The sequence below is a fragment of the Eschrichtius robustus genome, chromosome 1, assembly GCF_028021215.1.
Source record: "Eschrichtius robustus isolate mEscRob2 chromosome 1, mEscRob2.pri, whole genome shotgun sequence".
Classification (NCBI taxonomy): Eukaryota; Metazoa; Chordata; class Mammalia; order Artiodactyla; family Eschrichtiidae; genus Eschrichtius; species Eschrichtius robustus.
Genome location: NC_090824.1, coordinates 197302161 through 197446339, shown reverse-complemented (window position 1 = coordinate 197446339; position 144179 = coordinate 197302161). Strand labels below are relative to the sequence as shown.

The window sequence follows — 144179 nt, the reverse complement described above, 5'->3', positions numbered from 1 at the left end:
CACCCGGTTCAAAGCAGAGCCTACCCTGTCGCTAACTGGCACTGCGCGTTCATTTAAACAACACTTTGAGCACCTGCTCTGTGCCCGCCCTGGTACACTGGCGAACGAGACAGGCAAGGCCAGGCCTCACGGAGCCCGCGGGCTTGGGCTCCCAGCACAGGAGAGCGTGAAGGGTTCAGGCTGGATGGTGCAGGAGCAGAGAGAGAGGTGAGGCCGGAGCCAAGTGCTCAGAGGAAGCAGGGCCAGATCCCCCAGAGCCTCGAACTCACTCTGAGGAGTTGGAATTTTAAGTACAATGAATTCTTTATTTTTTAAATTTATATTATTTATTTTTGGCCGCACCTCGAGGCATGCAAAACTTCCTGACCAGGGATCAAACCCACGCCGCCTGCAGTGGAAGCGCAGAGTCTTAACCACTGGACCGCCGCCGGGGAGCCTTTGCAGGGTTTAAGCAACAGAGAGGCATAACCTGATTTACATTTGTAAACCCCGCTCTGGCTGCTCTGGGACTCCTGTAGCATTATCCAGAGAGGAATCTTCTTGGCATGAGAAGAAATCCGTGCAGCCGCCTGAGTAGACATCCCCTTCTGCACTTTAATCTGCCCCAGGAGGGGACGGTTATCCCACCCAGTCTAGCTTGGGGTATTGCTTTTGGGCCTCCAGGTTTGTAAATCAACCTCTTATGCAAAGCTATGAACTAGATTCTGTCCAAAGTCCTGCCCGCCTGTGAGGTCCTGTGAGCAGTGAGTGGATTGGAGCCCTCTGCTTTAAACCATCGTCATGTTTGCTGAATGAACCAATGGAAAACCAAGTAGATGGCTGGCTGGCAGGAACGTGTGTGTGTGGAGAGAGAGAGAGAGAGAATGAGGGCGCGCTGGAGGTAGCTAGGGAAGGGCCCCCGGGGAGGAGGGATGGATCAAGAGCGCCAGCGGAGAGATTGATCTCACCTCTTAAGCGCCGCCTGCTTATTCTGGGACAGCGCTCAGTCTGCCTTCCAGGCTCTTTGGCTGCCTGGAGACAGGCTACGTAAATGGCCTGAAGCAAGCGTCAGAACCTCCCCAGGTGCTTTGCGCCTAGAGGGCAGATAGATCTCCTTCTCTTCAGACCCCACAACTGCATCCACCCCGCTCTGGGAGCCCAGGCTTTCCACATCCCTAGATGCCCCCTCTAGCCGCAGCGGGGTTAGGAGAGCCCAGGAAGGAAGGAGGGGGTGTGACTGCTGAGACCCCAGGTCAGGGCTCCCCGTGGGGCCAGAGACAAGGTGGAAGCAGAATCCACCCCCATCCCAACCTCAGGGCTGGTCCTCGGATCCCCAAGGACCCTCCCTGCACACAGGTGGGTGCCAGAGTGCTGGGGGTCGGTGCCAAAGGCTCCCTGGCCGCGTCACCGTTCCCCACTGCCCAGGCTGCCCCTGCGCAGGGGATCCAGGCCACCAGGCGCCTGCCATGTGTGAGGCTGACACCTTCCACCAGGAGCCGCTTTCAATACGTTGGTGGGAATCCTGTGTCGGATCGGCTGTTCCTTCGTGGGGTCTGGGCCTCCAGAGGGAGAAACAAGCTTGACGTGGAGCAATGTGCCGACTTAGGCTACCCGGAAACGGAGAAGAAAATGCCAGCACTTTGCTGTGAGGCCACCCCGCTTGCGAAATCTGCCTTTTTGGATTCTGGTGGGAGGTCCCACTCTGCTCTGTTAGCAAAAAGACAGGGAGAGGGAGAGGGAGAGGGAGGGGAGGGAGAGGGGGAGAGGGAGAGGGCGAGGGAGAGGGAGGGAGACAGACAGACAGACAGACAGACAGACAGACAGCCAGCCAGCCAGCCAGCCAGCCAGGGCCCCAAGTACTCGGCAAGGTTGCTTTTGTTCTCCTGTGAGGGAGAAATGCTTTCCACATGGTCTGAGTGCAGGAGGCTTCTTTCCCCCTGCATGTGATCCCTGGACACCGCAGCGTGTAAACAATCATCATCCCACAGACAGTTTCCAGAAACAGCACCTCACTGGCTGATCCCACTCCCGCCTCTGAGGGAGGTGACCGCGTCCCCGCACCATCCTACACCCGCCCCCCTGACCACCTGGAGCTGGACCGCTAAGTCCCCAGGAAGCTCATCCTGGCAGAGAGGAAGGGCCTGAGGCAAATGATGCTCTTGGTGGCCACTGTCTGAGGTCACCCAGGCTCCCTGCCCAGAACTGCCTTCTCTGGGGCCCCTGGGCTCCACGACTGCCTGAGACAGACCACCGTCCTCTCCTCCAACAGGCAGATAAGATCATATGAAGACAAACCCAGGGCTGGGGAGAAACACTCTCATGGATGCCTGTGAGCACATAGATATTGTGGATTTCCTACGTCTCTGCAGGCAACTTGTGATAAATAAATAAATATAAACTACTCCCTTAAAATGGATAGGCTCTCTGAATAAGCATTTCCAGTTCTAGGAATCCATTCCCAGAAAATACGCCAGGAATGTGGCAAACAGGAAAAATGGGAAACAACCTACGTGCCCAATCATAGGGGATTGAATGGTCTCTTCTACTTTGAGTCAACGGTTACAGACCCCTAGCAAACATAATTTTTGAGAACACATCCTGATAAATAAATGTGTATTTATTTATAATAAGTTGTGTATGGGTACTGTGGTACTAAAAATGTTATGGCATTTAAAAACATACAATATGGGCATTTTAAGCAATATTTTAATTTTTATTTTATTCATGAATACCACAGCAATATTTAGGCTTTGAGAGAGCAAGTGATTTTGGACATGCTCAATTATTTCTTTAAATAGTAATTACCACTTTGTGATGCAACTGTTGAAAGTTCAATATATTTCTCTGCTTGGTTATAAAGCTGCCATAATTGAAAATAATCTTTTATGAAGGCAGATACAAATAGGAGAAAGGCATAATTGGGCACACAATAAATCAAGTTAATTTTTCATTCTCATATACTAAGCATACAGAGATTTGTTCTGGAATTGGGCTAAGTAAATTTTCCACTTCTATGATGTCAATTAATCCATCCTACATTTTTAATACTTTTAACAAATGCATCCAAAACACGAAAAATTTCATGGGAAAATCTTTAAACAAGTTAGAAATTTCTGTTTCCACATTTTAAACTGAGCAAATATGAGAGTATTTATATATAACTGCATTTTTTCCAGCAATAAAATCACGTAACATTGGAAATCAAAATGCACTCACTACTTCTCTCAAAAAGCATTATTTTATTTTTCATTGTTAAAATGTCACCATAACTTGAAGGGACAGATCCCATGTATTTGTTTTGAAACTTAAATGACATAATATGAGAAGCCACCAAATTCCTGTATTTATTAGATCTTTTAAGTAATTTGCTACATGATACACATCCAAACTTTGTGTACATAAAAGACTTTTTTGCTCATTCCCTATGTCCTTAAAAAATATTATAAAGATTCTACTATATGTTTAAAGCTTCATTTTATAAATGGAGCCACGTGACTGATATTCAGCGTAGAACTTTGCACTCGAGTTTCAAATTCCTTGCTACAGTAGTTTGTTTGTAAATAAATTTCAAGCATGGTGTAAACTATCAGCTGATATTTGTGGAGCACTTACTATGGGTCAGGCATAGTTTAAGCACTTTAGATATATTAACTCACTTAACTTTTGCAACTACCCCTCATGTAGATATAATTATTATCCCCATTTTACAGGTGAGGAACCTGAGGCCCGGAGAGGCCAAGTAACTTGCTGTCTCACAGCGAGCAAGCAGCAGCCCTGGAATTTGAACCATGACAGTCCAGGTCCAAGGACAGTGCTGTTCCCCACTTGCTAGACTACTATCTATGTGTCTACCTCTATCTGTTGAAGTTCAAGAACCTTGTGGCTCAAGAGGGCACTCTAGGACTTCCCTGGTGGCGCAGTGGTTGAGAATCTGCCTGCCAATGCAGGGGACATGGGTTCGAGCCCTGGTCCAGGAAGATCCCACATGCCGCGGAGCAACTAAGCCCATGCATCACAACTACTGAGCCTGCGCTCTAGAGCTCGCGAGCCACAACTACTGAGCCCGCCTGCCACAACTACTGAAGCCCACGTGCCTAGAGCCTGTGCTCCGCAACAAGAGAAGCCACTGCAACGAGAAGCCCATGCACCGCAACAAAGAGTAGCCCCTGCTCGCCGCAACTAGAGAAAGCCCACGCGCAGCAACAAAGACCCAATGCAGCCAAAAATAAATAAATTAAAAAAAATAAAAGCGGGCACTCTATTTTCTATCTCCTCTTATACCTATGTACAAGAACAACATTTGTTGTTGCTGTTTTTAATCATTATTGCAAACATTATTTAATATTGAGAATATATATCCTTCAGTTATCCTTCTTGTAGTGGCTTACAAAAACATATTTCATGTGTTTTGTTTTTGAAACATAACTCAGCAAATGCTGTGACCGAATCATGTTGAAAATGTGTGTGATTTCATCCACCTCTAGAGCAAAACTTCCACACTGTGTTGTGTGTTCTAATACTTGTTTCTCCAAATATTCAGCAACTGCTTTCTATGCATCACCCGGTAGTATTTTCTGGCAAAAACTACATTTAAGTTCATCCCCACATTTTCCCCACGTGTTATTTTGGCCAGTTTTACCCTGGCATGTGGCTTTTAAGCTTCTAAACATTTATTAGTAGTAGTTGAGTCAAAACGTATAAGTTCGGAAATATTTCATGTCTTTAAACATCGGTGGAAAATGTTGAAATTTGTCGTTATGTTCTCAATGCCTTTTTTTTTTAAATGTCCTGCTTATGGTGATATTCTTATTAGCTCTCAAGGTACACTTAGGGTAAGGCCATTACAAACGGAATGGCTAATATATCCATTATTCTCTCAAAACGTTAATACATTTGAGGCTGACTTATTTTCAGGTCTGTTTATATTGGTGGTGTTCTTACATCTAACAAGAACTATGACAAGCTCATACCAGACACTGAAGAACCTATTCTGTTATTTTCTTGTTTTCCTTTCACTTTCTACATTTTCTTTGCAGGAAGCTTTTTCAGCCATTTTGTGATGGTTATTAGTTAAAAGAGTATGATCTGGAAATCTCTCTAACCAAAAATCATAAACAGCAGTAAATTGCAGTTTACTAAAAGCAAAGAAAGTTGTGGGGTTCCCCACCCCGACCAGCCTCCCCCAGGACCATGGGTACCATCAGGCTCACAGACTGCATGCAGCACCATGGTGAGTCCAGACATCAGCTTATTTGGGGATAAAAATAAATAGCAGAGGAAGTTGCAATATTTTCTTCCCTCACCCCAGGGGATTATCTTGCATGTGCCTCACTTTGGAGACCACAAGGGAATACTTTGCAGTTTTTAAAAATTATGTTATAGAAGACTATATACAAAGATACAGGAACAGAGTCACAATATGCTAAATGGAAAAGATCAGGTTCAAAAACAGGATATACACAATAATTTTATTTTGTATATAAAAGTGTAATTCCAGATGATTCAAAGAAATGGAAAGATATCCCATGCTCTTGGACTGGAAGAATTAACATTGCTAAAATGGCCATACCACCCAAAGCAATCTACAGATTTAATGTGATCCCTATCAAATTACCCATGTCATTTTTCACAGAACTGGAACAAATAATCCTAAAATTTATATTTTAGGAACCATAAAAAACCAGAATTGCCAAAGCAATCCTGAGGAAAGGGAACAAAGCTGGAGGCATAACCCTTCCAGACTTCAGACCATACTACAAAGCCACAGTAATCAAAACAGCATGGTATTGGCATAAACACAGAATATGGATCAATAGAACACAACAGAGAGCCCAGATATAAACCCACACAACTAAGATCAATTAATTTTTGACAAAGGAGACAAGAATATACAATGGAGAAAAGACATTTTTCAGCAAGTGGTGTTGGGAAAGCTGGATAGCCACACGTAAATCAATGCAGTTAGAACACACCCTCATACCATGCACAAAAATAAACTAAAAATGGCTTAAAGATTTAAATATGAGACATGACACCGTAGAACTCCTAGAACACAGGCAAAACATTCTCCGACATACATCATACCAATGTCTTCTTAGGTCAGTCTCCCAAGGCAATAGAAATAAAAGCAAAAATAAACAAATGGGACCTAATCAAACTGTAAGCTTTTGCACAGCAAAGAAAACCATAAACAAAACAAAAAGACAACCTATGGACTGGGAGAAAATATTTGCAAATGATGCAACCAACAGGGCTTAATTTTCAAAATATACAAACAGCTAATACAACTCAGTAACAAAATACAACCCACTCAAAAGCATAGGCAGGGGGCTTCCTTGGTGGCGCAGTGGTTGGGAGTCCGCCTGCCAGTGCAGGGGACACGGGTTCGGGCCCTGGTCCGGGAGGATCCCACGTGCCGCGGAGCAGCTGAGCCCGTGCGCCACGGCTGCTGAGCCGGCGTTCTGGAGCCCGCGAGCCACGGCTGCTGAGCCCACGTGCCACGGCTACTGAAGCCCGCGTGCCTGGAGCCCGTGCTCCGCAACGGGAGAGAGGCCACTGCAGTGAGAGGCCCATGCACCGCGGCGGAGAGTGGCCCCCGCTCGCTGCAACTGGAGGGGGCCCGTGCGCAGCAACAGACCCAGCGCAGCCAAGGATAAATAAATAAAATAAATAAATTTATAAAAAAAAAAAAAAAAAAAGGATAGGCAGAAGACCTAAATAGACAAAGTTCTCCAAAGAAGACATACAGATGGCCAATGACAAGATGCTCAGCGTTGTTAATTATTAGAGAAATGCAAATCAAAACTGCAATGAGGTACCACCTCACACCAGTCAGAATGGCCATCATTAAAAAGTCTACAAATAACAAATGCTGGAGAGGGTGTGGAGAAAAGGGAACCCTCTTGCACTGTTGGTGGGAATGTAAATTGGTGCAGCCACTATGGAGAACAGTATGGAGTTCCTCAAAAAACTAAAAGTAGAGCTACCATATGATCTAGCAATCCCACTCCTGGGCATATATTCAGACAAAACTATAATTCGACAAGATCCATGCACCCCTATGTTCATAGCAGCACTATTCACAATAGCCAGGACATGGAAACAACCTAAATGTCTATCGACATATGAATGGATAAAGAAGATGTGGTACATATATACAATGGAATACTACTCAGCCATAAAAAAGAACGCAATAATGCCATTTGCAGCAACACGGATGGACCTAGAGATAATCATACGAAGTGAAGTAAGTCAGAAAGAGAAAGACAAATACCATATGATATCACTTATATATGGAATCTAAAATGTGACACAAATGAATTTACCTATGAAAGAGAAACTGACTCACAGACATAGAGAACGGAGTTGTGGTTGCCAAGGGGGAGGGGGGTGGGGGAGGGATGGATTGGGAGTTTGGGATGAGCAGATGCCAACTATTATATAGAGAATGGATAAACAACAAGGTCCTACTGTACAGCACAGGGAACTAGTGATATATTCAATATCTTGTAATAAACAATAATAGAATATAAAAAGAATATATATATCAATATATAACTGAATCACTTTGCTATATACCAGAAATGAGCACAACATTGTAAATCAACTATATAATATTGATGATATCCTGTTAAACTCAGTCTCTTTCCAGTTTAAAAGTAGCAGCTCCATCCTCGTGGCTCATCTGACTGCATGGGGTTGGCTGGTGAATCCAGACAGAACGCAAGGACCTGAATTATCTGCGAAGGACAAGCATACCCCTAACCCACCAACCCTAAACAACTACAGACACAGGCTTTAGGGACATTAACTCAGGGACAGGCTTGTGAATTGGACATGGCCAGTTACCCAGAAGGGTTTGGTTCAGGCCTGTGGCAATGGCAAAATAATAAAACTACCCTTGGGCTTCTGTTCTCAGCTGTGGAAGGGGGCAGAGCAGCAATGCAGTGTGAAGGGGGCAGAGCAGCAACGCAGTGTGATGGAACTGCAGCTACATGCAGCCCACAAAGCATTGTAACTGGTGGAAGACATTATAAAAGGCCTACTCGAGTTGTCGAGCAATGCAAAAAAACCACTATTCAGGATCTAGAACAGCTGTGCATGACATATAGGACCCCTGGGACATCCATAGCGACCAAGGAATCCACTTTACTGGCCATGAAGTTCAGAAATGGGCCAGTGAAAATGACACACTGGCATAAAATAAATAAATAAAAATAAAATAAATTTAAAAAGAAAACGAAAAAAGTGTATACACACACGCGACATCTATTCACATACACGGCAGGGAGCAAATGCTTCACGCTGTCACCACCTGTGTCTGCCTGCCCCTCGGGGTAAGTGGGTGCGGGGTTGCCCACGTCCTCCTGGAAACGAGGGAGCGGACACAGCCGCAGAGCTGTGCTTCTGTGCTTGGGGGGTGGGAGGTGGGGGGCTGCAGTCAGGACTCGGCTTTACGGGGGCAGCAGATGAGCCAGGAGCTGCGCGAAGCCCGCCGGGTACCAGGTGCCGGTGGAGGGGGAGCACAGGGCCGCGGCCCGCTTCCCAGCTTCCCGCCCTGTCCCCAGCGGTAGACTGCCTGTCAGCTTGGTCTCAGCAACGACCTGTGTTATTCTAACACGGTTCTTCCAAGGGGACCTCACCAGACTTCACGTCCTGGCCTCGCATGTCCGACAACGTGGTTTGGGCGCTGGGTCAGGAGAGAGTCGGTCTTCACAAGCGACGCAGACATGAGGCGCCAGCACCTGGGGAACATTAGGCCGGTGGTCCAGGGCTGCGGTGCCACACTCCCTGCTCCCCCCGGGCCTGCTCAGCCCTTCGGTCCCGCCGGCCTCCCCTCCACACCGGCCTCCCGCCCAGGCTGACCTGGAGCGGCCGGTGCGAGCCCCCGCCCTCCGTCCTGACCTCTGCGTTGGGAGGCCTTCCAGGGCTGGCAGGGGCCCAGCGCACATCCCTGGGGTGACCCGGGACTCACCGCCCATCCCGGTGGCTTCAGACCCCGCGCCCACTGGAGCGTGGGGACAGGGAGACGAAGCGGGTGAGCCGGGGGCCCTGGGTTGCCACCCCCCGCCCCAAGGCCTGGGCTTCCTCCCTCTCAGACTCTCACCTAAAAGCTGAGGCTCCACCGGCCCGCTGCGGAAACCAGCGCTGAGCCCGGCAGCCTGCTCGCGGGGCAAAGCCTCTGCCCAGAGAGACGAGGAATTGAAGATGTTATTGACTGCACCTGCAGTGTATTGAGCCCCAGACGGCAGGCCCTTTACACACGTGCTGCCTTTTAATCCCATCAATAGCCCGGGGCAGGTGGGCTCTTTCCTCTTCACGTTTACAGATGAGGAAACAGGCTCAGGGAAGTTGGATAAATAAATTGCCCGATGCCTCACAGCCCGGAAGTGGGAAGCTGGATCTGCGAGCCCGTGTGTGTCTGGGGACCCTGCAGTCCATTTTTGAGGCAGCGCGGCTGGAGTTCCGACCAGTCGGCAGGCAGGTCACTGGGGTGTCTGTCGTGAACTCTGTCCCAAGGTACACTCTGGCACCCACCGAGGATGGGGCAGATCGGCCGGTGTGGCACGAGGCCACCGGGGGCAGCAGCTGGGCACACGGCTCTCAGAGACACCCCCTCCCCCTGGTGGGACTTCACTCCCCACCCAGACCCAGGTGGGGCTGTGAGCACCAAAGTCCCAGACTAGGCCTTCCCAGTCCATACCTGATCTTCTCTGAGATTTGACAGAAGGAGGGGGGCCGGGATGCAGGGAAATACAACTGAGTCTGCCATGAACCCATGTGGCCGACGCACCAGCTTCCTGGGCCCCCAGCTCAACCCACTGAGACACACGCGAGGGAGTGTGTGTGTGTACATGTGTGGGTGTGTGCATGTGTGTGTGCACATGTGAATGTGTGTGCATGTGTGTGTGCATATGTGAATGTGGGGGTGTGCATGTGTGTGCAGGTGTGAGTGTGTGCGTGTGTGTGCGTGTGTGTGCATGTGTGTGCATATGTGAATGTGTGGGTGTGTGCATGTGTGAGTGTGTGTGCATGTGTGGGTGTGTGCATGTGGGTGTGTGCATGTGTGGGTGTGTGCATATGTGAATGTGGGTGTGTGCATGTGTGTGCATATGTGAATGTGTGTGTTCGTGTATGCATCTGTGAGTGTGTGTGGCAGTGTGTGTGTGCATGTGTGTGTCTGTGAGTGCACGTCCAAGTGTGTGTTGAGGGGGACCCAGATTCTCAGCAGCCTGAGTCGGGGATTGTACTTTAGTTTGAGGTTCCAAAGGCCACACATGTGCTCCCGACTCTCACCAGCTCTGGGGCCTCCTTCTATTTCATGGAGGAGAAGAAAAGCCTCACACAAATTTAAGAGGCCACCAGGAGAGTTGATTATGATGTTTAAGAGCTAATGCTACCACCCACGACTCTCTGTTTACAAAGGACACTTGCTTACCGTCACTCTCATAAACTGTGTGTACCGCGAGCACTTGGTAGGCAGGGCCGTGAGCTCTCATTCCGGGCAGGCGGGAGGAGAGGGGCCACTGCTGTTGGGCGGGCGAGAGCAGAGACAAAGGCACAGAAGGCAGCTGCTCTGGCCCCAGATGTGTGGCGGTTAGGGAAGGTGACAGATCCCGTTAAGGGATGCCACCCAGCACACACAGGGGAGCCGTGTCCCCATAAATCAACATCAGGCCTAGGTCTTGGGAAGGCTCCTGCAAGCCTGGGGACCAAACAGGCTTCCTGCCTAAGAAAAGACGGGGGAAAAAGGAAGAAGGGGTCAGTGGCTGTCCTCCAACACTGAGAACAGGGCCCTGAGGGCAGAGCTGGAGCAAGAACTTCAGGGGTCCCCAGTCTCCCAGTCCTGGGCCCCTGGGAGAATCCCAGGGCTCTGAACTGAAACCGAGTCCCCCTAAAACCGAGTTCCTCTGCCGAGTTCATGATTACCCTCTCTATCCAAAACTTTATTCCCTTTTTTGTCCTACACCAGCTCCCTTCAAGATTGAGGAGTGTCAAAGGAAAGGGGGGATTGAAAACAAGCAGGACCCCTTAGGGCCCTCCTGGCTACAAAAGCCCCTCTGCTTCTCCGTTTCTTGTTTGTAGAAAAAGGCTGTAGTCTCCTAGGCCTTCCCTGAGTTCCAAAGAGCAGATGTAAGCAGTTACTAATTAGGGAAGTGAGGGAATGCAGAGAAAAAAAAGAAAAGCAGTTAAACAAGAAAAGTAATGACAGGGATTTCCCTGGTGGCATAGTGGTTAAGAATCTGCCTGCCAATGCAGGGGATATGGGTTCAAGCCCTGGTCAGGGAAGATCCCATGTCTTCCCCAGAACAGCTAAGCCCATGCACCACAACTACTGAAGCCAGAATGCCTAGAGACCATGCTCTGCAACAAGAGAAGCCACCGCAATGAGAAGCCCACGCACTGCGATGAAGAGTAGCCCCCACTCGCCACAATGAGAGAAGGCCCATGTGCAGCAACGAAGACACAATGCAGCCGAAAATAAACAAATAAAATAAATAAATTTATAAAAAAAAAAAGAAAAGTAACGACAATGGTTCAGGGATAAAACAGAGTCCTAGTTTGGAATTCCCTGGCGGTCCAGTGGTTAGGACTCCGCGCTTCCACTGCAGGGGGCACGGGTTCAATCCCTGGTCAGGGAACTAAGATCCTGCATGCCATGCAGCGCAGCCAAAAAGAAACAAAACAGGGTCCTAGTTCCTCCTCCAGGGATGTGGGCAACAGTCTGGTGGGTACCTTTTAGTCGTTCTTCAGGAACTAGGGACACCCTGCCCCCAGGGGGAGGGCGCTGACCACAAGCACTAGACCCCAGACTGGTTGGAACTGGCTGACGACTGAGATTCCTGCAGCATCGCCCTGTTACCTCACCACTAACCAATCAGAAGACAGTCATGCATCCTGCAGCCCTGCCCCCAAACGTGACCTTTAACAACGCTCCCCTGAAAATCATCAGGGAGTTTGGATCTTTTGATCATGAGCTGCCCATGCTCCTTGTTTGATGCCTGCAATACACACTATTCCTTCCTTCACCCCAACCCGGTGTCACTAAGTTGGCTTTGCTGTGCCGAGGGCAAGTGGACCCAAGTTCGGTGTGGTAACAGAACCCCTAGGGCAGCCAGCTTGGGCCCAGAGCTGCCCAACCTGGTGCAGACAGTCCTGCAGCTGCCAGGGAGAAGGTGTGCTTGTTCCCTCCGGGGCGCTTGCTTTCTGCTCCTGCACCTGCCGCAGGTAAAAGGCACTTCTCCCCGAGAACCACAATGAACTCATCTACAAAATGGGCTCAGGATTAGTCCCTTCTGACCCTTCCAGCTCCTCCAGTTCTGAGTCCACAACTGTGCAGAGACTCCCCCGATGGTGGGAAGGAAGATGGTCCCAGCACCTCGGAGCACGGAGAGACCCCGGCAGGCACTGAGCCTACTTCCTGCGTTTTGCAGAAGAGGAGACCTGAGCTGCAGAGATGTCACAGATGTGCCCAAGGTTAAGGATGAAGCTGAGAGCAGGACCCAGGCGCCTCAGTGGCCTTCCCAGTGCCCGAGGCAACAAGTCTCTGCTTTGTGGCCGCTTAATTTCTGAAATGGCACTTGTGCTCTGAAACAATGACGCTGAAATAAAAGCTAACGGGTTTATAGCTTAAAATAGTGATTGTTTGGTAAAAATAAGAAAGCCTTCAGCTCCAGCTCTTCAGTTTTGCCATGGCTCAACTAACCCTCACCACCTCCTGCAGACAAAAGCAGGAATTAATCACTACTGTTCACAGAGCAGCACTGTTCCTGCAGCCTCTCAAAGATGCTGAAGCCTTAGGAGGTGAACATCGACTTCCAATACTGTGCAAACAAAGTGGGGGGGGGGGGGAGAGGCAGGACTGGGTGACAGGAGCCCAGGGAAAGGGCGCTGCCCATTCTGTGGCCCACACTCTCTCTTCACCAGCCCAATGAGCCACACACTCTGGGAGGCACTCTGCCTCCTTCACGTGAAACCCTTTAGCATTTAGATAGGCAAAACCTCTATTGAGCACAGATACAGATCTGTCCAAAACGGATGGGAAAGTTGCACAACACTGCGAGTGCACTAACACCACGGAGCTGGACACTGAAGGGTTAAAATGGTAGCTTTTATGTTCTGTGAACTTTACCATCATTTTTTAAATGGGGAAAACCCCTAAGGGGAATAAAGAGAAGACTGGTCCATTGTTTCCAGATCTGGCCTCTGGAGGGATGGCACAAGCCCTTGTGCTCCCAGGAGCCTGAAGCAGCATTGAGCCCAGAGGGCCAGGCCAGCCGAGCTCCCAGCCCCGGCCAGCGAGTGGTGCCCAGCACCGGCACACCTCAGTTCGTGGCACCCTGCTGCACCCTCTGCCCGCACCCTTAGAAGCCAGGGCAGACCCAAGGCTGCCGTGTCCATGGGGCCAGAGTCAGGGCAGGGCTGAGCTCAGAGCACTCAGATCAGGCTGTGTCTGCACTAAGTCTAGTTGACGGGGAAACAGTTCTCAGAGGCCACGTTCCAAAGCCACAACCCTTGAAAGGGAGAGTATAAAATAGCCATCAAAGAGAATTCATTCAGCTTGCCAGGCACCGTGTCCAGCAGACACAGACCTCGCCCTGCTGGAAACCCCAGGAGATGCACCTAAGTCTGTGTGGTCATAGGGCCAGTGTAGGCGTTACAGGACCACACAGGCAGGACACTGTTGCAGAGAGGATCAGCCTTGAGGAGCTGTGCTAGGAGGAGCCCAGGGCATGAAGTTCATGTCAGAAAAACTGACTTCAAGAAAAAAAAAACAAAAAACTGACTTCAAGAAATATATGATTCGATTTACAATAGTGAAGACATGGAAGCAACCTAAGTGTCCATCAACAGATGAATGGATGAAGAGGATGTGGTGCATATATACAATGGAATACTACTCAGCCATAAACAAGAATGAAATAATGCCATTTGCAGCAACATGGATGGACCTAGAGATTATTATACTAAGTGAAGAAAGACAAATATCATATGATTATCACTTATATGTGGAATCTAAGAAAGTAGTACAAATGGACTTATTTACAAAACAGAAACAGACTCACAGACATAGAAAACAAACTTACAGTTACCAAAGGGGAGGGAGGAGGGATAAATTGGGAGTATGGGATTAACAGACACAAACTACCATATATAAAATAGATAACCAACAGGACCTACTGTATAGCACAGGGAACTACGTTCAATATCTTGTAATAACCTATAATGGAAAAGAATTGAAAAAAAGACTATAGATGTATACATATATATGTATAACGAAATCACTTTGCTGTACACCTGAAAGTAACACAATATTGTAAATCAACTCTACTTCAATGAAAAAAATACACGATCAGATCCTCAAAAAGTTAACACAGAATTACTATATGACCCGGGAATTCCACTCCTAGGCATATACCTAAAAGAATTGAAAGCAGGGACTCAGACACCTGTACACTTGTGTTTATAGCAGCATTATGCACAACAGCCAAAGGTGGAAACAATCCAAGTGTCCATCGATGGATGAATGGATAAACAACAGATAGTGTATATACAATGGAGTATTATTCAGCCATAAAAAAGGAAGTAAATTCTGACACGTTACAATATGGATGAATCTCGAGGAGGTTATGATAAATGTAATAAGCCAGTTAAAAAAGGACAAGTATTGTACAATTCCACTTATACTAGGCACCTAGAGTAGTCAAAGTCATACAGAAAGTGGGTGAGGGGTTACTAGGGGCTGGGGGAGGGGGAATGGGGAGTTATTGTTTAATGGGGACAGAGTTTCTATTTGGGATGATGAAGAAGTTCTGGAACTGGATAGTGGTAACGGTTGCACAAAATTGTGTATATACTTAATGCCACTGAATTGTACACTTAAAATGGTTAAAATGGTCCATTTTATGTCTATTTTACCACAATTTAAAAAAAAAAATCTTCAGTTACTTAACTCTGCAGCGGAAAAAAACCCACATCACGCTCAGGTTGCTGCAGGCGTCCACAGGCTGGGAGCGGGGCAGCGGGCAAGAGCGTCAGGTGGACTTCAGACTCCTGCAAGGAGTCAGATTTCCAAGCATCTCAGCTGCTTTTACCCTAACGGCTGTTGCTAAAATGGGCAAACTGACGGGTTTTAGCTTTAACAGCCCCTTGGGGCAAAGAAACAGAAACCAAAGCCTGCCTCCCACACACACACCGTGATAGGGCGCCCAGCAGAAGACCCTTCCCGCAGGGAGGCCTGCCCCGGGGCTGCACCTGTTCTCCACCCCCCCCCCCCGAAGCACACTCACCACGGGGCCCAAGTGACAGTGGCCTTGGCAGCTAGCAAGGAAAGCGGACGACCCAGGCCTGGCCACTGGCCCTAGACTGAATTTGCAGCCTAGATTCACAGGGAAACTCGAGCCAAGCATGCGTGTCAGGGGGTCCCAGATGGGCCTGCTCGGCAGGTACAGGTCAAGGGATGCTAGCAGCCACGCCCACCACGCCGCCAGCGTGACGGCCTCCCCATCACCCCTCCACACCCCCTCTGCCCCCTCTCCCTCTTCCGTCATAGCTCTGCTTCCTCCCGTTTCCTGGGAGCCCCCTGCTCTCTAGCCCTGGCCCCCACGTGGGCTGGATATTCTCTCTGCCACCAGCTCTGCCACCCTACTCATCCTTTTGACCTCAGCCCCAAAGGCATTTCCTCAGGGAAGCTTGCTCTGACCCCAAGCCTAAACCCCTTTGTAAATACACTTTTATAAACCTGGTTCCTTGCTTTCAGAGCACTTAAATCAGTTCTGAATTATACTTTTATTAGTGGGATGATTTGATTAATATCTCTATCCCTCACTAGACTATAAACACCCTGAGAGCAGGAAACATATCTGGTAATATTCATGATAATTCCAGGGTCTAACACATTGGATGGACTCAAAATTGTTTTTGAACAAATAGCTCAGAAGACTTGGGGTTTGTCCCAACTTTGCCACTTGTCTTGTGACCTTCGTCAGCCACTGATCTTTCTGAAATTTGGTTTCCCTTCTTGTATAATGGAATAACGTGACTTATTTTTGTGTGTACACATTTAGTTTTACTGTAGCAAAGCAACTTGTACTCTTTTAACATTTAAAACTGAGTGTCATCTTTCCTCTCCAGTGAAACAAAAAGAAAAATCGAAAAATAAACAGGAACAAAATTACAATAGAAAATGTCAACTGCAAATAAGACCCTACAGGTCCTGCTGGTTCTCCATGGAGTGGCAGGGCTCAAGTTATCATTAGGAGACAATTTTATTTTAAAAGTGTCATCTTAAACTGCAAGGATGTCTGTTAAACACCACAATTCCCGGGGTTCTTATAAGGACCAAATAAAACCCAATATATGAAAAATGTAAGTTTTATTACAGGATTGCAGCTGGAGTAATATCATATTTTGCTCTGTGATTAACACTGATTAGGCACTTACTGTAAACCAGACACTAGGCAAGGTGCTTCCAAGACATTTTCTCATTTAATCCTTGTCTTAAAAACTGCAAAGAAGGTGTGATGGTCTGAATTCTACATATGAAGAAATTGAAGTCCTTAGAAGTTCAAGAAATTTGCTTTGACTCCAGCTGAGAAATGTGGGATTGGAACTCAGGTCTCTCTGATCCCAGTGCCTGCACTCTCCTGACCCCCAGCCTCGGGGTCTTCTCCAAGCTCCCCCTCGCCCAGAGCTGCTCTGGAATTGACTGGCTGGCTGGAATCAAGGAGGGAACGCCAGAGGGTCTCTGCTTTCCATGTCCCTCCCAAATTCACTAGAAGTTTAGAGTCACCAGAGCACAGCATGCCCCAGTATAAGGGCAGCTGGGCAAGAACCCAGATCTCCTGGGGAAACCCAGGTCTGCAGAGCATCTCCCTGACTTTGGTGAAGGGGGCCACCGGCCTCAGGTCACCCCAGATCTGCTTCAGTTCACGATCACTCACCCTGCCCTCCACTCACAGGCGTGTTCAAGCAGCCCTTGAGTGTCTAAGGATCGTGCAAGGAGACGGTGACACCAAAGGAAGTTCTTTTTCAATTTACAAAAGGTTTTTTAAAAGTGATTTTTCAACCTAAGACAAAAACCAGCTTTAAATTTTTGCCATTGTCTCCAGATCCAAAAGTCCTGTTTCCTAAGTTTTTGAATAGAACCGCACTTCGTCCACTTTGGAATCAGTTTACAGTTTCCATTTTGTTCTTTGGAAGGCCTTCCTGTGTTTATGGCAAAAGTTTTTTCAATGTCCATCACCCAAGGAGCAGAAGTCAGTGCGTCTCGGGGGTAACAAGTGAAAACCAGAAAAAAATTGTTTTTAATTTTTTTTTTTAAAGAGTGACAACCAGAAGAGTTTCCACTATTGTTTTCTAGGACCCTAAGATTAATTACTATAAACAAGAACAAGTCCAAACAGTAAGTGCTTGATGATTATATTTTGGACATCTATGTAGGTTATGAGTGGGTAGATATTTTATTTTAAATATACACATACTAAGTTTACTTTCTGCAAAGAGACATTTCCAACTCCTACCTCAAGCACAAGGAAATTAAAACACCACACACACACACACACCCTCAGCCATATTTTCACCAAAGATAATGAACAGAGTAGACAAATCAGTCTGACAGGTAATTTACCATTAATGGTTTGATTTCATCAGTCTAGCCACCAATGCATTATGAACCAGGAAAATTAGACAAGTCAAGAACATGATAGTATCAGTGTTTAGTGTTTATTTTCCATTACCTGGCAGCACAATTCTTCTCAATAAAATATAACTGTTCTCTAAGAGAAAAACTTGAAGCAGTGTGGCTAATAAAATAGTACTATTAAAGTTTCAAGCAGACTCAGCTACTTGGACAAAGGGACCATGTGCCTTTTGTTGACGATCACTGTGACAGCTGGAAAACCATGCAGGTTTATCACTCCGTTTAGGTGAAATGCAGGGAAACAGGGCATTCTCCACACAAATAACTTCTGCAGCCACTAAGTGAAAAATGTTTTTCTCCTTCCCTTTCGAATGTCAGGCAAAATGTAGTCATTTTTTAAGTGAGTTGACAATTCTGTGTTGGTTACCCCAACCCAAAGCAACATATGACAAAGTTACTGAAAATCTTACATCAATATGAGATATATTAATAAATGTCACACATGCTCTGGTGCCCTAAGCCCAGGTATAAATTCATCCAAAAATGATGAAAAGAGTCTTAACAGCTACCCCTGCCTATCAGACTTTTCAGAAATTGAGTTTTCAAAAACAGGTAAATTGTTTGAGATTAGCCTCACACACAAATATTCCTGTCATATGGGGAAATTTTTCTTCCCAATGCTCTGTTTTGAAAAAAAAATAGTGGAATACAACTTTGAAAAAATGTAGATTTCTTACACTTCAAATGTAATTTCAATGGTCCTAATTTTACCATTGTATCCCTTATAACCAGTTGCCAAAGCAGCTGAGAATCTGAGAAAACCTTCAGTTTCAAGATAGTGTCTTCTCAGAAGCGGAAAGATAGTAATTTCAAGAGCATCAATGCCAAAAGAGGGTAAAAGGCAGTTTCTAAGGCTTAATAAGGTCAATCCTAGCTCCTTCTACCACAGAGACACTGAGGGTTGATATAAGGGAAGGAGGACTTCCCTGGTGGCGCAGTGGTTAAGAATCCGCCTGCCAAGGAAGGGGACACGGGTTCGAGCCCTGGTCCGGGAAGATCCCAAATGCCACGGAGCAACTAAGCCTGTGCGCCACAACTACTGAGCCTGCAGTGCCACAACTACTGAAGCCCACACGCCTGGAGCCCGTGCTCCGCAACAAGAGAAGCCACTGCAATGAGAAGCCCGTGCACCACAATGAAGAGTAGCCCCTGCTCGCCACAACTAGAGAAAGCCCACACGCAGCAACAAAGACCCAACGCAGCCAAAACTAACTAAATAAATAAATTTATAAAAAAATAATTTAAAAAATTTTAAAAAAGGGAAGGAAGAGGAGGGGGAGGAGGAGTAATAGTAGTAATGATAATAATAAAGCTGTAGCGAGGGCTAGAGTCTACAGATCACACAGCACTTGCAGTGTGGGGTATGATTGAAAGAAGAGGGAGGAATACACCTCATATCTCATTCACCCTCCACTCGCTAGTTCAGCATCCACTGACGATCCTTGCCTGAATCGCTTAATACTTTCATGGTTGCTCTTCTCTTTCTTCTTTTGTTCATTTTTCTCCTGGATTATTGGTCTTTTACTTCTTAATTTCTAAGAGCTCTTTAAATATTAGGGAGATTATTTCTTCGCCTATGACAGATTTGTCTATTTTGTTAATCATAAAAAAATAGTAAAAGAATATATAGCTAATAGTTACAGTAAGAGAAGTGAAATATTGAAAACTACTAGAATCAAAAGAAGACCAGAAAAGGAGGGGGAGACATTTCACTTTTATGGCTTTGATATTTCCAGGAACTGAGGACAAGAGACCAAATATTATAACCAAAGATGCTCCCACTGCTCTTACCTCTCAGGCTCTCAGGAAATTCCAAGTGTTTTGGGAGCTGTGGGCCAGGAATTGCAGACAAATACTAAGTACGTACAGAAAAAAAAATTTATATATATATTTGAATATATATGACCAAAATATATCTGAATGACCAAATATATATTTCTTACAAATCACAATAACGCAAGTAGAGAATTCTAGGTTGGCAGTTTATTTTCAGTATTTTACTATTTTTGTTGAGAAGTCAGTAGCCAATTTTATTATTGCTTATTTGAAGGTAACGTTGTTTTTCTTTTGTCTCTACTGTTTGGCACTTTCCCTATGATATCTCTACAATGACGTGGGGTTTTTTTTGTATTTATCCTGTGTGTTTAGAGAGCTCCCTCCGTCTATGGTTTGTCGATTTTCAATCTACTTTGGAAAATTCCCAGCCATTCTCTCTTCAAATAGTGCTTCTACCATATCCTCTCTCACCTTTCTTGGAACCCCTGCTACATGGATGTTAAATTTTTTTCACCATTTCCCATATAACCCTTATGTTCTTTATTTTCTATCCTTTTGTCTCTCCAGGTTTCAGTCTGGATATTATCTGTTGAGATATCTTCTGGTACAATTCTCTCTTTAGCTGTGTCTAATCTGTAAGCTCATCTATAGAGTTCTTAAATTCAGCTACTGTATTTTTCAGTCCCAGAATTTCCATTTGAGTCTTATAATTTCTAGTTCTTTGCTGAAATTCTCGATCTTTTCATTCAATGTCTTAAACATACTAATCACAGCTTTTGTAAAATAGGACAATTCCAGTATTTGGAACTCACGTGTAACTATTTCTATTGTCTGTTTTTTCTATTGATTTTGGTCAATTATTGCTTTTATTCTCTGCTTTTTTTGTTTTGTTTTGTCTCGTTTTTTAAATTGAATGCCAAACACTGTGTATGAAAAATTGTGACTTAGATGTTCTGGATGTTCTGGTCCCACAGTGAGGCTAAGCTTCTTTTAAAAGTTTTAAACACATTTCCCCCCGTTTTTTATTGTGGCATAATTTACAGGCAGGGAAATGTGAAGATCTTAAGTGAATAGTTTGATGAACTTTGACAAATATACAACCCACATCTATCAAAATATGGCACATTTTATCACTCCTTGGGCCTCTTTCCCAATAAATACCCTCTCCCCACAAAAATATTGAGATGAATGTATAAACAAATGCAATAGACACAATGGAATACCACGCAGCAATAAAAAGACAAACACTTGGGTGAATCACAAAACGTTACAGTGAATCAAAGAGGTTGGACAGAAAAGAGTAACTGCATAATGGTTATATTTATATGAACCTCTAGCAGAGTCAAATCTAATCTATAGTTATAGGAAAGCCCATCGGTATTTGCTTGGGACCAGGTCTGGAGAATAGATATTGGCCAAAATGGGCCCTTGGAACTTCTGGGGGTGATGGAAATGGTCTTTGTCTTGTTTGTGCCAGTGGTTTACACAGGTGAGTACGTTTGTCACTAATCAAACTATACACTTAAATGGGCATATTTTATTGTATGTAAATTGTACCTCAATAACGTTGATTTAAAATGTTACCAGGTTTTCCAGTTGTTCTCAGCTGGAGAATCTTGATTCTCAGGGACCCAGGGGATGACAGAATTAGGATATTCCAGAAGTGTTCATTTGTTTAGTCTCCTGTTACACATACACCAACCAGAATAATACCACCAATACAATTACTAAAAATATTTTTGAATTTTTGCATATGTCCTCCCCATTCATCATAACAATGGTACTAAATCTTCATTTGGAAGGGTGTATGTAGTCATTAAGGACTATCTATCCTCCCTGTTGGCCCTCATTTAGTCTTATTTCTATTATAAGTAACTAAATATTTAATACTCAACCACCAGTCCTTATGCTGATGTCTCCAAGACATTTTGGTAGCCTGAAACTCTGTAATCTGTAGTCTGTAAACTTCTGTAATCGATTCTTAAAGATGGAACATGAGAAGAGCCTTTCTTGAATTCTTAAATGCTGATAACAATTTGTGCCTTTTATATTTCAAAGTCCGTTTTGTTAGATAGGAAATCCTTGACTTTCTTTTCTTGAGAATCTTAAACACATTGCTCCACCTGCATCTGGTATAAAATAGTATGGTTGAAAATTCTAATAATCTAGTAATTTCCTCCTTACAGTCCAGTAATTTCACTAGAGTACATCTTGCTGATGGTTATTTTCGGTCAATATTAGTTATCTGATGTGCTCTTTCAATACATAATTTCTTATTTCAGGGAAGTACTTCTAAAATATTTTTAATGTCTTTTTCTTGCCTTGGTTTTCTTATGAACTCCTACTGGTACTATGTTTGACCTTCTTTACCTACCTTCAATGTCACTTTTTAATCTTTTAAAAATCTTTAAGTCTTTCATTTTTTATTTAAAAAACTTTTACATCTTCTACTTCTTTTAAGGCATTATCTGTTTTGTCTGGTCTTATGTTTCTATTTATGATCCTAAAATATTTTATTTCTAATTCTTTCCTGAGTTGTCATCTTATAATTCTGATTTGATGTTGTTCTTTCATGTCTTATACTATTTCTTAAAAAGCTCATTTTGCAATAAAAAATTAGTTTTCTTTTATGGGCACGTGTTTCTGGAATGCTCCCATTTTCCATAGGGGTGTTATTCTGCTTATTCTTTTTCCTTATAATTTCATATGGGATTTGGCCTTGATGTTATTATTTTGCTCATTTTCATGTAAAATTAATTCTCCTGAACTTATGGACTAAGGAGTCAGGAAAGCTTTGTTAACTTCACAGATTCATTCTTGTGTTGTTTCTGCATTGTGTTAAAAAGTATGGCAGCTTGATTCCCGGGACTTCCTGGCTCTACGTCCCCTTCCCACCTTGAACTAGACAACCTCCTTTATCTACTGTCCCTAACCCACCCAATTTTGATTCTACTCCCAGCAACTTTTCTTCAGTGTGAGGCCTTGTCCTGGAAGGGCTCTCTGGCAAGTTAGTTTTGAGAATTCCTGGGGTGACGGTGACTCAGCCCTTTCAGTGCTGGTGGTTATACTGTGGTTCTCCTGCCCTCAGGTTTATCAGATGCTACCCTACTGCCTCTTTCAAATACTGTACCCTTCCAGATCTTGCAGCTGGTGGTGCTTTATCCCCAGCTGCTCGTATTTTGGGGGTTGTGAAGATATCTTGTTACCTAGCTTTGCTGTCAATGTCATCTTGCTGTTGTTTTAACATGGGAATTGAAAAACCATGCCATCACCACTACCTCCCCGGAATCCTTTCCATATATTAATTTTCGTACAGGAGGTATGATGTGGATTACTTGTGTGACCACTAACAATGTTGTTAAATCCATGCTTTTCCTGACATTTTAGTTGAGAATGTCCCACTTCACATTTTATTGCTTCATGCCACGATAATCCGTCTGCTGTTTAAAACCAGGCCTCATCCATTGAAACGATGCTTCATCAAAGCCTTTGACATCTCCTGTATTTATTTGACAAACTTGCCTAACTTCAACTCCACAAGTACTCAAGAATTATGTCATTCTCAACTCATACCCAATCACGTAGCAATAAATCTTAGTTCAATCTCAGCAACCTGGCCTGGCCACTAGTAGCTGACTGGGAAGGCACATTTATAATAAAACTACTGAGACTGACCATTTCAATTCACCCACTCCATAAGGGTTTATGTCAGAACTAAATATATACCAGTTGTCATAATACCAATCTCAAAACTAGAAACTAGGGACTTTCCTGGTGGTCCAGTGGTTAAGACTCTGTGCTTCTGTTTTGCTTACCACTACATCCCCAGAGGTTAACACTATGCGTAAACACCTAACACAACGTCACTGAATTTGTTGAATGAATACATGCGATCTTAGCAGGCTGTTTATATTAAACTCTCTTCAGTGGGGGATGTTGCAGTACTACCTGTTATTTAAAACAGCACTTTCATATTGTATGATGCTGGCTTTGTGGAACCACTGATGCCAACTGAATATGCTCTAGCCGCTTCCGAGTGTGGTAAGATGGTAAGAAGGCTGAGCTGCTGGTACTGGCAGTGCTCAGGCAATCAATCCGGCTAATGTAACAGGCCAGGAGACAGGGCCGTCATAAGACGCAGCCAGGTGTCAGAAACACCACATCTGATCTGGTTCCCAACGTAAGGCGTTGAATTCAGGGAACCTCATAGTCAGAACTAAAGCTATTGGTATCTTTAGCTATTGTCTCCCTTTATAACGCAGCTGTGCTGGCTTCTGTAGAGGCCTTTGATTCCTCTTTAAGTCCACCCCCTCCAGGAAACCTGGACACTGTGGACACAAGGGCCTCAGCAAGCCCCAATACGGCCTGTCTGGGTAGGCACACATCTGACTGTCCAAGGCAAACAGCAACTGCTGAGACAGGCCACCTCCAGCTTCATAAGAGATGTACACAACATATAAAAGAAAGAAAATAGAAGTTTCAACATGCCCCATAAATAAAAATTTAGCTTGAAAACAGATGTCCACAATAGGTAGACAAGCTACGTTTCCTCCTCAAATGATATTATGTGAACATGCCACAATATGCTTTACTTAAAATCATCACAAACTTTTTTTTTTTTTGGCCACGCTCTGTAGCATGTGGGATCTTAGTTCCCCAACCAGGGATCAGGGATTGAACCCGAGCCCCCTGTAGTAGAAGTGTGGAGTCTTAACCACTGGATGGCCAGGGAAGTCCCTGTCACAAACTTTAAGTAGAAACAACGTAACTAATCAAGATCCCTCAGGCTTCTGAGCCGCTAACCAGCCATCAGGCTATAGGCACTCACATGCACTCTGGGTCTCCGTAACATAAGACTGTGAGTGTGAGAGTCCCTATGGTTCTGGCCTGCTTTATCCATCAGTGAGACTCAGTTTTACTTGACTGTCAAGATACCCATTTCTCTTGACTACATATATAAACAATCGCTCAAAATGCCCAGGAGAAGGAGGCCCTGAAGGTCATGTGGAACCCGCACTAGTCATGACCCTGACCAGACAGCTGTTTTGACTTCTACCTCCGCAAGGGCTCTGTTGATAAGAGCTTCCACGGCGCCGTCACTCTGGTGTCAGTAGGTTCCATGAACATTACAAGGTTCACGACAATTTACAGGTTTCAGTGCTACCTGCAGTGCCAGCCACAAGGATTAGAACCACCTAGAAGATCTGGCTGTCGGTTAAAACCTTTACCAAAGACTGCTCTTCTGAAAACGTGGAGAGAGCAAGTAAAACAGAGGGAGGGGCAGGGGGATGAGAGAAAGTAAGAAACCAAACTTCTTTAAATTCGTATTGTAGTGATTTGTTAAACAGTTACCTTGTCCTGGAAGTGCTCTGTTTATGAGGACCATGGAAGTGCTTTTTTCTTTTTTTTTCCTGTGGGAGAAGGGAAGCAATGAGGGAAATGAAAGAGTTCATTTAAGTGCCATATTCACATAAGGCTAATTTGTAAAAGCTCAAAGCAGCTGAATACATTTACAGCCAGCACTGGTCCACAAAACTTCACTTGAGAAGGCTAATTGAGATTCTTCGGGAGAACTCCCGGCCTTCAGTAGTTACGGAACGTCTCATTAGCATTCTGAACCTCCCCCTTCTCTAGAAGGCGAAGTCTGACTCTGCCCGGCCTGGGTTCACGGCTTGTGAATTTCCAACAGAGTCTAATCACTATCATTGTAAGGCTGCTGATGTGGTTTTGCAGCCCCTTTGCCTTTTTTTTTTTCCTTTTGGTTTCAAACTAAAGTTGCATTTAACACGACTGTATTAGTTATATAGGAATACTGTTTAAAAAAAAAACAAAAACAGAAATGACGCCCCACCTCCAGGACCGTAACGTACAGGCTGAACTCGCTAATTAAGACACCCCTGTCTCAAACTAGAGGCGTGCTTTCTATAAAAGGAAATCGTTAGAGCCGACGGCTGGAGTTCAGAGACCAGTAAACTCAATAAAATCTTATTTTCTACCATTTTCAACTCTATATAGATGCAGTATTTGAGCAGTTGACTTTTTAAGATCAGTGAGAGGATGACACCCATTTGACTATTCTTACTTTTTACTAAAATGACATGTTGTAGGTTCCTCTGTGTATATATATATTTTTTAAATGCTCAAAGATGTTGGAGCAATCAGTGTCATGGGAAACTGCACGTTTACTTTAAACATTTAATTAGAAGCCTCTCCCACGAACTAGGAAAAATTTCCTCTCACTGCTATCTTAATATCTATTATTACAGGCTTACAAAGAATCACAGGATAAAACTAAAATAGTACAAAGGTCTCCAGGTATCTGCCATGATTATTATTGATGAGTTTTCATTTGTATGTAAGCAATGACACACACACATTTACACACACATATATGTGCATACGTGTATATAACACAACTGCCTAGGCCCAAAGTTTGGCTGAATTATTCCATCTGTACTTTTCACGTAAGAAAAAAAAAAAATCTATAGATTTGCCTCTATCTAAAAGGTAACATCTTTTTCCCAGAAATATTTCATAATTTTTCTAGAGTAAAAGGTAAAATTTCTTACTGCTGTAACATTTAAATAATTAAGTATTTTCCTTCTATTGGATTATAATAACATATTGAATATACTTTTTCCTTTCAATTTCCAACTACTTTTTTTAATGACATTCTGAAGGAAAGCCCATTAGTAAATGAAATTCCACTGACAATTTATTTCAGCCTTTAATATATTTTCTACTAAAAATCAAGCTGTCAAGACAGAAAAATATTACTGGTTTTGTTATGACAAGAAAACAAGTGAGAATTTTTAATTCACAAAGGATGAAAACACAAGACATTGATCTCATTATACATACAATATTACAATAAGCTGATTAGCTGTGGACTATTAAAACATTTAAGACTTCACATACACACAGGTGTACTTTGAAACAAGAAACACAGGACAATTTTAATCTTTGATATGTCATAACTACCAAGAGAAAGAACATCACTGATTTGAGTCTAATTGTTTTCCTGGCATACAATCACTATATAGGCCAGGCCTAAAGCATACTGTATATTGTTAAGGACATCTTTAGGCAAATATAAACATTCTCATTTGGGAGCTTTTTCTCCCTACCCAAAACAATGCTTTCCCATTGCTGTCAAGTAGCTTGCTTTGTTATCAATTTAACAAGATCACAACAACAAACAACATTTTCACCACAAAACTCAGGTGAGAGGTTTTTACGCAGGTCATACAAAAAATATTTGTCCCCAAGAAAAGTAATCTGTAAATTACAGATGCAACCCTAAGAAAAAGTGTCTTGGCTACAAATCATTCACTTTCAAATATTGATGAAGAAATAAAGAATGGAGGGGGTGGGAGGGGTGGGAGGCGATGGGAGGTGATGGGAGGCGATGGGAGGTGATGGGAGGGGATTCGAGGGGGTGGGAGGGGGTGGGAGGGGGTGGGAGGGGAGGCGAGGGGAGGGGAGGGGTGGAGAGGGGAGGGGAGGGGAGGGGTGGAGAGGGGAGGGGTGGGAAGGGTGGGAGGCGAGGGGTGGGAGGGGAGGGAGGGGAGGAGTGGGAGGGGTGGGAGGGGAGGGGAGGGGTGGGGTGGGAGGGGAGGGGAGGGGTGGGGTGGGAGGGGAGGGGTGGGAGGGGTGGGAGGGGAGGGAGGGGAGGGGCTGGGGAGGGGTGGGAGGGGAGGGGGAGGGGGGAGGGGAGGGGGAGGGGGGAGGGGAGGGGTGGGGTGGGTGGCAGAGGCAACGGCATGGCAGGGAGCACAAAAGGTGTGAAATGAGGAAAACATTTGCCACAGGAAGTACTGGATTCAGTTGATTTTTTTTTAAATGAGGTATTATAAGAGTGTGCCAGTAAATGCAAAAACGAAACAAAATTAAAAACCAAAATGCACATTTCCAATGGAAAAAATCTCTAAACCTCTTATAGTTTTCTTTATTCAGATTAGACATTTCATATACAGCAGTTAATCTAGAAAAATACATTTTAAAAAATCTTCAGCAGACCATGCTCTCTGTAACAAAACCTTCCAAACCCTGTTTTATTATACAAACCAATCTACAATAGTAATGTAAAAAGAAATTCTCAAATTTAGCAATGTCATTTTCAATCTGACATCCCTCTAATTTACATATGGGTTTCCACTATTCGTACTGCAGAGTTAGAATTCTGTAATAAATTTTTTCTAATGTATTCTGTACATATTAAATAATCTAAAGGGTTCCTCTTGTAGTGCATTTACCATTTAGCAAGTCTATTCAGCACTGTTCCAGTACCATTTGCATTACAGTGATTTGCCTGTAAATGTAATTAAAATCTAAAAGTGCACACAGTTAACTTTCTCAAATAACGGCCTATTTCTGGAGGAAACCTAATATTCACGGAGAATTACCAATATCGTGATTAGAAGTGAGAGGTTAGAATGTACTCTGAGACTATATAACACAATTATATACATAAGCTAAAGGACAGTGAGTCTTTAGCCTGTATTTACATCAAATAACGTTGGTTTCCACAGGGTCATACCAAGAACTCAGTATGGCACCAGGTAGATTAGGATTGTTAGCTACAAGTCAGTGTAGCACAGACAGCCCCAAAATACCCTGAACTGGCTTATGCTAAATTAAACTCCAGTATATCACAGTGTTTTAAGTACTATTAGTATGCTGCTGTGCTACTCCGTAAAGACAGCAAGCCTTCATCAAGGGATCGCAACTGGGTTATAATGGGTCCTAGCAATCAGACTGCCACTGCATGCAGAAACCCCCCCAAAAAATACACAGGTTTCAGAACAGATATACTTCATTTTGTTTTAAATGCCCAGGAGCGTTTTCAAAATAGCTGATATTAAGTATTGTTCTATTGAGTGATGAACCTATTGAATCATGAGAAGAAATTCTACGTTATCCAGTTTGAGGAGAAAAAATGTAGTATTCTTACCAAATTATCCAGTGTATATGACTGGTTAGAATCGCAAGTTTTGCTTTTTACTGAAATTCAGAGTATGAAATGCAAACATTCAGGATAAAATTAATTCAAACGTACACACAGTTCTATCAACTTGCAACAAAGCAGCAAATATGAGGGCCTATCACACATCTGGACTCTCCCATTCCCTTCTGATCCCTCAGAAAAGTGCAAAATCAAAGAGTCACTGCTTGGTCCACACACAAAATACATCAGGTATAAGGACTTGGAATCTGATGAAATCCGGCTTCTATTCCACAGGTTGTCTTCAGTAAGAGTCAACGTCCGAAGATGGAATTTATCTCGAGAAGAATTAACTCTACAATCTGATTCTGGTAGACGGTATGAACTGCTATGTTGCCAGTCTCCTTCTCTGGCTTTAACAGAGTAGGACCAAACACAATTGCTATACTCTGATACGTCATTCTGTTTTTCTCTCCGTTTTCTATAACTCTAAGAGGAAAAAAAAAACTGTTAAAAGAGAAAATTTTAAAATAGGGGAAATTCTTCAAAGAGTATTATAAACAGCTTGCATTTAGAAAAGAGAAATAATGCTCATTTTCCTAAGGTATGTATAAACTATTTAACCAAACAGAATTCAGTCTGAAGAGCATGTAAAGCTTTCTTTTGCATAAACACAGCTGAAAGGTATACGTATTCTCACAAACTTTAAATGTGTGATATTTCAGCTTAGTTTTAAAAATAAGACATAGACTTGAATACCTATTACAATTCAGGGAACAATGATTCCTCCGCTAGGGTGACGGGGGGAAAATATCATTAGGGCACAGAGATTAAACTTTGAATTTTACTCATTTTATGCTATTTTTTTAAAAAATCTCTCATACTGTGATCACTTATTTTAGTAATCTCGTGTTCTTTCTATCAGAAGTTTCAGAGTGACTATGTAGTAACTCTGACCTAATTACCTTGACTTCAAGGTAACTGAATATTCCTCACTTAACCAATCTCACCCTCATCATAATTAACTTTTAGCAACAATTTCTGAACACTTACTACGTGCTAGGCATTATATAAATGCTTCACATATGAAATCTACTTCAATGTATTCTTTATACCAAACCATTTTACCTACGAGGAACTGGGGCTCAGAGAAGTCACCTTTCTCATGTTACAAAGACAGCGGACAGCACAGCCGGGCTCTGAACCCAGGTCTGCGTGGCCCTGGCCCCGGGGGGCCTGCACCACATCTCATACCTGTGCACTCCTCCGACCTTCTTTTTCCCCCTAATTACTCCTTCTCTTTTGTGGTGAGACTCTTACCTTTTGAGATGTCTAAACAGAGTCTGCATTGTGTCCTGATTTGGCTTTGGCAACTGTTTGATTAGATCCTTCACAGCAGAGACACGCTGTCTTGGTTCTTGTTCTGAAAAAAGACAATGACTGGAGATTTTGCATGAAACTGAAAGCAGTGACATTATTTTGGAACCTGGTATTTGGTAATACACAGTGACACCTGGTGGTTACATTTAAAATTTCTGGAGTAAAACAATCCTTTGAAAAAACTTGTTTAAAATATCAAACAGGGCTTCCCTGGTGGCGCAGTGGTTGAGAATCTGCCTGCCAATACAGGGGACACAGGTTCGAGCCCTGGTCTGGGAAGATCCCACATGCCGCAGAGCAACTGGGCCCGTGAGCCACAATTGCTGAGCCTGCACGTCTGGAGCCTGTGCTCCGCAACAAGAGAGGCCGCGATAGTGAGAGGCCCGCGCACCGCGATGAAGAGTGGCCCCCGCTCGCTGCAACTAGAGAAAGCCCTCGCACAGAAACGAAGACCCAACACAGCCATAAATAAAATAAATAAATAAACATAGAACAAAAAAAAAAAAAAAAATCAAACAGTGTTGTAGCAGCTACAGAAGGGTTTTCAACATCTAGGGAAAAAACTGAGTGGCATTAATTACATACTTACTAATTGCATTAACAAAATCATTGAAATGATTAAATGTAAAGAGAGGTTCTGGTAATTCTCGAAAAAACATTTTCAGTGCTCCAGTAATGACATGAATATCTTCCCATTTACTATCCTTCAAGTCCAATTTCTCATCTGGAAAACAGTAGGAACGGGAAAGTTTTTGAAATTATTTTAAACCAATTCTAACAGTCATGAGTTATTTTTTCTGTATGTAACAATATATGATCTTACCATGATTGACTGTAAACCTCAGCTTCTGGATCACTGCGAGGTTGCCACTAACTCTATAAATCCCATCAACATCCAACCCTAAGAGACAAATAACAATAATTTTATGTTTAAAGTTCTTGTTGTCTTCTTCTAAAGATGCTTTCATGTTTTAGAATTCTTATTTATTAACATTAGCCTAAAATAAAATTACTCTTTTCTTCTAAATGGCTTTTTATAGATGCTTGGCAGAGAGAGAGGGGTGGAGATTCACTCCGAATTGTCTGATAAACAGCAACGAATCCACTTTATCATGTAGACTGTGGATCACCATCTCAAGGAAATCATCTCAAACTTGAAATACTAGCAATTTAAGATAAACTTCGGCAAACACCTGAAGATAATTCAAAAAGTAAAGGAAGCCAGTAGATAAAATCAGCCCACCCGTTTCTTTGCACGTCATTTGAGAGTGTAAATGTACATATTAAGGTGCTCTCTGAATCAAAGTGCTTCTCGTATTAAGTGCTTGTAATAAATAAACTTAATACAAGCCAGCAACTAAAATAATGGTTCTATAACAACTGATAATTTGATACAGTTATTAATTTCTTTTATATGTGAAATAGAATCATTTGAAATTCACACAATGAAGCCCAAAAATTCATATATTCAGTAAATGATAATCATGCACACACTTAACATTATCTAATGTGCTACTCATTTAACTTCTAGTAAAGCCAAGTAGCATGGCATCTCTATTGTCAGGCTGAGAGTCAGAGATCTGTGACTAGCAGAAATTACACTTTATGCAAATATTTTAATTACACAAGATATTTCTGATGATATACTGATATAAGTTAATGGGACTGCAGTCAAGATACTGCTATTTTAAAAGCTAGTATAAATATTATAAACATGTTAAAATTAACCAAAACAGAAATTAGTTTTAAGTCTTCAGAAGTACAGGAAATGACATAAAGAGGATTTGTCCATTTGCACACTTTAGAGTTGATTTAGCAGTTTGGGAATGTCATCTCATTTTTATTATAAACAGAAGAAACTTCCCCTTAGTAAGTAAACACTCTCTCCTCCTGTCTCTTACACTGCTGGATCATTTCTTAATAAACAGTTTCACAATCACCACGTCCATTTTAAGCCAATGCCAACTCCCAATGGCTTCAAGGAATACCATATGCTGAATCAACCCTAAGTACTGAACATGCAATAAATGACTGCAAAGGTCTTAATTTGAAACAATACCAAAAAAATAAGTTTTTTTGCAAAAAAGATGCTTTTCTTGACAACTTATGACTATAAAGAACTTTTGGTTGCAACACTCAAAATCATAAAAATCCTAGGGATTCTGATGGCAAAACAATGGGTTGTGTGCTTAACTTTAAAAAAAAAAATTCATTTTCTTACCATATTGTTCAACATGTTCAATGCACAACTTCACAAATTTTGGCACTGTGCCATTCTCTCTCTGACACAGATTAGCAAGATTGGCTCCAAATACCTGATCTGAAAGAGATTTCAAGAAATGAGTCACCTTGCTAAACTTTAGTTCACAAAATGGCTAAATGATGCACAGTGCAACAGAAGATACCCCTGCATGCAGACACTTTCACCACAACGCACGCCTGGCTGACCTGCACTCGCCTAGCTCTTCCGACTCCAAGCTCCGAGAACACCCTCCTTCATTCCTGCCGGGCTCCCTTCTTACCTTCTCCTCCTGTGCAGAGATCAATCTTCCCCCAAACGGAGCTCCTTCTCATCACTCCTGGTCTCAGCTAAAATGTCACCTCCTTTTAGGAACCCTCTGACCATCCTAAGGCAGCCCAGTTCCCGTCACTCTCTGTTTTATCACTGTGTCAGATTCTTCACGTTAAGTCACCATTATTCTGAATTACCTTGTCTGTCTCTCATCTTTATAGAAGTTTCATGCGGGCAGGGACCCTCTAATTCTTGAATGCCAACAGGTATTCCCAGCACTGAGGCTCAAGTCCACCACTTAGCAAATACTCAAATATTTTTTAAACTATTAAAACATGCCCATCAGATTGGGAGGGATATATATACACTAATATGTATAGAACGGATAACTAATAAGAACCTGCTGTATAAAAAAATAAATTAAATTAAATCTAAAAAAAAACAACACATGCCCATCGTGTGCCAACATCTGATTTCACAAAATATATCAAAGTCCGCTCTAGTAATCTTTCAACCCAACAGCTTTGAAATTCCACATGAGTGCTAAATATTCAGGAAAACAAATAAAATACAGTATTTGAAGTGGATGAACACCACCAGAAAGTGGCAGCCGTTTATATTTCTCATTGAAAAGGTCTGACGAACAATGAGCCACAGTTTCTATTCATTTATTTGTCAGGCTTTTTTTTGAGGTTCTAAAGCTCAATGTGCTAAATTCACGTGCATTATCTGGGGGTACCTGTCTACCCTTAACTCTTTAAGGTCGCTAATTTGAATCACTTAATTAGCTGGACTCTTCCTAGAAGTTTTAAATAGCTTTTTAATGAAACTCATTTGTGTATTTTAATCTAGATGCTTTGCATAACAGATGTTTCTGCAATGGTCTTTGTTAGAAACTTCATAATCAAAGACAGCTCTAACATATATGGTATAAATTATGTTACCTTTTCCTATATTTTTATTATGAACAAATGTCTCTGTTTTGAGTCATGTGTTAGAAAATTTTATCTTTGGAATTAAACATGCTTGTAAAAACTAAAGGTATATACAAGTATATGTGATTTTAAAGAATACTTTCCTATTAAGAAAAAATTCTGTTAGTACATTATGGTTCTTATACATGAAAATAAAACGTAAAAATTAGTTAGAAAAAAACACTTTATCCTAATTTTAAAATTACCTTAAATGAAAACTGAAGGCAAACAATCAAGAATAAAATTGTACATTATTTTTTCTTTCTTTCTACAGCTAGTGATTATTTATTTGAAATTTCTTCTGATCTGTGCATCTCAAAACTAAAAATCTGTCATTCTGAAAATCTGCCACGCCATCCCATCACATCCATGTAGCTCCTCTGGTACAGGGTTTCTAAAAAGCTAATTTGGTATTTATGTCTGTTCGATGCTTTAGTTAAAATAAACTCTTCATGTGCATTAAAAAATCAATTTTAATTACTCAAATGTATTTTAATCACTGAACCTGATAACTTTATGAATAAAGAATGAGACATTTTTGCCGTTTGGAAAATTTTCAGCTTTTAATGTAAAATGTCTTATTTCCGATTTGGGCCAAAGTTCATTATTATAAACATCACTTCTACCTACCTTTAATATAACCTTTTTCACGAACAGCTTGCAAAGTAGGGCGTCGTGTAAGAAACTTCTTTAAGTTTTTCTTGGTTTTTTTCTGTTCTGAAGAATCTATGCTAGATACTTTCGTGGCTTAAGACAGATAGATATTAAGCATTTTATAAAATACTTTTTTGATGAAAATTTTTCCACCTAGTACTCAAAACGTATTAATCTCATATATAAAAAATCACAGTATATAAATTCAGTTTTTCTAACTTTAATATGGTTTAAGAGTAACACATGAAGAATCAAAAACTAACACAATTTCAAAGTGACAAACCAAATGAAACATTTCATTTTTATCACTAAACACTGACCGCAAACTGTGCCTTCTTTAGTATATGTGCCAAGACATTTGTAAGTCATTCTAATTTATATTCATTATTTCACAAATGATATAGTCTTGGACTCTCCATCAGGTTTAGACGGTAAAATGACCAGCAAAAAATAAAGTAACCAACCCATAAAACATACACAAAATCCCTACCCTTCCCCATCCTCACTGAACTAGGAGTCAGGGGATATATATGTATACATATCCATCACAATTATTTGTACTTCAAGCTAAGACTCATCATAATTATCTCTACTCCGAGCTAAGGATGGGACCACCTGGATTTCCACATTGCCTGCAGACCTGATTTCTCTTTGGGTTACAATAATAAAAATCCAGAAAGTAAATTTCTTGAAAATAACCATATTTGAAGAAAGTTGAGAGCACAAACAATATATTAGTAAAGAATTAAAACAATAAAAGTTTCGTGGTTTACACTATTATACAGTGACAGTGTCAGTAATAGGCCTAAACTTCTTAAGAATGTGGGAGAAAAAAAGGAGAACTGATTTTCTAATCATTCAGTTAATGTGAAGACCAAAAATTTCTCAGTTAAATGTGGATTTGTTAAAATAGATTTAAGCAGGTTCAAGTCACGGGTAATGGCGTATTTAAAGCACATAATTCACAAGAGGCCTGTGTTAGAAAATGCAATCCTTGGGAATTCCCTGGCGGTCCCGTGGTTAGGACTCCGTGCTTCCACTGCAGGGGGCACGGGTGCCATCTAAGATCCCGCATGCAGCATGGAGTGGCCAAAAAAAAAAAAAAGGAAAGAAAATGAAATCCTTACAACTGCTGGCGTTTCTCTGGTCCTGTACACATAATATGCGGTCTGGAGATTAAATGCACAGACATATCCCAGTCCAGAGGCGGCTACGTGGCATCCAATAGGGAACTATGGTACATATCCCGTGACTTCTGACTTCTTAGTGTCTAAGGGTCTATCTAGAATCTTAAACAGTAATTATATATTTTCCAATCAATAAAGTTCAGCTTCCTAGAGACCTCAACATAAGCGCGTTCTGTTGTGCGCATTTTTTTCTCTTGAAAGGGTATCATAATCTCTTAAAATTAATATGATGCCATCGGGGTGCATACGATTAGGCTGAAAAATGATGATGAGTTCACGAGGAGAGAGAACACTGAACCACTGAGGCTGCAACTCCTGAATCTCAGGAGTCTTGTGACACTGGAGAGTCCACTCAGCTTTTATATATTTACTCTAAACCTTCGCTAAGAGAATAAGCTCACTCAAACCACTAGCAACACAGGGAAAGAAAACTTACAACGCAATTTCTTCAGATCCTTATGGTCCTTTTCTTTGTCGTGCTTTTCTATTCCTGGTGAATCTGGTATATCCTCCTCAATCGCTTCATCGGGTTCTACTGTCTGTTGGTTAGAGATTTTCCAAACACATATTACTTTTGCTATTACTTTAGATGTAATTCTCAGAATGATCAGTAATCAACTCTTCCAAATGATTTTAGGGAACCACTTAGTATACAGGATATACGATTTAGATGTTTGATAAATCTTTAAAAGTACCCTTCTCCCCACCCCCATTGATGGCATTAACCCTGAATTTCGATAAAGAAAAAATTACTGATAATTCACAAGGATAATGCGCTTGTCCTGATGGTGATGCTGTCTTGCCTCATTTTGATCAAGTGACAAGTAAGAACAGTTAAAAGGCTGGGCTATAATCTGTGGTGACAGAACAGGACGATACTACATTGTTGGTAATTGGACAGATAAAGGTAACTAGCAGTGGTACCTTAAGTGCTTCACACCAACAATCTTTTAAAACTGCACTTTGTGTCAATAGTTAATTGACATGACTCATTACTCACGACCTACGGATATCAGGAATTGAAAGAAATCCTAGGGGGCTTCCCTGGTGGCGCAGTGGTTGAGAATCCGCCTGCCAATGCAGGGGACACGGGTTCGAGCCCTGGTCTGGGAGGATCCCACGCGCCGCGGAGCGACTGGGCCCGTGAGCCACAACTACTGAGCCTGCGCGTCTGGAGCCCGTGCTCCGCAACGAGAGAGGCCGCGATAGTGAGAGGCCCGCGCACCGCGATGAGGAGTGGCCCCCGCTGGCCGCAGCTAGAGGAAGCCCTCGCACAGAAACGAAGACCCAACACAGCCAAAAATAAATATAAAAAATAAATAATAAATAAATTTTTTAAAAAAAGAAAGAAATTCTAGAACTCATTTACAGCCTAACTACAGTCACTTTTACAAGTTAAAAAGCGGACTGAATTCTCAAAGCTAAAAACACTGCTCTGCCTTTTACTCTGAGGTCCTTTCTCCACCCAGAGTTTATTTTTGTGCACAGTGTAAGGAAAGGCTCCAATTCTTCTCGGACATCCAGCTGACCCAGCACATGCTCTACCTGGCACAGAGTGTCCAAAGGTACGTGGGTCTGTCTCCAGGCTCTTTATTCTGTTCCACAGGTCTGTATATCTATCCCATTATGGATACACAGCTTTATAAGGTCCTGACATATGCTACAGCAAGTCTTCTTCAAAGGTGTCTTGCACATTCTTAGCCCTTTGCATTTCTATATGAATTTTAGAATAAGTTTGTCAAGTTCCACCAGAAAACCTACTGGGATTTTGAATGAGATTCCAAAATCTCAAACCTACAAATTTATAAGTCACTTGGAAGAATATTATATCTTTACATAATTGAATCTTTTAATCCATGAACATGATATACTTCTCATTTAAGTTTTTGTCAATGTCTCTTAATAAAGTTTTGTAATCTTGCCCATCTCTTTGCCCTCAGTATCGTTTGCCACTTTGTAAGCAGTACACATGTAAAATTTTTAGAGTCAATTATATGTTCCTCTCTTTTCAGTTGGCTTGTTCCCTGAACCCTTAGGCCTTAATTTAAAAAGCCACTTTCTCTGCAAGGCCTCCCTTGATCCCTACACTAGATTAGCCCCTACTTAATCAGAGTTTCTATATGTTCATTATATTAACTGTTCAGTTGTCTGTCCTCCATAATCTCCTGCCTTTGACTGCAAGCTCCATGCATAAAGGTGCCGCATCCGGTTGCACGCTGCTATACCCCAGTGCGTAAGGCGCTCACATGTGTGTGAGATGGACGCAGGCACCCTTGCTTTCAAGGGATAGCGAGCACATCGCAGCGACTAGACCTGCAAGCCCGTTCTGGGTAGAGTAGAAGGTACATTTGAGAAGACAGACTGGGCTCAGGTTGTTGAACTCTAATAGGAGTCACGCAAGGCTTCTGTGCAGGGGAGGATTATAAAAGTGACATTAGGAAGTTTCATACAGTGGTGGCATTAACAATGCATTGGTGGGGGGGCTTCCCTGGTGGCGCACTGGTTGAGAGTCGGCCTGCCGATGCGGGGGACACGGGTTCGAGCCCTGGGCTGGGAAGATCCCACGTGCCTCGGAGCAAATAGGCCTGTGAGCCAGAACTATTGAGCCTGCGCCTCTGGAGCCTGTGCTCCGCAGCAAGAGAGGCCGCGATGGTCAGAGGCCCGCGCACCGCCATGAAGGGTGGCCCCCGCTTGCCGCGGCTGGAGAGAGCCCTCGCACAGAAGCGAAGACGCAACACAGCCAAAAATAAAATAAATAAATAAATAATAATTAAAAATGAATATCTGCTTATTAAAAAAAAAAGAGTAACCTATTTAAAAAAAAAAAAACAAAAAACGATGCGTTGGTGGGGGATGAGCTGAAATAAGGAAAACTGTTTAGGAGGTTACTCTTAATATCAACATTTAAAGGCCTGTCCATGGTTTCAGGAATAAATGGAAAGAAAGGGACAAGGTTCAGAAATATCACACAATATTGCAAACTGCAAAGGAAGAATTCACATGTAGATGGGTAAATAATTTGCTAGAAGAGGTAAAAGTTGGAGGCGGAAGAGTTAAAGAATACTCAGATTCCAAATCTGGGTGATTTGAACTGGGTGAATCATAAAATTTTGGAGCTTAACAGGATACTTGGAGACAATCCAGTGCAATCTCTCTGTTTTTTTTAAGTAGAAAAACTGAGACCCACAGAAGGAGAACACCTTGGTACAATCACAAACCTTATTAATAATGAAGCATCACCTATAAAGTCTCTGAAAGACATCTCCATCTCTACTAAAGCCAGTGATTCCCCAACTTTTTTTGTCTCCATTTAGTTTAAAACCTGTATCGCATACTCCCGTAAATATTCACTTTCATTTCACTTCTGTCACTGATACATGATCCTTAATCAGGAACCATGTCCCCATATGGTGAGGGAGTAAGAGTACAGGCTAAGAAAGTACAGCTTCTAGTTGTTTATTACTGCTCTTACAAACACAGCTTCAGAATATAAATGCGAGGTTCTTTCTGGTTGTAATACACATGAGAAGAAGTTTTCCAGGAACATGAGGGTACTCTGAGTAGAAAGGTCACTAGGAAAGAAAAAGTACGAATGACAAGACGACAGCTTCATGCATCTCACCATTTTGCTCAGGACCTGTTTCCACCAAATAGGATGATTTCCAAAGCATTCGCTCCATGAATAAATACTACGTACTAGGCACAGTTAGACTGTCCCTACCTCCTGAGCTATTTTTTTTTTGAACCAATGCCTCATGTGAAAGTTATGTGAGATCTACTGGTGGCAAAATCCTATAAATGACAATGTTAAGTCACTCGTCAGCCCCTGGGAATTGCTAAACTAATCACTATCTTTCCTACCTCTGCCAAAATATGTATTTTTTACAAGTATTTTTTCAAATATAAATTGGAAACTAGATATATAATAACCAGTTAGAAAGCCAAAAAAAAAAAACAGCTCTAAAGTCAAAAAAAAAAACTTACCTGCGTCAAACACATACCTGATTACTGACAGTGCTACTGAGAACTTTAAACCACTCACTGATAACAGCATCGTTATCAGACTGAATCAGCAGTTCTGTTCCTTGACGGGTTTTCAGCTTTAGAGACAAGAAGGAAAAAAAAAAAAAGTATGGTTAGTGCTTTCAATGAAGTAAATAAATACATTTAATTCAAAGTCTACAAAACCACCAGAAGACTGGATGCCATATGTTATATTAATAGTGGAAAGGTTACAGTACTCCACCGTGATGGAATTATCTTTTATTTTAGTATAAAAGAATACCAGCTGGATTATTTTACAAAACATGATGTTTTTCTCACAGTAAATTCTCAACGAAAATCTAATAATTCAGGATCCCAAACTCCGTCACACAAACAACATAAAACTTGCTGGAATCTAGAATACTTTATCATTAAAAAATAAGTTGAAGTATCTACGCTGTGCATTTTAAAAGAGAATTGAAACATAATTTGTTAAGAAATAAAATCTATAATATTTTAACATATATTTGAGAATTTCTCTCTCTGGCTAAAAAAATATATGTAGAAAGAGAATATACAAGAGTTAGACTTTCAATATTGACTATATAATAGGAAATTATAATGACTTGGCACAAAGAGAGGGCACAGACAATAAATGTCACAACCCTTTTGGACAGAAACATCACTAAATTGTCAAATCAAGAACTAACTAAAGTAAGGACACTATATATGATTCTATATGAACGCAATAACCCATTTATGTATGATCTCCTGGGCTCAAAGTTTCTCACACCTGACTGAGGAAGAATTTTGAGGTATTTATAGAAATCATTCCTTCTATTTTCTGTTTGGTAAGTGTCTGATTTTCCTTTTTCCTAGAGGAACATATGGCAATGTTTCCCAAACAACATTCTGAGATATATTCCTCAAACAGCTCCTGAAGTAATGTTTTAAAAGGCATTCCTCAAAAAAATAAAGAACTCATTATGTGATGTTAATTTGGGAAATGCTGGATTGAAAAAAGCTAAACAAGATTCTATCCTTCGAGACTTCTCAGAGTTTTGCTATTCCAGGGCGCACTGTGACCTCCTAACAGAAGAATAAAATATACACTATTGCCCAAATTTAATTGACCGTGGGACCTTCTTCATTCTGGAATGAAACAAGGCTACCTCAGGTAACAGTGACTTCCTTTCCTGCATTTCTTCTAGAGAGTGGGCCAAGGTACTCTGTTAGAGGTTCTCACTTTATAAAAATAAGGAAAAACATGCAGTCTCTTTGCTCGAAAAGAAAATTTTTTTAATAACCTAGCGGGGGAATAATTTACAGATGATGGAAGCTCCAGGTGCATGAGAACAAGCGCTATGTTAAAGCTCCAGGTGCATGAGAACAAGCGCTATCTTAAAGCTCCAGGTGCATGAGAACAAGCGCTACGTTAAAGCTCCAGGTGCATGAGAACAAGCGCTACGTTAAAGCTCCAGGTGCATGAGAACAAGCGCTATGTACAGATGATGAAAGCTCCAGGTGCATGAGAACAAGCGCTACCTTAAAGCTCCAGGTGCATGAGAACAAGCGCTACGTTAAAGCTCCAGGTGCATGAGAACAAGCGCTACCTTAAAGCTCCAGGTGCATGAGAACAAGCGCTACCTTAAAGCTCCAGGTGCATGAGAACAAGCGCTACCTTAAAGCTCCAGGTGCATGAGAACAAGCGCTACGTTAAAGCTCCAGGTGCATGAGAACAAGCGCTATCTTAAAGCTCCAGGTGCATGAGAACAAGCGCTACGTTAAAGCTCCAGGTGCATGAGAACAAGCGCTACGTTAAAGCTCCAGGTGCATGAGAACAAGCGCTACGTTAAAGCTCCAGGTGCATGAGAACAAGTGCTACGTTAAAGCTCCAGGTGCATGAGAACAAGTGCTATGTACAGAAGATGAAAGCTCCAGGTGCATGAGAACAAGCGCTACCTTAAAGCTCCAGGTGCATGAGAACAAGCGCTACGTTAAAGCTCCAGGTGCATGAGAACAAGCGCTACGTTAAAGCTCCAGGTGCATGAGAACAAGCGCTACGTTAAAGCTCCAGGTGCATGAGAACAAGTGCTATGTACAGAAGATGAAAGCTCCAGGTGCATGAGAACAAGCGCTATGTACAGAAGATGAAAGCTCCAGGTGCATGAGAACAAGCGCTACCTTAAAGCTCCAGGTGCATGAGAACAAGCGCTACCTTAAAGCTCCAGGTGCATGAGAACAAGCGCTACCTTAAAGCTCCAGGTGCATGAGAACAAGCGCTACCTTAAAGCTCCAGGTGCATGAGAACAAGCGCTACCTTAAAGCTCCAGGTGCATGAGAACAAGCGCTACCTTAAAGCTCCAGGTGCATGAGAACAAGCGCTACCTTAAAGCTCCAGGTGCATGAGAACAAGCGCTACCTTAAAGCTCCAGGTGCATGAGAACAAGCGCTACGTTAAAGCTCCAGGTGCATGAGAACAAGCGCTACGTTAAAGCTCCAGGTGCATGAGAACAAGCGCTACGTTAAAGCTCCAGGTGCATGAGAACAAGCGCTACGTTAAAGCTCCAGGTGCATGAGAACAAGCGCTACCTTAAAGCTCCAGGTGCATGAGAACAAGCGCTACCTTAAAGCTCCAGGTGCATGAGAACAAGCGCTACCTTAAAGCTCCAGGTGCATGAGAACAAGCGCTACCTTAAAGCTCCAGGTGCATGAGAACAAGCGCTACCTTAAAGCTCCAGGTGCATGAGAACAAGCGCTACCTTAAAGCTCCAGGTGCATGAGAACAAGCGCTACCTTAAAGCTCCAGGTGCATGAGAACAAGCGCTACGTTAAAGCTCCAGGTGCATGAGAACGAGCGCTACCTTAAAGCTCCAGGTGCATGAGAACGAGCGCTATCTTAAAGCTCCAGGTGCATGAGAACAAGCGCTATCTGTGCTGTGGTAACGTTTCTTGTGGGTCTTGGAAGAGAGGGAACGTTGGACAAGGAGAGACCAGCAGCCGTTGGTATTAAAGGCAGGTTCATCAGGAGTGAAAACCCGGGGTCCACTCGGGAAGTATCAACTATTCTAATCTGCCTGGACGACAGGCAGGAAAGACCCGAGACAGGAGAGATTCTCTGCAAAGACGGGCCGAACGCCCTCTGCTCTCCGCCTACGCAGCCCTGTGCAGCGTTGCCGCCCCTCCACCAGCGGGGGGCCGTGACTCCTCGGCAGCCCCGCGACCTGCTTTAGGCCACGGAACACACTGCTGTTTCACTCTCACATCCGGGCCCCAAGAAGCCTCGCGGCTCCCACTCTGGCCCGCCTGGAACCCTGACATGTGAAGAAGCCTGGGGTCACCTCCTTGAGGAGGAGAGATGGTGAGATGGAGCCCAGCCAACAGCTGGCACCAACCCTGGAGGGGGGAACTAGACTGTCAGCCCCAGTCAAGCCACGGTATGACTGAAGCCGGGTGACCGGTCCGGGGTGAGATCAGAAGAACCATTCAGCTCCGCACAGGCCAAACCAAACAAACAAAACGGTTCTTTCCTCAGGCTATTAAGTTTTGGGATGGTCTGTTAGGCAGCAATAAGTAACTGATACAGGATCATGTATTACCGCAGCGGGCTTTTAATGACAAATAGGAAGGTTTTAATTTGCTTTTTAATATTAGAGTTGGTAGGCAAAGGGAACCACACCCTTTTATTGTTGCTGGGGAAAGGCACAACTTGTGGAACAAAGGCTTGTAATACATAGTCTGAGATCCAATGATTTATGCAAATGAAGCCAGATCTTTACACCAGCTTTCTTCCTTAAATTATGATACAAAGTAACTTAATGACTAACTTTGCCTTAACTAGTCACACTGAAAGACCATTTCCTGAAATAACTCAAAACAGAACATGAAATTACTATGGTCAAGAATGTGGATTATACTTAGAGAATAATTTATTACCTCAAATACATTCTTTTTGCTGGATTTATCCTTTGAAGCCATCTCAATCGTCGCCCCCTTAAGGTCCACCGTGAACTCTGGTTTGGACTGATTACTCCCAAACTTCGTTTTAGAAAAAAGGAAAAACCTTTATGTTATATTCATGTACATGTGTGTATCCAAAAAGAATAAGGCCAATTTTATATTAACAATAAATCAAAAAGGTGGTCACCTCAAATTCCTCTTCTCTTTTTGTATTATAAAATAACAATTCCTACTTTAAATTGAAATTGAAAAATGTAAGACATGATTATATATATAGTTCATAGAAAAGGAAACAAAATGGCTCAACCTCCATCATTATAAGAAAAATACAAAATAAAGCCATAGTAAAATCTTTTTTCACCCATTAGTGCAAAAACAACAAAAAAAGTTCGATGAAAAACTGCATTGGTGAGGCTACAGAGTAATAGGCCCTCATTTGCAAGTAGGATATAGATTGGAACTCCTAGAGAAGAAAAATTGCTAATACTATATTTACAAATTTATAAACACATGTATCCTTTGGCTGAGCAATTCTATTTTTTGGAATTTATTCTAAACTATCTATGACTAGGTAAAATGATGTGTTCAAAAGGCAATATTCTTATACACGTATAAATAATATCTGACAGAAAACCAAGTTCTTTTCCACCTAATAAATATTCTCTAAACCTGATTTTGTGCTTTCAAGGGTTATTTTCTTATCAACTATTTATGTTGTCGACAACTAACAATAACTTGTAAAAGCAAAATCCTAAGCCCCATGTTCTTCTATTCAGCCTTTGCTAGAAACAAAAACTAGAGCCACATGCTCTAAAGCCTCAGCAATTTAATGAGGAACCGTGAACAGAAGAGGAAAACAGCTGACATGGGTGGTTTGAGAAGAAGCCGCACTTAGCTATTACATTTTGTTAACCAGATAAGGAAAAGATTAGAAAATATCAGAACATTTATGTTCAATATAGACCTACTCTGTATCTTGCCATCATAACTTAAATTTCTGTTTAGTCTGTTAACTGAGAATAGAAAATAGCATTCCTATGTTAGTGTAGGGTTTGGGGGTTTTAAAATCTTTAAGGGCTGATGAATTGTAATCTTTAAGGTCATAAAGATTTGTTACAGGAAATTTTATTTGCTAAAATATTTTCGAATTATGTTTGTCATTGGAAATGGATCTTACCCCCCCATCTTGTGATAACTTACCGCTATTCATAACATTAATGACTACTTCGTAGTTTCACATTTAATACATGGTTTGACTTCATCTGTTCCCGTTTACTTCATCTTTTCAGTGTGGACTTAAATAATATACTTGTTATAACTAAACAAAACTTAGGATATTATATGGAATTTATTAGTGGAATCAAAACAAAATTTAGGGTATTTCATGGAATTTTATTAGTGGTATCATAATAAAATTCACAACAAAAAATTTCAACAATTCTACAAAACCTTTGCCTTCCTTAGTACCTTTTGTCATTCAAAAGACATGTAATTAATCATAAAGCTATGATGGGCATAGATAACTTTCTGAGCAAATTTGATATATCTCAAAAGTCACAAAACTTAAATGGACACGTTTAACAAAATGATAGAAATCAACTTAATTTAACTTGTCATCATGACATGCTCTGTAGATAGTTCGCTATAAGGTAAGATATAAGTAGCCAACCAAATAAGTTATAGCAACCAAATACAAATATCAATACAATCACATGACATGGAATGCTATAAAAATGCTTCAATGTGGTTGGCAAAATTTTGGGTTTGTTATCCATTATTTCTCAAAATCTAGTCCTGCTTTTCTCTACTGTAATCATCGCTCCAATGCATTCATGGCAAAGAAAACAGAACTACCGTGGCAAAGGACATGCAACAAGAACACATACAGTGACAGCGGACACAGGAGCAGATTTTACATATGCGACAGCAGGCCGGCGGCTGACAGAGTTTGTCCAGGAAGAAAGCAGCGAGAGCAGGAGCTCAGAGACTGAGCCCTGCCGGCAGAATGACTTGATGGGAAAAGGGAAGAAAATGACGATGTCATTACAGTGCACAATGGCAAAGTGACGTACAAGAGAAAACCATAACAGAACCAGCGAGGACAAAAATAGGACTCTGTAAGCAGGTAACACAGGCCAAGCTGCACCTCCAAAATATTTTTCAAAGGCCCTAGAATTTATCTCAGAGTATTTTCTGACTTCTGAATTTATTCTATAAATTCATGTTTTATTTTTAAGATGAATGCTTTATACAACTTACTTTAAGCTAACTTGCTCTCCCGTATACTCACAATGGAAGCCTTGGGGGAATGGAGAGGAGTCCCTGAGCCCCTCCTGTGGTCTGCGGGCCTCGTCCTCTGGTCCCTGTCTGCGTCCTCTCTTGGGAGAGGCCCTGCCACCCAGCTTGCCCTCCCCTTCCTCTAGGACAGTGGATCTCAACCAGAGGCGATTCTGCCACCCGGGGACGTCTGGCAATGTCTGGAGACGCTTTCAGTTGGAGGTGGGGTGCTGCCGTTACCTGCTGAACCCCCCAATGCATAAGACAGTCCCCACAACAAAGTATTATCTGGTCCAAAGAAGCCACTACTTTTAGAAATTTGAAAGCATCATATAAATGAATTTGAACAACTACCGATATCTGTGGGGTGACTTTTGAAATACTCAAGGAATATGAGTATTTAAATCTGCAAGGAACACAGTGTATGTCGTGTCGTCTTGTGACTGTGCACGTGCTGGTCCCCCTGTTACAGTGTAAGCTCTGAAGACGGGGGTCACGTTACTTACTTCTGAACCCCCAAGCCTAACACCAGGCCCAGAACAGAGCAGGCTTTTATGTCTGCTGAACAAATGAGGTGAAGGAAGTAAGAAAAGGGCAAGTAAAATTTAAGTTACTGATATAACAACCCGGGAGATAACTAATATTTTCCGGAAAACAAGTGACGTCTACCTATCCCACGGAGAAGGAAAGGCTCGCTGGATTCTGGATGATACAGCATTGGTGTAAAATTATCTTAGAGTGGAGCTGCGTGTGGCATATGCACATTTCATTTACTCAGTTTTTACTACCCATGAAACCAAAAATAAACACAAAGCATGAATGGTTTTCTAAACACAGAGCTTCAAACAGTACGGATGATTTTGCCCAGCATCCCATCGATGAGTATATGCCCTGGAGTCGACTGTAAGATTTGAACTGGCTATTTCTTCCAGTGGATCTCGGTATAGGTTTTTGCACCAGGTGTGAAACTAATCTGTAAAGAACCATACTTCTCCAGCATGGCCCCGGAACAAACCATCTGAACCCAACTGAAGGAAGAGCAATCTCTTCTAACATCAAAGGAAAAAACTGGCTCTGCGAGAGACCGACTTCTCACAGCATCTTCCTGAGAGACACTCAAGGGAAATTTTCACTGTAGGTGATTTTTGTCTTTTGGGCTTATGTGTTAGCCTCAGGTTAGGTGTGATTTCACTGTATAAACAGGATAACATTTTACCTACGAAAGATCTAGCTGGTGACCAAGCAGGGAAATAAAGCTAGGATTCTTTCAAACCCTTTTTGAGCAATCCTAATTACAGAGTTAATTAAGAAGCATCTTGCATATTTCATCAATTTTTAATATTCATGAGTGTTGTATATGCCAAAATATATTACACATACTTACACACTTTTTATTTGAATAATCTTACTAGCTTTTACTTAGGCCACTTAAATTAGTTTTCGTTCCCCTTAATATGTGTTACATATGGGAAGAAAAAGCAAGGCAGTTTGAGATTTTTTAATTAGCCATAAAATAAAAATTAAGAATTGACTGAAAAAAAAAAAAAAAAAAAAAAGAATTGACTGTATAAACAAGCATTTTATCATATCTGTTTAGTTTTTAAGACTATAAAACACCGTGTGACTATATTTTATTTAATTATACCAACCTGAAATGATTACCATAATGTACTGTATTATTAACAACATATTAATAAAATTTCATTTAAAGGCAAAAATTCAAAGAGTAAATCTCTAAAGTTAAAACTCCATTAAGAATTCTCCAATTTCAAAATTGGCTAGCTCAGTGAATTTTAAGCTACGCTTCTGCTATTACCACATGGTAATGCAATAACACAACTTTAGCTGATAAACAGAAATACCCCACACCCTCTGTCAGCATTAGTTTTAATCATGAGTTCTGAATTATGTAAGGTCTTCAAGAGACCTTCATAAAATGCAACCAGCCTGTACTAATGGTTCTGTGCCAGGGTATTCACTTAACATCTTCAAATTTTTTTAAAAATTTCATTTTCTTTAAATCACATACATTATCTGCCTACCTCAATGATGCCTCACTTACCAAAATGATCTATGTACTTGCTTTATCTGTATACACCACAACCTTCAATATTTAGGGGTCAGTAATTATCAAACAAATGACCATTATCCAGCTTTCTTCAGGAACTTTTTTATTATTTTAATCTCTAATTGCTTCTCCATTCCTTTTCTTTCATTCACTTCACTCAGTTTCAAATAAAAGTTGAGCCACGAGTAGGAAGAAGAAATTTAACTGCATCTTCTTCTAGAAATGCATTAATATAAACAAAAAAGTACCATATGCTTCACCTCAGGGGAAAAAGGAGAAATAATTATCAATTTACTTTAAGACAAGTCAAACAAAAATTTCAATCTTTTAATGTGGAAAGCATATCACAGGTCAGTTCCACTGTACTGGCTGACCAAAGAGCAAATCAAAGCATCAGTGAAGCAAAAGGGAAGAAACATTCCAGAAAGTTCACATTCGTGCTCAGTCCAGCAGATTTTTGGGGTTGCCATATCAGAGTATTAGAGGACTAATATGCTCTGTGGCAGTCCTGGCTCAGAACAATGTTACATGGTTGCACTGTAAATGTAGATGACTAAAATTTGCTTGAATTTTACAAATGGATTTCTCTTTTATCAAACGTAAAGTCAATAGGTCCTGTTAATTTTAAATCAACTCCGTAATTGTAAGAAATACTGGTTAAGGCAGGATATAAAGCAGACTAAAAACATTAGACTAATTTCATTTTAAAACCTTTTTGGAAATATCCAGAGCATGGACTCTGGAGCCAAAATGGTACCCAGATCTGTCACTTAGTAGCTGTAAGACCTTGAGCGAGGCACTGAACTGTTTTCTCATCTCCAACAGGGGAAGAGGGAATGATAAACGGTACTCTCCCAGAGTTAAGAGGATAATATATATACCATCCTCTACACTTAGAACAGGACCTAATACATTTTCAGCATTCAAAAAATGTTAGCTATTATGACATGTCACAAATTATAATTTTTGGTATTTGTATTACAAATAACCAAGGAGTAACGATAGTAAACACTCAAATATACGAAAAGCTTCAAAGTCCCACAAGTAATGGTGACATTTCTTTTTCTTCTCAAAGCTGGCTGATATCATATATAGACATGGAAACCTGACTAGTCTCCAAGGGTCAGATCACAATTCAAGGTGGGGCTTGTCACATGACTGCTTATTTTCTGACTAAATATCTGAAAGAGCCAAGTCACAAACACAGGAAAGCTTTGGCATCCTGAAAACAAACCAAGAAATACATCTGTTCTCTAATGCCCAAGTAGTAAGGCCACCTTTCAGTTTGATGCATAAAATATAATTGGTTGGTTTTAACAATATGAGTCAGACTTTTCTAAATAGCCCTTTTCTTTCTCTTGTGAGTCAAAATGCATCTTTAACTAAGAAAACCTCATTTACTCTTATTTGCAAGCTAGCGGTAGCTAGGAGGACTCTGGAATACTTCGTGAAGTTCAGGTGCAACACCATCCACATAATTTAAATGTAGAAAGCCTCCAAAGAAAAGAAATACTTACCCAACTTGTGCTACTTCCTTGAGTTTTGGTAAACAGTAATGATGAACCCTGCAACACGGCCCAAGAAGACAACCAGTTCTTTCTGTAATGATAAAGATGGCCAATTAAAGCTCCATATCCAGTTTTTCCCACCAAATTCAAAAACTTAAAACCTACTTAGCTGTTATCAATGTCGTCCACAATTTACAGTCATACTGACATTCTAATTGTTTTTATTGGGGATATAATTCTAATGGAAATTACAATCATTTACCGACCCCAAAACAAATGAAGTCAATGAGAGATGTAAGTTATCAGAATAACTACACACCTAACTATGTGCACTGGGGGGTGATCCAGCACATCTGTGATCAAGGGCACTAATTTAGAGTCACACGGACTGAACACTGCATTTGGCAAGAATTCTTATTCACAGTTAAAAATTCGACAAGCATGCTCATCTTACCTCATTCTTTGTAGATACAGATTGTTTCATATCTCTTAGTTATCTTCCTTCCCCTAATAAGGCTACACCAGGTAAGCGGTAGATCATATAAATTACATGCTGGTTGATAACTAAGGTTACTATTACTAAAATGAGGCTTTTAAAAAATCTTCCCTAAATTACAAAATCAACACACATACTACATCAAAACTCTGAACGTAGAAATGTATACAGAAAAAGGCCCCATTTCTTCTCCTTCAACCCCCTCTCCAGAGGTAACCAGTGTTTACCTTACAAGGCAATATAACTGCTGGCAGGCTAAAATGAACATCAAATGTATCTTCCACAGGAATTTATTAAGGCTCACCTTACAGCCAAACATATGGCCAGTTTTGTGAAAACTTTATAGGCACTCAAAAGAAGGTTTATTCTCCATATTCAGAATGTAGAATTTAATATCTACCAATTAGACCTACTTGATTATTTTATGACTTTTTATGTCCACTTGAACTTGAAAAGCGAAATAAAGTTTACTCCTACTGAGTCTCTATTTTTCCTTTTATTTCCTGTTGTTTTGCTTATGGTCATTAACACTACTTACTCAGTGAATGGCTATTTCTAATGATGAGATCTTCACTGTGGATTGATCCACAGTGCTTTATCGTTTTAAAGATGCTCAGTGCCTTCCCCCCTGAGTTGAACCTGTCTGCTATTAAGATCTCTATTCCTGCTTTACTTTTTATGCCTTTGATATGCCTTTTTATTTGTTTTAACTTTTCTGAATCATTTTTCAGATGTCTCTTTTGTATGTAATATTGAATTGGGTTTTGCTTTGTGTTTCAGTCTGAGCACCTTTTTCTTTCAACGGATGAATATAGTGCATTTACATTATTTATACTGATATGACACATATGTTTGGTACCTGTTCTGTCATCATTTTATTATATTTTCATTTTATTTTATTATTTTGTTTTGTGTGGATCTCAAGATATTTTGGAAGGATTTATTTTCATTGGTAAATTTATTTTATATTCAATCTTATATTTCTTTAGATAATATCTAACTTCTCTATGCTGAAAAATGCTAAAATATATTCCCACTTTAAAAATATATATATATATGTATTTCCACTTTAAATAAACTTTTTGAGTTTAATTTTCAAAATCAAAAAAACTGTAGAATGTATATCTCAGAACAAATATTGAATATTTGGATACTGAATGAATGACAGTATCCAAATATTGAGTTGCAGGTAGAACTAGTCATACCTTTTTCATGGAACCAATTTTTTCCTGAACAAACAACTGACGGATACACTGTGATTATTTAGACTTGACTACTTGGCAGGTAGACATTATCTCAAAAATAAATGAAGTGAGCCTTTCATTTCAAGGAAAATAAGTGATAGTATATGTTCACAGTAACAAATTAAAGCTTTCAAACAGAAAGCAGAATTTTGGAAAACTTGGCACATCTGCCACTGTGAGGTTGACAATATTCCAAAACTTACTGACTTTGATGATGATATTACTGATTTATGATTCTTTGATATTATAAAATAAAATGTGCCAACATTTGAAAAATGGGCAAACTTATTAGTAAACCAGTATTTTCCAAATGACCTACAAGATGCTACAAAATTATGTATAGGTAAAGATTCATTCACAATGCAACACAGACCCATGGATTTTAATGTAACTGAGTACTGAAAATTCAAGGATAGTTTTTCAGAATCTTCACTGCAACTAACATTTTTGGCGTTTTGGTGTAGCAGAAAAATACGCACAATTATCTGAGAAGGCTATTAAAATATTCCTCCCTTTTCCAACTTTATCTATGTAAAGGAGCATTTTCTTTATATACTTCAACCAAAATAATATGTCGCAACAGACTGACTGCAAGCAGAGATGAGAATCCAGGTGTCTTCCATTAAGCCAAATAGTAAAGATTTCTGAAAACATAAAACAATGCCACGCTTCTCATGGAAGTTTTCTGCATTAGAAAATACAGGGGGTTTTCTTCATAAAAGATGTTATTCATGTTAACATGTAACAGGTTATTAGTTTTAAAAGAGTTAATAGAGATTCTTAAAATTTCTCGGTTTTAATTTCTTACAGTAAATAATTCTAGATAAACTATATAGACAAAAGTTCTTTGCACTAACCAATAATTTTTAAGAATTTAAAGAGGTCCTCAGAGCAAAATGTTTGATAAACACTAAAATACAGGAAATTAAAACACCACTGTGCTTGGCTCTATATAAATAAATTTGAATATAATGAAATGGATGATATTCCTAGGAAAAGTATTCCAAAAAGTATTCCAAAATAAGTAGAAAATCTAAAAAACTAATTATCACAGGAAAAATGACAACAATGAAAACAGGGAAAGTGGCCAAAGACCTATCTGCACTACATACGCCCAAAAGGGAGAAAAGAAAAAAAGATCTAATTCACATGACTTCTACCAAGGAACAGCTTCAGGAACAGATAATTGCAGTATTTGTAAAACTATTTCAAAGCACTTAAAAGAAAAACTTCCAAGTACCAAAATCTGACAAAGACAGTTCAATTAAAGCAAATCTTAAAAACTCAACTACATGTAAATTTTAAACTCTTTCTTAAACAACAGACTGATCTCACTTTGGCTATAAAACCATAGCATTTCAGCAGTTTTTTAAAACTGGGGAAAATGCAACTTATCTTACAAAGAGTTAATTTCCTTAATTTATTAACCAAAAAAAACCAACAACCCAACAGAAAAAGAGACAAAGGGTATAAACTGATAATTCAACAACAACAACAAAAAAGAAATATAAATGGCTTGTGGTACTCTACCCCACTAAAAAGAAACACAAATAAAAATACCATTTTCTCTCAAATCTCTATTAGCAAAGATCAAAGAGTTTGACAACATACTGAATGGGCAAAGGCATGGAGAAATCCAAGGCTCCTGAGGTTGGAACTGACTGAGGGCCTTAGGGCACAATTTGGAATTGTATGAAAATGACCAACTGCATATGGCCTAGCAATTCCACTTTCATAAAATATGTTCTACAGGCATATCTACATACTTGCAAAATGAACCGTGCAAGACACGGAGGGTAATACTGTTTGTAATAGCAAAAAATGGAAACATCCTAAATGTCTACCAACAGACAGGTATATTTACATACTTTCAAATAAATAACAGTTAAATAAAGTATGATGCAGCCATACAACATACAACTATGCAGCAGTTAAAAACTATGTGCCAGCTGTACATGCAATGAAATAGCACCATTTCCAAGATAAACTGTTAAAAGATTGTGTTAAAAAAAATTTAATCTATGCACATATAAATATATCTATTTTCTATCTCTGGAGGAAGACAGTACATCTCACTAGACATAACTGGTTACCTCTGGGGAGGGAAACTGATGGCTGGTGACTGACTTTTGACTACATGTTTTGTGTACGTTTGTATTTTGTCATGTGCATTTATTACTTATTGAAAAAAAATTTTAATAAAGCTAATGCCTGCTCAGAATCCTCTGCCTTATCACCTCTGAATTTAATCTTACCTTAAGAAATACGTCAAGACAAAGAAAAATTTTCCTCTACTTCCTGACAATCTTATATACATGATATTAGAAAATACATTTGAAATTCTTTGAACCTGTTAATCACTTCTACTAGAATATAATTATATTCAGTTTTTATTTATATCAATCAGATGAAACATGTGAGAACATTAATGATCTGTGTACTTACCGAACCTTTTTCCCATTTTCAGTAATTTTTGTTACATTTAATAATCCATATTTCTCTTGACCCTATGATATGGAACAGAGGTATTAGTGTTTATAGATCATTCATACAATGAGGTCCAAATTCTTACATAGGACTGAATCAAAATGATCTGGTACTCTAAATATTAGCTTAAAAGAAAAGATCAGTCAGTGTGTAATATGGTTAGTTCTAGACTACCTTAAGAATATAATTTCCTAATATGTCTGTAAAGTTTTTTTCAGTTATTTTTGTAATTAAACACTTGGTCTTCTCAAGTAATAGCAGCCATAAGGTGAAATCAAATTAAATTTCCATATGAATGCTACAAGTCAGCGCTGGAAAAATGATTTATGACTTCCTGTTCAAAGCAAGTGATACGATGCTATAAATACCACAAAAAAGGAACTGTTTACTTCGCTGTCATTTTACAACAGTATAGTCTGGAAATTATTTAAGACACTAAGCTACTTTATCAGAATGTGAAAATAAGTAGGTAGAACAAATGCAGTGACTGTATTTAATAAATTACTTAAAAGTAAGTGGCACTATGCATAGAACTGGCCTTAATGTGGCATAAAGAATTCAATATGTACTTCATTAAACATATTATCAGATGGCAAATTGGGCTCTGGACAAACTAGATCTATTAGTCAGCTGATGTAAAAAACAGCAACACAGCTTTATCATCAAACCCTAGGAAGGCAAAAGTCACTGTGCTCAAGTTAAATGTTATCTTAAAATTCTTCCAGATGGAAGTGAAGAAGCACTTTCTCATTGCTCTAGCTTTCTACAGTCAAATGAATTTAATCAAAATGAGTTTGTGCCTACAGCAATCATCCATTAGTGAGCACTGTATGAGAACGACAAAGCAGTCAATTTTACTTCAATTAAAACACACACACACAATACACACACATACAGGAAAAAATATTCTCCATTCAGAATTTATTTCTAACTATTTACCTCAGCTATTTTCTCAATGTACTTTAATTAGAAAAAAAATTCTTTCTTGTATGAGAGATAAACATAGCATTATTTTCTCACTAATGTCTAAAAGATAATGTTTGAAAGTTTCGCCTGGTCTGATAATAACTCACATCTATAGACAAAGCTGACAAACTATTATGCTATTCACTTTTGTTATACTGGGAACTTGGGAAATATCCATATTACTATAATTTTTTCACAAAGCTTAGGTTGGATCTCCTTAGATATGCAAGCCTGATACGTTTCATAAGAGCTCTCTGTTGCCTCTCAATAAAAACATCAATGACACGGTGATAAGTATGCACAGGATGTTACGTAAGAACTTTCCCAATTTACCATCAGAAGCAGAGAGGGAAAGAAAACCTTTCAATGATCCAGGCACTAAGTCACATTAATCTGGGAGGATGGGCGCTGGTGATGTGAGCACAGGCGCTGGAAGGGCGGAGGTGGGAATAAGCCTATTAAACAACACCAAAGCTGGAACTATGCAGGGTGAAACAGCCGAGACAGGAAGGAAATGCCAGCATCCAAACAGGAAGAAAAATGCAAGGGACAGCAGCAGTGACAGACGGCCAAAGCCTAAAGGGGAAAGAGACACTCTGGATCAGGGATTCTTACTTGGGTCATGGATGGACCAACACTGCACATAATCGTGCATGTACACGCATCAATCAAGGGAAAGGCCCAGAGCTCTCATGAAGTTCTCACAGGGATCAAGACCCAAGCACTAATGCTCTAAGTAGTAAGCACTCTAACGTGAACATAAAATAAGAACACAATGTGCCACGTCCAAAATGTACCAATGCAATGACCATGACCATGCGGTGTGAGAAGTGCTCTGAGGAAGGCATCCCTAACTCCACCTGAGAGGGGAGTAGGGAGGAAGAGAAGCTTCCCGGGGACCCTGAGCCAGGAGTGAGGAACAGGAGTCGGCCAGACAGAAACGACAGACGGGTAAAGGCACAGACGCTGGAAGGGCATCATCTCTACGAGGCTTAAGTTCCCTCAGCGTACGGGGTGCAGGGGAACAGCAGCAAGAGAGAGGGGGCAGTGGAAAGAGTGAGGCAGGAGCAGGTGACGCAGAGCCACCGGAACGCTATTCTGATAATTCCTATCAATGCAAGAGGTGCTGGCGGCCTGGCCCAGGGAGAGGCCGTGAGAGGGTGAAGAGAGGCCACACGTGAGAGCGAATCGGAAGACAGAACTGACAGGGACGAGACGGGACGGGAGGTAAGAGGCAAGATTGGGGAGACTCCCAGCCTGAGCAGCTGGGTAGCTGGGGGCCCTCAGCTGCGACGAAAATCTTTAGAGAAGCTGCCCCCGACCCCTCCGGTAGGAGCTCCTCCGCCCTCCAGTGACTGACGACGGCCCCCAGTTTGTTTCCTTCGTCGCACCTAATGCAAAGCACAATTACATATTATTTATTCGCCATCTGCTGTCAGGCTTTGCGTTGGGACCACATCTGCTGTGCTCACCATGTATGACAGCGCCCAGCACAGCGGCTAGCATGGTGCCGGGGCTCAACACATGTTTGTTGAAGTAATTAACCAACAAAGCAGCCGTGCTATCACACTACCAAGAAATGTAAGAGAAGGTCAGTGATGGAGAAAATAAAGCTTTAACTCTTAAACACTGAAGTTCTGAATTGGACATAAAAGTGACAAGCAGGCAGATATAGGTTTGGCTATACAGGTGTAGATTTCAGGGGGAAATTTAGGCAGATTATTATTTCATACTGTTTGGTATACTTTTCTCTACTTAATATGATTCAAAGTCAACCAATGTTTTTGTGTAGCTTACTAAAATAACTTCATAAAAATACCTTGTTACGTCCTGTAAAAACTGCCCATACTCACACATGAATATTTCTTAGTCTAAATATGTCGATACTCCAAAGGAAACTTCGTGTTGAAAATAAGCAGGAATGTTTTAATATGAACTGGCAAAATATAGTTAAATTTTAACCAAAAATATTGTAGTAAGATTGTCCTATCCTAATTAAGGCAAGAAAACAATAAAATGTCAGTTCTATTGAGTAATCTGGGAAAACTTCCACAGGTTCATAATCACTTTGCAGGCTCCAGAATTTCTAATTGATTTTACATTCATTTAGTAAGATAAGCATTTCCCAATTTTGGCTAATAATTATTATATATCAAAGTCAATACCTCCCATTAAAATCTTTACCTTCAGTTAATCATGTTATAATCATGTAATAAAAAGATTCTTTCTATACAGAGTGAGTAACCTTGCCCTGTGATATAATGTTGAAAAAGAACCAGTGTGATAAAACTTCCAGAGTAGGTAAATCCATACAGACCTTCAAACTAGAGGTTGCCATGGGGAGGGGAGAAGAGGTGGGGAAAGGTGCAATGACTCTTTAATGGTAGGGGTCTCCCTCTGAGGTGATGAAAGTGTCCTGAAACTGGGCAGGAGTGACAGCTACACACATCGTAAATACACTAAAGCCACTGAACTATATACTTTAAAATGGTTAATGGCTAATTTTATGTTATGTGAATTTCACCTCAATTAAAAAAAAATGTTTAAAGAACCAGTGTTATAAAAAATTGTTTGAATCATGTTTTTAAAAAAGGCTTTAGAATAGTAATATTCAATGAAAAAAAATTAGCCTATTTGTCCACTAAACCCTTTTCGTAACGAACATGTTGAAATGTCCTTTTCTCCAAAGTGAGTAAAGCATTTTAATACCATAATTGGAAACACAAGGTCAAAAGCTCAAGTTTCCAAATTATATACTTAAAATTGTATTCAGTATTCAGTAAATGAGAACTTTAAAATGCACATCCTCACAGGCATATTGGGACAAATAGAATGAGGTTCTCAGATCAGCCTACAATATCCTGTTTAATCCATGTTGCAGTCAGATTTTAGAGAAATATCAATTTTAAAAAAATGTATACACTACCTATTTCAAAAAAGGACTTGAAGTGACTATGAAAAATAACAATGCATTTGAAAACTGGAAATACAACAAGAAAAAATGAACATGTTTAAAACTTATATTAAGGGATGAAATTTTAATCTGGTTTGATTAGAGGAGACTGAATGAAAACATCCTATGCTGCGTGAACAAAGCCTGTCAAACAAGACCATGTATTCTATGACTCTACTCATGTGAAGTGTCCAGAAGAGGCAGATCTCGTGAGATAGAAAGCACGTTACTGGCTGCTTAAGGCTTGATGGGATGTGGAAGTAAAGGGGTGACAGCAACGAGTACTTCTTTTCGAAGTGATGAAGATGGTCTAAAATGACTGTCCTGATGGGTGCACTTATCCGAACATACTAGAAACCACTGAACTGTATACTTCAAACGGGTGAACGGTGTAGTACATTAGTCATATTTCAATACGGTTTTAATAAAAAAAGAGAGATTCAAGAGGTCAATAGGCAATCTGCAGAGATTTAAAGATGCCATTAGGTAACTAACACTGATTACGATGTCAGTTTCTTTTTCTTACCACTAAGGCTTTACACCAACCAAATTTTAACTCACAAAGAACTAAAGAAAAAAATCTGCTTGTATTAACTGGGCAAGAGTGGGAAAGGCAGGCAAAAGACTCCGTTCAAACAGGGCACGTAGAGAAGAGGGGGCAGAGGCTGCAGAAGGAAAGAAGGGGCTCCGGGGAGCAGAAGCCTGGGGGGCCAGACGGGGGCTTGGGGGGGAGGACGCTGCACACTTAGAACGAAACAGAGCTGCATCGGCAACATTAACAGAGCTGCTCCTGTCTTCCACCTGAAGGCGAATGAAGAACGAAACGCAATCCTGCTGACGCAGTTCCCTGCCATGGCCATGAGAGGGGACCCCGAGTCCGGGGCGGTCAGGTGACTGGCAAGCTCTTGAGGAAGGGGTGACTGCCCGGGGAAATAACTTGCAAACCGTCCTTTGTAACTCCCATGCGAACACTTATAAACTCATGTTTCCAGGATTACCGAGAAATTCCCTTTTACCAAAATGTAAATAATTTATAAAAGGTCTTCTCAGAAGTTACGTATTACCCATATTTAAAATAAGTTAAAAAGGGTTTCTGCTTCTTTTCTAGATGGATGGATAGATTAAGAATACTGCGGTAATAGCACCTTACATTCACACAGGAAATCCTGACAAAACCACTAAAATCATGTTCACTTTGATCTTTATTTAATGTTCATGCACCCAGGACTGTGTTAAATAATGCAAAAGACAAAAACTATTAGAAAGCAGCCCCTCTCTCTCTGAGTCCCTTCAGAGTTTAAACCCTTAGCAGAGAGCTGAGGGGCACACGAGGTAATTTTCACACCATTAATGCCATCAGTGACTTGAGAGCTCAGAGAAAAAGAAGAGCTGTTATTATGCCGAGGTGAGCGTGGGCAGGCCCTAAGGGGTCACCCACTGGTCAGCACAAGATTAAGTGTAGGTGCAGACAGGCTGAGGACCATGGTGGGCAGGGAACCCACCCGAGCGATGTCAGCAGGACCGCTGGACAACACGTGATGGGAACCAGAAGACCTGATTTGCTCAGGGGATGGAGAAAAGAGCATCTGTGAAAAACCTGCGCCTGTAGAAAATCAGAAGTATCCTAATAACCAAGAGTCTACTATAGTTTCTTAAAATTAAGGAAGTAACAATAAAAGTTTGTCTTCTGGAAAGCTTTAAAAGTTTCATTTCTTCATTTCGGCAGAACTCCACGGAACAGCTGCTCTATGGCGCTGGGGTTCCTCTGGCCCTGCTCTAAGGAGTCTTTCCCTTGTCTAGTGGGGAAGACATTAACTGAGGGTTGGAAGTTCCTACAAGAAATAGGAAATGAGAAGAGTTACTCGATTTTATGGAATCAAATAACATATAATTAAATGTTATTAAGAGTATCACTGGGAAACCTGACCAAATCTAGAGGATCTGAGGAAAATTCCGAGTCTGAACCAAGCTCTAAGGAACGACCAGAAGTTGACCAGACAAAGACGTGGGGGGAGACGGGTTTCAGGGCGTGAAGGGCCTGGAGCTGAAGAACAGGCTCCTTTGCAGAGAGGAGAGCAGCGGGGCTGCAGGAGAACACGCAAGGGGGGGCAAGGAGGGGGGACGAGGACCTGGGACAGGCGCCGTGCTGCAGACCTCGTCACAAAGTTGAGTCCTCCTGCTAAACGGAAAGGAGAGCCACTGGAGGGGACGAGCAGGAGGAGCAAGTCACAGGGAAGACCTGGGGACGGGGGGAGCTGCAAGCACCGAGACCAAGGAGAATTCCTCCAAAGCTACGACTAAAGAGAAGGGCTTCCCTGGTAGCGCAGTGGTTAAGAATCCGCCTGCCAATGCAGGGCACACGGGCTCGAGCCCTGGTCCGGGAAGATCCCACATGCTGCGGAGCAAGTAAGCCCGTGCGCCACAACTACTGAGCCTGTGCTCTAGAGCCCGTGAGCCACAACTACTGAAGCCCAAGCACCTAGAACCTGTGCTCCACGAGAAGCCACCGCAATGAGAAGCCCGCGCACCACAACAAAGAGTAGCCCCCACTCATCACAACTAGAGAAAGCCTGCATGCAGCAACGAAGACCCAACGCAGCAAATAAATAAATGAATAAATGAATGAATGAATGAATGAATAACTAAAGAGAAGTCACTGCATCGCCAATATTACCTGGCCTAGGCTGGGCAATGCACTTGACAGCCGAGCAGGGAAAAAAAGGCATCTAAGCTCGTTAAGAAGGAGGGAAATGATTCTTACCTTTGGACTGCTGGCCTGAGGAAGGAAGGGTAAAGTGTAATTTGACAGTATTCTCCAGGGATTTTTATATTTATGTTTAAAAGCCAAACATAAATTCACTGCTTACAAATATGGTATACAAGTTGATCACGAAGATACCATATTTTGCATAAAAGGGGGAATTTTTAAATCAATAATATCTGACTTTTAATTTAAACCTATTATCTGATTATTTTTTGAAAGACCAATGAAATTTAATAGAAGCCCAAGAGATATTTTTAAACATTACACTTAGAGAAAATTAATTTACTGAAATTGATTGAAATAATTGGACTATATTATCTATATGCTGCTATCATACTAACTGTATCTTGGTTCTTTGGTGAAGAGGGAGAAGACTCATTTTCAGGATAGCAGGGTTTTGAGGCAGTTGGAGATTCCTACAAGAAATAAGTAATGAAAAATGTTACTCTATTTCATATAATTATATTTCTCCCTCTACTCACAGTGGGAAAGCTTAATAACGGAGGCTAAGAAAAATTTTTTCCTAGTTATTTCCCTTCTATATTCAGCTATGAAACTAATATGGTACAGATGTGAAAACTACAGATGTCATAAAGTTTATGAAATATGGCATATTTTATACCAATTACAGTAAATTTAAATACCGCATACGTAATTACTCAAAAGAAATGATGCATGTTGCCTTAAAATCATGATGTTGCATGAGCTTAAATTAACCATATTTAAAATAAGTAAAATCTGAACACTTACGGATAAAAATGTAACAGTCACCATACTAACGTGCTCTTGGTATGAATCCTGGTAGGATTAGGCAAGGAATAGTCACAGGAACTACTTGGCAACTGCCAGAATGAGAACTTGTATTAAGAAATTAAATTAAATTGCTATTAATATTTAATGTAATTTATAGCGAACTTTCCAATTATTAGAAATAAGCAAGATTGTTTAAAATGCAAAGAAGAAACCTTAGATTTACAGATTAATAACTCACCAGGAAAAAAAAAGAAATATTTTAATGTCTAAGCCTACAAGAATATATAATAAGAACAAACCAATAATGTGCATTTTTAAAGCAATTCTGCTTTGTCAATATTAAAACATGGTATGTGATTTCTACCTCAGATATTTGTAAAACTATTCATGGAGGATAAGACTGAAAAAAACATTTTTTGGTACCAACAGCCAAGCTCTATTTTTCTCTGTTCTCCTAGAAGCTTTGAATAATTTCAGGAAAAGAGAATTAGGAAAATCATATGCCAATGTCTATTATTATTTTTCCTATAAAACCAAATAATTTACTTGGACATTCATCTTCACATCTGTATCATCTACTTTACTATACTTATGGAACTGGATAACGTACTGCTGATAAGCCTGGGAATTTGTATTAAATCACAGTACAAAAAACCATTAATAAAATCCATTCACTTAGGAAAAAAGTCTTCAGGTTTATATCCTGTACAATCCGTAAATACAGAAACCAGGTAGCAGTGAAACTGTACAGGGAAAATCCTTGAAAGTAACAACCTTAAAATCCAAGACCTACACTATAAATGGAGAAAACATTAAAATCGTTATCAGATATATCTTTATAAAAATTAACTACATTTAATGTCCAAATATCAGTTTAGCCTCATTTAAGTATTTTTTCTAACAGCTTCAGATGTTTTACTTTTCAATTTCTTGACTTCTAAAGGTGTCTAATATGAAAACACTCTGAGAAAAAGAGGAAAGATTTGATGACCCATAAACTAGAAAATAAGTAACTGAATAAAATGAATGGTAATTATAACTTATTTTTCATGGCATCAGTCCTACAGAAATGAAAACCATAGCAAATGGAGTAATAATGTAAACACAACAATTATAATTATTATAAACAAACACTTTTACATTTACACATTTGTTTATGTATACTTATAAATGTACATGCATATATAAATACATCTTAAATGTCTACAAGCAGCAGGTTTTAGTAAAAATCATATATAGGCAGAAACAAACAGATGTATCCATACACACACGCACACACACGCACACACACCTAGCTCCACCAAGGTTGTCTGGCAACTGAATTAGAACCCATATCATCATAACGACATTCGCTACATAGTATGAGGTTTCTCTGATTACCTTCCAAGTTATACGCATTTCACCCCTTATCATATATGAGTCAGCTAGTTTGTTCTGGTATAGTCTCTCTTTTACAATCTCAAATCTTAAAAACGTGTATACTGTGTGATGATAAATAGAAGAGTTTACTTGGTGAAGTAGCTATCTATGACTCCATTTATAAAGGTGGCGGGGGAAGACATGTCTACCAAAAATAAGAAGAGCTCTGGTCTCAAGAAAATCATGTTATCACAGGCTGAAACAATTAGATGAAAAAGGATATATAATAAGAACTTCATGCAGGTTATTCTAATAATAGACTGAAAATGAATCTCAAGAAAGACTGTAAGGGAGTAACGAATTTTAAGTCTACATCACTAAAATAACCATCCTTTTTGTTCTAGTACGAAGAGGCAGTAGAGTTGGCTCAACAACGGCTTTTGCACTAGAGCTTTCATTACATACAGTAGGAGCTTTCTGTATACACTGAACTGTAATCTGGTTCCTGGAGTTAAATGAATTTTTCTATTAAAATCGCTAGGACTCTTACCCACACAGGTTAACCTCAATGCTAGTATATTGGGTTGGCCAAAAAGTTTGTTCAGGTTTTCCCACAAGAGCTTATGAAAACCCGAATGAACTTTTTGGCCAGCCCAATATTTTCAAGCATTCTTCAATAGACAGACTCCAAAATCTCATTCCTTTAATATGCCCCCTACATTCAACCACACAACATCCTTACAAGTAGAAATTCAAAGTACTTGTCTGACTGACTGAGACAATTTAGAAAGGAATTTAAGACTGAAAGTATACAAACACAGAGAAATATGCCTCAGGAGAGTTCATCCTGTTTTCACTAACTACCTAAAAATGCAGGAAACCTATTAATTATGTCAAAGGAGCAGCCTGGTGGTAAAATAACAGAGAGTCCCCAGCAACAAATATTTTAGCTTTAGGGTGTTGCCACTGCCCTCAGATTTTAACATTAGTATGTCTGCTGTTCTACAAATTCGTACTAATTTCCTATTCTATCCCCAAAATGAAGCCACAATGTAAAGATGTAACTCACAAGGAAATTCAAAACTTCATGGCTTTTCCAATCTCATGTTTGCATCAAAATGCATTCCCTATTTGAAACAGAGAACATGACTTCTCAGAAGCACTTGTGCAAAGAGCACTTAGGGAAACAGGAGGAGCAGGGTTCCAATCTTCCCTGGGATGGGAAAGTTAGTTAAACGTCTTTACCATTAAACCTCCTAGAGATTGAAGACAAACAATAATGGATATGTGACTTTAAAAAGAGATGATGAAAAAACACCTGTCACCTACTAGGCCCAAATGTATCACGAAACACATCGTTATGCCACATGTAAGTCAGTCCATTGTGCAAAAATCAAAAAACTTCAAAACCAAACCCCACTTGGGGACAAACTGATATGACATACAATAAAACAGTCATCACCAAGGTATGAGATTCAGCCGAGGAGAAAATACAGAATAAAGAACTTGGCAAAGTCCGCAGCAGATTTTCTCAGAAGGTCCTACCTTGTCATTGGTGTCCAGCACAATGGCGCTATGTCTCCACTTTGTTAACACTATTGGTTCTTGCAGCCGCCTGTCCAGACTCCTACTTTTAATAATTTCTCTTTGCTGCTGAGATGAGGCATTATACTAAAGAAAACAAATTATACCTCATAAATAACAGAAACAAAAGTGGAATCTAAACATGCTGGCTCCAAGTGACACATGGTGTTAGGCAAAATCCACCATGTGACACTAACCTGAGTTTTCTCATCTTTGACCAGCACTGTGACACAATCAAGAAGATCAGAGATTTGGGTACTGGAGAGACCAAGTTAATGTTATCTTTGGCAAAACACTTAATCTCCACAAGGCTAAGTTTCATCAACTATAAAACAGATATAATAGAAATAGAATTCTAAGGATTAAACAGTATAAAAAGTGCCAGATGTAGCCCTGATAGGTTCTCAATAAATAGTAGTAGTTATAATTTATAAAATGAGGTCATTGGACAAATTAATTCTTTAAGGTTCCTTCTACTTCGAAAATCCACATGAATTCAATTTGTGGTTCAGGTTTTTTTAATGATGCTTTCATATACAACAGTATTCTCGCATTTAAAGGAGTTCTTGTTTTTACTTTTACTTTCCATATATAGGCCAAACACACTATTATCTGTTTCTCTGAAGTGGTAAAACATAACCAAGTCAAAAGGTGGAGATGGTACTAGTTCCAAACACCAATCCTGAACATATCAGTTGTGTACAAAGGATAAGTAATAACTACCAACTGAAAATGAAATATAAAATTAAGAACACATTATCAATAAGGTATTAGGTCTTGTGAGTGTCTGAAATGTCAAGTAGACCACCAGGCATAAACATTTGAGAAATGTGAGGTTTAAGAGTTATGCTGTTTTATGCAGGCAGTTTTAATAAATTATAAATAATAAATTATAATAAAATGACAAAAGAAAATTCATCTACTTTTTAAGGGATACATTCTTCTCCTGAAACCAAAGGATACCTAATATCTACTTCTCTAAAAAGCCCAGTAAATCTTAAATTTTAATGACTCGTAATTTCAGTGAAATTATGTTTTATTATATGTTAGTTATACTACTAAATCTCAGTAATATATTATTATTTATATTGTTTTTAATATTTTAAAATCTTCCAACATCTTTCTCCATAATATGCCACTTTTTCACTTTCCAAAATGAGTCCAGACAGGTCCCCCAAACTGTTTCCAAAGCTGTTACTTTGTTTTTTACATTAAAAATTTGCCAAAGCCAGGCAATCACATATGGGTATATGTTTTTCGTTCATTGTTGCTTAACAAACTGCCATCTTAAAATCTGTCACAGAAGTTCACAAAGGGATCATTTCTAGAATGAACAAAGGCAAAGCTCAAAGGCTTCCCCCCAAAATATTCTGCACCGTAAATCGCTAAGTGAAAAGAGACCGAGTTATTAAGCAGAGCTCCTTCCGGACAATCATCGTTAGCAATAATTAAAACGTGTAGTTGCGTGTAAGCTTGTGTATGAACTTTAATGGATACCTACCCTAGCTGTTGAGCTTTATAACTACAGTTGTTTAGAAATCCTTTCCAAGGGGCAAGAAAAATAATGTAAAATTAAACGGGGTAATATTCACAATTTAAAAGGTGCTGGTAATTTTATTAGGCAACAGTATGTTTATAAAAGCAAATAAAGCACCAATAAAATGTCATTTAAAATCTCGTGTAGACAGAAGACAAAAATAAAGTGTCACATAATCAGAGAAAAGAAAAATAAGATGACACCACAGCTAAAATACACACACACACACGCACGCACACACACGTCTAGTTAAACAAGATGGCTAAAACAACATTTTAGAAATCTTTTTAGAACACCTTTTCTCTTTTAAGAATTTTAATTGCGATTTTATTTGAATTATTTCAAACATACAAAAGAACAGCGACTATAATAAAAACCCACCACAAGCTTCAGCACATCTAACATAAAACAGGTGCCTTTTTTTTTTTAAAGAAAAAAAATATTAGAGTCCTCTGAAGACATCTTCCAGGTTCCATTCCTCTCCCTCCCTCCCCGACAGTACCATATAGTTCCGTGCTCACCATTCTCACACGCTTTACACTTTAGTACATATGTATGTATCTATAAATACACAGTACCTGTAAGCTTTTAGATTTTATATAAATGGAATCATATCACATGCATCAATCTTTGACTTGCGTTTTCACTCAATACGTTTTTATTAAAACAAAAAAACAAAAAAAACTGCGTCCATATTGGTGAGTATGCAGCTCTAACTCATTTGTGTTTCACTTCTATGTAACACTACATTATATGCAGATACCACAATTTAACCATTCTGTTATAAATGGACATGTCCGAGGTGGTGGTACTAATTACACTTCTACCAGCAGAACATAATACTTTAGACTGCCCTACTTGGTACTGTTGAACTTATATGCATTTGTGTATATAAAATAAATGTATGTACATGTGCACAAATTTTTAAAATTCTATTAGAAGAGTGAAATGTTACCTCTTTTTCATTCTCTGATTACTTATAAATTTGAACATCTTTTCAAATACTTATTTCATGAATCTCCTCTTCTCTGTATTGCTTAGTCATATATTTTGCCTATTTTTGACTGGGTTCTCTCTTTCACTAGTGTGTACAGAAAGAACCAGGAGGCTCTTTATATATTTAGGCTTCTAAGGCTTCGTAAGCTATGTGAGTTGAATGTAGCTTTTCCGAGTCTGAAGCTCATCTCTTGCCTTTTGTGTATGGTATCTTTTGTATCAAAAGGTGTTCTGTTGAATTTTATGTAGTTATATCTGTCCATCTTTCCCTTTATAATTTTTCCTTATACAGTCTTGTTTAAGAAATCCTTCCCATTCTGAAGTCAAAGATATTCTTTGACATATCATTCTTTAGCCATTAAAGTTTTGCTTATTATGTTGACAACTGTCATCTACCTGGAATTAATTACTAGGTATGAAGTCAAGATCTATGTTTATTTCATTTCTTCATGTGAATAACCAATAATCTTCGCAACATTTATTGCACAGCTCATGCTTTATCTGTTGATTTGTGATGCCACATCTGAGATTCCTATTCTGTTCTGCTTGTCTATTTCTCTACACATGTGCCCACAACTTAATCACTACAGCAGGAACCCCATCCCTGCCCCCAGCTTCTCCCTACTCAGGAATATTTTGGTTCTTCATAGACCTTTGTTTGCAAATAAAATTTAGCATCAGTTCAAAAAAAAAAAAAAAAAAAAGGTAGGGACGGCAACAGGAAATGGAAATACAGTGAATTTACAGATCAATGGGGACATTTATAAAATTAAGTGTCCCAACCCAAGGTCATAATGGTGTATTGCACCATTTCAGGTCAACTTTTATGTCCCTCAATTCTGCTCTGAAATTTTCTTCATTAAGATCTTACAAACCTTCTACAGGCGTATTCTTAGTTATGACTCTTCCTAGTGTTGCTGCTGCTTCTAATGTAAAAAAGATCTTTATTCCTATCACATTTTCAAATTGACCTTTTATTAGAGACATGGGTAGTTTTTAGGTTGATTTTAATATCATCACTCTTCAGTTTGCCGAATCTCCTGATTTTCTAGTAATCAAAAGAACAACTGAATCTTTCAATTCATTTTTTTTTCTTATTTTATTGTTGAATAGAAACACTGATGGGAAAGTTATAGTCTAGGTCCTAACTCTATTGGCAAAGCTTCTGTAATCGCACGATGAAGTATGAGATTTACTGTTGATTATATGATAAATAACCTTTAGCATGATGTAATATATCATTACATGTGAAGTGATCTTTTTGTAGAAACATATAGTTGGGTCATGGTTTTTTGTCATTTCTGAGAATCTTTTAACAGCTGTGTTTAAACCATTTACATTTAATGTAATTATTTATATGTTAGGATTTAAGTCTATTTTATTTGTTTTCTGTTCTGTTTATCATTCCTGTTTCTCCTTTCCTGCCTTCCTGTGGACTACCCTGAGGAGTTTTTAGTATTACAGTTTAATTTACCTATAGTTTCTTAAGTCTATCTCTTGTTACAGTTTTTTAGTGCTTGCTCTAGGGATTACAATGTACATACTTAATTTCTCACAGTCTACCAGTATCAGCATTTTACTATTTCAAGTGAAATGTGGAAACCTTACCAACAATTACATCACACTACTCTCCCCTCTTTATGATATAGTTGTTTTAAATATCATCTCCGCCTACAATGAATACTTCTTCAGAAATGTTATAATTTTTGTTTTAAAGGTCAAACATAATTTTTAAAACTCAGGACAAAACTCTCCTCAGATAGTCACCCTTCCCATTGTACTTTCTTCATTCTTAATGTTCCAAGTTATCTTCATTTATCATTTCTCTTCTGTTTTAAGGACTTCCTATAGCAATTCTTTGAGAACAAGACTGCTAGTAATATATCTCTTAGTTTACTTTCATCTGAAAATGTCTTCATTTCACCTTCATTCCTGAAGGATATTTTTGCTGGACGTACAATTATGGCTTGACAGGTTTTTTTTTAAGCATTTGTAAAATGTTACACCACTTCCTTCTGGCTTCATGGTTTCTGATAAGACATCCACTGCCATTCAAATCATTATTACCCTACAGGTACTGTGTTGTTTCATTGAGCTGCTTTCAAGATTTTTTTTTGGAGGAGGAAAAAGGGAAGTCTTTAATTTTCAGAAATTTGATTACAATGCATCTGGATGTGGATTTGAGTTTATCCTGTTTAGTATTTATTCAGCTTCTTGAATCTGTTGATTTGTCTTTTGCCACATTTGGGTGTTTTCAAACATTGTTTCTGCATATATTTTTCAGCCTCACACTCTTTCTCCACTTTTTCTTGATTTCTGATGAAATGAATGTTAGATCTTCTGTATTTTCCCACAGATCTCTGAGGCTTTGTTGATTTTCTTAAAATGTATTTACTCCTTCTGGGTCCAGGAGGCTAGCCTGGTGCATTCCTCTCATGGCAGTGGCAGAAGCGGAGCCCTGGCGCACAAGCCCATTTCAATACCATGTTTGTGACACATTTGCTCATGTCCCACCAGTGAAAGCAAGTCACATGACTAGACTGGATTCAGTCACGGTAACAGCAGGGCAATACGCCCCATCCACAGCGGGAGGCCACTACAAAGGTACACAGCAGACAGCACAGATACAGGAGTGGGTAAGGAATGGGTCCAATGCTGCAATCTGACACCACAGGTAATCTGGCTGTCTACCCTTTGATGGCTTTTAAGATTGTCTCCTCTACTGAACTTCCACAGATCCAGTAAAATCTGTCAACACGTGTATTTATTTTTCTCTTTTCTGGTCCGTATTGAGGGCGTATCTTCCAGTTAAAAATGCATGCCTTCCTTTAGTTTTAGAAAATTCCCAGAAATTATACTTTCCAATACTATTTCTCTACCATGTCCTCCATTTTCTTCTTCTAGAATTCCTGATATATGAATATAGGAAACTTTCCACCCATCTTCCATTTCTCCTAACCATGCTTTAATATTCGTTACCTTCCTGTCCCTCTGTCTATAGTTTACACTATCCACTGCACTTTATATTTCAATGATTTTTTTTCTATATCCATGTATCTTTATACAAATAATATTTTTCTTTAAACTGACTTACTCCAGGACAAAGAAAACTAAAGTCTATCTGGTAATTGACACTACAGATATGTCTACTTACACTTGTCTTCTAAAACATTAAAATAATGTACCAATTAAACTTTAAATGTTTGCTCAGATTTCCCTTAAAATTATCTGAATACTAGTAGTGATAAGTATATGACCACTATGAAACCTACTGCTTTAGATAAACTCAGCCCTGGTGCACTTAGCTAGAGAGAGCCAGTGAGACCCTAGATCTCATTGCCACAAGCTGCTGATGACTGACTCAATTACAACACACATCTACATACAAGAATAAACTTGAATACTGAGTTGCTTTTCTTTCTTTAAAAAAATAAATATAAGACCAACTTCATGTAGAAAACGCAATATATTCAAGGGAACTATTGGCATTATTGGCACTGAAGGGGACACTGTATCCAGGAACAATGAAAAACTGATTTCAAGTTAAACCAAAAGAATCTTTAAATAGGGATTATCAGTATTATATAGCTATAAGATAATGCACATCTTAGAAAAATTTAGCCAAAGGATTCTCGATGAATTCTGAAAAAACTAGTCTTGCTGCTTTTTAGACGTTGAATAAAAATTTAAAAGTGAATCTGCTGTAACCATTTTCAGATATTATTTCATCTACTATTTCTAAACAGAAATCCAGTGTTAATGTTTATTACCTTTGGCAACTCCCATTCTGACCGAGATCCATCTGCACTGTAGTAATATTGTCTACCTTGATCATCAACATGCTTGAGCCACTATAAAGACAAAACAGGTGTTATGTTTTAAATGTACATAAAATAGAGTTTAAGCCTATACAACCAGAGATATTAGATGACATTCTTATGAATTTTATTCTACTTGCTCAAGACCACTGCAAAAGAAATATAACAAACCTATACTAATAGACTTGCATTTTAAGTTTGTTAAAAGTAAGTAAACTAGGGACTTCCCTGGTGGTGCAGTGGTTAGGAGTCCGCCTGCCAATGCAGGGTACACGGGTTCAAGCCCTGGTCCAGGAAGATCCCTCATGCCGCAGAGCAACTAAGCCCGTGCACCACAACTACTGAGCCTGCGCTCTAGAGCCCATGTGCCACAACTACTGAGCCCATGTGTCACAACTACTGAAGCCCACACGCCTAGAGCCTGGGGTCCGCAACAAGAGAAGCCACCACAATGAGAAGCCTGCGCACCGCAACACAGAGTAGTCCGCGCTCACCGCAACTAGAGAAAGCCCGCACAGCAAGGAAGACCCAATGTAGCCAAAAATAATTAATTAATTAAAAAAAAAAAAAGCATATCTCCATTTATTCCCAAGGGTCTTATTCTTTAAACTAGCACAACAACCCGTTACCTTCTCTGATGATAAACACATAAAATTTCAACATGCATTCTCAAACTAGTTAATTAATCATAAAATACTAGATTCATGGTTTTTGTTTTATGTAACTTGGTTACAAAAGAAAAAGGAGTGTAAGAAGTGAGGTGGTATGCCATAACAGCATGTTGAGAAAACTATTCCCAAAACACTATTCCCCAAGAAAAACACAAAGAAATATGTTTACTGAAGAAGTGTAAGCAGACTGACACTCAACGGGTCTACTCTTCAAAGGGTCTGTCTTAAACAGGTTGACACCACAAACATTACTGTAAACTGGAAGTAGTTTAAAACCATGAATAAGTAGTTACACTGAGTTTTCATATTGTCAGTTGACATGATTACAGAATTACAAGAAAATATTTTCATGAGTTTTAAAAATACTACTAAAGCTTCAGTACACAATGATTTTATGAGAGGAATCTGACAAGAAAACTAGATGAGAGAAAAAGAAAGTACCTTTTCATTAGTACAGTCACTGGTATACAAGGTGTGCCCACGTTCATCCAACTCTTCTGACCAACCCCTTGGAGGAGAACCATACTGACTATCTGACTGGCTGTAACACATGCTGTGGTAGTTTTCTTCTGATGAAAGAAGCTATCAATAGTCAGAAACATAAGGATTTTTCTTCTTTGAACATATATATATATATATATATATATATATATATATATATATATATATATATATATATATATATATGCAGCAGTTGAAAATCTAAGCAATTGACTTTATTTGGCTATACATACTAATATATCTTGAATATATTTAAATATTTAGTTTTCAAAACAAATTGTTTAGTCTTTTTAATGGTACACTGTAAGTGGTAAGGTGAAATTAGTAAGTTATTTTATCGCATTAATGCAAGCCTAGAAAAATTTACTATAATGAAATTGAGGACAATGCTTTCAGACTGAGAGATAAAATGCTGCCTTCTATTTAATGCTGCTTTTGAACTGAAATCAGGTTAAAAAATGACAGGGGTGCGTGTGTGTGTGTGTACACACATCTATGTGTAAGCAAAGCAGGAGGTGAGGGCACTTCATTAGACTGAGATTCTTGAAACTTCTCACCTATTTATTGCAAGTTCCTAGGCAAATGCCCCGCAAAAAGTGCTCAATAAATATATCTTGAACTATTTTTTTAAAGCGTGTGGGATGGAGATGGGGGGAGAAAAGACACTAGCTTTGTAACACTCTATTTTATGTTCTAATTTACTGTCAAGTTTTCTTAACTCACTCAACCAAATGCTTCTTAAAACTATTCAAAACTACACTTTGAAAGAAGAAAAAATAATATTGAGAAAATACAAACACAATACAGAAAGATTTAAAAATTCAGTATGTAATATTTGCTAGGCTAACTCTAATGTGCAAATGACCCTTCCAGGGTCACGTTCAGGTAAAATAGCTTCTACAATTAAATCTACTCAATCAGACTGGATTTTCTACCATAATTTGGTCTGAAACACTAAGATGTGTAGATTCTCAATGCTGTAGAGGTAACATACGTAAACATCCTAACGTTAGTAATATGTTCACAAAAACTGACATAGACAACTTAACAGAAGCCTTGTGTAGAGTGAGCTATATATGTTTTGTAACAGTAATGTTTTTAAAAAATGAAAAACCTAACTCAAAAATCAGGATTTATTTTAATTTAATTGAGACTACTTAAAATGTAAGCTCATATAGGAGAGGTACAATAAAATCTTTTAGAAACAGAATAAAAGAAGGCAATCTGTACAGGAAAATATTATTCAACCATCAAAAAAAAAAGAAGGAAGGTTTCCCTGGTGGTGCAGTGGTTAAGAATCCGCCTGCCAATGCAGGGGACACGGGTTCGATCCCTGGTCCGGGAAGATCCCACATGCCGTGGAACAACTGAGCCCATGCGCCACAACTACTGAGCCTGTGCTCTAGAGCCCACGAGCCACAACTACTGAAGCCCGCGTGCCTAGAGCCCATGCTCCACAACAAGAGAAGCCACTGCAATGAGAAGCCCGTGCACCGCAACGAAGAGTAGCCCCTGCTCCCCGCAAGTAGAGAAAGCCCGCGTGCGGCAAAGAAGACCCAACGTAGACAAATAAATAAATAAATAAATAAGTTTATTTTAAAAAAAGAAGAAGAAGAAGAATCCAGAAAGGTAAGTAGAATAAAAAAGCAGCTTCCTCCTTGAAGGCATTTGCCAAATCCTGAACTAGAACATTAGTTTTCAAGGCCATGCAGAAATGCTGGGGAACAGGACTCGGAACAACCTAAGGCAGTGAGTCCCACAGTAAAGAAAGGGGACCCCAAAGAATTATACCTGCAGTTTATGGGGTGAACCAGAAACAAATCTTGGCCCTTTATTCCATGCTAGGAAAATCACAGGACTAATCAGGGGAAACTGGGGGAGAACGCAACAAGCCACTCTTCATGCAATCCAAAATTACTACTACCTAGGTGACCTGTGAAAACGCAAACTGAAAATTTAGTTTCAAATGTTCACAGCATACTAGTTTCCTCAGGCACCTGGCAGAAACAAAAGCAAATCCTCTCTGAAGGAACAAACTTTCAACCCTAGCATTAAACTTGCTATATATGAATTTCCAACAACTATAATCTCACATTAAAACACACACACACACACGATGTAAAACAAACACCATGAGTGAGAGTCAGTAGAAAAACAGCATATTCAGACTCTTAAAGACTATATACTGAAATTATCAAAAATAAAGTAGAAAATAAGACTTAAGAAAGATATGACAAATGAATGCAATATATGATCCTTCACTGCAGGAAAAAAACTATAAAGGATATGAGTTGACAAGTGGGAAACACGAACATTACCTTTGTATTAAATAATATATTAATATTAAATTTCTTGGGTGTGATAATGTATTTTTCACACACAAAAAAAAAGATTTTGCTGGAAAAAGTCCCTATACTTAGAGAATAAAATATTATGTTGTCTGGTCCAAATGATTCAGAAAAAAAAAATTACTGCAGAGTTAGAAGGGTAAAAGGAGGGAGAAAGTAATAAGGCAAATGTGGTAAAGTGTTAACAACTTGTAAATCCAGATGAAGGGTACCTAACAGCTCACTATACTATTCTTTCTACTTTTTTTGTATGTTTCAAACTTCTCAAAATAATAAGATGGGGAAGCTCCCCCAAACAAATTAAAAATAACACATTTTTTAAATTCAAGGGTTGCTTTAATATCAAACAAACATACATGATGAAGAGAAAAACAGTAAACAGGAGCTTGACTTGGAAATGACTGGGAACAAGCAGAGAGAGACACAGCAATAAAATGTTAAAGTATAAGGGAAATCAAGAGACATGATAAACGGAGTAAGCAAATTAATCGTTCATCTAATCAAAGTCCCAAAACAAGAGGAAAGAGAAAATGGGACAGGAGCTGTATATAGACAATGCCTAAGAGTTTTTCCAGAACTAATCAAAGATGGAACGCCTCAAATTTGGGATTCCCAACAAAGCCCCGGAAGGAAATAAAAAAGATAACTTCACCTAATCACATCATAGTGAAATTACAGACACGAGATCCTCAAAGCCACCCACAAGAAGAGACCTACAAGTTGAATCTTCCACATCAACAATGGAAGCCAGAAAACATGAGAATAAAGTCTTCAACGAACAAGGGAAAAATAAAAAGCAATCAGCTTAGAACTGTGTACCAGGCAAAGATATTCTTGAAAAATAAGGATGAAAAATAAATTTGCATGCAAATGAAAACTAAGATTCTATCACTAACAGAGGCTCACTAAGGAAATTTAAAAGTAGGTACTTAAGACAGTATAAAGTTATCCAAGATAACCTAATTTGCCTAAGAAATGTGAAAAAAGAAAGTGGTACGTATGAGGATAAATTTTAAGAGTCACCATGTAGAACAAGTAGTAAGGGAGCTAAAAAATAGAAATAAAATAAACAACGATAGCACCACTGCACGTATAGTTCTTGTACGGTTTCAAGGAGCAAGAAGATGCTGATTAACCGCAGACTTGGATAAGTATGCCAGTTACAACTTCTAAGGCGGCGTTTCTCATCAGCAGCACCGTGGACAGTTAGGGCCAGATTGTTCCTCACGGTGGGAGCTGTCTTGTGAATCACAGGATGCTCAACAGCTTCTCTGGCCTCTACCCACGAGATGCCAGTAGCCCTCGCTGAGTTGTGACAACCCAAAATATCCCCAGATGTTGCCTAGGTGCCCCCCAGAGACAACACTGCCCCACATGAGAACCACTGTTCTAGGGCAACCACTGAAATGACAAGCTTCTGAGTTCGGATGAGAGGGCGAGCACCTGCCCCCTCTCAAACCCTACTAAAATAAAAGTATCGAAACAAGCCTAGAAAGACCCGAACCGTCAAGAACAGGGAGAACACAAGGAGACACAACAGCCACAAAACTCTGGAGGCTGAGAAGCAGAGGAACAAACACCTAAATTATCCGCAAAGAAAGCAGAATCTAAACTGGTCGGGGGGTGGGGGTGGGCGCCCAGGAGGGAAGATGAAATCCAACAGGTCTGCGGAGCGAAATCTTCAAATGGCCCAGGAACTGACAGTACTAGGTCCTCCTGGAACCGCGGGTACTGAACTGAGGACTGAAATCGCCAGACTCCCCTTCCTCATGCCTGGCCACTAGGTGTGCACCCCTCCCTCATTCCAGCCCAAGTGTAGGGTTTTACTCCCTCTCAAGAGGGATGCTGAGTTGGAAGACAACAGGCACGGCTGGGACGCAGGTATCAAACAGAAAGCGGGGAGACTAAGGAACTACGTGCAAACTAAACGCCGGGTACCAAGACCCAGGCGGCCCTTACTGTCCAGGCGTGAAGACTTCTGCAGAGACGGGCCAGTCTGAAAGGGAAGACCGAATGGCTCCAACCCTGGAGACACCCCACACGCAGCCGACTGAGATCGCCGTAAGGTCAAGTTCAAGATGCCTTGCAACTGTGAGAAAAACTTAATTCCAACCTAGAATTCTTCACTCAGGCCAACTATCGATTAAATAGGAGGGCAGAATACAGACTTCTTCACACACAAAGTCTCAATGTTACCTCCCATGCCCAACCTTTCTCAAGAAGTTACTGGAAGATATGCTCCAGCCACTCTGGAAATACCTATTTTACACAATACCTGCAGAGAGTGAGTGGTGTGAGCTCAGACTCTGACATACTAATCATTCCCATCTAGTCACTGAAATAGAAAGCTAAGAAGGGTTGTTAAAGTTCCCATGTATACTTCAAATTTCTTTAAATTATTCTACAATTTAGCCCTTACCCTAATTCTTCCAAATTATAAGATTTTACTTTGATACACAGGACAACTTATTTTCAAATCTTTCTGGACACACAAATTCAAATAACTTTCCTAACATTTTCCTATTATAGTAACACATGAACAATTTCTCACTATCCTCCACCTCATTCCTGAACACTAAAAGTGCAAGTTACCACCAAAGCAAAGCTATAAATATACAACTGAAAAACGGGATAAGACGAGGGGTCATTAACTATAAGAAGCTTTCAGATTCTGCTAGATACAGGATGTGTTACCTGACTTCTCCAGCTCCTACCTAACTGGAGTTCTGTTCTTACTGTGCAAGCCAGCCGCTCTCTCTAAGAGCAGGTGTCCTGTGCGGGTGCGGGGGCCGCCGTCTACCAAACAGCAGGATTCAGCTCCACTCTATCCACCCTACCCAAGCTTCTCCCGCACATCTGAACAGTCCCAAGCACTCTCTCCAGGCCTCGGAGATAAGTGTTTCTCAAAACCCCGCTGGCCAATTCACCGCACCACCCTCTGAGAGGTGGGAGGGGGGTGAGACCAAGGCAGGTGGGGAGACAGCATGGACACATGTTAGAGAAAATAACGATACAGAGTGAACTGTCAGACTTCGAGGGTGGTCCGTTCACAGCAAAGGAATTACACTTATTTCCCCTACATAGAAATAAAAAGTGATCTTGTATCTCTAACAAAAACTGACAAGTATCTTGCTAGCCCCACCAAACCATAAAGAAAAGTGTCATTTAAATAACTTTGTTTTTATTTGTTTGGCTAAATCATATCACATATCTTCTCTCCTTTTTCTAAAAGATGTCACTCCTTGGGCAATAACAATGATTGAATTAGTATCTTCTAGCGCATGAAGGAAACTACTGGCTCTAGGCAACATTAACCCAGTTAATTCCGGAACTAGTAAGCATGCTACAAGGCTAGCCGCTGTCCACTAGTTAGAGATTAGGAAGCAACAAGCAGTAATATAATAAAACGTGGGAAAAAGATTTAGTATCTTAGAGATTTCAAGGGTTAGAAGCAAACCTATTCACTTCTTTGAGGAACAAGAAGAGAAAAAGCTTGGTAACTCACTGGTTGACCCCCTAACTCCTCATACCTCTTGATCTCCTGGACTCTGGGAATCTCCTTTGCTTATGTTTGTATCTCGAGTCCAACGAGGGGGTTTCCAAGTTCTTTCCTGTGTTCCTCTGTTATAGTAATAACAACGCCCTGAACTATCTTTATGAGTTTCCCATTCTCCATTAATCTGAACTGCTGGGCTTCCAGGGATCGGGGGGAGAGCCGACTGGGATATTTTCAGTTCTTGCAGGTTAGCGTAGACAGGAGAATCTGGCCGCCCTTGATTTGGAGGTGTTGTCGCCTGTGAAAAATGTGAAATATCCATGTTTAAACTGGCATAACGCTTATAATTAAACATGAGATTTATAAACATAAATACTAATTCATTTTAAAACATATATACAGGTGTATATATTCTTTTTAAGGAAACAAGAATTTAACAGTTTTAATATTCATAGTTTGAAAAAAACATAAGCTTTAAAGAGAATCCAAAGTGTGCTTGGGCTTCCCTGGTGGCGCAGTGGTTGAGAATCTGCCTGCCAATGCAGGGGACACGGGTTCAGGCCCTAGTCCAGGAAGATCCCACAGGCCGCAGAGCAACTAAGCCCGTGCGCCACAACTAGTGAGCCTGCGCCCTAGAGCCCACGAGCCACAACTACTGAGCCCACGAGCCACAACTACTGAAGCCCGCAGGCCTAGAGCCCGGGCTCCGCAACAAGAGAAGCCACCGCAATGAGAAGCCCACGCACCACAACAAAGAGTAGCCCCCGCTCGCCGCAACTAGAGAAAGCCCGTGCGCAGCAACGAAGACCCAACGCAGCCAAAAATAAATAAATTAATTAATTTTTTTTTTTTTTTTAAAGTGTGCTTAATTACTTCCCCTCACCCTGAAAGAATACTCAACTAGAAGTCAGGAGCTGTGGGTTCCAGTTCAAGATCTGGCCTAACAAGTTGTAAGACAACGGAAAAGATCCTTCATCTCTCTGAAACTGAACTATTTAATCTCTGTAAGTGAAGAAACTGGATTAAACCATGTAGGTCCCCATAGGCTCTAAAATTCTATGATTTTAGGCAATTTTTAAAATATAAAAAGCTTACATATGGGTAACTCAGCATTTATTCAGAAAACTGTCAAAAGAAAGATTTCATATCCTAAGCTCTAATATTTTTTTTTTTTATAAATTTATTTATTTATTTATTTATTTTTGGCTGCGTTGGGTCTTCGTTGCTGCGCACAGGCTTTCTCTAGTTGCGGTGAGTGGGGGCTACTCTTCGTTGTGGTGCACGGGCTTCTCATTGTTGTGGCTTCTCTTGTTGCGAAGCACGGGCTCTAGGCGCGCAGGCTTCAGTAGTTGTGGCACGTGGGCTCAGTAGTTGTGGCTCGCGGGCTCTAGAGCTCAGGCTCACTAGTTGTGGCGCACGGGCTTAGTTGCTCTGCGGCATGTGGGATCTTCCCAGGCCAGGGCTCGAACCTGTCTCCCTTGCATTGGCAGGCAGATTCTTAACCACTGCGCCACCAGGGAAGCCCCTAAGCTCTAATATTAAATCAAGAATATAAGTAAAAGACAAAGGAGATACTTCAGCTAAGAATTTACCACATACTACTTCTCAGCTATAATTTCTCAGTAGCCATAAACAAATCTTTCCTCTCTTTCTAGTCTACTTATTTGTGAATTTCCTAAGACTGGAAAAACAATTAGTAGTAACTCTGATTTACATGCTTATTCAGTCTCAACCTTCAGTTTTACTTTTTATTTTTAAATGTCTCACTAGATGTCAGTCAAGAGCAGAATACTCTTCATACACTTTGCAGAAGGACACTGTAAACCGTATTAAGTTAGAATTATAACTACTGAAAGAAAAAGTATGCCTTTTTAATACTGTGTGTTTGTATCTGTGTATACATCTTTCCTTTTACAAGAGGGTTTCTCAACCTCAGCACCACTAACATTTGGGAAGAGATCATTCTTTTTGCGGGAGGCTATCCTGGGCGTTGCAGAATGTTCACTAGCATCTCCAGCCGCCACCCACTAGATGACAGTGGCTTCCCCTCACTGTGACAATTAGAGTCTCCAGACACTGCCAAATGTCTCATGGGGACAAACTGCCCCTGGTTGAGAACCTTTGCCATATTAGTCCTAGAATTATTCAGATGTTCAATTACTTCTATAATATACCGTTTTTTGGGTTTTTTTTTGTTTTTTTAAATTTATTTATTCTATTTATTATTTATTTTTTTTGGCTGCGTTGGGTCTTCACTGCTGTGCGCGGGCTTTCTCTAGTTGCGGTGGGCGGGGGCTACTCTTCGTTGCGGTGCGTGGGTTTCAGTAGTTGTGGCTCGCAGGCTGCAGAGCGCAGGCTCAGTAGTTGTGGCGCACGGGCTTAGTTGCTCCGCGGCATGTGGGATCTTCCCAGACCAGGGCTCAAACCCGTGTCCCCTGCATTGGCAGGCGGATTCTTAACCACTGTGCCACCAGGGAAGTCCTATAATATACCATTTTATGAACACTTGAAAACACTGAATTAAAAAAGGGAAATGTGGGCCATCATCAAAAAATCTACAAACAATAAATGCTGGAGAGGGTGTGGAGAAAAGGGAACCCTCCTACACTGTTGGTGGGAATGTGAACTGGTTCAGCCACTATAGAGAACAGTATGGAGGTTCCTTAAAAAACTAAAAATAGAGTAACTATATGACCCAGCAATCCCACTCCTGCGCATATACCCAGACAAAACTATAATTCAAAAAGATACATGCACCTCTATGTTCACAGCAGCACTATTCACAATAGCCAAGACATGGAAACAACCTAAATTCAGCAGAGGAATGGATAAAGAAGATGTGGTACATATACACAATGGAATATCACTCAGCCATGAAAAAGAATGAAATAATGCCACCTGCAGTGACATGGATGGCCCTAGAGATTGCCATACTGAGTGAAGTAAGTCAGAGAAAGACAAATATCATATGATATTGCTTATATGTGTAATCTAGAAAAATGGTACAAATAAACTTATTTACAAAACCGAAATGGAGTCAAAGATGTAGAAAGCAAACTTTTGGTTACCAAGGGGGAAGGGGGAGGGAGGGATAAATTGAGAGACTGGGATTGACACAGACACACTACTAGATATAAAATAGATAACTAATAAGAACCTATTGCATAGCATAGGGAACTCTACTCAATACTCTGTAATGACCTATAAGGGAAAAGAATCTAAAATTAAAGAGTGGATATATGTATATGTATAACTGAGTCACTTTGCTGTACAGCAAAAACTAACACAACACTGTAAATCAACTAGACTCTAATAAAAATTTTATAGAAGGGAAATGTGGATGGATACACTGAATCAGTTTTACTGAAATTAAAGTACTTTAACTTCTAAAATATTATTTGCCTATAAATTAAATTATAATGAATCTAAATCACAGAATAAGCTTTACAAAAGAAAACAGTAGGGGCTTCCCTGGTGGCGCAGTGGTTGAGAATCTGCCTGCCAATGCAGGGGACATGGGTTCGAGCCCTGGTCCGGGAAGATCCCACATGCTGCGGAGCAACTGGGCCCGTGAGCCACAGCTACTGAGCCTGCGCGTCTGGAGCCTGTGCTCCGCAACAAGAAAGGCCGCGATAATGAGAGGCCCGCGCACCGCGATGAAGAGTGGCCCCCGCTTGCCGCAACTGGAGAAAGTCCTCGCACAGAAACGAAGACCCAAGAGAGCCATAAATAATAAATAAATAAATAAATAAATAATAAAAAGAAACGTCAATCTTTAAAAAAAAAAGAATCTGCCTGCCAATGCAGGGGACACGGGTTCGAGCCCTGGTCCAGGAAGATCCCATATGCTGCGGAGCAACTAAGCCCATGCACCACAACTACTGAGCCTGCGCTCTAGAGCCCGCGAGCCACAACTACTGAAGCCCGTAGGCCTAGAGCCCGTGCTCCGCAACAAGAGAAGCCACTGCAATGAGAAGCCCGTGCACTGCAATGAAGAGCAGCCCCCGCTCGCCGCAACTAGAGGAAGCCCGCGTGCAGCAACAAAGACCCAACGCAGCCAAAAATAGAAAAATAAAAATGAAAGAAAATAGTAAAACTAACCCGACACCTGAATACATTTATAAAACGGTTACCTTTGGTCTTTTTAAACATGGTAATTATGCAAATATTGTACTCAGTGATACAAATTAGACCATTTTCCTATAAATGTTAGCTTTGAATTTAGACTATCACCAAAGAGCATTTTTCTATGAAGAAAGTCTATCCATGAAGACAGATTTCCATGTGTTTCTCTTCCAGACTAATTCCAGATCCTGATGACTTAGCTGGGTAACAGTGCTTCTCTGACTAAAACCAACTCTGTTAATATAACAAGCAATTCTATATAGTAAATCATTTCCCAGGACCTTATCTAGAAAATTCAACAAGTGTTAAAGTTCTTTGCTCCTGATACTTCACTAGACTTGGGGAAATAAAGACGCCAAGAAACAGCAACTTTCTAAACAATGTTAGAGACACATTGTACTACAGCTTTAAGAAATAACTCATTCCTGTTGTTTAAACAATTCAAATTTAAACAGTATTCCCCAATTTAAAAAAACTGAAATGCCTTAACAAAGTTTATAAGGCTAGCATAATTCTGAAACAAAAGCAGAGAATTAAATGAAAGAAAAGTACAAACCAATCTCACTTATAAATATAAATGAAAATATACTAAATAAAACATTAGCACTCAAATCTAGCACTGCATTAAATAAATCAGGAAAAAGCAGAAATATTAAGGGAGTCCGTCTTCTGGAATCTCTTCCTGTAATTCTTTACATTAACAGATTAACTTGATCATCTCCACAGACACCAGCAAAGCTACTGATAAAATTCAACATGGATTCAGGATAAAACTCTTAGCAAGTGAGGAACAGGTGATGCCTCCTTAATTTGATTTTTTAAATTATTATTCAAAATAAACATCATACTCAGCAAGACACTGAGAGAAGCATTTTCATTAAAGTCAAGAATAATTCCAGGGGGAGTTCCCTGGCAGTCCAGTGGTTAGGACTTGGCGCTTCCACTGCAGGGGGCCTGGGTTCAATCCCTGGTCAGGGAACTAAGATCCTGCAAGCCACGGAGCGCAGCCAAAAGAAGAAAAATCCCAGCATGCCAAGTACCATGGCTTTTATTCAACAAATGTACAATACTAAGATATGAAATGTACTGAGACATGAAAAATGAGTTAACTCATAAATACCCAGTAGGAAAACAACCCTGATATTTGTCACTGACATAATGAATATTTGAAAACCTAAGTCCATGAAAACTACTAATAAGTTTAATAAGTTGGCCAGATAAAAAGATCACTTAAAATCAGTTTCTGATACATGAGCAATGACAAGTTAGAAACTGTAACAGAATTTTAAAAATCTCATTCACACTAAGAATTGTTAAAACATAGTTAATAAGCTTAACAAAAAGCTTTAAAAAAATAAGCTTAAAAAAAATGAGGAGTACTTCTAGATAAACTGTTGTTCCTTAATTTCGTAAATGTGTTCCTTCTCAAAAAATTAATCTATAAATTCTACAAATTCAATGCAATGTTTGGCACACAGTATAGTTAGTTCACAGCCTTGCGTACAGGAGCACTGAAGGAAATTTGTTGAATGAACAAACAAGTGAACAAAAGAATGCAAACATATATACCCAAGTAAAAGCAAAACTGAAGGACTTGGAAATGGTTACACGTGATAAAGAGAGGAAACTAGGAATCATCCACATTTCTAGCTTGGGAACAAGGATGGACAACTGTGTCACCATTTAAGACAGGACTAAAAGTGGACTAAGCGTCAAACACGCAGCGGTGCTAAGGTTACAAATACGATTAAAAATTAGTCTTGTCTTCCAGGACCTCATAATGTAGTAAAAGAACGTGAAACAAAGGTCACTTAAATGCATAACAGACCTCATGCTAGAGCTACACATGAGACAGTGTAGGAGCAAAATCAAAGAGACTTGGAACCAAGGGAATGAGCCTCAGAAATGAATACATCAGAATTAGCCAGGTCAAAGCAGGGGACACAGGAGGCAGAAGAACAAACGTCAGAAAAAATCACGGTGCACTCAGGGAAGGATGCCGGCTCAGAGGGCAGGTGAGAGGAGAGGCACGGGAAAGATGTAAAGAGAAGCAAATGCCAGAACAAGGAGAGTTTGTGTGTCATGTTCAACAGCAGACGTTACCCAGCAGCATTTAGGGAATAACTGGAGAAGTTAAGCCAGGAAGTACATTCTGAGTCAAAATTTTGAAATACTGCAGATTTTAGATGAACACAATTAGATGCAGCGATCAGTTAGGAGGTCGGTACAGACAGAAGACGAGAGAGGCAAGAGGACAAGAGGAGTAGGAATAGAGAAGCAGGGCCAGATGCGAGAAACAATTAGAAAGTTATGTTAGCATGCAGATTGTATGTCTGTTTATGTGAAGCATGTTTTTTGGTGTACGTGTGTTTAACCATGGGTTAAATAATGTCAAGATGAAGAACAGGATGAAGAGAGGAACACAGAGGAGTTCCACTTAGATTGTAGTAGGTTGGAACTCCTTTTCAAGTCCAGGTGGAAATGCTCAGACTGCCAGGTACCCAGATTGGGAGCTCAGTATAGAATCAGCGCTAAAAACATAAAAGCCATCAGCACACTGGTGGGGCCAGACCTTAAGAGAGCACACAGAGGGAGAGGGGACAGGCCCCTGGGGAGCACCACGCAGCTGCGTTACAAGGTAAAGTGAGGACACAGGCATGAGGTTAGCCTGGGGTCTGGCACCGTGACCTCTGGCGGTGTTACTACAACTACTGATGCAATTAATATAATTAAGGTACTAAGCAAAGTAAGAGGATCCAGTAAAGGAAACAGAAAGTCAGAAGTAGACAGCCTGACAGGAAAAGATGGTATTTAAAAGTCAAGGAGAAGGAAAATTTCAAAAGAAGGGGAACTTGTTTCACTCTGAAGACTTCAATACGAGAGCCGTGAAACAACCACTAGATTCAGGAGTTAAGACGACATGAGGGGGCTTCCCTGGTGGCGCCGTGGTTAAGAATCCGCCTGCCAATGCCGGGGACACGGGTTCGAGCCCTGGTCCAGGAAGATCCCACATGCCGCGGAGCAGCTAAGCCTGCGAGCCACATGCACTCTAGAGCCCATGAGCCACAACTACTAAGCCCGCGTGCCTAGAGCCCGTGCTCCGCAACAAGAGAAGCCACCGCAATGAGAAGCCCACGCACCGCAACGAAGAGTAGCCCCTGCTTGCTGCAACTAGAGAAAGCCCACACACAGCAACAAAGACCCAACACAGCCAAAAATAAATTACTTAATTTAAAAAAAAAGAAGAGGTTTACTGATGGTGGATGAATGGTAAAACTTTAATATTTCACGCTCTTACCACTAAATTTTTGGACAGATGTTCATTTGAAATGTTGCTCATTTGCTGTTACAAACAGCTTCTAGTAGAAATAAGAACTTTGTTTTCTTAATAAGTTAACTCCAAACTTACGATCAGCTTAAACCTTCAATTTCCAAAATGTGCAGAAAGAGAACAGAAAAGGACCCAGTATTTTTGATATTCTGATCTGTGGCAAAAAGACACTGTCCCTGTGAATTATCAACTACTCAAACCACTGAGAAAAATTCAAGGGAATGACCACTGATTGATCACTAACAAGTTTCTTCAAGAACTCTTGAAAACTTAAACTCTTGGTAGAAAAAATACTTAGTATAAAATATCAAACTTATTTTTACATACACCCAAAACATGTATTAACCACAACAAAGGATGTTTACATAATTATATACCATTTTGTCTAGTGAACCAAAACTATGGGTTTTTTTTAAATGAACACAATGCTGGTGAAGATGAATGTTAACTCTAGTTTACTGCTGGTAACTTTAACTAGATGAACCCTTTTGGAAAACAGTTTGACAGTATGTTTCAAAAGCTTTTAAAAATATTTTTAGGGGAAAAGGGAGAAAAAAATTGTATACATAGAAAAAAATTTTCCCACAAAGATGTTCATTCCAATGTTATTTATCAGAAAGAAATTAGCAACAATCTAAACATCCAACAACAGAAGAATAGTTAAGTAAATAATGATCTAATATATAAGGCAATACTATAAAAGCAATGAAATGTTAACGGTTTCTTAACATGATAAAAAAAAAATTGAGGTTAATGAGAAAAGCAAAATATAAAAGTGCATCGAACTTCCAACTTAAAATGTTAAAGTGTGAAGAAAAACAAGCTAAAACATTATGAGTACCTGGCAAGGTTTTCACTCAGATCTAATGGAGAGATCAAAAGTTTCACAGACAAGCAAAAGCTAAGAGTTCAGCACCACCAAACCAGCTTTACAAGAAATGTTAAACGGACTTCTCTAAGAGAAAAAGGCCACAACTAGAAACACGAAGATTATGAAAGGTAAAGGCAAATACACAGTAAAGGTAGTAAATCAACCACATATAAAGCTAGTAGGAAGGTTAAAAGACAAAAGTAGTAAAATCATCTTATCCACAGTAAGTAATTAAGAGATACAAAAAACGAAAAGGTGTAAAATACGATGTCAAAAACAGTAAACCTGGGGGGGGAGGGGAGTAAAAGAGCAGGGTTGTTAAAATGCGTTGGAACTTAAGAGATAAGCAACTTAAGATAATCATAGATAGATAGATAGATAGATAGATAGATAGATAGATAGATATAAACCTCGTGGTAACCACAAACCGAAAATCTATAATAGATACACACAAAAAAGAGAAAGAAATCCAAACAGCAATAAAGATAGTCAGGAAGTCACACAAGGGAAGAGAAGACAGAAATACTGAGTCACTATGTTGTGTAACAGGACCTAACATAGTGTTGTAGGTCAATTACACTTCAAAAACAAATAAACAAACTCATTAAAAAAGAGATCAGATTTGTGGTTGCCAGAGGTGGTTCTTGGATGAAGGTGATCAAAAGGTATATAAGATAAAGAAGTACCAGGAGTGCAATGTACAGCATGATAAATATAATTAACGCTGCTGTGTTATATATGAAAGTTGTTAAGAAAGTCATTTCTAAGAGTTCTCATCCCAAAAAGAAAATTTTTTCTATTTTTAAATTTTGTATCTATATGAGAAGATGGATGTTCACTAAACTTACTGAGATAATCACCTCATGATGTATGTAAACCAAATCATTATAATGTACACCTTAAACTTACACAGTGCTGTACGGCAATTATATCTCATTAAAACTGGAAGAAAAAAATTTTTAATTAAAATTTAAAAATTTTTAAATCAGTTCTCTCGGGAATTCCCTGGTGGTCCAGGAGTTAGGACTTGGCGTTTTCACTACTGAGAGCTCGGGTTCAATCCCTGGTCGGGGAACTAAGATCGCCAAAGCCACTCGACATGGCCAAAAATTAAAAAAATTAGTTTTCTCTGCATAATGCAATTATATTTTTTTCTATGTGCTTTATTACCCAATTTCATCACAATGAGAATTATTACCCATAGAGTTTGATTAGGACAAGAATCTGGGGCATTCGTCTAGTCTACTGGACTCATAAAGTGACAGCAATAGTATTAACACTATACAAACTAGTGTTTCTTACAGGATGGTCAGTGGATCATCCATAGCAGACTCATCTAGGGGTGCTGATTAAAAGTCTTGTTACTGGGGGTGGAGAGTAATGGGGGTGGGAGTCAAGAATCTGTATTTTTAAGTACCCTTTGTACTCACTCTTTCTGAATGGACTTCGGGCAAACCGGGCCCCTGGTCCAATATACTTGTATTATAAAAAAACATAAAAACCTTAAAGACAATTCTTAAGTCCATACCACCAGCTTCTTACTCTGCAGATAACTCAAAGGAAGAAGTCTTAAAAGAATAAGCAACAAGAAGTACTTCCAATATATGAATCAAATAAAAATTAGTTCTCAAATATTTATAAGATGTATTACACACTTAAACTGAACAAAGAGCCTTGTTCATGAACTGTCACCAACAAAAATAAGTGGATTTTTCATACCAAAAAAAAAAAATCTTTAAAAGGATAACACAGAAACAAAGTTAATTTTATGGGTCATATCTGTCATTAATTAACAACTGAACTGGGACCAGTACCTCTGCACATGACCCAATTTAATATTTAAAAAAAGACCTGGCCTGTTCCACCTCTATCTATATGCAGACGAAAATAGTCTTCCCATTATCCACAGAAAGGAAAAACTGGGGAGCCATATATAAAGAAGGTAACTTTAAACTTCGATTGTACCTGAATTCTTACTTTAATACCAAAAATACTGAGATTTGGCCCTCTTTACTTTTGACATCCAGTCATTGTTTCTAAAATAAACTTCAGAGAACAGGAGAATACATATTAGCTACACTTCTTGTTTCTTAATTAGCATATGCTACTCGGTACTAATACTTAAGTATTATATCTACCTTACCATAAATGCCAAATTATATCTATATTACTGAATAATCAGTAATTTATATTACAGAATAATCAGTCCCTGCAGCCTATAACCATACCTTTAGATTTAGATTTATGGGGAAAAAAACATATACCAAAGTATCAAACTCCAAAATGGAATTCTAATTACTTTTTAAACTCTATTTTAATTCATGTGGAAAAAAGACATTTATGTGCCTTTGGTAATTTACCTGCTTAAACTCTGCTTTACCATAATTGCTAATTATAATAACACTGGGTCATTTAACAGAATGAGGACAAAAAGAAAAAATATGGTCAACAAGCCAATATTCAGTTAAAATAGGACTGAAATTTGTTTTAGCTTCACAACTGAAAATTGCACATCAACTTAATTTATTTATTTATTTTAAAAATTTATTTATTTTAGGCTGCATTGGGTCTTCGTTGCTGCATGTGGGCTTCTCTCTAGTTGCGGCGAGTGGGGGCTACTCTTCGTTGTGGTGCGTGGGCTTCTCACTGCGGTGGCTTCTCTTGTTGCAGAGCACGGGCTCTAGGCGCGCGGGCTCAGTAGTTGTGGCTCGTGGGCTCTAGAGCGCAGGCTCAGTAGTTGTGGCGCACGGGCTTAGTTGCTCCGCAGCATGTGGGATCTTCCCGGACCAGGGCTCAAACCCATGTCCCCTGCGTTGGCAGGCGGATTCTTAGCCACTGCGCCACCAGGGAAGCCCTGCACATCAACTTTAAACTGGAAAATGCAACTTTCCAAAAGACAATATTCTCACTTAAAGTCAAATTTTAGGGGGAGGAGGGAAATATATTACCCTCTGTTTAATAATTTTTAAATACAAACACTTGCAAGTTGAAGTGTTCGTATCTTAAAGCATGGCTGCACTGAGATTTCAAGCTCTGTACAGTATTCTGATATTTTCTGCAACTCACTTATTTAGCTATCATTTAAGAACTAATTATGAGCCCGGTGGGAGATGAACATGAGACAGTCCCTGTCCCTCAGGGTCAGCAGCCTAGCAAAGAGGAAGAGACAGGCAGAACACGACTCCAGGGGCAGGAGCTGAGAGTTATACAGAGAAGCAGCACTCAACAGAGAGAAGAGGGTGAGATGGGGTGGTCGGGAAAAGGCTCCCAGCAGCTTTAACTGCATCTTTAAGGAAAGCAGGAGGAAGCCAGGGACGCCGAGAAGTGGTGAGGACCCTCCAAGAACACTCACGGTCTTAGGTGTTTAAGCTGACATAACACAAGGAAATGAAACGCAGTCTTTCAATAATGAAACATTAACTGGTAGCTAAGTGAATTCAGTGCTGTGAAAAGCTTTCACAGATACTATTTTCATGGTAAATAAATTCTTTTTCTTACTGGTTTTCTAGTTATTGCAACCCAAGGCTGCCCAACTCCTCCGGGGCTTGCTGTCTTACATTCAGCTACTAAGGGCTCCCATTCCACCTGGCTTCTGTCCTCCCCCTGCTCCGCGGACCATGCATGGCCAACAACCTGAAGGAGCCCTTCACATCATCACAGGTCCGTCACTTACGCCTCCTCCCCGACAGACATAAACAAGGCAGGTCCCAGGCGGGAAAGCACGGAGGCCTGACGGATGCTCGTTTCTGGGAACCACACAAACACACTGGAGTCATTCCTGTGCCACCAAACCTGCCGTAACTGCTGCCAACAGAGCAACCGGGCCACGCCATCAACAGAAATCACTGTGGTTCAAGACTCTGGACCTACAGGGTGGGTAGACCGCAGCTGACAGACACCACAGCGAAGAGCCCAGGGTCCTGGGGCCCAACACATACATAGTTGTGAGGGGGTGTGCGTACAGTTGGGAGGTTTATCATAAGTAAAAGATCTGCCAAAAAGGGACAAGTGACAAATTTCCCCTTGGAGATCAAGCCCACACCTCTCCAGTGTCAGCTTCTGCTGTGTCCTCACGTGGGTCCTTCCTGGGCCTAACTACCCTGTGGCTTGTCGTGGAACTTACGACACTGCAGTGTCATCCCACATGAACTGCCGGCCTTTCCCTCTGGAGCTTGATTGCCTTTCTGGCAGAAATGTCTGCCTGGTTTCTCGCTTCGTCTTTGGCGCCAAGCACAGCACTCGCGCACGGTAAACACTCAGGATGTTCTTAAAGGAAAATTACCTTTACAGAACTAAAGAAGCTATCGTGAAATCCAGGCACTGAAGTTAATTTCCTACTCCTGTGTTTACAGTCTCCCTGGGAAATCTTAACTGACTCCACTGCTTCGAAAAAATCAAACTCTCTCTCAAACACCCACCTCCCTCCCCTGAACAGCAGACGTGTTGTGAAAGACCTACTGGCATGGATCCTCCAGACGCTCAGACTCATCACCTCCTCGGCCTCAGCCTCTGTCCATAACACACTACCCTAGTATCCTCACCAGTTCGAACAGCGGCATCGCGAGCTCCTCAGGGGGAGATCTCAAAGTCACCCTGTGTCTCTTCTCTTTACCCCAGTGAGCTTCTACTAACTCTTCCCCCTACTCTGTCTTGAATTCCTTCCTCTCCTATCCCACGACAACCACCTTAATCGAGGTGGTGAATAAGTGAGGACAAGTCCCATTTCTCCACCTTGTCGACCTGATCCTCCAGTCCCAAGAGTTATTCTCCAAAAACAAATCTGATCTCGTAACTCACCCACTTCAAAAACATCAATGAATATTTCATTGACTGTAGAAGTTCAAATATCACAGCAGAGAACTGAAGCCTCCTAAAAGCTTCAGTCCCAAACAATCTTTTCTGCCTTTTATTGCGACTGTTTTTACATCCTTTGTCTAAAACCGCCATGGTACTCACAATTCTATTAATGTCATGCTATTTTCCCTTGTTACACCTTCAAATCATTATCCCTCTATCTACAATATACTGTCCCCAACCACCAACCCGTGAACCACATATAAACCATAACGAGTTGGTTCAAAGGTCACTTTCTCTTTGAGATGGACCTCTATTCCTCAAGGGCAGAATTTGTAGATTTCCTGTGCCTCTAGGGCAGCACTAACACAAATATCACATGAGCTAGGTGGTTTAAAATCTTCCAATGACCACATTAAAAAGGTAAAAATAAAGAGGTGAAATGAATTCTAATATTCATTCAACCCAATATTCAAAATATTAGCATTTTACTGTATAATGAATATCAAAATTATTGAGATATTTTATTTTTTCTGGACTAAGTCCTCAAAATCCAGCATGTATTTCATAGCATACCTCAATTCAGATCCTAAACTTTCATCAAAAATACTTGATCTGTATACAGGTTTCGTAAAATTTACAGTTAAAAACTAGATTCACAGACTCAAATGATTCCAAACAGTCTTAAAAGTTTTCCCATAAATGAATCAAGTATGAGTTTTAAAATTTTAACTTGGAGTAACTGAAATAAAATAAAATAAAATAAATTGGGCTTCCCTGGTGGCGCAGTGGTTGAGAATCTGCCTGCCAGTGCAGGGGACACAGGTTCGAGCCCTGGTCAGGAAAGATCCCACATGCCATGGAGCAACTGGGCCCGTGAGCCACAATTACTGAGCCTGCGCGTCTGGAGCCTGTGCTCCGTCCGCAACAAGAGAGGCCACGATGGTGAGAGGCCCGCGCACCGTGATGAAGAGTGGTCCCCACTTGCCGCAACTAGAGAAAGCCCTCGCACAGAAACGAAGACTCAACACAGTCATAAATAAATAAATAAATAAATAAATAAAAGAACGTGAATTTCTAAAAAATAATAATAATAATAAATAAATAAATAAATAAAATAAATTCAGTTCCTCAGCCTCACTAGCCACATTCAAAGTGTTCGATTACCACACTTGGCCAGTGGCCACTAGATCAAATAGGGCCAACTGGCAGCACTTCGTATTCACCTGTACTAACTGTCCCCAGCACACCCCACAGTAATTAATTGTTGTTCTTCTGCCTCCCAGTAAACTGTAGGTCCCTGAAGAGTTCAGAGCAAGACCACGTCTTAATCATCATATGCTCTCAAAGTCTAGAACTGAAGATCCCTTCTCAAGCCCTGACTCAGACTCTGATGATTTCTGTTTTCCCAGTAACTGCTTTCCCAGTCCAGAGTATGTTTTAAAGTAGAAAGGTAAAGGGGATAGCTGCTAGATACTAATATTTATTGATGAAACCTCATTATTAATCTGTGTTAAAAGTATTCAATCAGAGTTGCTTGTCCTTGGTCAGTTAAGCAAACAAAATTCCTCAGCAGGACATAATGCTGAGATAACAAGACTTAGTTACTATTTTATGCTGATGAAGCAACAGTGCAATGGCCTGGTGCACTGCCATTCATTGTTACAAATCTCCCTCCCTGGGAACTTGAATGGTAACTCTAGGATCAGCACCCAGGGGATGACTAAAGAATACCCTGTTGCTGAAATTTCTAGAGGGTAAAAGTTTATGGTACAATTACAAAGGGAAAAAAATGCATCTGTGTTTAATTATTGAAAGCATGTACTACATGTACAAATCTAAGCTTAGAAGCTGAGGCATCTGGCAACAGCAAAAAATATAATAATTTCAAAAAGGTACAAAATTAATCCATAGTAATATGGGATACATTTAAAGGGCTGACATACTATCTTTCCTCTAATTTTCTGACAAATGACTATTCCTTTTTGCTTTTCAAAAATAAGATTCTGGAAATAAAATATTTTGAAAAACTTTCATTATCTAAGGAAAGTAATTTATAAATTGTTATTTCGAATAATACAACTAAATAAATGGGTTTCTAACTTACCACATGTCCTAATTCATTAACAAGTCTGCATGAGAACACTGTAATACAACTCCTTGGATAATCTATTATTATATTAATTCCAAACTGAGTGTTAGTTATGTTTTAAATCATTACTTCCTTAAAGCTATACTGAAAGAAGGTCTAAGTATACAAAGTGAATAAAAAATTGATGATTTACCATCATTTTGATTGCCCAGCAAGAAATACTTAAGCCCTGAATTCCTTAAAAAATATTCAAAATACGTATTAAAATACATATAGTATGAATCTATACATATAAAAATATGTGTATACTTTCACACACATACATACATGCATGAAAGAAGATCAAAACACTACGTAAGGGGCTTCCCTGGTGGCACAATGGTTAAGAATTCGCCTGCCAATGCAGGGGTCACGGGTTCGAGCCCTGGTCCGGGAAGATCTCACATGCTGTGGAGCAACTAAGTCCGTGCACCACAACTACTGAGCCTGTGCTCTCGAGCCCGCAAGCCACAACTACTGAGCCTGCGAGCCACAGCTACTGAAGCCTGTGCACCGAGAGCCTGTGCTCCGCAACAAGAGAAGCCACCGCAATGCGAAGCCCACGGACCACAAAGAAGAGTAGCCCCTGCTCACCACAACTAAAAGAAAGCCCGCGCAGCAACGAGGACCCAACACAGCCAAAAACAAAATAAATAAATAAATAAATTTATTTTTAAAAAAACAACACACACACACTATGTAAGATTTTGCAATTTATTTCATGGAATTATGGCTGGTTTTGTTTTGTTTTTGTTTATCTGTATTTTCTTTCTCTTTTTAAAAATTTATTTATTTATTTATTTTTGGCTGTGTTGGGTCTTCGTTGCTGCACGCGCGCTTTCCCTACTTGCTGCGAGCGGGGGCTACTCTTCACTGCGGTGCACAGGCCTCTCATTGCAGTGGCTTCTCTTGTTGTGGAGCACGGGCTCTAGGCACATGGGCTCAGTAGTTGTGGCTCGCGGGCTCAGTAGTTGTAGCTCGTGGGCTCTAGAGCGCAGGCTCAGTAGTTGTGGTTCACAGGCTCAGCTGCTCTGCAGCACGTGGGATCTTCCCGGACCAGGGCTCGAATCCGTGTCCCCTGCATTGGCAGGCGGATTCTTAACCACTGCGCCACCAGGGAAGTCCTGTATTTTCTAATTTATTCTTCAAGGAGCACATTTATTTTGAAGATTAAAAATTTGTGGGAAAAAAAAAGGCCATTAGTTTTAAACCCACAAAACAATTCTGGAATGACCTTTAGGAAGTTCTATAGCCTAAGCTACAAAGGCAAGAACATTTATGATATCCATGGAGGTCAATACTCAAAACTTCAAGTTTACCCAGAAAGTCTAGAGCAAGCAAGGAGGAAGGGCTTGTTCATGGTCATCGATATTTTGGGTTCATTCTAAGCCAAAAATGTAGTCACTGAACTTAGAATTATGATCCTCATAATAAGCCACAATGAGAATAGTGTTCCCTTTAGCAAGTTCTCCAAGTAGCTAATGGATAAAGCAGGGTAGGTAGAATGGGATTGTTCTATAACGACAGTGATCAAAAGTCTAGCACCTCTTTGAGCCGTTCATCTTAAAGTTTCACAAGCTGAGACCTGTCTAGACATTGGGTAATCATTCCCAGCCCTTCTTTCTTTAGAACCATCAACACCATCCATCTCCAGAACTTTTTTCATCTTGCAAAACTGAAACTCTGTACCCATTACACAATACTCTCCATCCCCCTCTACCCCAGCCAGTGGCAACCAACATTCCACTTTCTGTTTCTATGAATCTGACTACTCTAGGTGCCTCATATAAGTGGAATCACACAATACTTGTCCTTTTGTAACTGGCTTATTTCAGTTATCATAACATCCTCAAGATTCACCCATGCTGTAGCATATGTCAGAATTTACTTCTTTTTAAGGCTGAATAACATCGTATTGTATGTATGTACACCCAAAATTTTTTCTATGCATCTGCTGATGGAACTTGGGTTGCTTCCACCTTTTGGCTATCACGAATAATGCTATGAATATAGACATACAAATATCTGTTGTAGTCCCTGCTTTCAATTCCTTTGGGTATTGTGATGATTGACTGGATGTGTCAATTTGACTGGGCTAAGGGGATGCCCAGATAGACAGTAAAACATTACTTCTGGGCGTGTCTGTAAGGGTGTCTCCAGAAGAGATTAGCATTTGCATCAGCAGACTGCGTCAAGAAGACTGTCCTCACCAGTGGGGGTGGGCATCATCCAGCAGTTCAGGGCCTCAACAAAACAGAAAGGCAGAGGAAGAGCAAATTCACTCTCAGCTTGAGATGAGACATCCACGGCTCCTGCCCCAGGACAATGGCTCTCCAGGTTCTTGGGCCTTGGACCACGAGACATACCCCTCCCCCCACCCCCGCCCCAGGTCTCAGGGTGTCTGACTTGGACTGAATTACGCTACTGGCTCTCCTGTTCTCCAGCTCGCATACGGCGGACTGTGGGACTTCTCAGCCTCCAGAACAGCATGGGCTGATTCCTGTAATAAATATGCTCTGATATGTATCTACATATACCCTGTGGGTTCTGTTTCTCTGGAGAACCCTGACTGATAGATTTATATCCAGAGCCCTTTTCTCTTGAAACTGCTTAAGTAAGGCTTACCATTACCTTTAGAGGTCATTACCTAAAAATAACACTAATGCTTTACATGTTTTCCGCTTCCCAACATCTTACACACACTGAAGACCATTAATCCAAAAGAGGCGGGAAAATCAATAAGCAGCTATAAGTTTAAAAGCAATTTGTTTTTGCTCCTCTTGACCTCCTCATATAGCCCCATTCCCAGGGAGAAAAATATAAAACATTCTACTTATATTTTAACGTGCAGGAAACAAAATCCACCTAACAAATGTACTCCAGGTCAACGGAGAGTTAAGCTAGTCAAAGCTGCAGTTTGTTTTCCAAGATCCTTGGTCTCCTTTTAGAGCCCCTTCCAACCTCTCTTCTTCATCACAGCTAGCTCTCAGTTCAGAATTTTCAGAAAAGATTCCTAAATACAAAAGACATGTTTCCCATAAGTCAAATTAACCCCAATCCTCATCTAAGACTCACAATTACTCTACCCTGTTCCAAGGCTCACTTGAGACACGGTGGCTCCCTCTGTTTCCAATCAGCGCTTTTTTTTTTTTTAAGATTTTTTTGATGTGGACCATTTTTAAAGTCTTTATTGAATTTGTTACAATATTGCTTCTGTTTTATGCTTTGGTTTTTTGGCCATAAGGCATGTGGGATCTTAGCTCCCCGACCAGGGATCAAACCTGTGCCCCCCCTGCAGTGGAAGCGCAGAGCCTTACCCACTGGGCCACCAGGGAAGTCCCCCAAATCAGTTATTTATATGTTTGTTCCTTTTTATCAGGTATCTGAACATTCACAGGAGAAATAAAAAGGTTTTCATTCAGGGTTCAGAAGTCTCTAAAGAACAACTGCGGCAGAGACCTAAATTCTTTATTAACTTCTTGCCTAGTTTGTCCTTTTGGGATACTGTTGTTCTTCAGAATGAGACATACTGAAAGTGGCATAAAGACGCCTGGTTCCTTTTAAGAGAAGAAAAGGCTGGCCACAGGAAGGAACAAGTCTGGTTATCACAGTTTTCAGGCTCCACGTTCTATTTTGGTGAATGCACTAACATAAAATCTATGATACGTATGTGTCAGAGCAAGTAACTATTTTGAGAGTATCCATACCATTTTTCTAATTACAGCATATTTAGTTTTTATAGGAACACTGAGATTTATTAATTCCTATTTAAATCTTTAAAGCTGTAGCTAAAAAGATAAAAAGGTCACATTCCTCCCCACTTGATTATGTGACGTGTTCTTTAACAGCTGGCGATTAAGTTATTGTAACTGAAGAATAAACTGATTGTTTTTCTCCATAAACTCATTTAAATTATAGTAACAAAACTGTCGATGAGAAAAATTACTTTAACTAAAGCGTAAAATAGATGGTTTTTCTATAAAAACAAAAAGTTTTAATCTCTATGTATATGTTACATTACTTGAATATTTAGCAATAACATCCACATGACATGGGTCTTTCTCAATGTTTTTCTACAGTAAGCATAATAAATCAAGTAAAGGAAAACCTGACATACTCAAGGGAGATATTTTGCAGATAACTGATAAAATTTTGAAACCATACTTTGCTGGCTAGAAAAGTGATGCATTAATAAGCTGCACAAAATGTTAGATTTTAATTATAAAATACATATATAAAAGGCAAAGAAGAAATCTATTTTCCTTTTATAAAAAAACGGAAAATAGAGACTAGAATTAAAAAGGAAAAAAAAAAAAAAGCCTCCAGAAAACTACTCAAGTATAACCTATTGATGTCTCCAATGAAGCTGTAATCATAATAGGTGCAGGCTGTGACCGTTTGCTTAGAATTTTTAACTTTTAAACATCTTGCACTTCCATATTTTCAAAATCAAACTCCTAAGCTTCCTTTCGTATATAAAATTTGAACTGTCTTATACCAGCTGATGAACTTTTTGAGCAAATAATGGCAACAATTCTGTTTCAGAAGCCTTAGATTTCTCTGTATAGCAATGTTTCTGCAGTCTTGTATTTGAGTATTTTATTGAATTTTACACTTTTTAAAATAAGGTAAAACTATGAAAATGGAAAAAAAATACTGCAGCATCTCCCTATTTATAGTAAAGGGACAGGCAAGATATGGTCCAAATGCAGCCTGTTGCCTGTTTGTGTAAATGAAGCTTGCCGGAAGCACAGCCATGCTCCTTTGTTCCCACTGTCTCTGGCTGCTTTATGCCACAATGGCAGAACTGAATACTTGTGACTGAGACCATATAGCTCACAAAACCTACAATATTTGCTCTCTGGTTCTTTACAGAGAAAGTTTGCCAACTCCTGTGAAAATGCCCTCCTCAAGTTAAGCTAGATTTTATTAAAACCAAGCACACAAAAATTAGATGGATATGCATTGTGCTGCATTCTTCCAAAGCAATTACTTCAAATAATTACAAACTTTAGATTCCTTCAACCTTGACATTCTCCTTCTCTAGAAACCTCAGAAAGGACGGACAGAAAGTGCAATCTTCAGCTACGTACAAGTGTCACTTCCATGTTAACAGTGAGTTTCAACTGATTTTCTTAATTCACGTGTTAGTTTTAATACCTATTTCAAAGATAAGAAATTTTCTCTTCCTTAACTATGGAAATAAACACTTATCACAGAGAAATTCAGTGGTTTCCTTTAAAAAAGGAAAAAAAAATTTTTTTTTAATTATGGTACCTATTTTCTTTTTTTTTTTTTTAATTTATTTATTTTATTTATTTATTTATGGCTGTGTTGGGTCTTCGTTTCTGTGCGAGGGCTTTCTCTAGTTGCGGCAAGTGGGGACCACTCTTCATCGCGGTGCGCAGGCCTCTCATTATCGCGGCCTCTCTTGTTGTGGAGCACAGGCTCCAGACGCACAGGCTCAGCAATTGTGGCTCACGGGCCCAGTTGCTCCGCGGCATGTGAGATCTTCCCAGACCAGGGCTCGAACCCGTGTCCCCTGCATTGGCAGGCAGATTCTCAACCACTGCGCCACCAGGGAAGCCCAAAAAAGGAAAATTTTATTTAAAAAATATAACTTTATTAGACCTAGCCTAAGTCAAATAGTCACAAAAATTAAGTGCAGAATCTCTAGCTTTCTTGCTAAACTTTATTGTTTAACTTACTTAACTTATCCTTCCCCATGTATCTTTCCTCTGACCTCTGATCTTGTATTACCTAGTTCATTGCCTTACCCTACTAATGACCTGCATCCCCACAAAGCACCTAACACGCTCACGTCTGGCTCCAGTTTTTAAAAAGCCAATATAGACTAAGAGACTGACACTAGGCTGGCAGTTTTTATATCAAATGTATTCCTTAACTAAAATCGCCGCCACCTGCACTACCAGAGCCGTACTAGACTCTCCTACACAGCTCCTCCACGGTTACAGTAACGGCGCCTACACGCTTCTACAAGGTTTCCGGCAATTCTCTGCAGGTACTTTTAACAACCCCTGGAGGTCAGGGAATGTCCAATTAAAATTTTCTTATGGGAGATAATAGGGAAACAACAGAAATGATCCACTGTTCTACATAGGTATCCTGTATGCATTCATAAAGTAGGGCTCTATTAAAAGATATGCTCTGTGCTCACCGTCAAATCCCCAGAACCTCGCACGATACAAGGTAAACAGCTGGTGCTCAACAAATATTTAGTGAATGCGAATTATTTAATTATTCCATTAAATCTAAAGTTATGGTTTTTGTTTTATTTTATTCTTTTCCATCAGTGTTTTCCTTTCTAAATAAAAAATGATTAAAATATTTAACAAATATGTATGAAAAAAATCTAACAGTTCTATTCGAGCCGATAGTTCACAGTGGGTATTAAAAAACTATTGTTTAGGGCTTCCCTGGTGGCGCAGTGGTTGAGAATCTGCCTGCTAATGCAGGGGACACGGGTTCGAGCCCTGGTCTGGGAGGGTCCCACGTGCTGCAGGGCAACTAGGCCTGTGAGCCACAATTACTGAGCCTGCGCGTCTGGAGCTTGTGCTCCGCAACAAGAGAGGCCGCGATGGTGAGAGGCCCGCGCACCGCGATGAAGAGTGGCCCCCGCTTGCCGCAACTGGAGATAGCCCTCGCACAGAAACGAAGACCCAACACAGCCAAAAATAAATAAATAAATACATAAATTTATTTAAAAAAAAAAAACAACACTATTGTTTAGTGGTGATCATTTTTTTTTAATTGATTACTTTTTTTTTTTTTTGGCTGCACTGGGTCTTTGTTGCTGCGTGCGGGCTTTCTCTAGTTGCGGCGAGCGGGGGCTTCTCACTGCGGTGGCTTCTCTTGTTGCGGAGCACGGGCTTCAGTAGTTGTAGCACGTAGGCTCAGTAGTTGTAGCTCGCAGGCTCAGTAGTTGTGGCGCATGGGCTTAGTTGCTCCGCGGCATGTGGGGTCTTCCCGGACCAGGGCTGGAACCCGTGTCCCCTGCATTGGCAGGCGACTTCTTAACCACTGCGCCACCAGGGAAGCCCCTAGTGGTGACCATTTTGTAATGTATAGAAATATCAAGTCACTATGTTGTGCACCGGGAACTAACATAGTGTTGTAGGTCAATTATACTCCAAAAAACAAACTCACAGGAAAAGAGATCAGATTTGTGGTCACCAGAGGCGGGAAGAGGGTGCTGTGAGGGGAGGGGGAACCGGGTGGAGGGGGTCAAAAGGCACAAACTTCCAGCTCTAAGATAAACAAGTACAAGGGATGCAATGAACAGCATGGTTAATATAATTAATGCTGCTGTATGTTACCTCTGAAAGTTAAGAGAGTAAGTCCTAAGAGTTCTCATCAAACTCTTTTTGTTTTCTTTTTTTTAATGTTGTACCTACATGAGGTGATGGATGTTCACTAAACCTACTGTGGTCATCACTTCATTATGTGTATAAGTCAAATCATCATGCTGTACAGAAACGTACACAGCGCTGTATGCCAACTGCATCTCGCTACAACTGGAAGAGAAGAAAAAAACTACTGTTTCATTTGGTGTGTCCAAACCTCTCTGAAACACAGGGAAGACACTGCAGATTCTATCTTCAAATATCCTGACTTATGGTCTCAGAAAAATGCTTATCCAGAAAACAGAGCCTGACATCACTTCATAGAAAAGAACCAAATGTAGATACACATGTAACTATCTACATCAAATAACCCTAGTAATTAAGTTCTACCTTTAATATTTTGATCAGATAGATAATTATACTTCTATGACTTATACATTCATCCATTCACTTACTAAGTAAACTTTATTTCCTACATAATTAAAATAGGCTTGTGCTATTTTTCTTCTATTTTTAATTAAAATGTCAAAAACATACAGCTCTATGGGTATGTTTGAGATCAAAGTAGTAAGAGTACACCTACACATAAATATAGAAAACACTTAACAGTATATTTGTGGACCAGGCACTATTCTAAGAACTTATATAAATCCAACTAATCTTCATAAAAACCCTGTGACATAGGTACTACTATTATTCCCATTTTACAGATGGGGAAACAGTTCCAGAAAAGTTTGGGTACTTGTCCAGGTTTGGACAACTAGAAAGTGATCAATCTGAACTTTGAACCCAGGCAACCTGACTCTTTGCCTCTCTTATACTATGCTGCCTCTATACTTGATTAATGGGAAAAAATTTATGAAAGTTATAAAATATAATATTGAATTCTTAGAAAGAGTTATTAGTTATGAGCTATAAAATGTAAAACCACACAAAAATTCATGTCTTCTTTGGAAGTACATTATAGGCTAAATTGGAAAAACAAGAAAAGGACTTGTGCCAGTGAATAAAGTAAGATTTCTGTTTGACAACACGTATGTTAATCAAGAAACAGAACTGAGAAGTCATACTCTTTAATGTCTTTTGATTTAACTAGAGCCTTTTATGCTCTCCTTCATTCACTTACTCATTCAAGAAATGTTCAATACATCCTGATGGACAGGATAGAAAAAAGTAACAGACAAATCCCTGTCCTTGAGAGGCTCTGCAACTCAGGAATGAGAAGCAAGGCTCAAAGCAGTAAAGTGTATTTCCCAGACTTTACATCACAGGTTTTCCCCCCAAAACTATATCACGTCAGCTTTCCATAAGAACATTAAAACTGACAAAGGATTATCAAATATAATATATAAATGTAGTGACCAATGTCATGGTAAAAAAAAAAAAAAAAACCTGCCTAAGAGAGTAACATTATCCCTATAGGCTGAGAAATGGGAATAAATGCCCTGGGCCCACAGGTACGTTACAAGAGGCCCAATATAGTATACAAAATACATAAAGCACACACCCAAATAAACTGATTCTAACCCAATGTGCCAACTATGCATTTCTTAAAACTTTTTGCTTGTGTCCTTAGAAGTTAGAAAATCTCTTTTGAACGGTCTCAAATAGAAACCCACAGAGTTTAGAACTGTCTTTTTTAAAATAAAATTTTACTTTAGCAATAAAAAAAAAACTACATAGCAATGAATATTTACTAAGCATATACTCTGTTCGAGGCACTTGACTCTCTCATGTCATTAATGTCCTCAGCACCCATGACTCCTCCCTCCTCACAAGGGAGTTGTTGAACCAAGATTTAAAACTAGGTCTGTTTGATTTCAAAGTCCAGGCTATTACTCACTACCTATACTGTCCCTACCAAGTACAAGTGACAGTAATCATATCTTACAGCTGTGTTTAATAAATACTCTTATTACCACAGTGTAAAATATTTTCAAATTTAAGAACTGGCACATTCTCTCTCCCTAAAGTTACAAACAGAAAAACACTAACAAGAAATATTAAGTGCTAAGTTATTCCACTTTAATTTCATTTTGCCTATCTTCCAGTGAAAGATTTGAGAATACTGGTCTATAATTTCTAAATCATGCCTGTCACGCAAAAGTAAGCAATAAATACTTACCTAAATAAATAATGCTCTCCTCTCCATGAGCATGGCAACCATTTGACGCAGTTCTGATTTCAAATACTACCTCCCACTCGTCCCCAGAAGTACATTCTCACTTACGCTCATCAGAACAAATGTTGTGACTTTTGGTTTGGTAAGTACGGCTGCCTCACCATGACACTACCAAAATTCCAAGCTCAAAATGCTGCCAGCTCTCCAGCTAAGTTTGCAATGCAAAATAAAAGCAGGATGATTAACAGTGCAGAAGTGTGTTTCACTAGGAAACAGATTCCTTGATTCAATACCCCAAGTCACTGAGCACCTGTAAATATGGGACACTAGGTAATTTTAAGCGAAAAAAGAATTCTCAAGATTCATTTCATGGCTCTTCGGTATGCTGAAGTAACAAAAAAATCACAATCACTTGGGAACTATAAAATAACTGCCAAGACACACCCACCATTTTTTCTTTTAAATGACCTTCACATACATTTCTGCCTACAGGTGCCACACCTGTCTGCTCTCCCAAAGCCAGGGATGGGACACCTGCCCCCAACTCAACTAGTTTCCCAAAGAGACAGGGAGGCTGAACTCCCCCCACTGACAACCTTCCACTAGATTACGTGCTTGGGTACTTATGAGATTCTAACTAACACAACTCTGGTCTTCATCTGTGGAGAAGCTATTAGACAAAAAGATAAAAAAGGCCATGGGACTTCCCTGGTGGCACAGTGGTTAAGAATCCGCCTGCCAACGCAGGGGACACGGGTTCGAGCTCTGGTCCAGGAAGATTCCCACATGCTGCGGAGCAACTAAGCCCGTGCGCCACTGAGCCTGCACTCTAGAGCCCACGAGCCACAACTACTGAGCCCTCACTCTAGAGCCTGTGAGCCACAACTACTGAGCCTGCAAGCCACAACTACTGAAGCCCGTGTGCCTAGAGCCTGTGCTCTGCAACAAGAGAAGCCACCGCAATGAGAAGCCCGCGCACCGCAACGAAGAGTAGCCCCCGCTCGCCGCAACTAGAGAAAGCCCACGTGCAGCGACAAAGACCCGACGCAGCCAAAAATAAATAAATAAATTTATATTAAAAAAAAAAAAAGAGATAAAGAAGGCCAGACATATGCTCTGGGCTCTCATTAAGAGGCCAAGAATGATAAGTAAAATTCAGAGGGTAGAGTCACCAAAATAAGTCCACATCCATAGGATTTTAAGTGAATGTCAGAATAATGAACACAGAGATAAAGAGATCACAGAGTAGGAGAAACAAGTGTTTTGGTTTAGATGTATTTTTTTTTAATCAGACAAAAAGAAAAGTAAACATACACATTAAAAAAAAATTATAGTAATTAGAGCCTATCTAACCAAAACTGTTACCTGGAATTTTTCAACATTTTCACTTTAGCAGAATTAGACAAATGACACCTGACAGTACAATTATTTTTTTTCCTACAGAAGTAACACTGAGTATGCCCTGGAGACACTATGAACTAACAAATATACTATGTACCATACAGACAACTAAGAGTAATAATAATGATGACTACAAACGTCTGATTCTTTGAAGGAAGGTTCAATAATCTTTCATATGCTAGTTTTACTATTTCTGGAGAGCAGAGTGAAATACACTAAACTATGAGCTCCTTAAAGGCAGAAACCAGACTAGACGTGGCATCTCTTCTAGCACATAGAAAACCTTTAATAGGTGCTGAATGAAACATAGATACTGGATATTCAATTAGGCAAAAATTTCTATCCCCCAGAAAAACTGACTGAGGTTTCAGTGCATTAAAAGCTACATATTTATTTACTCCCTAAGACTCACATTAATTATCTCCTTGCCTGAACGTGCTTCAAATTTTAGTTCAACAAGCTAAAAAGATAAAAGAAGAGAAATGGTGTTAATTCATGTTATAGGAAAGGACTGAGAAACAGTCCCAGCACTGACTGAGCCGTCTCTCACTCTGCCTAAGGAAGAACAGATTCAGAAGGCAGATTTCCCCCCAACCCAGCCCCTTTGTTAAGCTTTCCATTTTCTACCTTCAGCACAAAAAAATATTTAAAACAGTCTGACTGCGGGAAATCTTCCTCTTTTCCATCCTTACTAGAGACACACGTCTTTCACTTCTTGGCATTTCTATTTTTGCATGGTCAGGGTTCTCAGATCTTGAAACTCAGTGTGCTCCTGCTGTGCCCTCCCTGTGGGGATGGGACTTCATGTAAACTATATATAATTTTATATGTAAGTATGAACAATTTCTAATGCAAGAAATTTCCAACATTTTAATATTACTATAGTTCATAACACTGCATATATGCTTACAGCAAAAAAATTAAATTTAATTCTATGTATTGTTAAAAGACCACTGACTATGGGCTTCCCTGGTGGCGCAGTGGTTAAGAATCCGCCTGCCAATGCAGGGGACACGGGTTCGAGCCCTGGTCCAGGAAGATCCCACATGCCACGGAGCAACTTTGCCCGTGCGCCACAACTATTGAGCCTGTGCTCTAGAGCCCGCGAGCCACAACTACTGAGCCTGCGTGCCACAACTAATGAAGCCCGCGCGCCTAGAGCCCGTGCTCCACAACAATAGAAGTCATCACAATGAGAAGCCCACACACCGCAATCAAGAGTAGCCCCCGCTCGCCACAACTAAAGTAAGCCCGTGCGCATCAACAGACCCAACACAGCCAAAAATAAATTAATTAATTAAATTTAAAAAATTAAAAAATAAAAAAAGACCACTGACTATATGCCTACCAAATTAACTGATAATAGATTTTAACAAAGAATTCATCTCTCTAACTGAAATAGAGTTCAGCCAAAATGTCTCTGGCCAAATTTTAAAACATTTTACCAAAAAATTTTATCATCATCAAACCCTAAACCACTAACATACACCCTGAACCTATAAATAAAGGCATTAGATTCTAAGGAGAAGAATCTTGTGAGGCCTCAGTCAGATAGTACTTTCCCTTAGCTAAATGCAGACCCTTTCACCAAAACAGCATTCGCAAACTTTTTGATCCCAGAGCCCCTTTACCCTCTTAAAAAATTACCTGGGATACAAAAGAGCTTTTGTTCCTGTTCAATATCATATCTATTGATATTTACCATTAGAAGTTAAAACTAGGAAATTTTTTAATTATTTGTTAAATTTATTTAAAAATAATAAACCTACTGCACGTTAATATGAATATGTATTTAGAAAAATAATGATAGCCTCCCCCAAGAACATCAGTGAGGAAAACAGCACTGTCTCGCAGTTTCAAATCTCCTCATTACCTGGATTCTCATACCTGCTTCCACATTAAACCTCTTGCAATATGTTGTTCTGGCTGAAGCACATATAGAAAAAATGGTCTTATACAGACATGCAGACAATAAAAGGAGAATTATTTTAATAAGCTTTTCAGATAATTGTGGACATTCTTTAACATCCTCCAAAACTCCAAAATGAGTAGCAGTTTCTTAAAGATTAGTTGCAATGGGGAATCTAAAATCACATCAAATTAACGATTTGTACTTTGTCACATTAAAATCCATTGGTCTATCTTGCCTCTGAATGACTCTTGTATCCATCATGCATTGGTCATTTGAAAAATATGAATTCACTGAGTTAGGCTTACCTTATTTTCCAAATGTTGGAACATTCCATTACACAGTATCAAAAACAAAAAAACAAATACAAAATCTTTAACATCACCACTGCTTTCATCAGGAAAGTCTCGAGATTGAAAAACTATAAGCTCACGGCAGCAGATACAAGTTTTCAAGATCCTAATTTTCACTTGAAAGCTTGATTTTTATCATTTGCAACAAAAATCAATTTTTTTTTAAAGCAATGGCCTTACTTTGTTCATTTTTGAGAAAATGTCTAACAAATGCCCTGCTATGAATAATAAGCAGTCTGTCAGTCATTCTTTCAAGTAAAATTGGTGTTCCATTAAAAAAGTAACTGGTTAAACTCACGACTCAATCAAACAAGGTTAGGGGACTTCCCTGGTGGTCCAGTGGTTAAAGACTCCACGCTCCCAATGCAGGGGGCCTGGGTTCAAACCCTGGTCGGGGAACTAGATCCCACATGCATGCTGCAACTAAGAGTTCACATGCCGCAACTAAGGAGCCTGTGAGCTGCAACTAAGGAGCCCACGTATGGCAACTAAGGAGCCCACGCCTGCCACAACTAAGACTCAGTGCAACCAAATAAATAAATATTTTAAAAAAATCAAACAAGGTCAGAATTTTGATATAATTATTTTTAAGTATTTTTAAAGGTATAAATACTCCCCTGACTTCATAAACTGAGAATATGCCAGTTTCTTCAATGTAAAAAGAAAGTTATCCCTACCTGCCTTACAAAGAAGCTGGGAAGCAACCACACATGGAAGTATCTATTCTAGTGCCTGACACAGTAAAGATGCTCAACTAACCATGGTTAGTTCCTTCCATCATCCTGTCTCTCACTATAATATTAATATTAATGAATCCCCTCTAGTTCTTCATTTTTCTATTTCTCTTCTGTAACCAAGTTGTCACTCACCTACCTTCCGACCACTTTTAAGTTACTGAATTCCTCTCTATGAGACAGAAAAACAGACAGGTAGTATTCAACCATAGGTTACAGAAAGAGGGCTTCAGAAGTCAAGCATCTTGTAGAAAGGCTCTGAGACACAAATTTCTCTGGTTTAGAAGCCTAGCCCTTTCCCTCTCCCTTTAATGTACCAAGTTACATTCATGATTCTCCAGAAATGTGAGCTCAAGTGTTGTTATAACACGCTTCAAAATAATTGTTGTGATAAAATTGTTCAAGGAGTCATCCTGAGTTTAAACCATCTGTCTGGCATTTACTGAAGCAATTGCTAAAGATATTCTATGCATACAGATGAGATTTTTCTCAACAAAAATGCAAAAATGTTTCCACATCTGTTGTTTTTGTTGATATGTCACCTAGATTAGCAAATTCTTTCCTACGAAGAAAACAGGGTGAAAACACAGAACATTTTAACATTTTTAATGAACACATTTTTAAATAACTCTTAAAATTATGTCATCTTTCCAACCATCTTTTCCTACTGCTACTCTACTACAATCATACTAAAATTATGTATGTGTGTATACATACATACCCACATACATACACACACATGCATACACATACACACATACATACATACCCACACACACACATATATACACACATTCATACATGCATACATATGTACACACATATGTGCACATACATACACATACATACACTCATACTTACACACATACACGCACATACATACAAATGCATATGCATACATACATCTAAAGAGACAGAGAGAAATTTCCAGTATTTCAAGTCAACTGACACTGTGACTTTGATCTTTAAACATGTCTAAGACTTAAAATCACAAACTGGAAAATTCATGCATTAAAGTCCATCAGAACTGGTCTACAGAAGTGAAGAAATTTATATGCAATTGATGTTACACAGTATCCAAGAATTCTAAAACATAAAGAATACACTCATTCCATATTCCAAAAGATAGATATATTCCAACGTGTAGCAAATAATTGTGCCATATGAACATGTATTGTTTTGACTGCCTAGCAGGCCCTCTTTTCAGGTACGAGCACCACCGCCGTCCTTTCTTCGGTTATGTGCCCTCCCCTGAATGATGTGATTCTGATGGTACTGCCAATCATACTACCCTGCGCACCTCACGCCTTCTTTGTGATGGGCTGGCAACAAATACAGTGCTGACGCATCAGAGTGCTCAGCCTGCCTACCAGAGGAATTGGTCCGGAGACGAGCACAAGACTTAATTACGCTAAGGCGAGCTGTCCCTGCAAAGGATTTCACGTACGCACTTCAGGTCTTTCTTCTGGATCTGACTGTGATGATAAAAGTGTGGCGCGGTCAGCAGCTGTAACCTGTATATTAGGGTTCTCCAGAGAAACAGATACAAGAAGATGTGTATAGACAGGCAGACAGACAGACAGACAGATAGACAGACATAGAAAAAGATTTACTTTAAGGAATTGGCTCATGCAATGGTGAAGGCTTGGCAAGTTCAAAATCTACAAGCAGTCTGGCAGGCTGGAGACCAAGGGAAACATAGCAGTTCGAGCTCAAGGGTGGTCTGGTGGCAGAATTCCTTCTTACCAAGGGGAGGTTCTATTCTCTGTTCTATTAAGGCCTTCAACCGATTGGATGAGGCCAACCCACATAATGGAGGACAACATGCTTTACTCAAAGTCCGCCAATTTACATGTTAATCTCATCCAAAAAACACCCTCACAGAAACATCCAGAATAATGTTTGACCAAGTATCTGGACACCATGGTCCAGCCAAGCTGACTCTTAAAATTAACCATCACAAGTTCACCTCTTATCAACTGTAGACATATCATGTTAAGCATATTAAGTTGCTTTTTTTAAAATCAGTATTGCCTTCACTATACAGATTCTTTACTATATTATTTGTCGTCAGAAGTTTGCTGGCAGAAATGGGTAGGATACAATCTTTGGCTTTAAAGACTACAATCTGAAGAGAGTAGGACATGCACAAAGGGAATATTACTTTGCTCTTCCTACGCTGAACTAGAATCAGTCTGATAACTCTGTCCTGGCCAGCTCTTCCCCTGGCCTTCATGGCACTTGACAACTGACCTGGCACAGAATGGGTGTGAACTGGGAAGACCTCAGAAGAAGAAGATATGGTCGACAACTATTATATGCCTGCCTGGCACCTCTCCCTTATTCTGGGAACAGCACGTCTGCCACTTCTGAGGGGGAACTGCTTCTCCTCAAATTCCAACTACGCAGTTTGGGTATGGTCCAACCATGTCCCTGGTCATAAGCATAAGCATAACCCAAGCCAAGCCAATTCTTTCTCCAAGATTTTCTGAATTAGAACTAAGGGAGGAAAAATAGATGCTCTAATAGAAAAACTAAGGATGTGACCCTAGCACTTGCCAGCAACTTGTCTACAGCCATGTGGAAGAAGTCTGTTTGGAAGAATGACAGAGTCATGGAAGGGGAATCAGAGGTAAGAGAGAAAGGATAAAAGGAATCCTGACAGTGAGAAGGCCTTAGTTCCAATCACCCCTAATGCCTACATGAATAAACCCTTCCTCTAGTTTGGTTACATGAGCCAGTAAACTCCCTTTTGCCTAAACTAGGCACAGTTGGGTTTCTACCACTAAGTTCTGACTAACAGACAGGAATTAAAGCAGAAAAGGGTAAAATAAAGCCAAGTGCATCTAGGATCATCAGGCAGAAGGACAGGTAAAGTTCATAAGAAAGGTAAAGAAGAGACCAACTTGTCTCAGAAAAGGCAAAGGTGAGAAAAGGGTCAGGAAAAAGGTGAAAGGGAGGTGGACGTAAAGAGTTTCCTGTGGACTGTGAACCCAGTGGTACCAGACGCATGAATATACACGCAGGCATTTTCTTCAAAAGATGGTCTACGGCTTTCACTAGATCCTCGGAAAGGTCACAACCAACCAAAGAGGAAGGAGCCGATAAACAGATCGATGCTAAATTAAAGCAGTCTCTTTATTCCAGAAGGAAGTTAATGGTAGATGATAAAGCATTTACTTTCTAATATCAAGAGTTTCTGAGAAAAGACCCCCAGCAGTTGGAACAAGGTGTTCTTCTCATGGAGAATAGAAGGCATGCCGAAGAGAGTAAGAGCAGTCATCCTAAGAGATCTCAATTAACTTTGCCTTCAGGTTTGACCCAAATGTCATCTCAAGCAGATCTAGCTCCTCTCCCAAATTTCCATCTAATTAAGACATTTATGCCTAAATTTCCTTAAAGAGGATTCATCAATTTTCACTCCATAATTACTTTGCCCAAAACTTTCACTTTAAGAACCTGGGTTTCTGGATACCTTGAAATTAGAGCAAAATTTGATGTAAATGTGCATTTCTTGAGAGAGGAGTTTGCATTTTTCACCAAATTCTGATTGCATTTTTCATCAAACTGCATTTTTCATATAAATCCTGTGACTTTATAAATATGTATGTAGTCAATCAAATAAAATCAAAAAAACTTTATTCTTTCCTGTTTTGATTTAGTAGAAAGACTTGACAAGAAGATGATCCTAGAAAGCAGAAATAGAACATGGAGTTCCCCAAATGCTATTCAGAGGAGGAAAATACAAAGAAAGGAAAGCTAAAGGACACTGTAGTTGAAAAACTTCATAAGTTTGCCTAAATATGGCTGTCTTTATTTACAGCTGATTATAAAGGAAAAAGTCAAACTAACAAAACCACCCAAAAAAGCACTGCTGATCTCGTCACTCCCAGGGATGTCACGAATTAAAATATTACTGAAATAAGATTCAATCTTAATACAAACAACTCTCCATATGTGGCAATGATGACCATTTCTGCAGATCATCAGAACCCTTTTCTTTACTTCCCACCACCCCTTTAGTACTTTATATGCTCAAGCAAAGGACAGTCCAAGAACTGGAATGGGACTTAAATGCCAATCAATTACTACTTGCTAAGGTAAGTTTAAAGAATAAAAAAAAGATTAACGAGGGGAGAGAGAAAAACTATTTTATTATTCCACCTGCAGATTTCACATTAATACATTTCCTGTTCAACACAGGCAGAGATTATTAAGGGCTTACTATAAATATGTTCGATTTAATGTACATCTATTCTTATATTGAGTCTTTATTATTTATTTTAGTTATTTAAATGTAATGTCAGTTGCAGTTTACCAGCTTTTTCCCTTTTATTTTCTAAAGATTAAGTCACCAGATACACCTATCTTGGTTGTCTCAAAACAGTCAACTGTTTTAACTAATTTTTCAAGAGTCAAGTACTGTTAATACTAGATTATGCATTCTGGGCAGGGGGATATAGAAAACCCAGAATCTGACAGTAATTTAGCTGGCCAGCCTTCTAAAGCAAAGCCACTAAATATATCTGCCAGTTGCTTTGATTAAGTAGATCTGCCACCCATGAGATCGCCTTTCTGAAATTAGGTAGAGATATTAATCACTCCAGTTTCTGTGCAAAAAAATATACCACCAATTCTACTAATAATTATTATCAAAAAGGAATACAAAGTTCACCTTCACACTCAAATAAGTAAAGGTACAGCTTTCTACTTTATAAAAACATTTAAAAATAATTTTGAAAATTGTTTAAAAATCCAGGAACCACTGAAAATGTTCATCTCCTATGATTCAAGGTCTAAGAAAGATTTTAGTGATGTTTAATATATATACTAACTTAAAACATCAAGTTTTAGAAAACTAAGGGTTCTGAAAGAGCAGTGAAACCGTTAAACATACTGTGTCTGGGCACTCTAATCTCTAAGACTGCCAGCAACTATAAGACTTGGAGAGAATAGAACTAGTATCATGCTTGGGGCTTCCCTTTGTGCCAGATACACAAGGAGTTCCACACACAGTATTTCATTGAATATAACAACAATTCTCAGTTCACTTTTAGAGGTAAGAAAACTGAGGCTCAGAGATTAGGGGACTTGCCCACGGACATACAGCTACACAGCAGCAGATCCCAAATCTTAAAAGCCACATCTGTCCTAACTCAAGTTCAGACACCACATTGCCCTGAATTTAAAAAGTAAAATAAGGTTTCCCTGGTGGCACAATGGTTAAGAATCCGGCTGCTAATAATGCAGGGGACACGGGTTTGAGCCCTGATCCAGGAAGATCCCACATGCCGCAGAGCATCTAAGCCTGTGTGCCACAACTACTGAGCCTGCGCTCTAGAGCCCGCGAACCACACCTACTGAGCCCACGTGCCACAACTACTGAGCCCTGTGCTACAACTACTGAAGCCCGTGCACCTAGAGCCCGTGTTCTGCAACAAGAGAAGCCACCGCAGTGAGAAGCCTGCGCACCACAAGGAAGAGTAACCCCGCTCAACGTAACTAAAGAAAGCCCGGGTGCAGCAACGAAGACCCAATGCAGCCAAAAATAAACAAATAAATAAATTTATTGAAAAAAAAGAGAGAGAGACATAATTTGAGAGCAAATCACAAAAGACAACAACAACAACAAAAAAAGTAAAATAAACAATACCAGTACTCAAGAGACAATTCCAACCGCTTTGAAATAAGACACTGAACTTCATCCATACTTTACCAAAGAAAATCATGATATAAATGCTGAAGATCAGGTTTTCAGACAAATTCACTAAAACTTATTCAAGCCATTATATAGTATAAGCCATCAGCACCCAAATCTCCTAAAATTCCTAATTTGGGAGCTGCTCTAAGCAACAAAGAAATTAAACAGGAAGTTGTGCTGAGTCTGAGCAGGTGACAAAGCAGCATTTCAGAGAATTTTAAGGAAGCTACGTAATGACTCCACGGGTCCCAGCAGCAGGGCAGGGGAGGACTTCACAAAAAGGTCTACCAACAGCGAGCCAGGATTTGGACGAAAGGGGACATTATTAGCTGCCGCTATACAAAGCTAATTTACGTCTGTTTTCAGATTCAGCACCATCTTTGTGGAAACAGATTTAGGAAAATCTCTAACAAACACTGAAACCTTTTATACCTAATCCTGAATTAACCAGAAAATCCAATTAGCCTGAAAAATTACACCTCTCAGCATTCTTCTTTGTTTAATAAATATTCTGTTTGCATAATAGATATTTTGAAAATACTCCGTATGGTGAAACTGCACATATGGTACGATTCTTACTTTGTAAATACACAGATATATGTATGATTGTATAATTAAAATCTGTATTTTAAAATACAATAACCATCTGTATTAACAGTCCACATAATATGGGAATAAAGACTAAAAACAAATATTTAAATATTTTTCAATTAGAAACAAAGCTTCAATCTATAACAAATTACAGAATTGATTTTGTGAACCTCATGTACTATAACACCTAGAAATGTTGATGAATTGTTCCATATATAAAATTTTCCAGATGAATTTAATAATTAATTTCAAATGCCAGAAATACATTAGTTTAGCACCGTCAATGAAGAAAGTCTTTCTATAAATATATCTGCCAACATAAAAAAGCTAGTATAGAACATAAACATTTCTAGATTCATAGTCATCATAAACATTCATACTGTATTTTTAAAATAACATGATTCTCAGCTTTACAGTATTTTGGCCTTCTTCCTAAAGTCATCACTTCTTCTGGCATCCTGTCAGCCTCACAGACGAAGGTCTACCATCTCGACTTTCCAGCTTTAGACCTCACTTTCTAACTACAGGGAACCAGGAAACTTGATACTCAAGGCTGGTAAGACACACATATTAAAGGAATATTAATGAGATCATGAGAGAAAAATAGGGCATCAGGAGCAAAGCGTATAATTTTTAAGGCTGTTCTAAGGTTTGGAGCTCGGAACTAACACTGATTTTTCAGTTTCATCTTCGTATCAACCATTAGTATAAACTTTGAAATGACCTAAAAACTTGCTCTGTTGAAGACCCTGCATATGATGTATCCAATTTAAGCGGGGGTGGGGGAGACTGAATTTTATGATTTTTTTTTTAACTCAAATTTTGGAATCTCTCTATTGCATTACAGTTTTCTACCCCCAACTTCACCTCTCTAATAACATTCTTCATAAAGCCTATGCTGTGTCAAAGGTCATAGCACTGCTGGATGGCTGTTTTTCAAGCAGAAACATGCATCTTTGATGGGACATTAATCTAGGTCTCCCCTTCCATATATTTGTGGCTAAACACTGGTCATCATTACAGAAGCATTTAGCACATCTGCTATGTACCAGGGTACTATGCTAGGCACCAGACAGACAGAGATAAACAAGACACGGTAGATAGCCTGGCCTTGGAGACCACAGACTGACTAGCGAGAAGAAAGAAAACAATCGTAAGTGTGATGAGTACAGCAAAGGAAAAGGACAGGGCATGATGGAAGCTTGTGATGAGAGGATCCCCCAGAGGACGTTCACCACTGCCAAGTGGCAAAGAGGCCATCCTCTAACCAAGATTGTTAGGAGGTCAAGACAATGAGTACTTAAAAACTACCATTAAAAACTTACCAATCACTTCCAGTTCTGGGAAAAAGGAGGAAATGTACTTTACCCTATTCCTCACACCAGGTATAAATAAAAACATAATATATAAAACAAACAGAAGACGACTCTGAAAGGCAGAGAGAAGGTAAACCAACTGTGACCTCAGGACCCAATGAACAACATGCTGGTGAGTTCCCTGGGTTTACTTGTGGCTTCATACACCTCAGGTTTGAAGAGGGAAGTCAGGGACTTCCCTGGTGGTCCAGTGGGTAAGACTCTGCACTCCCAATGCAGGAGGCCCAAGTTCGATCCCTGGTCGGGGAACTAGATCCCACATGCATGCTGCAACTAAGAGTCCACAGGCCGCAACTAAGAGTCCGCATGCCACAACTAAGAAGTCCGCACGCCACAACTAAGAAGTCTGCACACCGCAACTAAAAACAGGCGCAGCCAAAATATAATAAATATTAAAAAAAAAAAAAAGAGGGAAGTCAGCAACCCAGAAACACCAACAGGCATAGACCAAAAAAGGCCCAACAAATCTCTGCTCTACATCTAGCAGAAGAACCAGAAAAGGGGAAGACCAGCAAGACTGAAAGGTTTTGGATATTACCGCTCTAGTCCAGCCAAATGCCACAGAACAAACCACCGATTCCACCCACAGACAACCAGCGGCGGCAAGCAGGGTTGTAACAGGCACCCCAAGACCCCCGCCAGGGTGGTGTCAGAGAAGGCAGAGGCAGCAACCAGGGCGGTCACTGCCAGACAGTCACAAGACCCCTCCCACCTACGTATATACACACAGAGGGCGCTTACTGGAGACTCAGAACCTGCACCACCGCCGAGCGGCAAGGAGGCCATCCTCTTACCAGCATGTCGGTGGAGGGCATGTGGGCCAAGGAATGAGGCATTGCCGCCGCCCCCCGTCCCGGCCAGGTAGGCAGCAGGGAGATGTACTGGGGGGCCAGGCACTAATGAGGAACTCTCGGAGAAGGCCAAAAACATGGGTACTTGAAGAAGTTAAAGCCTCTGTCTGGTACCTACAACTACATCAAACCTTAAACACAGTCCAATTTCTAGCCCGTTGAACATAACACTGCACACTAGAGGCCTATTTACTTCCATTCCTATTACCCAATAAAACATGTCTGGCTCTCAACAAAAACTACAAAGCATGGCAAAAGGCAAGAAAAAAAACCATCTAAAGAGATAAAGGTAGCATCAAACTCAGATATGGCACAGATGTTGGAATTATCAGGCGGAATTTAAAATAACTATTATTAATATTTTAAGGGCTGTAAAGGAAAAAGTAGGCACCATACAAGAACAAATGAGTAATGCAAGCAGAGGGATGGAAAATCTAAGACAGAATCAAAAAGAAATGCCACAAATTAAAACACTGCAACAGAAAAGAGAAAATGCCTTTGATGTGATGATCAGTAGACTGGACACAGCTGGGAAAAGAATCAATGAGCTTGAAGGTACATCAACAGAAATTTCCCAAAATGAAAGCAGGATAAATACCAAAAACTTACACAAATACTAAAATACAGAAAAACGCACACAAACTGCAGAAAACCAAAGATGAAGAGAAAATCTTGAAAGAAGCCAGAGGCAAAAACACTGAACTACTAAGAACAAGAATAAGAGTTACTGCTCACTGGAAACCATGCAAACAAGAAAAGAGTGGGTAAAATATTTCAAGTGTTGAAAGAAAAAAATCACCAACAAGAACTCTGTATCTAAAGAAATCATGCATCAAAGTGAAGCACTTTCCTGAACAAACAAAACTGAGAGAATTCAGCACTACCAGACCTGCCTTCAAGAAATGTTAATACTGTTAAGACGGCATTACTCCCCAAATCAACCTACAGATGATCCCTATTAGAATCCCAGCTGGCATCTTCAAACCTCCCTCTGCTCCATCTTCACACCTTCCCTCTGTGTGGTGCCCCTCTGCCTCTCTATGGACATTTGTGGTTGCATGTAGAGTCCAGGATAATGTCCTCATCTCAGAATCCTTACCTTAGTCATATCTGCAAAGACCTTCTCCCCCTCTTCGGCCTACAATAGCAAAAATATCTTGGAAAAAGAAGAAAGTAGGAGGAATCAGTCTACTCAATTTCAAGACTATTATATAGCTAGAGTAATCAAGCCTGTGTGGTATTAGAGGAGGGACATACATGTCTCTGAGTGAAACAGAAGAGATGGCCCAGAAACAGACCCATACACGTGTGGCCAGCTGATTCTGGACAAAAGTGTAAAAGCAATTTATTGGAGGAAAGATAGCTTTTCAACAAACAGTACTGTAGTAATCAGATACCCACAGGCCAAAAAAAATGAACCTTGATTTAACCTCATACAAAAATTAAACTCAAAATGGATCACAGATTCAAATGTAAAACTATAAACTTCTAGGGGAAAAAACAACTTGAGGGAAATATTTAGAATCTAAATCTACTGTGATGGTTAATTTTGTGTGTCAACTCAGCTGGGCCAGATATTTGGTGAAGCATTATTCCAGATGTTTCTGTGAGGGTGTTTTGGATGCAATTAACATTTAAACTGGTGGACTTTGAATAAATCAGGTTGCCCCCCCCAACAGAGTGGGTGGCCTCATCCAGTCAGTTGAAGGCCCACAGACAACAGAAGACTGACCTCCCATGCAAGAATAAATTCTGCCAGCAGACAAACTTCAGATCTGAACTTCAACACTGGCCCTCCCCTGGGTCTCTGGCCTACCATCCCACCCTGCAGGTGTTGGACTTGCCAACTTGTATAACCACATAAGCCAATTCCTTAAAATAAATCTCTCTCCATACACACAAACACACACACACACGTCTTACTGCTTGTTTCCCTGGAGAACCCTGACCAATAGAGCGATATAGTGAGTTCTTAGACTTGACACAAAAGCCTGATCCATAAAAGGGAAAATTAATAAATTGGACTTTATCAAAATTAAAAACTTTTGCTCTGCAAGAGACACTGTTAAGAGGACAAAAAGACATTGGGAGAAAATATTTGCAAATTATATATCTGACAAAAGACTAGTATCTAGACTATACTAAAAAAAGACTCTCTCATCAGCTTGATGCTTTGTGACGACCTAGAGGGGTGGGATAGGGAGGGTGGGAGGGAGGCTCAAGAGGGAGGGGATATGGGGATATATGTATACATATAGCTGATTCGCTTTGTTGTACAGCAGAAACTAACACAACATTGTAAAGCAATTACACTCCAATAAAGATTAAAAAAATAAAATAAAAAGTAAAAAAATAAAATAAAATAATTTTAAAACTCTCCAAACTCAACAGTACAAAAGTCTAATTAAAAATGGGCAAAAGCCTTGACGAGACATTTCAATGAGAAGGATCTATTGATGGCAAATAAGCACATAGAAGATGTTCAACATCACTAGCCATTGGGGAAATGGAAAGTAAAATCAGGAGCAATTACTACACACCTATCAGAATGGCTAAAATAAAAAAGTGACAACACCAAATGCTGGTGAGCATGCAGAGAACCTGGATCACAAGCACTGCTGATATAAATGCAAATGTACAGCCACTCTGGAAAACAGCTTGGCAGTTTCTTGAAAAATTAAACGTGCAACTGCCATGTAACTGCTGTTTAATTTTCTTGAAAAGTTAAACAGCAATTATACACACGGGCATTTATGCCACAGAAATAAAAAAGGTACGTTCACACAGAGACCTGTGCAGTAACGTTTATGCGTAGCGGCTTTGTTTGCAATAGCCAAAAACCGGAAACTCAGACATTCTTCAGTGGGTGAATTATTTTTAAGTACGGTACATCCGTACCATAGAATACTAGTCAGCAACAAAAAGAACAAACACTGAAACACACAACACCCTGGATCAACCTCCAGAGAATTATGTGGAATGATAAAAGCCAATCCCGGGGACTTCCCTAGTGGTCCAGTGGTTAAGAATCCACCTTCCAACGCAGGGGACGCAGGTTCAATCCCTGGCTGGGGAACTAAGATCCCACATGCTTCAGGGCGACTAAGCCCGCACGCCACAACTAATGAGCCCACGCGCCACAACTAGAGAGCCCGCACATCGCAACTACTGAGCTTGCGAGCCACAACTAGAGAGAAGCCCACGTGCCGCAAAGAAGAGCCCGCACACTGCAACAAAGATCCCGCGTGCCGTAACAAAGACCTGACGCAGCCAAATAAATAAATAAATACATAAATATTTTTTTAAAAGCCAACCCCAAAAAGTTACATAGGCTGTGAGTCCATTTATATAACATTCCTGAAATGACACTATTATAAAAATGGAGAACAGATTAGTGGTGGCGAGCGGTTAAGTGGCGTTGGGGGTGGGAGGGGAGCGGGTGTGGCCATTAAGAGGGCAACATAAGGGGTCCCCGTGTTGATGGAAATGCCCAGCACCTCGCCTGTACCAACGTCAACACCCTGACTGTGATACTACAGTCCAGTCTGGCAAGACGTTACAACGGAGGCAAATGGACAGAGGGCACAGGGGACCCCTCACTATGGTTTCCTACCACTGCTTACGAAGCTACAATCATCTCAAAATGAAAGTTTAATTAAAGGAGACTGATCAGTACTAACATGTCAGAAGAATGAAAATCTCCTAGCAGAGACACGGCGGGGAGGGTGTAGATACCGACTGGGAAGGGGCTCATGGCTGTACATAAGCACAAATCCATCAAGCCGTACATTTAAGATCAGGACAATTTACGCACATGATTATAGGCTATGCCTCAATGAAAAATTATTTTAAGTTGCCTTTTGATTATTAATCTTGTTCACTGTAATCATGATGTGATTATGTATAAAACTTTTTTTTAACTGTCTGTACATTTATCAACAATGAAACAAACCGTGGGCAGCTTTTAGCAGAAGCTGTTTAGGTGGGGTGGTGAAACCATATGAGATCAGGTTAAGGAATGAGCAGGAAATGAGCAAACACAAGGAAGCAAATACGTGCAACTCTTTCCAGAAGTTGCCAGTAAAGAGTGATAAGGTGATACTCGGAGGGGAAGGTATTGCTGAAGAGCTTTACTAAAACAGGAAAACATGAGCAAATGTACATCCTGAAGGAAAAAACTTGGTAAATAATGAGTCTAAAGCCATATGAGCACAACGCTACACAAGGTTTAGCAAAAGGTTTGTGAAAAAGAGGGAAAAGCAAATATGAAGAGACCGCTCGTTGATAGAAGATGCCACGCCTGCACTGCCTGTACTGGGGGAGATCACTCATGACACTGGTGCACCTGTAGGTTTCCTGGCGGGAATAACTGTAACAGAAACGACAACGACAACAGTAATGACAGCTCTGTGTGCTGAATGCGTCCTGCGATAGCCAGCCCCGAGGTGACCCTCAATGTCCCGTAGCCTGATATTCACACTCTTGTGCTGTATCCTCCACACAGAGCAGGGCTGAGCTGTGTGATCGCTGAGACATGACAGGGTGCAACTTCCAACATCGGGGCATAAAAGACAATGCAGCGTCCACCCTGTTCCCTCTTGGATGGCTGCGTCTCGGGGAAAGCTAGTCACAACATTCAAGCATCTGCAAAGAGGCCCAAACAGCACCACGTGAGTGACCATCCTAGAGGCAGCTGCTCCGGCCCGGCCAAGCCTTCGTAAGACGCCAACCCCGTGAGAGACCCTAAGCCTTTAAAACCACCAACTAAGCTGCTTCTGAATGACTGACCCACAGAAACTGTGACATAATAAATGTTCACTCTTTTAAGCCAGGAGATCTGGGAGTAATTTATTAAGCAGCAGTAGATACCTACTCTACTTGCTTAAGTGCCAGGCACAGTTGTAAGCGTGCTAGGTATACAGGAACCCACTTGTGATCCCCATGTCAAGAGGAGGAAACTGAGACACACAGAAGTTAAGTAATTGGCCCCAATTATCACTCAGCCGGTAAGTGACATGGACCCGGATTCAAATCTAAAGACAGCTCGATTAACTGCTGTGCATACATCCTCCCCAAGCAGAAGCAGTTCCCACCCCACAGTTTTCACTTCTGCCGTGAAACAGGAGGCAAGACTATCTGCTAAGATAGCAGGGAAAAGCAGGTGAATCAGAGAACTGAATAAAACGGAAAAGGTTTGAAACAGCTGCCACGAAGAGCTAGGACGAGGTCTGGCTAGAGAAATCGAACAGGATTTCCAAACAGTCCAGGAGAGGTTAGGAGCCTCGACCTTCCACGTAGTGCATTTAAGACGAGCACAATGAAGAGAACACAGGGCTGCTAGTGGACCTACACATGAAGCGTAATTTCAGGTGTGAAACAGTGGTGATGGCCACATGGAAGAGAAAACACACGTCTTCCCCAAGTCCAACTAATACACAAGGAGCCACACACAGAAAAATTCCAGGACACATGAAAGAAATATTCTACGTCAAAGTATCACATAAGGACTGAAGAAAAGACTAAGACGAATGATGATAAACTGACAGTAACTGCCTTGATCTGAAGCATCAGAAGTTTTTCTAGAGAACCTTCCCTTTTTCCTATCTCCATTCAAAATGTCATAAGAAAAATTAAAACCTATAAAAGAAAAAGAACATACTAGTTCCATTACAATCAGACCACACCTTAAGAGCAGCCTCACTGACTTAATTTGATGAATAAATCTTACAACAGAGCTTTAGGCCCAAACTTATCAAATTCACTAGTAATTAAACTTTTCTAAACACATTCAAGTTTCAGTTTCACGCATGTGCTTTTAAAATTAGTTCACTTTACTTGACAAACTGACACAAAGTCATCTCAAAATAAAGTTAGGTAAGGGGGGGGGTGGATATCAAACCATAGATGCAAAATTTTTTCAAGGCTAATATTCAATGCAAGACACTTAAGACACAAAAGTGCATGAACAGAGATAAAGGTTTGTGCATTCTCTCTCTTGATATATATATATATATTTAATATTCAAGGTTAATAAACAAGTTTCAAAGAACAAGAGTCAGTATTAGTAGTTAATATTCCTGTGACATTTTTCCTCTTATATCCATTATTACCTGAAGACTTAGTGAAAACAAATCAAAATGAGTGCAGCTAGAAAACATACTTTTTCCAGTAAAAGAAATATCATCCCTGGATAAACTAAGTAAATCCTTTCCACGTAATGGGTAATCAATAGAGGGGGGAAGAAAAGTGTCCACACTTCTGGAAGTTCTAGTCCTATAAAGGAACAAGAAGAATCAGAGAAACCCTAAAGTGAACCTCCATCATCCCACAAGTTATTTCACATATTCTCTGTCTCTCTCAGTTGGGATAAACCCACGTACTCTGAAAACATAAGGCAAAACAAACAATTCCTAAGTCTTACAAAGATTTTAATTAAAATAAAACCTATAATTAAGAATGGATAAACAACAAGGTCCTACTGTATAGCACTGGGAGCCTACAGTCAATATCTGTAATAAACCGTAATGGAAAAGAATATAAGAAGGTGTGTGTGTATATATATATATATATATATATATATATATATGACTGATTCACTTTGCTGCACACCAGAAACTAACCCAACACTGTAAATCAACTATACTTCAATAAAGTAAATTAAAAAAAATAGTAACACCTATAATTAAATGGTTATGAAGGTGGCACAAGTGCTCCATCATCCACTTTCAGTCTTACCCTCGTCTGCTCAGTGGAGCTGCTGCTAAGCTCATCACCGGACTCCGAATCCTGACGTATCCGTTCCGAGCCTTCTCCTGCTGAATCACAAGACTGTTCCTGGGAGAAGCCAGCTTTCTCTACGTCCAAGAACTCCGGACCAGGAAAGGGACCAAATAACCGTGTCCTATTCTGGCCAGAAACTTTGGGAGAATGTGAGTCACTGTTGAACTTTCCATGATTATGGGTCAGGTCCAGGCTGAGGTTGGCAGTCTGACCTGGAATATAACTGGGTCCAAAATTCTGATTGGCATCACGAATAAGACCTGTTCCTTGAACAGGCGGCGATGGCTTTCCAAAACTTGAAAGCTCGGGCAATTTGTTCACATTTTCTGTTGACCTGTGAAGGTGGAGACTCTGCGTCGTTTTCACAGAATGATTCGGCAGCCCCGCTGCCTGTTTCACAGGCGGCATCAGGGCTCTGCGGCCGACCTCCCTCACGTACTGGGCAGGCACATAAAACGCTTTGGAGTTCTCGTCCAGCTTGACCTGCCACCAGTCATCGTTGGTCTTCTTCACCAGGATGTACCGCTCCCCTTGCTTTATCACGACCTTTCTGTCCTTCGCTTCGTATTCGTAATCATACTCCACTTCAATACACACCTGCCCTGGAACAATCTTCCCGCCTCTGTCAGCCATCTTCGTTCCGTAATATTCACCTCTCAAAAAGGATGCTTTGCCACATTATGGCTCTGTGGCTTGTTGGACCAATACGGCTATTTTTATTTAAATGAAGGAAGAGAATGAAGAAAAAAGTTAACATAGTCTGGATTTTTAATATTCATTCACAAGCATCACAGAATAAAGAACATTACCTTCAAATCTCAAACCCAGAAATTAAACATGCGTCTAATATTGTACGTATGGTCCTGCATTACAAACGCTCTCATTCTAACTGTAATCTACATTTTTCAGTCGTTTATGACCAAAACTGAACCAGTGACTGGAAGGGTAAATACGCTAACCAACCAGACGTCCGACTATCAAAAATAAGAGGTGGGAAGAACTTTCCTTCCTTTCATGACTACCTCAAACCTCCTTCACTTTCTTAGAAAGGCTCACTAACAATAACTAATACATATTAGGCATTTACCAAGGCCAGGCATTGCTCTAGGTTCACTGTATGCCTTATCAAAAACCCTCTTTGAAGCTAAGGCTGAATTTCAATGACCCTGAATTTCATTCACTGACCCTGCATTCTTTATTTTCTAAAATGATCAAGTGCATTAGTGAGCTTTAAAAAAAAGTTATCCAAACATATGTTTCATTTTCTAATATAAACTGATTAAAAAGCAGCATTGTTACTTTTAGGCAAAATACACACAAACAGAGAAAAGAAACTGCTAGTTTACTTTTGTTTCCTCTTACATCCACCCCAGGATGACCACATCCTCGTTAAGCTGAATCCCACAAATCCCAGCAAATAACCAGTCTTTCTATTTGTAAATTTTACACACACACACACACACACACCATGCAAAGTCTACTAGAAATAGCCCTAAAATGGCTTGAGAAACCTAGGATTCACTTTTACAATTCCAAATATTTTAGTACCTCATAAAACACAGCATTCAAGCTTCAGAATGATCACAGCATCTCGATTTTGCTACAATTCAAGTCGAGCCCCAACTACTGTGGGATGAACTGTGTTCCCCAAAAAGGTATGTCTAAGTCCTAACACAGGACCTGTGAATGTGACCGTACTTGGAACTAGGGTCTTGGCAGATGCAATCAATCTGAGATGAGTTCACATTGATTAGGGTGGGCCCAAAATCCTTGGAGACAAGGAGAGGAGACACACAGAGGGGAATAAGAAACTGGAATGGGCAAGGAAGGATTCTCCCCTAGAGCCTTCAGAGGGAGCACAGAGGACCTCTGGCTCCAGAAGAGTGAGAGAATAAGTTTCTGTAGTTTTTAGGTCACCCAGTTGGTAGCACTTTGTTACAGCAGGCCTAGGAAAACACGCTCAACCCAGCACTCCAGGATCCTCGGGCAAACCAGAGTAACTCTGACTAGTGAGATGTACCAGAAATGTTCCCACAAGGTCGCATAGCCTCCCAGTTTTCCTCAGCACGCTATTTACACTATATGTGCAGTAACCACCACGCCCCTGGGGACAACATCCTCTGAAACAGACAAAGCCCAGGTGATAACTAGTTAGGCATACAATTTCAGCAACTAAAATTTACTTTCTAGACAACCTACTTGAATAATTAATTTAATACAGTAATGTTGTTTCAAAAAAAATAATAAAAATAAAAAACTTACCTTAGAAGGAGAACTAAACAGCCAGTCTTACATTTAAACCTATAGAAAAAAAAATAATAAAGTTCATTAACTTTAACCAGGATTGCTTAAAGAAAGCTAAGAATGCAATGTTGCTCGTGGTTTTAGAAGCATAACTTTTTTTACAACAGCTGTAAGGAACACAGTACAATTTTACATATCACGACTGTGTCCAGCACCGCCCTCCAAACAAACTACACTTTACCACTGCCCCTCCTACCTCATTTCCACTTCGTTTCAACTTCATTTTCGCCCTTAGTTTTTATCCTGACAGAAATATCTTTTCAAACTTCTAATAACATGAGAAACAACTTTTGTAAAATCATTAGTAAAATACAAACCCAGAATGTGAGACATTCTATGAGAAACATACCTGAACTCTTCAAAAACTCAATTTCATGAAAAATGAAAGAGAGAGATTCTTCTAGATTAAAGGCGACTACTGACACACAACAACCAAATCCACTCAGTGTCCTAACAGGTACCTAAAACTTAACCATATCCAAAATCTACCCCGACCCTGCCCAATCTGCCTGGTCTTTCCCGACACAGTAAATAGAAATTCTAAGCTTCAAAGCAATCAGCCTTTATTTTCACGCATTACCAGGGCATTAGTCACTATGAACTTTAATCCTTTTACCTACATAAAAGGTTTTCACTACAACTTTTCAAAGTTCCACATTGAAATACTTATCCTCAGGTGACGTTTTTTTCTTTTACTTTCCAGGAAGTAATAAAATAACTTACGAAACATCTTTGAAGATACTGAAACAAGTCAGGGAATACACAGAAGGCTACAGGAGCTCAGGTGTACCACAACTGCTCAGACACTGATCCGCAGGAATGGAGAAAAGGGAAGTATGAAGAATAAGGAGTAAACCGCATGGTTTCCTGGTAGCAGGGGAGGGGCCATGGGGTGGGGTGCAGCACAGGCTAGAGGCGTCCACGCCTGGCCTCCCTCCATGACCACACCTTCCCCACCGACTGCAGAGGTAAGGAGGAAGAGCAGCCAGGGAAAACGGTAAATCAGTTTCACCATGCTCAACATGGGACACCCAAACTAAAGTTGTCAGTACTGTAAAGGAAATGAGAAGTGGGAGGACAAGAAAGACGGAGAAGCAGTCGAAAGACATCCAGATAGAACAGGCAGTTGATACAAGGCAGACGACATGAGCAAGAGTGAGCACAGGGATAGCAGGAGCTGAGAACAGGTTTCTAGTTAATACGGGGATGGGGGTGGGAAACGAACTGGGAAGCCCGAGACGACTGAAATAATAAACTTCTAGAAAGTCACGCAGCAGGAATTATGTATCACAATCCAAGGTCTAGGAAAAGTGAGATAAAATAAATATGAAGAGAAAAGCCCTATTATAAACTACAGATTCAAATAAAATTAAAATAATTGTGGGGTAGCTCTAAAAACTTGGATCTAAGGGAAATTTATCTGCATATATGTGACTAACATATGCTACCTATTTTTATTTAAAAACATAAGCTGTATTAAAACAAATGTTTGTGGGTTTTGTTTTTTTTTTTTTAATAAATTTATTCATTTTATTTATTTATTTTTGGCTGCGTTGGGTTTTCGTTGCTGCGCGTGGGCTTTCTCTAGTTGTGGCGAGTGGGGGCTGCTCTTCTTTGCGGTGCGCGGGCTTCTCATTGCGGTGGCTTCTCTTGTGGCAGAGCATGGTCTCTAGGTGCGTGGGCTTCAGTAGTTGTGGTGCACGGGCTTAGTTGTTCCACCGCATGTGGGATCTTCCCGGACCAGGGCTCGAACCCGTGTCCCCTGCATTGGCAGGCGGATTCTTAACCACTGTGCCACCAGGGAAGCCCTGTTTGTGGTTTTAATTTTGGTTTGTTTCTTCGTCTATTCCCCAAACTGTGGATTCTTTTTTTTTTTTTAAGTTTTTTATTGAAGTATAGTTGATTTACAATATCATGTAAGTTTTAGCTATACAGCACAGCACTTCAGTTATATATTTTTTTTCTTTTTTAATTTTATTTATTTATTTATTTTTGGCTGTGTTGGGTTTTCGTTTCTGTGCGTGGGCTTTCTCTAGTTGCGGCGAGCGGGGGCCACTCTTCATCGCAGTGCGCGGGTCTCTCACTGTCGCGGCCTCTCTTGTTGCGGAGCACAAGCTCCAGACGCACAGGCTCAGTAGTTGTGGCTCGCGGGCTCTAGAGCGCAGGCTCAGTAGTTGTGGCTCACGGGCCTAGTTGCTCCACGGCATGTGGGATCTTCCCAGACCAGGGCTCGAACCCGTGTTCCCTGCATTGGCAGGCAGATTCTCAACCACTGCGCCACCAGGGAAGCCCTATATATATATTCTTTTTCAGATTCCTTTCCCTTATAGGTTATTACATAATATTGAGTATATAGTTCCCTGTACTATACAGTAGGTCCTTGTTGATTATCTTTTTTTTTAATTAAGAGTGATCTCTTTTATTTTTAATTTTAATTTTATTTTGTTTATTTATTTTTTGGCTGTGTTGGGTCTTCCATTGCTGCGCACGGGCTTTCTCTAGTTGTGGTGAGCGGGTGCTCCTCTTCGTTGCGGTGCGCGGGCTTCTCACTGTGGTGGCTTCTCTTGTTGCGGAGCATGGGCTCTAGGCGCACGGGCTCAGTAGTTGTGGCACGCACACTCAGTAGTTGTGGCTCGCGAGCTCTAGAGAGCTGGCGCAGTAGTTGTGGCGCACGGGCTTAGTTGTTCCACGGCATGTGGGATCTTCCCGGACCAGGGCTCGAACCCGTGTCCCCTGCATTGGCAGGCGGATTCCTAACCACTGCGCCACCAGGGAAGTCCCTTGATTTTCTATTTTATACAGAGTAGTGTGTGTATGTTAATCCCAAACTCCTAATTTATCCCTCCCCCCACTGTGGATTCTTCTCTTTAGATTAGGTTGAGCACTGTTTATCCTGCTATCTTAACCTCTCAAGTATTTCGGTTAGAATCTTATTCAACTACAACGCCCTCTGAGCACAACACTCCTCCAACTGAAATATATTCTATACTTATCACCACACTCCTCCACCCTTTTTCATCACACACGCACAACTACTAAGTACCCAACCACCAGGATAGAGTTTTTGCGCATCTACTATTAGGTAACAACCACTGCTTTTCTTTGAGGCGTGAAAAGCCTCTTACCAGTGGTCCTCTTCCTCAAGCTTCAACAAGAACAGACACACCCAGAGACACACAACTTTTTACAGCTTTTACTTCTTTCCCCCCCTCCAAAGTCAGATTCATTTCTACCAGGCTATTTTAATACCTAATGGCCTCCTCCTTTCTGTCTACTAATTTTTCTCATTTTCTTTCCTAGCACAAATTACACAGCCAGCAAATGTTATCTTCCTCCCCCAGGACATCTGCTTTAATCAACTACATCTCACAGCATGAGATCCTTACCAGGTACATCAAAAAGTAAACAAGTCAACAAAGTCTTAAGAGGACTGGGATAAATGTATCCATAATTAATGACCTTACAATTTAAGTCTGATACATACATGTACAACATATTTAGCAATTCTAACACCATGAACAACAAAATGCTAATATAGCCTCACACACGTATTAACCCACTTAAAAATACCACAATTTAAGCACCGATTCTTGACACCAAGTCCTCCAGTAGCTTTAAAAGTACGTGTTTAAAATTAACACTCCTTAAACAACCCTCTACTAAAGAAATCAATTAAACTTAATGAGCACAACAAAAAAGTTAAAAACAACTCCAGCATAAGTTCCATAATAAGAAATTATTCCACCAAATAATTTTGTAGATTGTATACTTAACAAGAAATCATAGGCCATGATAGGGCACCTAAGGTTTTTTTCTTAATGCATGATCCCTGTTTTCTAAGAATACAAACGTATAGAATATAAGATATATCTTTAGGCCTAAAGAAGAGAAGCAAAATATACTCATTGCTATTATAAACTATTCTGGTCATAAAGAAATAGCAAAAATAGGAACAGCAGAAAGGATACAGGAAATAATCAGGTAAGTGGAAAGCAGCAGAAAACTCAGCCAAGCATAAACTGGTAAAGGAAATTCAAAACCAGATTGAAATATGAAACAAAAATGAGGAAACAACAAAAGAAGTACTTGGGAGAGCAAGCATATTTTAATAAAAATGATATTTGCATGGGGTATTTCAGAAAGATTTGTGCCATCAAGTCTTTCTTAGAAATGAGGTAGGGACTTCCCTGGTGGCGCAGTGGTTAAGAATCTGCCTGCCAATGCAGGGGACATGGGTTCGAGCCCTGGTCCGGGAAGATCCCACATGCCGCGGAGCAACTAAGCCCGTGCGCCACAACTACTGAGCCTGCGCTCTAGAACCCGCGAGCCACAACTACTGAGCCCATGTGCCACAACTACTGAACCAACGTGCCACAACTACTGACCTGCACTCTAGAGCCCATGCTTTGCAACAAGAGAAGCCACCGCAATGAGAAGCCCACGCACTGCAATGAAGAGTAGTCCCTGCTCACCGCAACTAGAGAAAGCCTGCACGCAGCAACGAAGACCCAACACAGCCAAAAATTAATTAGTTAATTAATTAATTTTTTTAAGAAAGAAAGAAAGAAATGAGGTGGACGTAAGAAATTTTTCTTGGATTGTTACAAGAGTGAAGAAAATACTCCAATTTAAAAAGGAAGAAATATGACCTTGGGTTTGACAATGTGAGTCTTTAGATATACCACTAAATGCATAATCCATGAAAGAAAAAATTAAATAGGACTTTATTAAAATTAAAAACTTCTGCTCTGTGAAAGGTAGTGCTGAGAGAATGAAAACACAAACCACAAACAAGGAGAAAATATTTGTAAAATACATATCTGATGAAAGACTTTTATCCAAAATATAGAAGGAACTTATCTTAAAACTCAAAAGAACCGAATTCTTTAATGGGAAATGATCTGAAAAGAGACATCATGAAAGAATATATGCAGGTGACAAATAAGCACATGAAAAAATGCTCAACATTATGTCATTAGGGAATTGCAAATTAAAACAATGAGATACCACTGTACAACTATTAGAATGGCTAAAATCCAAAAAAACTGCCACCACCAAATGCTGATGAGGGTATACAGCAACAGGAACTTTCATTCACTGCTGATGGGGATGCAAAATGGTTCAGCCACTTTGGAAGACAGTTTAACAGTTTCTATTGATACAAAGCTGAATGTTGTCTTAACCATACAATCTAGCAATCACACCCCTAGGTATGTACCCAAATGAGTTGAAATCTTATTTCCACAAAAAGTCCTGCATGCAAATGTTCAGAGCAGCTTAATAACTGCACAAAACTGGAAGCAACCAAGATGTCCTTCAACAGGAGAAAGGATAAACTGTGAGACAGCCAGACTTACAATACTATTCAGTGATAAAAAGAAAAGAGCTATTGAGCTACGAAAAGACAGAAATGAATCTTAGATATATTTTGCTAAGTGAAAGAAAAAAACATAGCCTGAAAAAACCACATATGGAATGATTATATTATATGACATTCTGGAAAAGTCAAAACCATAGAGACAGTGATTGCTGGGGTTAGGACGATGTGGGGGGGATTCCATAGATGAAGCACAGGGGATTCTTTTAGGTCAATAAACTATTTTGTATGATACTGCGATGGTGGAAGCATGAACTTCAATGATTGCAAATTCTAAACAATCATTTAGGAGGTCGAGGGAATCCCAGGATGGAAAGCAGATGTGACAAGATAGTCTAACGGTATTACACATACATGGAACGACCTCACTGAATGGAGAGGGGATGGAGGGAGAGGCTGACCTCAACTGCTTAGTACACCATACACAGATCCTTGCTGTCAGTAAAAATGACACCCTGGCAGCAACAAGCACACCTAGCACCCAGATTTGGTTTCTAATACCATTCTCCAAATAAAGGAACCGAGGCTCTTTGGAGAAATGACTGATTCAGGGACTGGGGCAGGAAATATACAAGGTGAGCCTGGAGCCTGCAGTGACACATTCTCCCCACCTGGTTTTTACGTACTTGATTTAAACGCTTCCTATCATTAGACAACTGTCTCCTTAAACCGTAACTCAAATTAAAAGTGGTATCATGCATATTTGATATTCCTATTAACATATCTTACATTATGCTGTCCCACCTTTAAATAAGTTAAACAAAATTACATGTCTTTTGTTCTTTACTTTTACACACTGCTTTTCTCATCAAAATACAAATTACAATTATTTAAGAGGTATTAGGAGTTCTCCATTATCACCGGTTGTTACAGCTTCAAAATCATCCTAAAATGATCTCTTCTTATATATGGAAATGTAACTACTGACCCAACTGACACTGGGCAGAAAGTGAGGAGCGTACTGTATTCCAAAAAATTTCACAAATTCAGTACTTTAGGAAAACAGCCCTGATCAAGCCCTTCAGACCAAAGACTATTAAACTGGCTTTTAAACCCCTCGGATTCATTTGCACACACTAAGAGTTTTAATGTGATGATGCAGGATACCAAGAAGATAGCCTAAAGGTAAAAAACGCATAATCAGTAAAAAGTCTGAGGAACAAAAAGAACTTCTTCTTGAACCAATAGGTTAAACTTCCCTTTCCTTCATATTCTGTGTCATCAAAAGCTACCTATACCAACAATAGCGCCACATTAACCTTTAAAACCAGCCTTCTATGATCATCATTCAGCCTCTACATTCTTCAGCTCTTTACTCCCTGCTACATGCACTCGAGTCAATGGATTCTTCCTCCTATATCCACATCACCTGAGTCCCATATTTTAATTTCTCACTAAGAACTTTCTAAAATAATCAGCTAAGGGATTTCCCTGGTGGTCTAGTGGTTCAGATTGCCAGCTTTCACTGCCGTGGCCTGGGTTCAGTCCCTGGTCAGGGAACTGAGATCCCGCAAGCCGTGTGGCCCAGCCAAAAAAATAAATAACTAAAATAAAATAATCAGCTAAAAAAAAAAAACCCAAAAGAAAGAAATTAACACATTTACAGTTCACATAATTTTCCTCTTGCCCCTGTGGCATCTCGCCCATCCTGCTTGTTGTAACAACCCCATGCCCAGGCTCTCAGTCCACATCATTATACAAGTTGTTACGTATTAAGGAGAAAATCATAATCTTGGTCTTTAAGAAGTTTAATAGGATTTCCAATCCTCTAACAATTCACTTTAGAAGAGAAACTCCATTCACTTCACAACTCCACTGGCTACCCACGCATTAACCACCACCCCAACCCATTCAGATATTCCTCTAAAACTATACACACTACCGTCTCAATCTCGGAGATGACTATTTACATTCAACCACTTTCAAATGTTTACCTAATCCCATGCTTTAAAAAAAGATATAGTCCACAAAACAAAGACAAATACAGCTACAAGTACAGTGATTATTATGGTCTGGTCACTGCAAAGTTCTAGTCAGACATCAGCAACTTACTTAAAAAAAGAAAAAAGTACTCATTATAATGCTTAAATTATGCCAATCTACTTCAAATTAAATTGTGATAAGGACAGTCAGGTAGGCAAAGGACTTGAATAGACATTTTTCCAAGGAAGATACACAAATGGCCAATAAGCAAATCAAATACAAATCAAAACCACAATGATAGGGCCTTCCCTGGTGGCGCAGTGGTTAAGCATCCGCCTGCCAGGGACTTCCCTGGTGGCCCAGGGGTTAAGAATCCGCCTGCCAGTGCAGGGGACACGGGTTCAAGCCCTAGTCCAGGAAGATCCCACATGCCGCGGAGCAACTAAGCCCGTGTGCCACAACTACCGAGCCTGTGCTCTAGAGCCCATGAGCCACAACTACGGAGCCTCCGTGCCACAACTACTGAGCCCGCGCGCCTAGAGCCCGTGCTCCGCAACATGAGAAGCCCGTGCACCACAACGAAGACCCAACACAGCCAAAAATAAATAAATAAAATAAATTTAAAAAAAAGAATCCGCCTGCCAATGCAGGGGACACAGGTTCGAGCCCTCGTCCAGGAAGATCCCACATGCCTCGGAGCAACTAAGTCCATGCGCCACAACTACTGAGCCTGTGCTCTAGAGCCCACGAGCCACAACTACTGAGCCCATGTGCCACAACTACTGAAGCCCGCGCACCTAGAGCCTGTGCTCCACAACAAGAGAAGCCACCGCAATGAGAAGCCCGCACACGGCAACGAAGAGTAGCCCCCGCTCGCCGCAACTAGAGAAAGCCCGCACGCAGCAACGAAGACCCAAAGCAGCCAAAAATAAAATAAATAAATTTATAAAAACAAAACAAAAAAACACAATGATACACCACTCCATACCCATTAGGGTGGCTACTGTAAAAATAACAACAGAAATAACAAGTGTTGGTGAGAATGTGGAGAAACTGGAATTCTTATGCATCGCTGGTGGAAATGTAAAATGGAGAACGCAGTTTAAATCACCTTATACCTGTCTATCCCAAAACCATAAAAATCACTAAAATCCTCATGTAGCTTTTACAAATCCTCTTGCAAAGTAAATATTAAAAGGCAATAAACATTCAACCTTTTAGGAAACTGAAAAGTAGCACTTCTGTGGCACACAGACAATGATGAACTACTACTGCTACCAATCCCCTAGAGGTTTCTGTCCTCTACTGGGGGAAAAAAAAAAAAACCCCACAAAATTCCATGATTATTAAGTTTTATTCCATTTAAATTATTCTACAAACCGTTCAATATCCTATAATGCAAACTAAAACCAAAACAAGATATCACTACCCACCAACTATAATAAAGTTATTTTTAAAAAACAAAGACAATATCAAGTGCTGACCAGGATACCAACAACTGGACACACATTCAGTGCTAGTGGGAACGCTAAATGGTACAGGCAGGCAGTTCAGTAGTTTCTTATAAACATACATTTTCTCTCTTTCTCTCTCTTTTTTGTTTTCTTTTTTTTGGCCACGCCGTGTGGCATGTGGGATCTTCATTCCCGGACCAGGGATCGAACCCATGCCCCCTGCATTGGGAGCATGGAGTCTTAACCACTGGACCAACAGGGAAGTCCCTAAGCATACATTTTTTGTTGATTATATTCTGGGCCATGAAACAAATCTCAATAAATCTAAAAAGACTGAAATAATATGAAGAATGTTCTCTGACAATTGAATTACATTATAAATTAATAAAAAGATATCTTAAAACCCACAAATTTGTTGTTGGAATTTAAACAACATACTTCTAAATACCTCAGAGGTCAAAGAAGAAATCAAACAGGAAATTTGAACCGGATGAAAACGAAAAGGTGACAGTTCAAAATTTGCAGGATGCAGCTATAGTAGTGCTTAGAGAAAATTTATATACTAAATGCCCATAATTAGAAAAGAAAAAGGTCTCAAATCAGTGATGTAAACTTGCATTCTAAGAAACTAGATAAAGAGCAAATTAAACCCAAAGCAAGCAGAAGAAAAGACATGATAGAGGTCAGAGCAGAAAGCTGTAAAAGAGAAGACAGAAAATGTTAGAGGGAATCAATGAAACCAGAAGGTGGTTCTTCAAAAGGATCAGTAACACTGACAATCCTCTCACCAAAGTGATCAAGAACGAAAGAGAAGAAACACAAATTACCAGTATCGGGAATGAGACAGGAGATATAACTACATATCCTAAAGACACTGAAAGGAAGGTAAGAGAACATTATGAACAGCTTTATGCTGGTAACTTCAACAACTTAGTGAACCAGATAAATTCCTTTGGCAAATTACCAAAGCTTGCTTAAGAAGAAACAGATAACCTAAATAGTCCTATATTTATTAAATAAATTGAATCCGTCTTTAAAAATCTTCCCACAAAGAAAACTGCTGGCCAAGATGGCTCCACTGGTGAATTTTACAAAATGTAAGGAAGATAATACCAATTCTACAAACCTCTTAAAGAAAATTGAAACGGAGGGAAAACATCCCAACTCATTCTATGAAGTCAGCATTATTCTCAAACCAAAACCAGACAAAGACGTTATAAAAAAGAAAAACTACAGACCAATATCTCTCATGAAAACACACAAATGTCTCAGACACAAACTTATGTCCAACAAAGAACTCATATCTAGAATATATAATAACTGTACAAGCCATTAAGAAGACAAATGACCCAATTAAAAAGGGCAAAAAGATAGGAACGGACAAGTGTTCATATCCAAGGAAGATCTATAGATGGTAAATAAGCCCATGAAAAGATGCTCAACATCTTTAGTTGTTAGGGAAATGCAAATTAAAAACACAAAGAAATAACACCACATGTCTACTAGAATGACTAAAATTAAAAGACTGACAATACCAGTATTTCTGAGAATGTGGAGCAACCAGAACTCCCAAATACTGCTGGTGGGGATTTAAAATGGTACAACCACTTTGGGAAAAGTTGGGCAGATTCTTAAAAGCTTGAAATATACATCTACCATATGACCCAGGGATTCTACTCCTAGGTAGTCACCAAAGAAAATGAAAACACATGTCCCCACAAAGACCTGTATGTGAATGTTCACAGTGGCTTTATTTGTAATAGTCCCTAATTGGAAACAACCCAATGTCCACGAACAGGCGACCGGATAAACTAATTGTGTAATATCCACACAATAGGATATCACTCAGCAATAAAAAGAACTACTGATATACACAACAAACTGGATGAATCTCAAAATAATTTTGCTGAGTGGAAGTAAGTCAGAAAGAGAAAAACAAATACCGTATGCTAACACATATATATGGAATCTATAAAAAAGGAAAAAAATGGTTATGAAGAATCTAGGGGCAGGACAGGAGTAGAGACGCAGATGTAGAAGATGGACTTGACATGGGGAGGGGGAAGGGTAAGCTGGGACGAAGTGAGAGAGTGGCATGGACATATATACACTACCAAATGTAAAATAGATAGCTAGTGGGAGGCAGCTGCATAGCACAGGGAGATCAGCTCGGTGCTCTGTGACCACCGAGAGGGGTGCAATAGGGAGGGTGGGAGGGAGACGCAAGAGGGAGGAGATATGGGGATATATGTATATGTATAGCTGATTCACTTTGTTATAAAGCAGAAACTAACACACCATTGTAAAGCAATTATACTCCAATAAAGATGTTAAAAAAAAAATTTTGCTGAGTGAAAAAAATCCAGACAAGAAAGAGTGCATACTGTATGATTCCAACTACATAAAATTCGAGAAAATGCAAAGTAATACATAGTGACAGAAAGCAGATCAATAGTTACCAGGGAACAAGGGCAACAAATTACCTTTGGGCTCAAAGAAATTGGGAGGTGAGTGATGAATATGTTTGCTATCCTGATAATGGTGATGATTTTAGAGGCATAGCTATTCATATGTCCAAACTCATCAAACTACGCACTTAAAATAGGTCCAGTTTATTTTACAGCAATTACACCTCAATAAAGCTGTTAAGACAAAACCCTTGTAATGCAATGGCTTTATGCAGGGGACACGAGTTCGAGCCCTGGTCGGGGAAGATCCCACATGCCGCAGAGCAACTTTATATATATTTAGAATGGCTTTACATACATACAAAGGATATTTTGTAGGGTAAGGATACCAGCAACTGGAATTCTCATTCACTGCTGGTGGTAATGCAGAGTGGTGCAGCTACTCTGGAAAGCATTTGGGCAATTTCTTATAAAGTTAAACATACATTTAACATATGATCTCACAATTCCTCTTCTAGGTATTTACCCAAGAAAAATGAAACCATAAATCCTTGAAAAGGCCTTACATGAACATCCATAACAGCTTTATTCATAACAGCCAGAAATTGGAAATGACCCAGAGGCCTAGCAACTGGTGAACGCCTAAACTAACTGTGATACACTCATCTGTAAAACAGGAAACAATACAAACTTCAGAAGATCCCTGTGAAAATGGGTAGAGAAAACATGAAAAAGTACTTAGTAAATTATAAAGCGTGATAAAAAGCATCACATTAATCACAGCTTACTCAAGGAAGCCAAATGGAGACAAAAGCATATATACATACAGTATGTAGCCTTTCATGTCTGGCTTGTTTCACCTAGAACATTGCTTCTGAGATTCATTCATGTCTTTGTATGTATCCGCAGTTCACCCCATTTTATTGTTGAGTGTTTTATTTCACTGTATGTATATTTTAACTCAAAACTGATTTTTTTTTAAACAAACCAGTAATATACAGCAAAATACAGGTAATTTTCAACTAACTTTAAAGATATCACTCTAACTTCTAAATGTATTCTGAATTCTCCTGTAGTAAAGGAACAGAGAACTCAGGGTCGGAGGACTGAAATTTAAATCAGGATTTGCCATGTATTAGCTCTCAGGCCCTCAGCACCTGAACTATCTGTAAAACAAAAGAAACAACACAAACCTCAAAAGATCCTTGTGAAAATAGAAAGAGAACACAGTACTTTGTAAACTACAAGGCATGATACAGAACATCCACATTAATCAATGCTTACTCAGAGAAGCAAAACTTGTAGAGAAGGAAAACACTGACAAATGAACTGAGTGCTTTTAAATTAGTCCCTCCTCAAACGTCCCTGTTTCTGCCTCTTGCTAGCTGTGTGACCTAAGACAAGTCACCTAACCTCTCTGAGCCTCAGTATTTTTTCCATTTGTAAAAAAGGAGCTATCTAATGGTACATATCACATATTGGGAGAGTTAAATGAGTAAATATGTGTAAAGTACTTGGTATAATCCCTAGCACATGCTAAGTGTTTTGTAAGTTTTAGCTCTTATTACAAAAATACTATTATTGGGAATTCCCTGGAGGTCCGGTGGTTAGGACTCTGAGCTTTCACTGCAGGGGGCCTAGGTTCGATCCCTGATCAGGGAACTAGGATCCCCGAAGCCATGAGGCATGGCCCCCCCCAAAAAAAAAAAAATACCATTATTACCCTACGAGACCTAACAGTAGCCTCCATCCTGCCCACCCAAACTGCAGGCAGGTCATATTAGCGATCTAGATCACTGCTTCTCACTTTTAGTGAAAGATGGCATCACCTGGAGAGCTTCTTTAAAAAAAAAACATTCTTTTAGATGAGCTTTAGATTTACAGAATTACTGCAAAGATAGTACAGAGTTCCCATATACCCTGTACACCGTTTCCCCTACTACAAACATCTTACATTAGTATGGTACATTCGTCATACTCAATGAACAAATACTGATACCTAATAATGTCCATATTCCTTAGTTTTTCCCTAATGAACTTTTTCTGTTCTGGGATCCCATCCAAAACATCACATACACATGTTGTAGTCATATGCTGCAAGTTACTGAAACTCCAGATATTCTAATGAGAGTAGGTTTGAGGGGGGGGCCCTAAAATGTACATTTCTAACAAGTTCCCAAGGGTTGCTGATAGGGCCAATCTGCACACACACTTAGAACAGCACTGATCTGGATTCTAGACTCCAGAACCGTGCTGTTCAACACAGTAGGCAAACGTGGTTACTGAGCATGTGAAGTATGGCTAATCGAAACTGAGACGTGCTGCAAGGGTCAAATACATACGGGATTTTGAAGACGTCTTGTAGACAAAAATGATAATAAAATTTATTTCATGGTTTCTTTTTAACTCTACCTATCATGTGAGTACTAAAAACTTGAGAACTACACAGGTGGCTGGCATTACATTTCTATTGGACAGCAGGAGTCTGAAGTCCGGGCAGCAACGGTATCACCTGGGGCTCGTGAGAAGTTCAGGTAATTCCCGTGCACAGAGAAATCTGAGAAGGACTAGATTGTCAGCAGGGGAAGGGTGCTTAGAGACATCAGTGTCCGGCGGTTCAGTTCAAATGAAAAGCTGCTCAACTGCAAACTGAACCTGCAAAATATTGAGTCAATAAAATAGGAAAATGGCTGAATCACTGCAAAGCCATCCACAGATGAGGATGTGGCACAATTAGAACAGTCAACAATTGAAGAAAACACAAAGATAGTGGCCCAATGGGTTCCTCAAAAGAGAATGACTTGAAAAGCATGATTTGAAGCACAATGATGCTGTGTGGTACCATCCTGCCCTCACATCTGATTCATTCTACAAAGCAGCGCGTATTTGCAATTACGACTCAAACTGTTAAGTATAAGATAAAATAAACGTTTATTTTCACTTTTCTCTCCCACTATTATAAAACTGTAATGCCCATTTTAGGCAGATTTACCTTTAGCTGCTTTTTCCTAGTACCAATTTTCTCAGATAAACAAAACTCAGTACTACCACTTAGTAATTTTACACATCACCACATTCACTGTTTGAATTAATTTAAACTGTTTATTATCCTTTTGTGCTCAGAAATGTCAACTGCATTACTTAAAGAACTTACATTCGTAAAACCCATTTTCTGTCAACCTATTAAAAAAACCACTCAGCAGATACTTTCTAATTAATGAAAGAAAAGCCAAATGACTGACTACAAATAATACGCTGTTTTTCTGCAGTGTTTACATATTTTCACTTGTGCCTCACAACAACTAGTGCAGTAATTTGAAAAATCTAAAGGTATATAAAATATTGACTATATATAGACAACTATTCTATAAAGGGCATCATATTAAGAATCAATGAGGGACTTCCCTGGTGGTGCAGGGGTTAAGAATCCGCCTGCCAATGCAGGGGACACCGGTTCGAGCCCTGGTCTGGGAAGAGCCCACATGCCGCAGAGCAACTAAGCCCATGCGGCACAACTACTGAGCCTGCGTTCTAGAGCTCGCGAGCCACAACTACTGAGCCTGCGTGCTGCAACTACTGAAGCCCGAGCGCCTAAAGCCCGAGCTCCACAGCAAGAGAAGCCACCACAAAGAGAAGCCCGCGCACCGCAACGAAGAGTAGTCCCCGCTCGCCGCAACTAGAGAAAGCCCACGTGCAGCAATGAAGACCCAACGCAGCCAAAACTTAATTAATTAATTAATTTTAAAAAAGAATCAATGAGTTAGCAATCTTCTCCAACGTCTGTCGTTGATCAAGTATAAATAGAAACCTATCAGCCAGTACTGGGGCATGCACACGTAATCTGGTACATTAGGCTGTATTTAACTCATTTTTCCCCAGAGAGAGAGCCCCCCCAGAGCAGCAGAGCTACTACCTGCAACCACGGGTCACACCTACATGCCCAGCTTCTCTGGCTCTTCGGGGTGCCCCACTCAGGGTCAAGTCTTCAGAGCCCGGCTCACTACTCTGGGCTCCCAAATACCTGCTGTGAAACATTTCCAAGGCATTTTTAAAACAGAGAGAAAAAGAAAGAGAAAATACTGGAACCAGCAGCCAGACTGTCTACTGGGACCAAAAGATAGACAAAGATGCCCCATCCTGTAACGCACCCTCCTGCGGATCAGGAAAGAACACTGGATATGGACCAACATACACCTGCAGGCCTCCGTCTCCCAGCGTTTAAGCGGGAAAGAGGCGTGGCTAGGAGCTGGACACTTGTTTTAACCACCTTTCACTGTAACACTGAAGAGTCTTCCAAGGTCTCGCCTTTAGACGCGGGGGGCAGAATCTGAACCCGAGCGACTCCTCATTAAAAGCTCGTTCCTCTCTACGTCACCTCCCCTTAGGAGCATGTGCGTAATTGCTCAATAAAGTCTACCTCCTCGCGTCATGATTAACCATAAGGCAACACGAGTGTTTACAGGCTCTACCGACAACACACACTCTACTTGGAAAGACATCAGAACTTTCATAAAGCCACGCTCTGAACATTTTTGTTTTCGCCTTCGCAAGTGCATTGAAAACTGCGGCTGCAGTCAGAAGGAAAACATCACACGCCTCGAGAACGCCAGGAGGCCGTGCCCTTCTCAGGGCTGATGACCCTGTGGCCTTTTCGTCTCAAAGGGTCTGCGGTACCTTCAGCCGCAACACGTCAAAGGCAGTCATGCTTAGAAGACAACCCACCACCCCCGAGGACAGTGCACAGCATTCTTTAAACTCAAGGACCCGGAGGAGATTCCTCGCAGAAGGGCTGGAAAGGAGCAAGAGCCCACCGAGCAGGGGCGGGGCACCTCTGAGGGCTGCAGGGCCCCGCGTGCCCAGCGCTGAGGTCAACAGCCCTCGAGGGGAGGCCCCGGTCGGCTCCCGGGGGAGGGAGGTTGCAGCCCCCGCAGCGCTGGCGGAGCGGGCACGGCGGCGGCGGGAGGCCAGGAAGGAGGGCGGCACCGCCGGCCTTTTACACACACACACACACACACGCACACGCACACACACACACACACAACCCAACACCCTCCTTCCTGGGGGCGGGGCGGGGCGGCGATCACTGCCCTCTCACAGGAAGTCAGGACACCCGGGGGGCAGAGGAGCCGCAACTTCCAGCCATTTAAACCCCTTCGCCCCCGTCAGCCGACCGGCCGGCAGCGGCCCCCGGCCCCGCGCCCGCCCCGCGCCCCGACCCCGCCGGCCGCGCCCATGGCCGCACCTCTCGCACCCCGGCGCCACTGCTCGCCCGCACACGCCTCCCCCGGCCCCGCAGCCCCGGCCCCGGGCGCCTTTGTGCAGCGCCTCCCCGACCTGCCCTCCGCCCGCGGCCCGCCCCCCCCCCTCACCGAGGGCCCGGCGGCCTCGCGGGGGGCGGCTCCCTCCTGGCCCGGCTCGGCGGCGGCGGCGGCGGCGGCGGCGGCGGCGGGGCACCCAGGCGAGCCCGAAGGGCGCTCACTCGGCGGCGGCCGCGGCCGGCGCGTCCCCGCAAGCTGCCCTCCCCGGGAGACAGAGTTCCAGGGCACGTCGGAGCGCGCCGGCGCGGGGGCGGGGCGGGGCGGGGCCACGTGACGGGGGCGGGGCTCTGCCACGTGACGGACCGGCGGGCGCGGGGGGGACCGGCGGCGCGGAGCCGGGAGGGGGAGGGGAGGCCGAGGAAGGGGCGCGGCGGGCGCGCGGAGCTGCCGGTGGAGGGGGCGGCGGCGCCTTGTAAACGCGTAGTGGGAGACGCCGAGGAAGCGCTCGTGGGGAAAACGTGGGACGGGCGCACGGGAGACGGCCCGAGCGCGGCGTGGCGGAAGCGGGGCCCAGGGAAGGAGGGTCTGCCCCGTTCCTCGGCCCGCTGGGAGCGCTGCCGGCGTCGGTCAGCCGTTCCCGCGCCCGGAAATCCCGCGGGGAGGCTCGGGAAAAGTCCGCACGCGACCTCAGCGGGACGGAACGCAACTCTGGAGGCCCTGATCCCTGACCCGGTCCTTGCGAAGCTGTCCTTCGCCAGGACCACCCGGGCAGAGTGCGGGGCCATAGCGCACACTCCGCGGGCGGGCGGGCGGCGCCAGGGCGGCCTGACCGCTCACCCCGCGCCCCGCCGTCCACCGGCCTGCAGTGTGCAGGCCCCGGGGGGGCCACGGTGTCATTGCCCGAAGTCACCCCAGCTTGCAGCGCTTGCAGGATGGCAGCACAGACTCCGGAAGTCAGAGGCGTGAAAAGGTTTCCCGTGGGGATCCGGGGGCGGGAGTTGTGCTGGCCTGAGAATCGAGAGAGACCTGGCTTCTGCCATTGTCACTTCACCCTTCTCGCTTCAGCTGTCAAAGGAGCATGTTGACAAGTCCGAAGTCTCCTTCTAAACTCTAAGGTTCACCGACTGAGAAAACTAACTGATGTGTATTAGGACTGCAGAAACCATTCATTAGTAACCAGTTGTTGATCGTACCTATTATGGCTGGGATGAAATTTTAATAATACAAGAAAAAAGGCCAGGCTGTGATTCAAGAGCCACTCTCTGGAACTGGCTCTTTTCTATTCTTCACCTCATGCTTGAAGATGCCATTGGATCTGGATCTAATGGGGGTCTAAAGTTGAACGATATTCTCCTTTTAGAAAGAAAAGATACATAAGCCTGAGACCATACTATCTCTGCCAATACACTCGATACCCCCTTTCCTTGGCATCAATGGTCTTTTCTGTCTCCCTCAGTTTCTAACAAGTAACCTTTTCCACGCCCTTGTTCAGCAGACACAGTATTGCCGCTGTATGATTCTGACAGTTTTCCATAAAATCCCTTGTGATCTCTTTGTAGAACCAAAACAGGGACAGACAGCAATAAGGAAACTGTGCCCTGATGGGAATGTGCTGATAACCTTATCTTCCCTACGCCCCAAGCCTGAGTTGGGCACCCTTGGTTTCAGCTAAAGATAGAACTAAACAGTTTGCACATCCTTGCTGATCTGCCTGTAACCCCGCTTCCTATTTCACAACCTAATCTCAGATGCTACCACAATGCCCACAGCATGCCGATCACTACCGACAGCAGATGGAGTCAGATAAAACGAGCTCTCGCCCAAGTGTGTTGTTTAAAAGGACCTGATGGAAAGCTATGAAATCGTATGCAACATTGCCTCTAGTTAGTTTTTAAATCACACTGGTAGCGTATGTCTGGCGCCAATGCTCAGGATCGCAACGGATCATTTTCAGGATATTGACATTTAACTCGCTTCTTAAGAAGTAGCCTAGAGTTCCAAGATGTAAGCTCCACAAAGGCAGAGGTTTGAGTTTGATTTGTTTAGATACGTGTGTCCAAAAGCCTAAAAGCACTTGGCCTGCGGTAGATGCACAATAAATTTCTGTTGAATGTATCTTTGAGTGAAAATGTACTCTGTTAATTGCCACATAAACTTGTCTTGCTTCCTTATTCTTTAATAGGTAACCCACTTTTCACTGTGCATTTCTGAATGAAATGAAAAAAAGCATAAAATTATATCTGGCATCACTACTTTGGCTAAAATATAGAGAAACAGGAATTTGGCAGCATCTATCAAAATTACAAATGCACGCCTACTCTGAACCTCCAGTTTCACTTCTAGGGATCTAGCCCACAGATGTAGTTCCACACATGAGAAATGATAAGGTATTCCTTATCCTTCACTGAGAGTAGCAAATGATTGGGAACAACCTAAATATATCCATCAACAAGACACTAGTTGAATTATGATATATCCATCCATTTGAACACTATGTAGCTGTTAATATGTTTTAATATTAAGCTCTCCAAGATTTTTTTGTTCAATGAAAAAAGCAGAAAAATGGAACAGAATAATGTATTGGCTTGTATATGCATTAAACTGAGACAAAGGAACTGTTGAGGTATGAGAAATCTGTGGATGGAAGGCATAGGTAGGACTTTTCACTGTATTCATATTTAAACTTTTTGATATTCAAACCGTGAGAAGGATTTATCTATTCAAACAAATTAAAATGTTTAATTTAAAAATTTTCCAGTATCTTTGTTATTAAAACATTCAGGCTTCATCTATTTTATCAAAGTTTACCTGGTTAGAATAAGAATATCAGGTAAATTATTACACGTACCAGGTAAACTTTTTTAAAAATTGAGTTATTTTCATTAAGTTCAAATATCTGTTCTTTACTATAATAATTTAAGATCCAGTCACTATATTCAGTTTGAGGCTTAGTATACATCGTATCAAATATAGGTACATTTTCAAGAGTGCTTTATTTTTCTTAAAGTGGGGCCTTAAGTTTTAACGACTTGGACCCTCTGTCTTAAACAGTAAAATTAGAATTGTATGGACCATTTGTTCATCTCCTAATTAAGGTCGAGAAAAAACACCGAAGGCATGTGTTTCTGTGTGTATCTGTTCACTCACCCACTTTGTAATGTCAACTGCCTCCTGTTCCCACAGGTCACAGAGATGAAAAAAGAAAGTTTAACTCCATGGAAACTTAAAAAAAAAATCATTATTTAAGCCACTTTAAATGCATGAACAACCTTTAATATTTGCCACAGCTAGACAGTAGTGCAATGTTTCAATATGAAACATAGCTAAGATGGAAATATTTCTTTTTTTTTTTTTTGGCTGCGTTGGGTCTTCATTGCTGTGCGCGGGCTTTCTCTAGTTGTGGCGAGCAGGGGCTACTCTTCGTTGTGGTGCACAGGCTTCTCATTGCAGTGGCTTCTCTTGTTGGGGAGCACGGGCTCTAGGTGCACGGGCTTCAGTAGTCCTAAGTAGCGGGCTTAGTTGCTCCGTGGCATGTGGGATCTTCCCGGACCAGGGTTCAAACCCGTGTCCCCTGAATTGGCAGGCAGATTCTTAACCACTGCGCCACCAGGGAAGTCCCAATATTTCTTGACTTAAAACTAAAACTACTTCCCTAACTTTGGGAATAAGGGAAGGATATCTGCTTTCACCACTTCCAGTCAACATTGTACTGGTGGTTCTAGCAAGTAACTGGTGATAAGTAAATTTGCAGATAAAACTTTATGTAAATTTATGTAATTTGGTACAGTAGATAAAATACCCAAACAAATCACTTTACTAAAATCCATATGATTGGTATATCAGGGCAGCTGGGAGGATTAAATGAGATAAAATACCTAGCCCTTTTGGTGCCACCTGACATTTGGCAGGTGGTCAGTAAATGATAAACCTGAAGTTCTGTAGAGTTTTTTCAACTCTTAGTAAAAGAGTAATTTGTTATAAAGTCGTGGAAGACACACCTTTACAGATTTACGCAGGAGATGAAAGTATACCTCTTTCTTAATTTGGGCTCCTCCAGAAGCTGACCTAGAGGCACAGATTAAAGTGCAAGATTATTTGGGAGGTGATGCAAGCACCAGTATTGGCAGTGAGGCAGTGAGATAGG

General features: G+C 40.5%; 1 protein-coding gene across 7 annotated transcripts; it reads right to left on the bottom strand.

Moving 5' to 3' along the window:
* Positions 1-27134: 27134 nt before the first annotated feature.
* Positions 27135-140221, bottom strand: ARHGAP12 (Rho GTPase activating protein 12). 7 transcript variants are annotated; one of them, XM_068562174.1, is made up of 19 exons: positions 140147-140221; positions 123574-123612; positions 121267-122021; positions 76912-77175; positions 70974-71114; positions 69814-69894; positions 63472-63597; positions 60156-60230; positions 53090-53151; positions 48914-48995; positions 43028-43129; positions 39109-39207; positions 35544-35646; positions 33897-34013; positions 32002-32100; positions 30604-30681; positions 30370-30504; positions 29721-29823; positions 27135-28889 (listed from the first exon to the last, which is right to left on the bottom strand). In XM_068562174.1, the coding sequence occupies exons 3-19, from the start codon at positions 121942-121944 to the stop codon at positions 28715-28717; spliced, it is 2520 nt and encodes an 839-aa protein (XP_068418275.1). In that variant the 5' UTR covers positions 121945-122021; positions 123574-123612; positions 140147-140221; the 3' UTR covers positions 27135-28714. The 7 variants fall into 7 exon arrangements, with proteins under 7 accessions (XP_068418275.1, XP_068418276.1, XP_068418277.1 ...); XM_068562175.1 differs by lacking the exon at positions 60156-60230; XM_068562176.1 differs by lacking the exon at positions 63472-63597.
* Positions 140222-144179: the final 3958 nt, after the last annotated feature.

Coding starts and splice junctions, on each gene's coding strand:
- ARHGAP12 (XM_068562174.1), bottom strand. CDS start 121,944: ATGGCTGACAGAGGCGGGAAGATTGTTCCAGGGCAGGTGTGTATTGAA. Junction 48,996..53,089: donor GAAAATGGGAAAAAGGTTCG/GTAAGTACACAG, acceptor TTATCATTACAG/AAAGAACTGGTTGTCTTCTT. Junction 39,208..43,027: donor GCAAAAAGAATGTATTTGAG/GTAATAAATTAT, acceptor TTGTCTCTAAAG/CTGAAAACCCGTCAAGGAAC.